Here is a 141,591-nt window from a genome sequence, read left to right on the forward strand (position 1 = left end):
GGCTTCGAGGAAATTCTGGTCCACCATCCGCCGTCGCAGGAGGGGAAAGCAGTGCACCATCAACACTGTGTATAATGGGGACGGGGCGCTGCTGACCTCGACTCGGGACGTTGTGAATCGGTGGGGAGAATACTTCGAAGACCTCCTCAATTCCACCGACACGCCTTCCCTTGATGAAGCAGAGTCTGGGTTCTCTGAGGCGGGCTCTCCTATCTCTGGGGTTGAGGTGGATAAAAAGCTCCTCGATGGCAAGGCCCCGGGGGTGGATGAGATTCGCCCGGAGTTCCTAAAGGCTCTGGATGTAGTGGGGCTGTCCTGGTTGACACGCCTCTGCAACATCGCATGGACATCGGGGACAGTGCCTCTGGGGTGGTGGTCCGGAGGGTGTGTTCCAACTACAGGGGGGATCACACTCCTCAGCCTCCCTGGTAAGGTCAATTCAGGGGTGCTGGAGAGGAGGGTCCGTTGGGAAGTCAAATCTCAGATTTAGGAGGAGCAGTGTGGTTTTTTCGCCCTGGCCGTGGAACAGTGGACCAGCTCTTCACCCTCGGCAGGGTCCTCGAGGGTGCGTGGGAGTTCGCCCAACCAGTCTACATGTGTTTTGTGGACTTGGAGAAGGCGTTCGACCATGTCCCTCGTGGAGTCCTGTGGGGGGTGCTTCGGGAGTATGGGGTACCGAACCACCTGATACGGGCTGTACGACCGGAGTCAGAGTTTGTTCCGCAATGCCGGCAGTAAGTCAGACTCGTTTCCAGTGAGGGTTGGACAAGGCTGCCCTTTGTCACCGATTCTGTTCATAACTTTTATGGGCAGAATTTCTAGGCACAGCCGAGGCATAGAGGGTGTCCGGTTTGGTGGCCTCAGTATTGCATCTTTGCTTTTTGCAGATGATGTGGTTCTGTTGGCTTCATCATGCCGTGATCTCCAACTCTCACTGGAGCGGTTCACAGCCGAGTGTGAAGCGGGTGGGATGAAAATCAGCACCTCCAAATCTGAGACCTTGGTCCTTAGTCGGATAAGGGTGGAGTGCGGTTATGAGAATGAGATCCCGCCCCAAGTGGAAGAGTTCAAGTATCTTGGGGTCTTCTTGTTCACGAGTGAGGGAAGAATGGAATGGGAGATCGACAGGCGGATCGGTGCAGCGTCTGCAGTGATGTGGACTTTGTATCGGTGGTGAAGAAGGAGCTAAGCAGAAAGGTGACGCTCTCAATTTACTGGTCGATCTACGTTCCTACCCTCACCTATGTTCTTTTGGTCACGAGCTGTGGGTCGTGACCAAAAGAACAAGATCCCGGATACAAGTGGCCGAAATGAGTTTCCTCTGCAGGGTGTGCGGGCTCCCCCTTAGAGATAGGGTGAGAAGCTCGGTCATCTGGAGGGGCTCAGAGTAGAGCCGCTGCTCCTCCGCGTTAAGAGGAGCCAGATGAGCTGGCTCTGGCATCTGTGTAAGATCCCTCCCGGATGCCTCCCTGGTGAGGTGTTCCGGGCGCTTCCCACCGGGAACCCAGGACACGCTGGAGAGACTACGGCTTGCCTGGGAACGCCTCGGGATCCCCTCGGAAGAGCTAGAGGAAGTGGCTGGGGAGAGGGAAGTCTGGGCTTCCCTGCTGAGGCTGCTGCCGCCGTGACCCGACCTCGGATAAGCGGAAGACAATGGATGGATGGATGGATAGATGGCAGGATAGAGAAGGATGATTTTTTAAATAGATAATTTTAATATTATTTGACTGTCAGGCATACAGACAAAAAAATCTTATTTTTCTTCAAACTGCTAATCACCTTAAAAGTTTTTTTGTTTGTGGCTATTTGTAAATATTTTGAGTTTTAGTTTGTTTTTTACTAGGTTTTTGTGTCTTTTAAGAAGTTTGAATGTGTTTAAAGTTTGAGGGAGGGGTTAAACGTTTTTTTAATGATCTTTCTATATCATGGATTTTCACCTATCGTGAGTGAGCGTGGGTAGGTATGGAATATATCACCCCTGATAAACAGGGGTTGACTGTGTAAACACACTTGTAATGTGTTTTTTTTTTTTATGAATGTTAAAATGATACTTAAAACAGTCAGGTTTTATCATGGCCACAGTTTGAGCAGATTTTCATTATGTCCTATTGGGAAAATCTTTTTTGAAACATTGAACACATCAGTGGTCATGTGTTTAATCTTTAAGATTTCAAGGTAGTAAATCTACAATTTTTATTTTCAGAGCTAGATTTTTTTTCTCATCTGAAAAAGTCTTTTTTTTATTATTCAAGAGAAACGATGAACATAGGATAGGTGTTGAGACTCACACAGGAGATTTGCATGCTCACAAAAAAAAAAAAACATTTCAGATATAAGAGCAACTCATTTGGGTATAAAGTGCAAAAGTAAACATTATTTTGAGGAACCAGCACTTCACCTTAGGTTCTCTGCGGTTTCCACCTCCTTCACATTCTGCTCTCACGAGATGACAGTGTTTGCACCACTTCTCTTTCAGTTATTGCTGAAGTAAAGGCTGTCTATTTTTGTTATTCCCAATAGGATCCGGATTACACAGAGAAAGAGCTCTTTTGATGAGCTTTTTGTAGAATTACCTGCTCTCCACTAATTTGATCTGCCTTACAGGATGAGCACACAGTCTGCATCTTTATGTTGGGGCACATTTGTTTTCATGGTACAAGAACAGAAAATCCTGAGAACAATTTGAAGGAGCCAAATATAATTGTGTAGTGTTAGTGGAAAATGGGGTTTGCTGTGCTTGGTGATCAATTGTATTGAGTGCAGAATGAATGGTGAGGAAAAGGAGGATAACACACAGAGAGGAGGGGAAAGTAGACTTTGGAGCCAAAAGCAAATCGCATCAGTAACTGCCGCAGCCAGGGGTGAGGGCAGGCTCAGTCAGCCGTACCGTGCAAGTGGTATAATTAATTTTGGAGAGCAATATCAACTGATATAATTGAGCATTCTCCACTAATGAAGATCCTCTGTGTTGTCACTGGTGAGGCGCTAATTGATGGGAGAATGATGGGGGAAAGGGGAGTGGGGATTGGGCCTTTGCAGGATATGATGATGGAAGTGCTGCTCGCACAGATGAGCACACATTTTTCAGCTTGGTTGCTTTTCATCAGACAGGTTTTATTTAGTTTTGCCAGTGACTCACTGTCTGCTTTCATTCACACAAAGGCCCGTTAATATGTGTGTGAGAAGCTGCTTCACCATCGTTTACCCTCACATGAAAGAACTTAGCATAGAGGGTGAAAAAATAGATCTTGTCGTAAAGAAGAAAAAAATCACAGGAGTCCACATGACGGGAATGGAGGGAGTTTAGGGGTTGCACAGGTCGTGCTGGGAGTTTCGATTGAGGAAAGCACAGGGTCAAGGATTTGTGAAGTGAGGGCCTGTGAGGAGGGGTTCTGGTGAAATCAGTTGAGGGAATAATAGGACAGCAAATTGGTTTTGACAAGTTTGGCGAGCTGGAAGTAATGTAGACCTTTTTAAAGCCGGGACAAGAGAATATCCAGCAAAACTGAGATAATCAGGGGGGACCATTCAGGAGCATAAGGGAAGGGATGTGGGGGACCAGAGCAAAAACACAGGGCCTGCTCATGACCCTGAAGGGTCTGTGGAAAACAATCTGTGCTCTTGTACAGTCTGGGGGCAAAAGACTGAAAGGAGACTAAATCCTCCCAGAAAATTGCAATGTTTGATTTTGTATCTTTGCCTCTGCCGTGTATTTCCTTTAATTTTCCTTTAATAATCATGTGTGTCTATATGTCCTAATTAGGGTAACGAAGCTGGAACCTACCACAGCTGATTTGGGGTGAGTGGCCAAGTAAACTCTGGAAAAACCAATGCAGCAATTTAGAGGCTTCAATCAACCTAACACACCTGTTTTTGGTGTGTTTTTTGTAGGCTGGAGTACCCAGAGAAAATCCAAGCAAGCACAGGGATAACATGCAAACTCCACACAGGAAGGCCCGAGCCAAGATTGGAAGACAGAACCTCTAAACTGTGAGGCAGACGTGCTAACCACTTAGACACAGCCTTGTCATCAAATAAAATCGAGGATTCAAATCCATTCATCCATTTTACGTACCGCTTATCAGTGCCGTGAAAAGGTATTGGCGCCCTCTCAAATTCTTACATTTTTGCATAGTTACCCCACTTTAATATTTAAGATCATCAAACAAATGTGAATAGACAAATATGACCCAAGTGAACTTAAAATGCTGTTTTTAAGTGGTGATTTCATTTATTAAGAAAAAAAAACTTTAGTTACCGGGCCCTGTGTGAAAAAGTAATGGGCCCCTAAACCTAATAACTGGTTGGGCCATCCTCAGCAGCAACAACTGAAATCAAGCGTTTTCGATAACTGGCATTGAGTCTTTCACATCTCTGTGGATATATTTGGGCTCACTATTCCTTGAAGAATTGTTATAATTCAGCAAAAATGGAGGGTTTTCGACCGTAAACTGCGTTTTTAAGGTCATGCCACTGCATTTCAATCGGATTCAAGTCTGGACTTCGACCAGGCCACTCCAAAACCTTCATTTTGTTTTTTTTAAGCCATTCAGAAGTTGACTTCCTGGGGTATTTTGGATCGTTATCCTGCTGCAGAACCCCAGGGCGCTTCAGCTTGAGGTCACAAACTGAAGGCTGAACATTGTCCTTCCGGATTTTCTGTTAAAGAGCAGAATTCAGGGTTCATGGCAGTCACAGCAAGTTGTACAGGTCCTGATGGAGTAAAGCAGCCTAAGACCACCACACTACCACCACCATGTTTGATTGCTGGTATGATATTCTTTTTCTGAAATCCTGTGCTACATTCATGCCAGATGTAACGAGACACACACCTTCCAAAAAGCTCTACTTTCATCTCATCATTCCATATAATATTCTTCCAAAGGTACTGGGATCATTCAGGTGTTTTTTTTAAACGTAAGATGAGCCTTTATGTTCTTTTTGGTCAGCAGTGATTTTCGCCTTGGAACTCTGCCCTGGATGCCATTTTTGCCCAGTCTCTTCCTTATTTTTGTGTCATGAATGCTGGCCTTAACTGAGGCAAGGGAGGCCTGCGGTTCTTTAGAAGTTATCCAGAGTTCCTTTGTGGCCTCCTGGATGTGTCATTGTTGTACTTTTGGGGTAATCTTTGTAGGCCGGCCACTCCTGGGAAGGTTCACCACTGTTGCATGTTTTCTCTATGATAGGATAATGTCTCTCCCAGTGGTTCGCTGGAATCCTAAAGCTTTAGAAATGGCTTCTGTACCCCTATCCAGAGGGACAGATGTCAATTACTTTATTTCTTGACTGTTCTGGAATTTCTTCGGATCGTGTGATTTTGTTGCAGCTTTTTTAGATATTTCATCTGACTTGATTTTGTCGGAACCGATTCTGTTTAAGTGATTTCTCGATTGAACATGTCTGGAGGTAATCGGGCTTGGGTGTGATCAGTGAAAATTAACCAAAAATTGTGATTAGCCACAATTAATTCATGATTTACCAAGGGGAGTAAGTAGTACTTTTTCACACAGGGCCAGGTAACTTTGAATAGTTTTTTTTTTTTTTACCTTACCTGACTCTAGGCGAGAAGCGGGGTACACCCTGAACTGGTCACCAGTCATTTGCAGGGATTCAAATTTGTTTTGATATTTGTGAACCTCTGATTCAAATGAAAATGCTGGACTTGTCTGCTTCTTTTTTTTGTTTGACTATTGGGGGCAACTTTGTGATACACAATACTTCCTTCTACAGGCCTGGAGTGGAGGATTGCGATATCGATCAAAAACCATTCCTTAACGCGACCATTCATTATTAATGCTTTTTAAAGAATGTTTTACTGCTGTATTTTTAATATTTAACAGAAGGATAGCATGGCGAGCGAGTGGTTATCACATCTGCCCATAGCTGAGATGTACCAGTTCAAATCTGAGCTCAGACCCTCTTGTGTGTAAGCGTGCAAGTTTTCCCTGTGCTTGTGGTTTCTAATCAACTTCCTCCCTTCCACCAATATTCCAAAAACATGCATTTTAGTTTACAACCCCAATTCCAATGAAGTTGGGACGTTGTGTTAAACATAAATAAAAACAGAATACGATGATTTACAAATCATGTTCGACCTATATTTAATTGAATACACTACAAAGACTCTTGTCTTTGTAGTGTATTCAATGTTCAAACTGATCAACCTTATTGCTTGTAGCAAATAATTATTAACTTGGAATTTTATGGCTGCAACACGTTCCAAAAAAGCTGGGACAGGGTCATGTTTACCACTGTTTTACATCACCTTTTCTTTTAACAACATTCAATAAACATTTGGGAATTGAGGACACTAATTGTTGAAACTTTATAGGTGGAATTCTTTCCCATTCTTGCTTGATGTCCAGCTTCAGCTGTTCAACAGTCCGAGGTCTCCGTTGTCGTATTTTACGCTTCATAATGCGCCACACATTTTCAACGGGAGACAAGTCTAGACTGCAGGCAGGCCAGTCTAGTACCCGCACTCTTTTACTACGAAGCCACGCGGTTGTAACACGTGCAGAATGTGGTTTGCTTTGTCTTGCTGAAATAAGCAGGGGCGTCCATGAAAAAGACGTTGCTTGGATGGCAGCATATGTTTCTCCAAAACCTATATGTACCTTTCTGCATTAATGGTCCCTTTACAAATGTGTAAGTTACCCATGCCATTGGCACTAACACAGCCCCATACCATCACAGATGCTGGCTTTTGAACATTGCGTCCATAACAGTCCAGATGGTTCTTTTTCTCTTTGACCCGGAGGACACGACGTCCACAATTTCCAAAAACAATTTGAAATGTGGACTTAACGGACCACAGAACACTTTTCCATTTCGCATCAGTCATATCTTGGATGTGTTCGGGCCCAGAGAAGCCGGCAGCGTTTTCTGGGTGTTGTTGATAAATGGCTTTTGCTTTGCATAGTAGAGTTTCAAGTTGCACTTACGGATGTAGCGCCGAACTGTATTTACTGACATTGGTTTTCTGAAGTGTGCTGGGAGTGCATGTGGTGATATCCTTTACACATTGATGTCAGTTTTTGATGCAGTGGCGCCTGAGGGATCGATTCAATGTTGGTTTTCGGCCTTGCCGCTTACATGCAGTGATTTCTCCAGATTCTCTGAACCTTTTGATGATATTATGGACCGTAGATGATGAAATCCCTAAACTCCTTGCAATTGTACGTTGAGGAACATTGTCCTTAAACTGTTTGACTATTTTCTCACACACTTGTTCACAAAGAGGTGAGCCTCGCCCCATCTTTGCTTGTGAATGACTGAGCAATTCAGGGAAGCTCATTTTATACCCATTCATGGCACCCACCTGTTTCCAATTAGCTTGTTCACCTGTGGCATGTTCCAAACAGGTGTTTGATGAGCATTCCTCAACTTTCTCAGTTTTTTTTGCCACCTGTCCCAGCGTTTTTAGAACGTGTTTCAGCCATAAAATTCTTAGTTAATGATTATTTGCTAAAAACAATTAAGTTTATCAGTTTGAACATTAAATATATTGTCTTTGTAGTGTATTCAATTAAATATAAGTTGAACGTGATTTGCAAATCATTGTATTCTGTTTTTATTTATATTTAACACAACGTCCCAACTTCATTAGAATTGGGGTTGTAATTAAAGACTCTAAATTGCCCATAGGTGTGAATGCGAGAGTGAATGGTTGCTTGTCTACATGTGCCCAGCGATTGGCTAATGAGGAAGAGCAGTATAAAAATTGGATCAATGGGCGTGTTCCCATGATGCACTACAATATATATTTTCTAAACATTCCATCCTTGCAACTTTTTGTCCATCCATCCATCCATCTTCTACCGCTTATCCGACGTCAGGTCGCGGGGGCAGTAGCTTTAGCAGGGACGCCCAGACTTCCCTTTCCCCAGCCACTTCATCCATCTCTTCCGGGGGGATCCCGAGGCGTTCCCAGGCCAGCCGAAGGATGTAGTCTCTCCAGTGTGTCCTGGGTCGTCCCCGGGGTCTCCTCCCGGTGGGACGTGCCCAGAACACCTCACCAGGGAGGCGTCCGGGAGGCATCCGACTCAGATGCCCCAGCCACCTCATCTGGCTCCTCTCGATGTGAAGGAGCAACGGCTCTACTCTGAAATCCTCCCGGATGACCGAGCTTCTCACCCTATCTCTAAGGGAGAGCCTGGACACCCTGCGGAGGAAACTCATTTCGGCCGCTTGTATCCAACTTTTTGTGTTCAAATATCTTTACAATGTATTGTTTATGTATAAAAGGTATGTTTAAGTGGGTTTTAAGTGTATTTTAAATGTTTAGTTTCAATGGATGTAAAGGATGGGGTAGAGTTAAAATGAATATTTAAAAGATTATATGGTCTCTCTATTGTGGATTTTCCCCTATAAAGGGTGGGTCTGGAAAGTATCCATGGCAACAAACAGGGGATTCGCTGTACTTTAACAATGCCTGTACTGTTAATTAAGGTTTTATGACAGGGGGGTGGATTATCAAGCCACTATGTGTGACTCATGTCAATCAAACATTGTCCCAAACTGTGTGCTGTCCCATCAGCTGCACTGGCAGCCTGAATGACAGTTGGTTCTCAGCATCCACTGTGGAGACTATCTGATGAACCGCAATGAGGTGTTCAAACACCTCACAACACAACACAATAGAGTATTAACTGACTTGTGGGTATAGCGGGATCATGGTAAATAAAACGCCAAACCGGTCCACTCAGCAGGAGACACGCACACACGCACCCAAAATTCCATTCTCATTTGAAAGGAATGGAGTCATGGTTCAAATGAATATGCAGAGCAAGGAGAGCAAAGTATCCAGCCAAGATGATCCCTTGGGAAGAAAAAAAAATGCTGAAATATGGAAGTCAGATGGCAATCATTTGTTAGGCTGAAAATGTGTCCAGTAACCAGTTGTGATAATGACAAATAGTATCCTCAATCCTGCTGACAGCTATATGGCTCCATAAGCCTTTACAGATGGCATAACACTGTAAATATGTCGAGAGAAAAAGACATAAATGACTGATGTTAAATAGCATGGTTATGAATACGAAACAAAAACACATTTAGGCATTTGCAGTTGATTGATTGTACACAAGATTTAAAAAAAAAGGCCCATTCATCAAGCATCCCAAATAGTTAAATTATTTAAAAGTATAAATAATGGAATTAGAATGTGAAAATGGAATTAAAATAAAGTAGATTTACATCAGTCTTGGTACAGAAGTGAAAAAGAAACATTAGAGGATAAAGAGGTTAGAATAATTTATTCAGTCAAAAATAAATTGCTAGCATTTATTTCTAAAATAGTTTTATCAAGCATCACTGATGATGTGGTAATACAGTGTGTCTGTAGTTCCTACTCAGTGAAGGTGTGAACATGATTGTGTACGGTCTTCTGTCTCAAAATGTGGCCACGACTTGGCTATTGTAGTCTGCATTTCCCTACCTTTTGAAGTCACCTAAGAAGACACTTATGGCACACACACACAAACACACACATACAAATATATGTATATTGATGAAGCTGACTCAAACTATTGTTGGTTCTGTCAAAATGGGCTTCTGTAGACATGCAGAATTTACCTCAAGTCATTAACAAATGGCTATTTGCTGTAGTTATTTCAAAAAGTTAGTGCTGTTTGGCCAGTCTGTATTTCTTGTATGCTTTACTGTATTTTCTCTATTCACATGGGACTGTCGTTGGAAAAAAGTAGGAAGTAGTGATCAACATCCATCCATCCATTTTCTTCTGCTTATCCGAGGTCGGGTCGTGGGGGCAGCAGCTTAAGCAGGAAAGCCCATACTTCCCTCTCCCCAGTCACTTGGTCCAGCTCTTCCGGGGGGGATCCCGAGGTGTTCCCAGGCCAGCTGAGAGAAGTAGTCTTTCCAGCATGTCCTGGGTCGTCCCTGGGGCCTCCTCAAAACCGCTCCAGCGAGAGTTGAAGATCACCGCTTGATGAAGCCATCAGAACTGGAAACGAATCTGACTTACTGCCGGCAATGCGGAAAAAGCTCTGACACCAGTCGTACGGTACAAAATAGCCCTTATCAAGGGATCCGGTACCTCATACTCCCAAAGCACCAAGCTGGTCCACTGTTCCCCAGGAGGGAAACCCACAGGTCTGGTCAGCCGCCTCAACAATGGTGGCATGGAACATGGTCCAGTCGGACTCAATGTCCTCGCTTCCCCCGGGACATGGGCTATGTTCCGCCGGAGGTGGGAGTTGAAGCTCCTTCTAACAGAGGATTCTGCAAAACGTTCCCAACAGACCCTCACATTACGCTTGGGTCTGCCAGGTCGGACCGGCATCTTCCCCCACCATTGAAACCAACTCACCAGCAGGTGGTCAGCGGTTGATAGCTCCACCCTCTCTTCACCCGAGTGTCCAAGACATGTGGCCACAAGTCCAATGATACCACCACAAAGTCGATCATTAAACTGTGGCCTAGGGTGTCCTGGTACAAAGTGCTCATGTGGACACCCTTATATCTGAACACGGTGTTCGTTATGGATAATCCGTGAGGAGCACAGAAGTCCAATAACAGAACACCACTCGGGTTCTGTTCAAGGGGGCTCTTCCTCCCAATCACGCCCCTCCAGGTCTCACTGCCACATGAGCATTGAAGTCCCCCAGCAGAACGAGGGAGTCCCCAGCCGGAGCGCTCTCTAACATCCCCTCCAAGGACTCAAAAAATGGTGGGTACGCTCAACTGCTGTTTGGTGCATTGGCACAAACAACAGTCAGGACCCGTTCTCCCACCCGAAGGCGGAGGGAGGAAACCCTCTCATCCACCGGGGTAAACCCCAACACATAGGCACTGAGTCAGGGGGAAATAAGTATACCCACACCTGCTCAGTGCCTCTCACCGTGTCCCACTCTGGAGTGGAAGAGAGTCTAACCCCTCTTAAGAGGACTGGTACCAGAGCCCAAGCTGTGTGTGGAGGTGAGCCCTACTATATCTTGTCTGAATTTCTCAACCTGGTACACTAGCTTGGGCTCCTTCCCTGCCAGAGCGGTAGCATTTTATGTCCCTAGAGCTACAGTAGCTACTGTAGTTTCTGTAGCCGGGGATGTGACCCTCAGGTCCCTGCCTTCGGCCGCCACCCAGCTCACTACGCAACCTGTCCCCCTTGGCCTCTCCCACAGGTAGTGAGCCTCATGGGAAGGGGAACCCACGTTGCCTCTTCGGGCTGTGGCCGGCCAGGCCCCATGGATGCAGGCCCGCCCACCATCCGCTTGTCATCGAGCCCCACCTCCAGGCCTGGCTCCAGAGGGGGCCCTAGTGACCCGTGTCCGGGCGAGGGAAACTTAGATCCGTTTATTTTATTGATCATAGGGGGTCTCTGAGTTGTACTTTGTCTCGTCCCTCACCTAGGACCTGTTTGCCATGGGTGACCCTACCAGCGGCATAAAGACCCCAACAACTTAGCTCCTAGGGTAATTGGGACACACAAACCCCTCCACTACGATAAGGTGATAGCTCAGGGAGAGGAAGTAGTGATCACCACACTGAAAAAGCAGGAATCTTCACATTTGTTTCACCAGCTTCCTTCTCCTTGTTTTTCCATGTAACTCCATATCCCTTCAGTTTAGTGCAGCTCCCAACAAAGTAGCTGCAAAAATCAGCATGGGGTCAACTGTGGCAGGGAAGGGAAAAAAAGAGAGAGAGAAAGAAAATATTTAAGGCCTTGCTCTTTCTGTCAGCTTTCACCTCACTTCCCTGCTTGTTCTTGTTTTCACAGCCTTTAATCCCGGCCTCCAACACAAAGCGGTCACAGGTTTTGACAGCTGACTGTAATGACCTAAACTGTTCCCTGTGGGGGGTTAGGAGGAGGAAGTGGGTTGGTGTATGAAGGATGAAGAATGGAGGTAGAATGTTAAATGAGAAAGTATTTAGCAGCACGGCGGCTGACTGGTTAGAGCGTCAGCCTCACAGTTCTGAGGACCGGGGTTCAATCCCCGGCCCCGACTGTTTGGAGTTTGCATGTTCTCCCCGTGCCTGCGTGGGTTTTCTCCGGGCACTCCGGTTTCCTCCCACATCCCAAAAACATGCATTAATTGGAGACTCTAAATTGCCCGTAGGTGTGCATGTGAGTGTGAATGGTTGTCTGTTTGTATGTGCCCTGCGATTGGGTGGCAACCAGTTCAGGGTGTACTCCGCCTCCTGCCCGATGACAGCTGGGTTAGGCTCCAGTACGCCCGCGACCCTAGTGAGGATAAGCGGATCAGAAAATGGATGGATGGATGGAGAAAGTATTTATTACCAGGTATAATGCAATCGCACAACACAGTCTCCAGGGGACCAACCTAAATTGGTCATTTCTCAGAGGTCTTATTAAGAGCATATACAGTCAGCAAGTCCACATTATCATTATGCTCTACTTTCCTTAGTGTAATGCAATAGAAATTTACACCAGCCATAGCGGTTAGTGATGAGAAGGGATGGAAACACCCACATAATCACAGATTTAAGACGTGCTGTAGCCTATGAATTTTGGCAAGTTCCAGTCTCATTAGTTTCAAGTTATTAGAGTAACCATTGTTGAGTTTTTCTTTCTTTATAGAAAAGGTACCAACAGTTTTGTCAGTAATGAAAATTAACAAATTGATTTAGACTTCAGTTTATCATTAATTGTGTCTTGAAGCAATTGAGGCCAAATGGAGTGCACTACTTGGCCACAATGAGGAGAGATGCTGTTAATTCAGTTTCAACTACTTTTCAGTCTGAGTGAAAGAAATATGACATCAGCTATGGGAAATTGTGCTATAAGCACCTCACATTCTGGCAGAATTATTCTGTTCTGGCATAGCAACTGGAGGTCAGAATATTGTTATTCTCATATCCCATTTAAAATAATGCAGTGGTGCCATTTTCTGTTTACATGTCTTGCTGCAACATTTTTATTCCTTAAAGTGTTATAACACCGGCACATAGATGCTCTCTGTTAGCCCGTCTATGGCATTTCCCATTATGTGATATGATTAAGCGAGCAGACGTAAAGGCAATATTAGTGTGTAATTGTTTTTCTTTTATGTTTAGTTTGACAGTAAACTTTAATTGGGAGAGGCATTCTACCGTTTGAAGCCTCTTTTTTGTGAAGATTTATTCACTCTGCCAAACTGCTTCTTGTGAATTCAGCTGCGCTGAGTTGAGTTCACTGCCATAATACAGCTCTCATAATCATCATTCAAATTTTTGTTCGCAAGTCAAGGCAAGAAAATCGGCCAAACAGCGGCAAGTCAGGTCAGTTTTATCTCAAGGAACCACGGCATTAACAAATTAACATTTAATCAATGTATGCCTTTTCCCTATAATCTATCACATAAATGTTGTCATATGCCCAACACAATCTATATACTTAAAACTCAAAGTTAGTGTGTCCATTTTCAAAGAACCGCCCTCCCGCACGCCCCCGGCACGTTCCCGCACGTTTTGCACGTTCCTGCACGACTCCGAGGTTTCAACGCCCTCTTTAAATACCAAACAAATAATACATATCATGACAGGTAATTCTTACTATTATGTGCGAGCAAGGACATGTAAAAACATGCAGAAACATGTACTATAAGTGGAGGCTTATTGCAAAACATGCAGGAACGTGCAAAATGTGCAAAAACGTGCAGGAACGCACAAAAAAATGCAAGAAAACGTTCCCGCACCAGAAAGCTCACTGAATACGGACACACAAAGTCTGACTTTAAGTATATAGATGGAGGCTTATTGCAAAAGGTGCCAGAACATGCAAAAACGTGCAGGAATGTTCAAAAACGTTTTTGCTTGAGAAAGTTCTTTGGAAATGGACACACAAACTTTGAGCTTTAAGTATATAGATGTTGCCCAATGTGCTTGAAGCTATTATAATCACAGATCCTTCTAAAGGTGAGGCAGCATTTCTACCCCGATTACCATTTTATAATGATTTACCAGTTCAATTCAGAAGGCTTCAGTTTCCAATATAAATTTGTTTTGCAATGGGTATCAACAAGTCACAAGGTCAGTCTCTGAAAGTTGCTGGATTAGATTTGCGTTCTCCATGTTTTTCTCATGGTCAGTTTTATGTTGGTTGCTCAAGGGTTGGCAGATCGAATGATTTGTGTATACTGGCAGAGAATAAGATAACAAAAAAATATTGTCTATCCTGAAGCATTGCAATAAAACCTTGAACTGTTTGATCTGTACAATATTATTGCATGTGGACTATTCATGAGGTTTGGAGTATTGGGTTTTCCGCAGGAACTAGAGGGTTAAGGCGCCCTTAACCCGCTAGTAGCGTTAGGGCTTCTCCGTCATCCTTCACATACTGTATCTGTGTCAGGCTTCTCGTGTCAGGCTACGTAACACTAAGAGGATTGTACTATCTTTAAGATGTGTCGGGACAAATTGGACTACATGGTAAAACGTGATGTTTGAGTCTTCTCTTTTAAGAACATTTTAAAAGTAAAGAGGAATAAAACAGTCTCGTGGTGAACAAATGAGTAAAGTTTTATATCTCAAAGGGGGGGAAATCCATCGCTCCCCAATTTGGGATTGTTAAACTCAGCGTTCACCTTCAAAAGATTTGCTGTGACTGCTGTTATAGTAATTGCTTTCTGCAAAGCAGCTGAAACTAAATGTCCATGTTAATAAGGATTTGGCCATTGAATTGTCAGACTAGAAGGAAAATTCAGCCTCAGACAGATGCGTCTGCTCAATTCATCAATTCATCAAATTCCTGAAAATAAATTTTAAAAAAGTAGTGAACTGCTTATTTTGTTTATCAATTCACCTCCTCCATACTAGTTTTACCCCTTTCTGTTAAACAAGGCTGATGTCATTAGTTTCCATCTATTCACATGACAACTGGCTCGCCTCCTCCTTATTAAGCCTCCATCTTAGACAAACAAAAATTGCAGCCCTTTTGGGCCTGATATTCATGCAATAAACACCTACATATTCCTTCAGGGCTTAAACCTTTCTCGTCCATATATGAGAGAGGTTGATCTCAGACTTCACTTCCTCAAATACAGGTTTACAAGGTTTAATTAAGAAATGTTCCTCAGCGGGGTTTTGGGGCTTGGGGATTTGTGAATGAAGAAAGGGTGTGTGTGTGTGTGTGTGTGTGTATGTGTATATATATATATATATATATATATATATATATATATATATATATATATATATATATATATATATATATATATATATATATATAAACTTGTCACAAGAGACAATCCATAAGCCTCACCTTTCCAAAGCACAATAAAGGGATCTCTATTTAATATCGAATATTTACAAGAATGTCACCAACCACACGGGCCTCTAATGAACGAGCAAATATAGGAACACATGAAGATTAACTTCTATGGAAATTAATTCTAAGCATAAATGTATGTCTCATCAAAATGACAGTTTCCTTTATCAGGATGAGTCATGGCAGCCATTTTGGTTTGGTTAACATCCTCTTTACTGCTGCCACTACTCCATGGGGCTTTGACATAACTCATTCTGTTATACACTGTCTCTTAATTTGGGTGATTCTGGATTTCCTGTATGAAATGTTCACACCCAGTCATGCATTTGCAAAACAACCCACAGACTGGAACTTACAAATGATCTAAAAACAGACAAATTATAAGCAAATAATAATAATAATTATGCAGTTATGTTCCTATTGATAGCATTTAGCTTTTCATACAAGTTAGCAGATCATTAGTTATTATCAATAGATAATGTACACATAAAAAATTAATGGAAAATTAGCAACCCAATGACTCCCGCGCATTTTTACCATGTCAGTATCAATATCAATAAAAGTCTGGTGGTAGCACAAGAAGCTAATGTTGCGTTTGTTTGCATGGCAAAAGGACCCAGCCCTGCCGTGAATAGCCAGTAATTGACTAATTAATTAATTCATATATATATATATATATATATATATATATAGATAGATAGATAGATAGATAGATAGATAGATAGATAGATAGATAGATATAGATATATATAGATAGATATATAGATATATATACACACACACACTGTAGACCCACGCTATTCGCGATGGATAGGAAACTGGCCGGTCTGCAAATACCAAAATTGACGGCCTTTATAATTGCATTAAAAAAAAGAATCAAACTTTTTTTTTTTTAAATCACTAAAAACAAATATTGAATAAGCTTCAACAATTAGTGTAGAGTGTTGTTAAAAGGTTCACACATCTTTGTCGCGACAATTATACATTATTCGTGCACTCACTGTAGTCGTCTCACCACTCTGCACTATTTGCATATCTGTTGTTGACCAATACTGGCCACTCATGTACTTGAGAAGTATTCCCATTGTTCGACGTCAAGGTGCGCTGTTGGAGAGTTGTTGATATGTCACACTACACGGCAGATATCTAAAAAAAATCAAACATGCTAGACTTTTCATTTTGGCATCGTAGCGCTATTGTAGGGCCAAATCGTTGGGCGTGGATTATGTCACACTACAAGAAGTTTTGCCATTCCCGACAAAATATGTCAGGTCCGATCTGGGAAATCGGCTGCAATAGCTAATTGGGCCAATATCGGTGCTAAAATCCTGTAGTTTGGATGACTACATAACTCGTCTGCCCCACCACATCTCAGAGAAAGCGGGAGAGGTTGTGCCACACATATTGACCAATCACGTGCAGGCTCTCTCTTACATGAACGATGACAGCTGGCTCCCAATCTGTCATCGTTCGCTTCAAAGATCCTGATATTAGAGCCGTTTCGTTCGCGACCGATACATCAATACCGGTAATCTTTCATTGGTCAGTGACTCTCCCCACTTTTTATGTCTCAAATGTACTTTCTGTCAAACGGCTGTCTGTTGTCATACTAGAGCGGCTCCAACTACCGGAGACAAATTCCTTCCCCAAATAAAGATGATTCTGATTCTGATTCCCCTGTCCCATCTTTTTTGGAACATGTTGCAGGCACCAAATTTAAAATGAAAAAAAAAAAAACATTTCAAAAGAAGAATAAAGAAAATATTTGTAAAATTTGTTGTGTATTCAATTGAATACAGGTTGAAAAGGATTTTGCAAATCATTCTATTCTGGTTTTATTTACGTTTTACATAACATCCCAACTTAATTGGAATTGGGGTTTGTACAAAAACATCAACATAAATAACAATAACATTAGAGATGTTGAATTATTTCTTCAAAAACATAGTGTACCAGACAGTTGAGCTGGCATGAAAACATCATTTGCTTTCTTAATGTGCTCTACTGATTTATTGAGAGGGTAGTTACAGAAAAGACTCCTGGAAAGACCAAACTTAGTTATATAAAACTGTTTCTTTGGCCATCTTAAACTGAAGATGATATATTCAAAGTTATAGAGTAAATTTGCCAAAAAATGAGGACTTGATGTAACCACTGTTTAAGGCACTTGCCCTCCGTGAAGTGTATGCAGCTTGACTTTGTCCCTGCCTTCGAGCCGGCCCGCGCCACAGAAGGTGGGCCAGTTAGTTATGTTTCAAAGTAGCTCAGGCAGGGGAACACGCTCATCAAACACAATTCTTCCTCTCCTCTCTTCATTATGGCCCCCTCCCTCGCCTGCCCGCCCTTTCTTTCCTCTCCTCCCTTTCTCTCTGTATTTCTCCTCTTCCTTGTTTCACAGACTAAAAAGCCTTTCTGCTCTTTCCTCCCAAGTCCGGAGGTAGATCACTTTAATTCTGCTTCACGGATCTTTTTCAAAAAGCCCCAAGACCCGGGGACCTCAGAACCAGTGACCGTTAGATGAACTCGGGCCGACCGCCGGGTCCTGGGGGCTTGTAAACACAGCCATCGTCTCACACGCTCTTATTGCCCCCCAAAGAATCTTGGGGTTTTTTGTTCCCCTCCCCTGGCCACCCAAAGCATCAGTATTTGAGTGTTTGCATCCACTTGTCACACTGTCTGATCTTGCTGGCTGTCACTTTGCACAGAGAGGCCGCTTAATGATTTAAAGGTAAACGGCCAGCACATAACTCATTAAGTCCTTTTTGGAGGGAGTGCATCTTGCAGAGACACTCAACAGAAAAGGGAGATTTTCTTTCCGAGATTGTCTTTGCGTACAGTCAGCAAACGAGAGCCATGCATCAGTGTCATCCTTGTAATATCCTTTTAGTTCGAGCTTTCTAAAACGTGCATTATTTATAATTGTTTACTGCCAATATTTACTATTTGACATCTGCTAAACTGCCGCTTGCTGTAATCACAAACTGGCCATGCATTCCCAGTCTGTAAACTGTTGCAAGTTAGGATACACTCTAGGCCTTGTTTTTATTTTGCCTTTTATTTTTCCAATTCTTTCCTTAAAGGGCAGGCTGGATTTCTGGTGATAATTATCTTTGGGAATATCAGAGATTTGGGGCTTTAAGCACATTCCAATTGAAACAGCGCAACTGCTATGGTGCTGACTTTTGCTTACAGTAGATGGCCTACTGTACTGTACTGTACTGTACTGAACTGGTCTCCAGTCAATCGCAGGGCACACTGAGCCAGACAACCAGTCATGATCAGGTCGCACCGTCACTGAATGGGAATTGAACCCACGCTGCCTATGCAGTAAACAGGCCAGTCAACCACTGTACCGTCATCTGTGACTCCAACCGAGAATACGGTACACTGAATTTGGGAGTTGCGCAGTTGCGGGCTGTGTATTTGGTACCTGGGCCGTCAGTAGGGATTCACCAGACTTGATCCACGTCTTAATACCGCTATCACATCATCGATACTACACAAAAATGCAACGTAAAAGCACACATACATCATTTGGAGCAGTTTAGAATCAATATTAGCATTTAATACAATGACAAAAACACAAACCATTGAAATCAAATGTGTAATACTTACCAGAGGTGCAGATTATTATTTTTTGAAATCAATGTGTGAAGATCGCTACAGACGTCTTTTGCTAGTTGAAGTTACCTGTAACAAGTTTTGCACTGAGCAACCACTCAGAGGCCAGGAAGATGCTGAGGTCATCAAGGGGCAGCTCTTTGCCCCAGTGAAGACAAATTGAAAGTTGATGGGTTAAAGAAATAGTCCAAATACGAATATATTTTAGAAGTTTACTTTTATAACGGCCGGCATTACAGATTCTGAAGCCTCCGGGCAGATTAGATTGATGTGACAGAACGTAGAGGCTTAAATCTGATTGGTCTAAAATAAAATAAAATAGTAAAATAAAAATCCGAAGATCCACACACATCTACTGTGAGCAGTGCAGTCAAGAGAAAGTATACAAAATGAAAAAAAAATAGACTGTTTGGAATAAATGCATCCATTTTCATGGAACAATTTAGTTTGTAAATGTAGGTCAGTGCTTCTGATAAACCACATAATGTTTAAAAAGATCCTTTATTGTGCTCTGCTTGCATATTATTATTCGAGTGATTACGGTTAATAATGTTAAGATATTTCTTAAAACATTGTCTACATGGTGAATAAAGGTTTTATTATGGAGACAGTTTGACCCATGCATGCATTTTCTATTGAGCTTCTATTGCGGGAAGCTGCAGCATATCCCAGCGCGACTTTGGGTGAGAGGTGGTGTACACCCTGGAATGACAGAACTATAACTGGGGGGTGAAATAGGAATATATGCTATTCCTATTTCCGTTAGTTCCGATATGAAAAACTGTTTTTTTTGTGTGTGTGTAATTCTGCAACAAAGCAAAGCACATTTATTTATATAGCGCATTTCACACACAAGGTGTGTATGATGTGCTTTACATGATTGAAAGCATTTAAAAACAAAGGAAAAAAACAGCTCATAAACATTTAAAACAAAGAGAAAAAAATAGAAATACAATTAAAACAGAAATATTTAAAAGTGGACATGCTTGAAAAAGCATGGGAAAAAAGAAGAGTTTTTAAACTGGATTTAAAAACATGCACACTTGGGGCTGACGTCACTTCTGTTGCCAACTTATTCCATTTGTGTGCAGCATATTCAACAATTCAACAATCCATGATTGTAACTCCTCCACCCCCATGACTCGCCATCCTTGTTAACAGCTTGAACCCAAATCCTTCCTGGGGACCAAAGAGTGAGTAAGAGTCAAAGAAAGGAACTGAGTGTAAACAAAAAGACAGTTATTAAATATCATCACTATTGACATTCTCAACAGTAACCTAAGTGGTTGGCGCGTGCATGTGGAAGTAAAGTGTAGTTAGACTGTCTCCCAGTGGTGGTTGGGCAAACCTACATGATTGAAAAAATGCATGGTGGCTGCAAGCACACAGTCAAAGGTGCCCACTTTTCATACATTTCAAGATTCATGGATTTGTATTATTTTTAACCAATCTGGTCAGCGTCAGCTTTTTAAGAGAAGAGAACAGTCCTCTTCTTTCAGCGCGTTCACCAAATTGGGTTTGGCTGTTTCAATAAAAACATAATCCAGCTGTCAATATTTACTTGCAGGAACCCTTAACAGGTTACACTTGCGTATTGAGGTTGATATTTGAGTATTGATCTGAAATACGTGAAATTAACCACTAACATTGAACACTAAATTCAAATAAAGTTTTTCTATTGAAATAAGGATGCAATTAATAATTCTGTTCATAAATAGTTTTGTTTATTATTTTTTGTATATTGTAAACACAGGCAGAATGTACACAGCAGCACTTACAAAAATTACTTGCATTTACATTGATTTATGAATGACAAGTATGACAAATTCATTCAGCAGCATCAACCCACTGTTCGAGTGAGTGATGGTATAATGTAAATTCATTTCAGTACAATATATACAGACAGGTACAGTATTGTGAGGACTTGCATCTGTTGTTTTGTCAACATGAGACAGTAGTGCTTTAAGTATTTTTTTTGTAGTTTCAGATTACATTAACAATAGTTCATATTAATATTAATGTTGATGAAGGCAGTGGATGCATGAATCTACTTTACATACTGTATTTACCAGTATCTCGCTCACTGATAGCTTTAATGAGCAAAGTGTAAAAGCCACATCCGTGCAACACACCTCGTTACAGGTTAAAGACTTACGTGGATTTGCATTTGGGCTAATGACTTTCTCAGCACATTCCAAAATAGCTCATCAAATGACTGCAGGGTGATGATGCAATGGCACGCCAACTGACTTCCACTCTCACTTTCATTTCAAACATCGCCTGTTGAGGCAGAGGATGGTGAAATCTCTGAGTCATCAATGTGTGCGTTTTCACTTCATTTTCGGTACAAATAAATGATTAGTAAATATTATTTCAGCACTTCCCGTCTTCCCGATCTTATTGGTTTAGGGAAATACAGCACAAGCCAGAGCCACGTGAGATCTTAATGGCTTTAATCCTATGTGGTGTGCATAATCCAAGCAAGCACACCTCCAACACCAATAACAACAATAGTGAGTAGCTTGAAGCGTGTATTTGAGCTACAATCATAGTTGCGATACTTGCGAGACTAGTTTTTTTATTGTCTACCTGAAAAAGCAGTGGTAGAACAAAGTTAAAAACAGCAACAAGCTGCTGAGTGTGTGCAGCCTGTCGGCAGCGCTTGTGATATTGCAGCCGTTGCTGTAGCAGCAGTGTACTCTGACCCCGGGTCTTCTGGAGCTCTGACTGTTAGCCTGGCTGCAGAAGGACTTGTAGGAGCAGGACTTCATCACCCCACCTGACAAGAGACAATTCAGGTCCGCTCATTAACCTTTTGTCTTATTTGATTATGAACAGTAAAATGTGAGTTTGGGTTTTGAATGGCTGAGAAAAGCATCAATTAATAGGTCTTTTTTTAAGTTAAAAAGAAGAGCAAACATACTTTTTTGTGACTTGAGTGGGGTACATACACACATATTTTTAACATCTTAAGCAATTGTTAAAAATCTGACAAAGAAAAAAAATGGCCACTGTTTTCTTACTGCTCTAATAGTGTTTGTTGTACTCGAGATGACCAAGCAGCACACCACATATAAAGAAATATCCCCACCAACAACATAAATCTCCTCTCCCACACCAGACGTCTGACTTAGTACAAAGACTGATGTTATATTATCGAACTCAGTGTTGACTAAACGCATAAGGTTTTGTAATCGGACGAATCGAACAGGTTTAACATTTATGATTTTCGGCCACGACCATTTTCCAATGGGAGAGGGGGGAAAAAAACACTCAACACACCTCACACCTCTAGAGAATTGGTCAGGATAATCTTTTATAGACATTCAGACATTTTTAAGAATCGGGCCTGTGCTGACTTTGACTGGAAAAGGAGGGATAATGCTCAAATTCGGTCCGATTAACGGTATGTGTGAACCCTACTTAAAGTGTCTATAGGATTGATTAGATTTACCTAATGACAAAAACATGCACAGACACCCACACACAATAGGAAATCTGTGATCTCGAGAAACCATAATAAAACATTTTAATACAGTTTAGAGTTTTACTCTCCCACACACTTTAAACACATTTTAACACAAAATGTATGCAAGCATGAAATGTATAGAAAATAGTATTAATAAGTGTTGTGTGCTCTTAATCCCCCGAGACAGCAGTAATAGAGTCAACAATATTCATATTAACAGAAAAACAATAGTGTGGGACCACTGTACTGTAAAGAGATTACAATATATTGCAACTCTAAATCATAATCATCATCTACTGTGCTGTTTATCATTTCTGGCAACGGTGGTGATATTTTTTTTTTTGTGGATGCAATTTTTATTTGGCATTATTTTTTTTCTTTCAATTGTAAGTGCAACAGTGAGGAATAGTTGTGCGTTTACAACGCACAGCTAACGTTTTTGAAAGTTGCCATGGTAATGGAAGAGTTGCACATCCCATGTTTTGAAGGCAATCTACCAGTAAATGGTGATTTTAAACAAAATGGACTTCATGTTCTTATTTATGCTGTATTTAAAATTATTAGACTCCTGCTGAGTGGTATCCAGCTTGGACTTTACGTTCCATTTGAAAAACATATATGCAGCGAAAAACATTCTCATTTTTGGTAGCACAGTTTGAGGCATAAACAAGGGCTTCTACACAGTCAGTGTTGGACTCACTGTTATGACCCACCACCACAGCACAGGCATCAGAGTAGCTGGTACATGTTCTGGAGCCTTGGCGGTTGCAGTCTTCATTATTGGATGCCATACACGTGTAACATTGAAGAGCCGTACCTGAGGAAAACAAAGCGGAACAGAGGAGTACTATTAAAAAAAAATTACCGAATGGTTGCATAATAATTAAAGACATGCACGAGATTGAGGTCTGTGTACAAATATGTTTGAATGCAGATTGCAAACACAACTAGAGTTTTATTCAATCGAAATCAAAACTTATCAACACATAACAACAATTTCAGCAAAAAAATAAATAAATAAAACCAAGAACGTATTTGACATGATTAATAGTAGGACCGATAAGAGTCAGGGCTGGCCTGCCCATTACGCAATACTGTTACAGTATGTGTACTGTATACAGTAGGCAAATGCTAAGGATGCCGTAACTTCCAGGGGGTGCCACAAAATTGGGAAGAAAAAAAATATTAGTATTACCTCTTAAAATAGAAAAGCTAAAATAGAGTGTTATTATTATTATTTATTAATAGTGGGAAACTTAGTATTCCCACATTCCATATTAATATGTATTTTATAGTTTCTATGCATTTGCTAATCAACATTTCACTGTAATGAAAAAATTGGATCTAATCTAATATCCATATTAGGAAAAATACATTGCAGTATATTATACATGCATAGTAGACACCATTTATCAATTAGGTTTTTCATTTTGATATACAAGGTCACTGATGGTGTAGCGGTACACTCGCCTGCCTTTGGTGCAGGCAGTGTGGGTTCAGCTCCCACTCAGTGACGGTGTGAATGTGGGTGCGAATGGTTGTCCGTGTCTATATGTGCCCTGCGACTGACTGGCGACCAGTTCAGGGTGTAGTCCGCCTTTCGCCCGAAGTCAGCTGGGATAGGCTCCAGCGCCCCGCGACCCTTTTGATATCCATCCATACATCCATTGTCCATCAAGCTTATCCTCACTAGGGTTGCAGGCATGTTGAAGCCTATCCCAGCTGGGGCCTCTGGGCGAGAGGAAACCGGAGTACCCAGAGACCATGCAAACTCCACACAACAATAATGTAGAAGGTTATCACGTTAAGACATAATAAATTTGACTTCCGCATTTGGCAAACCAAAACAAAGCAATTTCTTGCAGTTCAGGTCACTGGCGGAGTCCTTATTGTGTCTTATATATCAAAATTACTAGCTACTGTATAAGTAACTGTAGATACGATAGAGGCCACATCTGTGTCTGCCTGTCTCCCTAAATCCACTTTGGAAGGATATGAGTGAACACAGGGTCGCAACAAGAGTTGACGAGTCCTCCGTGAGACCAACTTTTTCACATTATAACATGAAACTTATCACGTTATAACGTAAAACTCAACACGGTATAGTGGGAAACTTAACGACTTATCACATTATAAAGTGAAACTTTTATACCGACAGACGGTGGTGCCCTATAAAATCTCTCCAATGGTGCCACAGTGGGTAAAGGGACAGATTTTAATAGTTATATAAATATATGTAAACACTTTCAAAAATAATTTGGAAAGGCTCGCTGCATGGGTAAAGGAAGAACCCAGAAAATATTCTATGACGATCTGGAGTAAAGGTGTGAAATTGCAAATTGTTCATCATTTTACATGAGCCGGACTTAGCTTTTCTACATCAGAAAAAGATGAGTCGACAATGTACATCACAGGGAGTGCATTAGATAAAGATTTACTATACCTCTCATGTAAATCTTTCACTAATACTGTAATCAGTTTTTGTGCAGAGGTATACCTCATTTCATTTATCCATCTTCTAAAGTGCTTGTCCGCATTAGAAGCCTAATCCAGCTGACTTTGGGCAAGAGGCAGGGCACACTCATGTAGGCAACCACTGACACTCACATTTACACTTGTAAGGACAATTCAGTCTTCAAGTGACCAAAAATGCATCATAAGCATGCATTTGAAACGTGGGCAGAAGAACACCCACGCAAGCACAAGGAGAACATGCAAACTTCACAGTAGGGCCTGAGCTAGGAATCGAACCCTGGACCTCTTGACTGTAAGGCAGACATACAAACCACTGTTCTACCACGCTGTCCCAACATCTTGCCAAATATCAATGTGTAGAGAGTTTTTATGAGGAAACGGGTGTTATTTGAAAGAATATCTTGCATCTTAGCGCTGTATAATGTGATGAGTCCCTACTAGTGTAACGCAGGTGTTCTACTTGGCATATTTCATGCCTCATGCTGACTCCAAACAATCCCCACAGCACAAGAGCTCCACACACACACGATAAAAGCTTTAGCCCGCAGGCCAATTAAGGGATTAGATGCTGGGATTGCATGCTAGTTGATAGACGAGGACTGAACGGAGGCTAAAATTGCAAATCTGATTTTTTATTATATAGTCTAGCAGCATTTTCTGTCATGCATTTTGAATAACCCTTTATGACTATGATCTAAAATCTTGGACTCATTCATTATCCTGCCACAGATAAAAGTATAGAAAACAAAAACAGGCTAGTAACAGGAAAGGTGGCAACAAGAAAAGAAATACATAACAAAGTTGACAGACGGTAGAACAATCTCAGGAGTGGAAAGAATAATGAGAGACAGATTTTAATATTCCTTACCCTTTGATGTGAGCAGAACCATGTAAAGCAGAATCAGCAAAGCTCTCATGGTGCTGCTGTCAATATGTTTGTCCTGATCTGAAGATTAAAACCAGGTTGTTAGTACCCAAAGAATCCCCCTTACCCCCATTTAAAAACTTCATCTGATCTGTCAGACAAGATAATAGTCTTGTGTAGACAAGATTAGCAGACCCTCAATGTTTCCTAGTTACCGAATCTCCACAAAAAAGACGTAGTAAAGTTCCATCCTGGAGCTCACACATCTCTCCTCTAGCCACACCCATCCTCGGTGTGAGTGGTCACTACTTCATCCCCCTCTGAACTGTGACTGACCAGTAAAGACCTCTGAACTCACTAAGTTTCTAAAACAGTCTTTTGTTGTTGTCCCATTTATATTTAGTGGGTAAAGCGCTCTTAAAAATTGATGGATTTAATGAACACACAAAAAAACAGGTACCCTGTATATAAAATATCGTTTCTAATATGGCATCCAAAGACAAGTAAATCAAGTGCACTAGAGGTGTAAAGCACAGAAAAATGTTTGTTTTTCATCAATTTAATAAGAACTTCGTACATTGCAAATACATCGTTTTGAGTAAAAAATAAAATACAGTGTATAAACGTATTCATTATGTGCACTTAAAACACATAGATGTACAAAAATCCAACCAAACATTTTTTTTTCATTAGGACAAGACAAACTACTTCCTGATTTGAGTTTATATTTGTTAAAATAAAAAAAATACCCAAAATATATAAATTATATGCACTTTATGTACAAATATCAAGTCAAACTCATCGTTTCTAATACTCGTCAAGAATGGAAAGCTACTTCGAAATATTGCCCTTTGTTAACCCCAAATAGTCAGTAATAATGCCAAAACAGTGCATAAACTTGCACCTGACCTTATATATTATGTAGACGCATCCAATCAAACTGAATGATTCTTGCATTAACCAGGAAACTCCCAGCTACTTCCTGTTGCATGATACTGATGTTGTTTATGGATTGTTGGGGGTCGACATCTGGGTATGCTTTTGCTGCAGTGCTGCCCAAGGATCCTCCAACATGGACGGACTGAAGTATCTCTCGATCGAGTCAGAAGATTCACACTGAAACCAAAAGAGAAAGTAGGTTGTCACTTAATTTGCACACAGATTATCTTGATTTCTGCATTGCTTCGTCATACATTTGATTTGCTAATGCTAACTATTGCCATACAAATATTTTCATGTTTTTACATAACATGTACACATTCACAGTGCCGGGTGGAAAAGTATGTAAGCGCATGGTGTAAAACCTAATCAGTCAGGAATCAGCTGACTTTCAGTACAGCGGTGCAACAATGAATGGACAACTAATTGACTATGTTTTTTTTTGTTTTTTTTTTTGTCCTGTTCAGCTGTTAGGTCAAGCAGAATGGAAAATCTGTTTCCCTTTTTTGCCGGAACAGTTTTACAGTGTCACAGTGGAGTTTTTAAGCTTCTGCTCTGGTATTATAATTGAGGTTTATTGAGAATCAGACTTGATCAGTCGAACAGAACAAAGTTTCTAGAAGGGAGAGAGAAACAAAGACAAAAGACAAAGCACTAATTGTAAACAGGATGAGAGAAGTAAATCATTACATTATCTCGAACAATGAAACATTAATACGAGTGTTGCATGGTGCTGTAGGGCTACTGAGGGAAGGACAGGACAAGATAGAACAGGACAAGGACAGGAGAAGAAGCATGCAGGACAAGGGTCATGAACCCGGCTGTACAACTGAAGTGTGGTGGCATTAATTATGTAAATTATAAAAGTCTACAGGAGGAGAGTATAAGTGAGGGGATACACAAGCGATTTGCATATTCGTGAGTTATTTGTTGCAGTAAGCGCGTGACCCCACACCCAGTGAAAGAGTCCTAGGGGTGTGTGCCTGCGGATACATGCAAGTGAATTAATACCGTTATACATACACAAAGACTGACAGAAGTGTCCTGTAATTGCTGTGGCCACACCGCCGCGGCTGAGGACCCCACCCAATCCATCGAGGGGCGGGAACAGGTCCAGGGGTCCACCAGAGAGCAGCCTGGTTTACGGGACACATCCCACACTGAGGGACCCAGGGCGGTCCGCCAGCCCCACCGAGGCGCCCCGACAACCGGCCACCGCAAATTCACATTTCCAATGCCAATCTGGCTCCAGACACTCTTTGGGGTAGGGAGTTTTATTATATACAGATACATTTCAGTAAACTAGAATATATTTATTCTATTTTATTGAGATGACATACCGAAAGGGATTGTGCAACAGAAGCTTACAGATGACTATCAATGTGATTTCTCATCTAGAAAACGCAATAGGGACATGAGCCTGAATCCTTACACAGTTCCACTACAAATCTAAGAACAATAAATCACATCTAGTCATCCGCAGGCGTCTCCATTTATTTATATATTTATTTATTCCAAAAAGCCAAGTTTTTCTCATGTCCCTGCATTCAGACGATTACATTTTTCTTCATGCAAGTTGTCCAGCTTTAGAGAATATCCACTCACATGCCTTTTATGGACCTTTTATTCACCATGTGCTAAGATATAATATATATATAATATTTAACTTATTACTTTATCACATTGTAAAGTTTGTAAATGTATTTGCTTCTATTTATGCTTTGTTTTACTCTGCTCTCTGCAGCCAGGTTGGCTGGTTACCTGGACAAGGTTCAATAAATAAATACAATATTTATTTGTGAACAGAAGTTTTTTTGTTGGTTGCTTTTTTTTTTGCTCCATGACTGACTGGATTGTACCATCAGAGCGTCCCTGCCGGCCAGCCTCACACCGGTGTTTTAAGATTTGCTTTTCAATGTATTTTAATCCTCTTGCTTCGAGTCTTGCGTAACGCGGTATAATGGCGACTCTGTAAATGAAAAAGGAAAGGATAACAGAGGTGTGTCAACCAATTAGCGTTCGTCAGCCTGACCCCTCAATGAGTTCTAGGTAAATCTAGGAAGACCCTATCCGCCAATAGTAATGAAAGAATCCTGGGGAAACCTTCCGTGTAATGGTAGTTTTTTTACGACGGGGACATGGGGGGAACTCAAGCTACCAGGGTAGCTAGAGATGCTTCTGCAAAGGTTCCTGCGGTGGGAAAGCCCCTATTGATAAACTCTCTCACTCCCCCTTCAAACCATCCATCTTCTCTGTTGAGAATATGCATTTTTGTCCTCAAAGGAGTGCCGTTTCTCTTTGAGATGCAGTCTTGACCTGAAGAGTTGGCGCATCCGTGTTGTGCAATGACTCTGCTCAGTTGTAACTTGGTTTCCCCCAATATATACATGAGTACACGTACGAGTGTTTTGAGTTACGAGTGTGGTCACGGACGGAATCAAACTCAGCTCTCAATGCAACACTGTAGGGTCACATGAGACCTGTTGAGCTTTGGCTCGGCTGTCTCACCAGCTGTTTAAAGTACTGTACTACTGTGTTTTTTGTTTTATTCTTTTTATTAACTTTTTTTTTTTTTGCTGTTTATTTGCAAGACAGCTTTTAGAAGACTATGTGCCTTGTGCGTCTATTGCACATCTGGCCAATCGTCAACGGTGACGGGGCGAGTGCCGGCCTCCAAAGGATGCCGCCCATATCAGAAACCGCCGTTAGTACTTTGTAGCTCACCTGCACATTCGACGCCGACGGACTGAAGTTGATTGGCCTGCCGAAACTGTTTCCCCTTCGATGCTTCTCTCCGAAGTTTCGGCCGCCGCTGCCGAACACAGCCGGAGACCCTCCGAAGCTCCGTCTTCCGCCGCCGGACCCTCCTGGCGAACCTCCCCTATGTCCGCGGTTAAAACCATGGGAATACGCCGGAGAATTGGGCGAGTAAGCGGGGTAGCCCTGGGCAGAAGCACCGCGGTGGCCGGGTCCTCTGTAGGGTGGGCGAGCCCAACGTGAAGGCGGGGAGGAAAACCTTTGGTTCCACTCAGGTACGGAAGGGCTTCGATCCATCTCGGTTCAAAATGGCCTCAAAACAATTACCGTAGGCGACTGAACGCAACCGGAACCGGAAATTAATGTTCAATTTGTCTGGGTTTGGAGGTGCAGCGCCACCCAGCGGTCACTTTTGACCCCTCCTTTTGTTCTGGTATGGCTCGGATTTTATAAAACGGGAAAACGGACCTGGGCATTCCAATCATGTGGTTGAAAAAAAGTGACAGCGAGGATGTAAAGTAATTATGTAAAACGTTAATCCATTCTCATTTTTTATTTAATTGTTCATGCATTCATTTATCTAGTAATACATTTGAATAATCCACTGTCACTTTTAAAGGTAAAACTATTTATAGTTAATTTAACTATAATTAACCAATTATTCAAAAAATACGAACAACTGTCAAGTCTACTAGACATGTTTTGTTTATTATATGCAAACATCAATTAACCAATTATTAAATGAAATAAATAATAAGAAGAAGAAATAAAAATGAATACATACATTTTAATCAACAAATTTGGGGAAAATGGAAAAATCATTCCAACAAATATTACAGGACGTTTGCCAGACTGAAGAACAGAGTGGGCTGTATGTGGCCCCCAGGCCATACTTTGCCCATCCCTGTATTATACTCACTATGATAATAATTAATTTTGCCATGATACCATTAAACAATCATGGTATTTCACACTGGACTAGGAAAACATCTTTATTCTTTGTGAGATGCTAAACCAACCAATGTGAACTTTAAGTAAACTTAATTTCTTCTCCTCCAGCCACGACAATAATAATAAATGCAATCAAAACATGGTTTCTTTAATAAAGCAATAATACAGCAAGAAACTATATGGTCAGGTTCACATTGTAAATAAGGTTTTCTATCGAGAATAGCAGAATTTTCAAACACATCCTAACAAAGTCCTAATTACGTTTAGTTTTTGTTTAGTTTGAATATCATCCTTGGGTATTGTGCAATAGGTTTTATTTACAATTTAGGTTGTATTTTGATAATCAATAATACAACTTCACCTCTCTTAAATGGTTGAACCCTAATTGTATCCAACAATTTGGATTTGTTAAACTCGATCAAGTTTGTTCATTCAGGTGATTCTCCAGTGTTTTATTTTGTTGTCAAAAGGTTTAAATTTTTCAGAAAATATGAAATTTACCAATCTTTGTCATTTTTCATCATTCATTTAAAGTTGACATATTTTTTACCCCTCAGCTTCCAGTCTGGAAGCTGAGGGGTAAACATCTCCTGCTGAGTCTTCAGAAGTTTCCAGTAACACCACAAAAAGTTGCTAGATTTGTTGTTAATTGCCAAAAAATTGTTGTTTGAGGAGTCAGCAAAAATCACTCAATAATAGCGTCAAAGTCGCTACGTTGGCAACACAGAGTAGGCTTCCTTCGTCGCATGCCCTACCTCCGTCCCCGTCATCATGGTGACAATCAGACTCTGGGACAGAACCTCCCCCCAGAACAGCGTGACTTGGCTATAAGTGGTTTTTGGCTATAATTCTTCATCCTGTGTATATTTTGACCAATGAATGTCAGATAACTTCTAAGAAGACACCTGGAAAATGTTTTCAATTGTGGAAAAAAAATATCCCCTTTAACACAGGATTGGAAAGTCTTTCGGTGGACAGGAGACATATCCATTGCAGTGGGATTAGCTCATGTTATTCATATTACATATTTCCAATTTGAATAGGAAATAACCAGCGTGAGCCAACTAGCTTATATTGCCATCTTTTATTGCACTTTGTAAGCAGATGCTGTACAGCAGCTGTGCAGACATGTTACTCGTCAGTGTGACAACAACCCAAGCAGGACTGGGGCACATCTGGATAGTCACAATTAATTTAGTTTATATCAAAATAAAATAAGAAAAATAAAGTCCCATGAGCTTATCAAGACGGCTATGACAAGTATAAGAAATATCTACAAGATTACATGAGGGAAGCACAATACAGGACCTATAAATAATTCAGACAAATCCATAATCTGAGTTTTACACAGTGGGCACGTAAAAATGTCTCTTCCATAATTAACATTTTCTACATTGCACCCAAAACGGACAAAGCAAGGATTCTTTTTGTCTTTCATGCAATAAACTATAGCGATTATTTTTTATTTTCTTAGAGCTGAATGATTTTATAAAATGGGCTGCTGCTCCTTTTTTTTTGGGGGGGGGGGGTAAAACAGTCTTCTCCCTCAGTGGCTGTCATGGCAACATCATAAACAACAATAAAACCCACAATCCTCATCGTTATTTGCTCACACGCACACACACCCACACACACACACAGATATACAAATTAATGACATGGTACAGTTGCTAAAACTTTAAACTAGACCCCTGATACAGTCCCATACAGTGACACATCAAAAATATACAGCATGATTAAAAGGAAGCCATCGGTGTGCGTCTTGTATACACAAGGTCAGTAGAAAATTTAAGCACAGTGTGGCTTTAAGAGTCTTTCGAAGTATGTTTTTCTCCCACACAACTTTTACGTGTGACCAAGGCTTGTTTGTGTTAAACTGATCCAGAAAAGCATATGCGTGCTAACACTTGCCCATTTTGGCTATTAGCTCATCGCAGATCTTCGTTAGCTCCTCAATCTCTTTGTTCTGGAAAACAGTTTTACAAATTAGGAAATTGGAATATGATAAGAGCCTCAAATATTTGCATCAACGTGATATTTTACCTCCCTAGACCTTAGTTGCACACTGAATAATTTCACTAATATAGTGAGTCATATGCAGGGGTCAAAGTTTGTAATTGAGATAGATTAATCTTGACGGCCATACCTAATTACATTTCCCTTCATTAATATTGTTTTTATTATTCTGTTCTCTAATTGTGTCTGGCGTCCATTATGAACCCCCACCTAAGTTACAAATATGTTTCCTGGTCAGATGAAGCGCTTATGCAACTGACCTTTTGCTCCAATGTGCGCTCCAGGGAGTCCACTTTCATCTGCTCCTTCCTCAGGCTGGCTTGGTGAGCAGCCTGCTCCTGCTTGGACTTGGCCCTCACCTGAGCTATTTCTGAATTGGCCCTGGAAACACACAAGACACCTTTCTAGAAACTCTAAGACATCTGAGGGAAGCAAAGCCTCTGGTTTGGAAACAGTTCATTATACATATGTATGAATGTTCATATGTTTATGCAGATTGAATCTCTGCAATTTACTGCGTTGTTATCATCAATTCAAAATCACAAACATGCAAAAGATTTACTTGTCTAGCTTCTCCTCTGCGTGAATCTTCAGAGCTTGGTACCGCTGTTCCTCTTTACGGACTCTGGACAGATACTCTTGAGCGCACTTCTTCAAAACGTCTTCATTCTACACCGAGTGACAAACATGATCATTTACAAACATTCGTCTACGTTTTCACGCTACTTCTTTTGTCACTGACAAGGTCCGTATTGGTGAAAGTATTTTAACCAAAAAAAGGTACCTTGCGGAAACCCTCGAGAACATCTTTCATTTTCTCATAGCGTCGGAAGAGGTCCGCCAGAGACTTTTCCACGGAGTTGAGGTCAGCTAAGGCCTGGTCCTTTTCCACAATCAGCTGTTGAATGGTGTGGTGGGATAGAGACTTCTCTTTCTGGTCATCTTCTAACAAGCACACATATATAGAACGTGCTTCAGTGTATCTGGTAAAAAGACTTGAATTGGGTACATCAAAATGTAAAAAATGTAAACCAACACACATTTTGGAAAAAACAAATATTTACATTTACATCTACACTGTTGATTATGTGAACTAAAAACAAACACTGAATGAAAAATGGGAACATCACTGATAGAGGCAGAGAGCTCGGTTACTTTTAGCGTTATGTGTCACCCTTTACAGGGCAGGGAACCAATTTGTGGTGACTTTTAAGTCACATCAGATGACACAAACCAAAATATATTATTATAAATAAAGTGATATTGATGATATTTTTAAGGGGGCACCCCGACTGGTTCAGTTCAGACCTATCGCGGTTTGGTGGGTGTATCATTATATAATATAGTCATTCTTAAAAACACATCTGGTTAGACGATAAAATGTATTTCAGTAATTCCAAGCCCACCTCTTCCAAAGAGGCTGGGGCCAGGAAAATGTCCAAGCACGGTACAAATTGCTTAGTTGTTTTTTTTCAGTGTGAAAGCTTTTCCAAAAATTCTACTCCTCCTGCCTTTATTGTCACTTCTGAAAGCGTAACCTGCAAAACCTTAATTTGTACGTTTTTGCTAGCATGTACAATTAACAAAGAAAACCAAAGTTAGTACTCCCGTAGTCAAGTGAAGGTTGTGGCATGCGTTTCAGAGACATTTTGACCTTACGATGCTGGCATGAAGAAAGAACATGCTGAGATTGTACACAAATGAGCATGAAGAATGAAGTGAAATAAAAAAATGGACAAGCAAATGTGAGTGGACGTGAGGCAGGCTGTGAGCTGTGTTGGCCCCCTTCTGTGACAAACAGAGAAGGAGAGATGTGAGTGGGCACACACACATGTTGAAGCAGAAGTCTACAGTACTCACCTGGCATGCCTGTCAGGGTTATCAAATAGTAAGGGGCAAACATAGGAGCAGAACAGAAACAAAAGGGAGTGTGTTAAGTCAAGCTGGGAGCCCAAGGCACGCGAGAGCCGAGCATTAGCAGAATGTGACTCTCGAGTTACTGATTTAAAAAGTCCTGTGAAGAAGGACGAGAGCAAGCAGTCAAGCTGGCTTCGAGCTGAAGCACCTTGCGAATCTGTGGCAATGGATTGGCATAATGTGCATGTGTACTCCCAATTTGCAGTGCTGCAAAAAGTGGTGTCAGGAATTGTGACTCAAAAAAATATTAATGTGCACATAATAGCTTGCAGGGTTTTATTGACATGTTTGCATACAATCACAAACTCACCTATCATCTGCGCAATCGTCTTCTCATACTCAGAAACAATCCTCCTGTAGATTAGAAATTGGATATGATTATACAGACGTGACTCCACGCTTCACATATTTTCAGCATTCACAGTGTGGCCTGATAACCAAAATAGCAATACCACTGAAATTTGGAATAACCGTTACTTAGACAGCCCAAAAAGTAAAATACAGCATTAAAAAATGTTTCTGACAGTTCAGTGATGATATTGCTTCTATTTTCCTTTTCTAGTGTTGTTTGGGGAAAAGCAGGTTCCAAATGTAAGAGGATTGATTAACCTTGCCCCCATCCTTTGTCCCCTCCTTATCCTGATCTCAATCAGCCAAATAAAGCAAGCTAAGTCTAATCGACGCTTTTGCCAGCTGGACTCCGGCTCACCCCCTTTTGATCAACATCAATGTTTCTATTTCTATATCTTTATAAGTCCATGAACAGATATTTGTTAGACATACTGTCCATACATTTGGGCAATTGTTGGCATATTGATTTGTTGAATAGGAGTGGTATAAAACATATACTGGACTAATTTTTCAAATCCATGTTACAAGTACTATCCATCCATCCATTTTCTGAGCCGCTTCTCCTCACTAGGGTCGCGGGCGTGCTGGAGTCTATCCCAGCTGTCATCGGGCAGGAGGCGGGGTACACCCTGAACCGGTTGCCAGCCAATCGCAGGGCACATAGAAACAAACAACCATTCGCACTCACAGTCATGCCTACGGGCAATTTAGAGTCTCCAATTGATGCATGTTCTTGGGATGTGGGAGGAAACCGGAGTGCCCGGAGAAACCCCACGCAGGCACGGGGAGAACATGTAAACTCCACACAGGCGGGGCCGGGGATTGAACCCGGGTCCTCAGAACTGTGAGGCTGACGCTCTAACCAGTCGGCCGCCGTTACAAGTACTAACCACACATATTTTATGCATTAGTTATTTTCTTTCCTGCAGCTTATATAGGTTGACCTCTTTACACACGAGCTGCAGTTAATCAATGGATTGGGGTTATAGTTGAAGTCGGATTTACCATTTGACAGCTCGAAAATGGGTAGAGTTTAGAAAGAAGACACTGCTAATTTTGTCAGGGATTTATTAGCGTAGTGACAATTCAAAGCACAGCATCATACCTCATCTCCTGCACCTCCTGGCGGCTGTCTTCGTATTTCCTCTTCCACTCCAGGACCTCCCTCTCTTTTGTCACAATCTAAACCAGGAAACATCTTAAATTAAGTGTGAAACGCTCGTGCATACAAAGACGACATCGTATGAATACCGGACACAGCTTCTGCATAATCATATACAAAAGCTGCACTTGAGATTCTAATGATTTTGTTAACATGATATGTGTAGTATTGTGGTTGCCATTCACGGTAAGATAAAACTGCGTCATCCTGAATGACTTCAATTGCATCATGTTGGTTGCATTCAGGTCTGTAGTTTGGATTTTCCTGATCAGGCAAATTAGCAACCAGGCAAAAATCCACAATATGAAATATTTTGTAAAATAACATCTCTGAAAGCATTAGCAAAAACTAAGCATGATTGTAACTTCTAAGGCATATTTTACATTGCACTGGATGTCATTCGTACTGGTGAGTGTATGTGTAGCTGGTGTAAAAAATAAACATTTTTGAGCACCTCTTCTTTTGCGATTCCCAGCGAGTGGTCCAGTTCTTTGGGAAGATGTGGACTCTCTCCATCGATGTAGCTGGTAGCGGTCCGGACGTACAGTGAGTTCTTGGATACTGAATTCTCTGATGGTGAAGAAAGATCTCTGTGCTGCTTCCAGGATTCAAATGAGAGGAGCGGGAAGAAAGGAAACATAGCCAGTTACATTCCAAACTGGATGGAACAAACAGCCGCACGTTGGCTGGACCTAATGTTCTCAACAGGATACCTGAACCTGGAACTACAAGGCTGCATCCAATTGCATCAAAAGGTACCACACAGAAAAATCAATATGTAAATGGGCAGGCTAGCAATGGTCCTGAAGACTTGGTCAGCTGCAGTATGAATTGATGGAACAGTCTTCATAGCCAAGTGATTGGCTTGGCAGAGAGCGTAGCTTGTTTGCGATTGGTACAGGCAAGGAGGAGGGGGATAAGTGCCAAAAAAAACAAAAAAAAAACTGCATCGTTTACAAGAGGGACAGAACAGCAGACTGCACAGCATGGCAATCGTTAGTCTCGTGTCAAAGCACATTACATTATTTAACTCCTCTTTCCACAATCGAGTGCTAGTAGATTGCTCACTTTGCCTTTGCTTACACGACCTAAACATTACAAGACATTTGATTTTAAATGGAGAGGTGACAAACCAAAATACATCATGATAATGTTTCAGGACCTCTGTAGCCCTCTAAAACTACTAAATTCAGAGGGATTTATTAATTGAGCCGGATTAGGTTTAGACCACAGGGAACTAGATGAATGGCATTGAGACTAATACGCAGAAAGGAGAGTAAAATGTTGGAGCAGCAAGGTAAAGACCAACATTCTCGGCTTTTGGGGTTTGGATTTATGCGCCACGTTTAGGTGGCCTTGTGGTAGCGTGACTGTCATTCCTATTGTCTACAAAAAATAATTGTTAAAGTTATTGTGTTGTTAGTATGTTGCATCGTCTCACATGACAGAAAGAGCACATCCGTCAGTACATTGCCAATATATAATACTAACTTTAATTTCCATCTTGTACTGTCTTTGCATTTGGAAAAATGTAGAAAACCCCACCTTCAGCAGCAGGGCTACTAACAGAGATAAAGTGTCACACAACATTCAAGGGATTCCATGACAAACTTTACTAAATAATACAACAGCTCTATGAGTGCTTGTTCTCCTCGTGAGACATTACAGCTAGTCATAGTAGAGAAGTTAAGACAGCTAGTTACATTAAGGTGGTCTACACTTAATAAGGTACCTGGGGTCTACAGGAGCTAGGGGTATACAGTGCAGTCTCTTGGTATTTGGACAGTTGTTTTGATTCTATATTGTCTATATTGAGTGCTGACACATTTCTTTGATGGAATTTCTTACAGTATATTAGTGCCAGGTGAGCTGTGAACATATTATAGCAGAAAAGCATCAGCAGCTACTCTACTGTGCGATTTAAGTGTGTTGACGACCTTTATATTAGCAGTCAGTCATAACCTAAACCTCGAGTCTTTCCACTGAGGAGATTTAAGCTTTTGGCCTGTTTTGTACTCTATGTCTATGGAATGGATTTTTAGGTGAATTTAGGATTTATTTTTTGTTTGTTTTTATACTCTATAAATTTCTTGATTAATTTTGTCAATGAAAAAAAAGCTATATTTTTGCAGAAATATGCAAATGCACATTGCTTCACACATTACATGTACAATAAAAACTGATGGTTCCAATGTTTACCGTTGTATAGAGAAGATTCAGTACTACAAATGATAAAACAACAAAGTATGTCTATAACTACAATACTGGCTTGAAGGTATGTGTTCTTCAGTTTTTCCCAACAAGGCGCACATATTTTACATTAGAGAAATCCTACAACACGTCACCAAACAAAAATATCACAAATGTTTACTTCTTCAGAGTGACATCTTTGCCTGTTTACTTTCTGAACAAAGATACAATATTTGTTTTAAATAAATCATTATTACACCAATTAAGTGTAATTGTTTAATTTTTCACAGCAGTCCTGATCTAAGGCCTGATGGCAACACATTAGTTTGCCACGGCTTGGTTGGGAATCACTGCTCTATATTGTATGCTTCTCTTTCACAACCAGTGTACTGAGATGCAAAATTAGTGGATTAAAAAGTACAATACTGTCAAAATATCTAAGGACTGAGCAGGAGGTGTGTTACGAGGACAGGTCACATACAGTAAGTGTTCCTCTTACTTTCATTAAGGGTGAACCGTTGATGTTCCACCGCCGTGTGCTGGGTTTCTTAAGGCGGGACTGTGAAATGTGTGGGACAAATGCTTTGAGACATGATAGACAACAAAAATGTTGCACTGTACATACTGTAGCATACATGGCATCTGTAAAACTGAAGTTTAGTACTGCTGTATACAGTGCAGAACATTTCAGAGGAAAAGTTGCTAAATATTTCAACACTGACACGAAATTGGGGATTGAAAAAAAAGAATCATCATCTGATGCCTGTTGACAAGAAAAGACCACCTAAGAAAATGGATGTTCATAATTCGGACACCCTTTATTTAAACCATGCAAACTTTTTTGACCCAGGCCCCTAAAAGAATCGGAATCGAGAATCGTTTGGAGCCGGAATCGAACTAAGCAACCGGAATCGCTCAAATTCAAACGATGCCCAACCCTAAACATGCAGTACTTCCTTTCCTTGACACCAATTCCTATTTAGACAGGGCTGTGGCAGCATCTTAAGAGTGTTTCAGAAAGAGCACAAAAAAAAAAAAAAAATAACACCGCTTGGTGAGTTTGTCAGCGGACCTCTGGCGATACGTCCACACCAAAAACGCATTTGGTGAATCCGTAATCAGTCAACCACAAATATTCGGGGGATTTCTGCATTATAAAATTGGGACTTCGCCCTAAAAAACACCCTCGTCTTGATGACCAAGTCCCCTAGTATGATACAGTTGGCCATTATGAGGAAACACAGCATATACATTTACAGACAGGGAAAAAACTACAGACACCAGCCTCTAAGAGATATTTGTCAGTTGTATTAGTAACACTAAACATACAGATTGTGACCAGTATTTCGTAAGATGAACAACCCAACAAATAAGCTCCATGATGTGCATTGAATGCCTTAACTGCTTCAACAGTAGTAGGTAATACATTACCAGTCACATTCAAGCCTCTTGTGAACAGACAACATGCAAAAGAGCGGCAGGGGTCTATAATGATACAACACTCTGGTGCTTGCGATTCAGACTGAGAGTGTTTGCTGCATGTTTTAAGCCATGTTAGATTTGGGATGAGGGGGACTCCATACTCTAGGTTACAGGGCTGACAATGCAGTGGTGCAGCCGCCATGTTGATCAGGCCGTGAGTTCACTCAGAATGGCGTGTTTAAGGAGAGGGATACACATGCACCATTTCTGCCAAACACCCCCCCCCCCCAACACACACACACACACTTACAGCAGGTGCAGGCTAAATCAGCGCAGTACCTGAGGGGTTACAGTGGAGAGGGAAGGGCACTGAGAGATGTGTTTGGCTACTTGCAGAGCCTCTATCCGCAGGGCAGCAAGCACCAGCTCCTCCTGGGCCGCACAAATTGGGGGTTATCGTTGAATGTTGGGGGTGCGGCCCAAGGATGAGAGAGTGGAAGGGAAAAGCATATAGAACACTTAAGTTGATCAGACACCACACATGGCTTGATCTACACTTCACTCACCAGCTCTCACAAAAAGGGAGGAATGAAAAGACAAGGGTGAAATGTTTGCACAGGAACACAAGGAAAACAAAAAGGGGACCACAGGTCATGAAGGTTATCAGGTTGTTAACACACCTGTAGTTTTTGGGCGAATGCATTAGGGTTGGTCTCAGCGAGGTCAGGCTCCAGGTACTGCACAGGGTCGTCAGACTCAGACAGTCTTTCTAACAGGGATATGGTCAGGGCTGAAGAAGGGACCTCTTGGCTACTGAGCTATAGTGGGTGACCGGGAGGGGGTGGGCACAGGGTGGGGGGGGTTGAGGTCAGCATGGCAAAGCAAACACTCAGCGACTGAGTGGAAGACTTGTTGGTGAATTAAGTTTAGTCTGGATTTCCAGATCCTGAATGCTGTCAACCTGACTAATGGGGATCATTCTGGGAATTTACTGTTATGTGACTGTCTCTCTATTTGTAATCAAACAGACATGATACACATACTGGAAATTAAATTAAATGACAGTGAAAAGACAGTGATGTTTTTTGACAAAAACACAATGAACTGTACAGTACACTGATCTATAACATTCCTAAAGACAGACTTTTTTTTTTTAAACACACCTGCTCATCCCTCTCTGTACTTTGTGTTCGACTCAGTACTTCACTTTCTCTTTTCCTGCCCTTTTCTCCCGCAGAGCCTTCAGGACCAGGCCTGGAACTTAGGACTGGGGTCTTCATGCTGGCTGTTATCTGCGCCTCCATTTCCTCAAAACTCCTGCAGAGAAAGAAAGGACATTCAATCCAAATCTGTTAAATTTGTTCAACAAACAAATGCACATTTTCAAATGTCCACTTTACTATTAAACTATTACCCTGTGCATGGTGAGTTTTGCTCAGATCCATGTGCATGTATATCCTTGGGTACAGTGTTTGATAATGAGTCCAAATTTAGGTATAATGATGGCTTCTTCACAGACAGTGGCTACAGGAAACATCAGAGAAAGAAAGTTTTTTTATTTTGTTTGGCAATTGTGGAGCATGTGCTAATACTCACAGGTGAAGAAGAGCCAATCTTTTCCATGTACTCTATTTCATAGTCTTGCACTAAAAGGCACAGAAAGACAAAATAGATGCAGATGAAGCATGTACTGTAGACGGCTGACGCCGCCAACATACGGTACCACTGATGGATTGAGCTAGACAGCAACTAGGAAGAGTAGTAAAGAACTGGGACAAAGGGCTTATGTAAGTAACAACGAAAATCAATAAAGAAAAAAAGCATAATCCATCCAATATCTTTTGTTGAAAATCTGCTGAATGTTTTGCTGCTTGTTAAAGTCTAAAGGTGAATGCAAGAGAGTCACACAGCTACTGGACAGTATCTATCTCACCTGAAGACTGAAGACTGCTCTCATTAACGAATGATGTCAGATCCGATGGGTGAGGGAAGTCCTGATGCTCAGAGATCAATTCTGCATCGACGTCATGCAAGCCTGCCCACTTGTGACTGGTGGAGGAGGCCAGCTTCTCCTCGTCCGTGGCGTGGTCATCCTGTGGCGGGAGGGAGGCGGGGTCGTCTGCATCCTGACATACAAAGAAACAGGTTAGACAGAACTAATAGAGCCAAGTAAGTTATATACTGTAAGCACACATGAACATACCTGTGAGTTGTCGGACAACTGTGATTTCTTTGGTGACCTCTTCACCCTAAAAGTGTTACTGGGAAAAAGCTAATCATTAATCTAGAGTCACACATTCAGAGGATGTGTAACCTCTGCTAATCAAGACCCTCAAATTTGCATAGTTACAAAATCTAACAGGTTTTTAATTTCTGCATTTGACAAAATTTCAATTTAACAGAGTAATTCTACTTTACAATGACATTACCCCTGATTACTTCACACATTGCCAAAGAAAAACCCTTGATGGAAACAGAGTACTTGTTCATGTAGCAGGTTGGTTAGGAGGACATTGATGAAAACATTTATTGACAATTGTTAGAAGCAGCATTATGCAAAAAAGAAAACGTTGACATTGTAAAACTAAATCTCTAATATTCCAACACTAAATGATGTTATCTACAGTTAGAGGGAATAATTAAGACAATGTACTTGAAATAATTAATCATCAAAATATGAATTATTCAACCCATGATATTAATGAAATGAGTGTGTAAAATTGTGACTGAAAATATTGATTGACTAAAAGTTGCAGGAAGGCTTTTCACTGCTTAGTCATCATAAAGCACTTGAAGGAGTAATCCAAAATAAACTGTTACTAATCAACTATCCATCCATCCATTTTCTGAGCCGCTTCTCCTCACTAGGGTCGCGGCCGTGCTGGAGCCTATCCCAGCTATCAACGGGCAGGTGGCGGGGTAAACCCTGAACTGGTAGCCAGCCAATCGCAGTGCACATACAAACAGACAACCATTCGCACTCACATTCACACCTACGGGCAATATAGTCTCCAATTCATGCATGTTTTTGGAATGTGGGAGGAAACCGGAGTGCCCGGAGAAAACCCACGCAGCCACGGGGAGAACATGCAAACTCCACACAGGCGGGGCCGGGGATTGAACCCCGGTCCTCAGAACTGTGAGGCTGACGCTCTAACCAGTCGTCCACCGTGCCGCACTAATCAACTAAATAAGAGGAATTTATTCTTAAATTACATTCAGGTCATAGTCTCTTAGTGGCACAGGTTGCTTTGTGAAAATGGCAACTCGCAAATCCTACAAATGGACACCAAAATCATGTATTAAGCAGTCCAAAACTGTAGATGCACAAGTGTTGCTGCTGGTTTAATAGTTAGAAGTTAATAAACACGATTAGCTCTCTGTATGCATACAAAATATTTCCTTTTTTAAATGTCTTTTAGTTTGTGTATGATTACTGTAAAAAGGGATGTCGGACTGTTGATTGTAGTCACGGGGTGTCGAAATATTAAAGTGCAAGGCTGATTGATGACATGCTGGTTTACAGGGATCCACATGGAATTGGGAATGGAATATGGTGGATAGTTGTGTTTTCCCTGTACTTACAACAAACAACATAGAGTGGAAACACCTCTGGACTTCCTGTGACATATGAGAATACAGTGGATATAAAAAGTCGACACACTACTGTTCAAATGCCATTTTTTTGTGTGACCGAGATAAATCATCTCAAAACGTTTCCCACCATTAATGTGACCGATAACTTGTACACCTCAATTGGAAAAAATGAAATATTTTAGAAGTAAAAATAGAAGAAGCAAAACTAAGTAAAAATAAACTAAAGGTTCAGCTGTTCTAGTAAATTTTGGGGGGGGTTTACATCATACAGCTTAAATCATGGTCTGCAGAGAGTTTGCACAGCATTAGAGGGCTCTCATTTTTCAAATGTATTCATCAATAGAAAGGTAAAAACAAAAAATTCCAAGACATTTAAATTACCATGGGACACAGTAAAGTCATCATCAAGTGGAGAAAATATGGCCACCAGCAACACTGAAGGAGCTGCAGGAATTTGGCTGTTTAGTACATGTGACAACACTCTCTTATCTTCTTCATACAGTACTGTATGTCTGGGCTACTGTATGGGATAAGGTGGCAAGACAGAAGAAGCCTTATCTTCCAAAGAAAGAGATGCCATAATTCAAAGCAATGGGTATGGCGCAAACATAAAACTGGCAATACCGTATCTGCCGTGAAGCATAGTTGGGGCGGCATCATGCTAAGGGGCTGTTTTTCTTCAGCTGGAATTGGGGCCGTAGTCAAGGAGGAACAAATTATTAATGATTCCAAACACAAGTCAATGTTAGCACAAAACCTTCAGGCTTCTGCCGGAAAGCAAAAAATGTCAGGAAAAGCTTGCAAGAACAACTGAACTTTATTGGGGGTTAATGAGAGGCAATTTGTATGGTGGCAGGTGTGCGCTGATAGTTCTATTTAACATGAGTTTGAATGTGATTGGTTAACTCTGAACACAACCACATCCCTGGATATAAGAGGGTGTGCACACTTGTGCAACCACATTATCTCAGGTATTTAATTTTACTTCCCCTCATGAAAAATGGAGAAATGGAGTAAAAAGGTTTTGAAATTATCTTGGTCTCATTTTTCTTAATTTCACTAAAACCTGGCATTTGCAAGTCTGCACCCCTGGCATGGAGACTTTTCATATCCACTGGTACAGGTGACAGAGAGACGGACAAAAGGCACTGATGTAATAGAGCAGTTGACCACATACAACACAAACTAATCTAAACACGCAAACAAAAACAAAACAACAGCAGCAATCAACACTGAGTGTGAATACGATGAACTTACGATTTCATAGGAGTTTTCTTTTTTTTGAGTGGTTTGTTCTGATTTTGATCTTCCAGCTCCCCAATATTGTCATTGTCGTTTTCAATGTCGTCATTTGACGACAACTCAAAGGAGGCTGAGGCCTTAGGAGGCGTGGTTGAAATCTTGTTGGAGGATTTAAAAGGGTCGACTACAGAGTCATCAAAATCAAAACTGTAAGAAGGCCCAGATGCCGTAGGAGAGTTGGCCATGACTGTCTTAGTTAAAAACGGATTACAATTTGGATCGTCCCACTTATTCGACTCGTAAGATCCTTTGGAAATTGGCTTTTCCTCTTCGTTGCCATTGTGTTCTGCCGAAAGGTTGTTGTCCAACTGCTCAGCCTGTCCTGGATGGGCCTTCTTCAACCCCAACTTTGGTTTCCTCAATGGCATTTTGGCACCAGGTTTCTTGCCCAGTTTCTTAGATAGGGGAGAAGCTGCGTGGGATACCTCACTATTCTCCTCCGAGTAATCAAACTCAAGCCTCACAGACTCACGTTTGGGTAGAATGGGTTGCTCTTCAGGGTTGTTAACTGGTGCTTCAGGTGAAGCTGGATGAGGAGGTCGCCTCGCAGCAGGGATGGGAGGACTATCTGGCGGAGTAACAACGGGGGCACATTCAGGACCTTTACGACCAAGAATCGGTGAGTTGGCAATCTTACTCCCTCCGGTATTGAAAGGGTCTATGCTCTCAAAGTTCTCTGGATCCCATTTATAGGTGCCACTGGGAGGGATGGGGTCTTCTTTTACAGGGGGAGTAGAGGGGAGATGGTTCTCCTCCTGGTACAAGGGTAAGAAAGGGACAGACAGACTTCCCTCTGATTCAGTATGAGTGTTTTCTTCTGGTAGTGGAGGTGGGGCGTCTACATGAGTCTTTCTAGTCTTTCTGATGATTCCTGCAGGACTCCCACCTTCTGCAGGACATCCACCTTCTTTCACCTCCCGAGTCACGATTTGAGGGTTTGCCCACTTAATGATCTCTGGGGTACTAGTAGTAGAACTTGGCCTCTCCGGGTTGGAGTTCTGCCTCAGAAGAGGCTTCTTCTTCACAGATCCAGGGCGGACTTTCCTGGGCCTGCGGAGTGTCCCAGGGTTGCTCTCTGTGCCTACACTGAAAGATTCTGAATGTGGCCGAAAGCCTTGTGTTACAGATCCATCGAAGGCACACGTGTCAAGTTCTCCTCCCTGGAGGCTGAGGGAACGAGTAAGTGGTTGACTTGTTGACTCTGAGGCAAAGTTTTCAATGTTGTATGTGCCACTGGCAGCAAGTGGCCTGTCCTCATCAAAAACAATGGCGACTGCATCCGAAATCAAGTCGGACAAGGGATCTCTCACTGAGGTCTCTTCTGAAAAATAAGGAGAAAAAACACCATGAAGATGTTAATTCTGTTGTTCAATTGAAACACTTAAAATGTTTGAAGTGGTTGAAGTGAGGGGGGGAGCTTAACTTTGTCAGGTCATCTATGTTGAAGTGAGGGTAGGGACTTTAATTTAGTCAGGCCATCTAAAATCGTCTACTAGGAAAAAAAGAAGTGTATTGTTGCCATGTTGTGGCATCTACGGTTAATTACAAACCTTTCTGAGTGGGTGTCAATTAGACACAGATTTTCGTTATACCCCCCCACGAATAGCAGGGGTTCACAGTATTTCATACAGAGTAGTGAGTCAATTACAGAAATCATTTGAACTAATAAATATAATACTGATAAACCTAATGCTCTTGTTTTTTGGAATATGTTAGCAAATGTCAAAATCGTCATTGCGCTATTTGTGGCACCAATGGTTGCGCTCCATGAATTCTGCATCACAACATAATGCAGTGCAAAAGAGTGAGTGAAAAATAATTCTACACAAGTCTACATCTTTTAGATAGGTAAAATGTAAATGCATTTTTGTTTGTTTGAAAAGTTCTCTACTATCTGCTGTTTATAGTGGGAATTACTGTTGGATCACAATAAAGCGCAGTAATTCATGTTTTGGGACAAAGAATCTACAAGTCGTAATATCTGTGTATACTTAAATGGTTGGTTGGTATTATTGAACAATTCTTTTAATATAAATTCTGCTCGATGAAAGACTTGATATGCAAAGATGAATCTCCTAAAAATAAACCAACGAGACTCACAGGAGGACAGATAGTCTTAGGAAATAATCACAATCAGAGATCCTCTGTCCACCCAAGCATGGATGAATAAAGAGGATCAAGAAATTCCAGAAAGCTTGCAAGAATGAAGCGTAGTACTTAATTCCAATAGGTGCTGCATCAGGATACCATATTTACTTGTTCTTTGACTACCTTGATACAAGGTTTTTTTACTCACCTTTGTCATCAATAGGTAGTGATTGGCTCTGCGGTTCTGCAGGGAGCCTTTACTGGAGTTGTTGATTCGGGAGTCTCGAATGCGCCATCAGAGTCAGAGCTCCTACAACAAAAAGGCAATCGCATACTGAGTCAGTACTCCTATGAATCATTTTGACATCACCTCGATTGTGAACTCATTGTTCACCGGCCCGGTACTTAACAGGGGCAACATTTTTGTGTCAATATGGACTACAGTAGTACATGTACCAAATGTCAGGTACCAAGTATAGAAGAAGAAAATCCAAAGTAAATATTATTTTGTCTTTCATCAGCACCAGATACAGATCAAAAGAACAACCCCTGTGTTGTTATCGATGCCCCAATGATTACCATTGTGTTATTCAATAAAATGCCTCTCGCATTCCATCCTGTCTCACCTCTGACTGACCAGCTCCCCTGCAGTCTTAATCATGTTGTCATGATGTGAGCTCCAGGAGAGACGCCGGAATAGCCCGAAAGCCGGATCCAAGTCTGGACTGCCTGCTGCCCCTCCCAGCAGTGTGTCCCAGCCCCAGCGAGCCCACTGCAGTGGAGACAGAGCCTGCCACGCACTCACCGCCATAACGTCCAAAAGACGACAGCCAGCGTCTGATACACAGGTAGACGCCCACTGTTTGTTCTGCTATACGCAAGATCTCTTCTGTTATTTTCAATACTCAGCTGTCTTTTTTTCCGATCCGCAGTCTCATTCCTTCCAAATTGCTTATACGGTATTTGTCATCCATAGCCACCGGTGAGGAGGAAAAGATGTCTTCCATCTGAATGAGACTACCGACAGACTGCTTGCACTCTCTCACATCTCTCAACCTTCCTCTCTTCATCAACTTTCCCCCTCCCTGCCTGTCTTTCTCCTCCACCACTTTACTAAATCTAGAATTCATTTTCATGACATTTAAAATGTTATAATGAGGTAACCATGGACACAGAAACACCCTTTGTCAAGTTGCCGCTCCTGGCACGTGAGGATCTCAACAGACAGTGTAATTGCAATGAAATTAGTCCCAAATGGACAATAAAAATAAAGCATTGAGTAGAACAAGCTACCATCTTCAGAAAGAGCTCAAATATACTATTGTCAGTATGGCTCTGCAACATTAACCATGTAAAAAAAAATTACAATAAATTGTAATAAACCGCGACAGATAGGCAGACTACATCCTGGACTAGTTGCCATTCGCCTGTAGTTAACTTGGCAAGACTCCAGCTCCCCGCAACCCTCAACAGGATAAGCGGTACAGAATATGAATGAATGAATGGATGAATTGATGGTTGGACCAGAGTCATTTTAAACTAGTGATGGAGGTCCAAAGTCATATCTGAAAATGTAATGAGTAGACCAGACTAGACAGAATGTTAAAGCGCCATCTGGATTTCGACAATCCCCTGCACTTGATTTCCATTAGTAAATGCTGTGATGTGAGCTAGTAAATGTATATGTAGTAAATATATTACAATGTATGAAGAAATCTTGCTGGTGATTTATTTAGATTTCTAATTATCCGTCATTTTTCTACCACTTATCCTGTTCAGGATTACAGGTGAGCTATAGCCTGTCCTTGCTGACTATGGGCCAAAGGCGAAGAACATCCTGCATTTGTCGGCATTCACTCAGCACATATAGACAAATAAATGTGGTATGTGGGAGGAAGTTGGAGTACCCAGAGAAACCCCATGCAAACACGGGGAGACCATGCAAACTGCCTGAGCTGAGATTTGTATTCGCAACCTTTTGATTGTGACGAAGCTAGTACATTTGGCATTAGAAGAAAGCTGAATACAAATAATTTATAGAAGCTGATTAGCCCTCATTTCAATGCTCAGTTTGTCTCCTCCTTCGAGACACCTTTTTTTTTTCCCTCACCGCAAATGGATAACTGTCATTGCCATGGTAACTGGAATTGCCACCATATGTTTATGGCAGGCAAAAACTGACTGGCTGCATGCTACACATGCATGCATGCATTGGAGAACAGCCAAACTAATCAAAGTAAAGTGTATCAAATCAGTGCATTTTAGATTTATTTTTACAGTTATTGTCCAGTACACATTTTGTGAAAATTAATATTGTATTAAGTTTCCATTCTTTCTCCAATTTGAAATGTGTATTCTGCATCCATACTTACACGTGTACATAAATCATATTTCATCTAACAGGTATGACATGACTCTTAGAGGGGTGCTTTAGAGAAGATACAAACCTGACAATGTATTTAGTGTTACAATACTATCTTGCAATTTTAGCAGTCGAAATATGCCCAGACGAAAGACAGCATGTGAGTGAACAGGTGTGTCGGGGCATAGAGACGAACGTAAACAAAGAGAGCAGCAGCCAATGTCGAGAGAGGAGACAGACAGCCTGCCTAGAGACAGACGCTGTGTGGTGGGAGGTGCTGTGCTTCAGACAGACAGAAGAAGTGCAGCTCCCAGCCAAATCCACAGTGCTGGTAGTAAGACCTCAAAATCAAACACCTACTGTAGCTGATGATGGAAGCCAACATCACGCTTTCTGAGAGAATGAGGACGGCATGATTACCTTCTTTTCCCACTGATTGAATGATCCCTGCAAATCACATGTCTCCCGTGGATCCTGATGGTCAATAACCTCGTCCCAGTTCACTGCCCTTCTTTCATTATTTATATCTGTCCAAACGCTGTTCTCGATCTTTTCCTCATCAATCGGCCCTCTCATCTCATCCTGTTTAGTATACTACGTGCTTCATTTTAACAGATGACAGTGACTAAAATAATTATTCATTACTGCTACAATTTAATTGTTGCATAATTAATTTGAATGTAATTATCATTAATTGATCAATTCCAGTGTCCAATAACAATACTGTACCAATAAATTATAGGTAACAATATACAATAAAGACCCGCTGCTTGACACGCACTACTATTAATACATGTTGTACAAATGGTAGTAGCTAATTAATAATGAAATTTTTTTTAAAATAGATTGGACGACTGGTTAGCACATCTGCCTCACAGTTCTGAGGACCGGGGTTCAAATGCTGGCGCCGCCTGTGTGGAGTTTGCATGTTCTCCCCGTGCCTGCGTGGGTTTTCTCCGGGTACTCCGGTTTCCTCCCACATCCCAAAAACATGCATGGTAGGTTGATTGAAGACTCTAAATTGCCCGTAGGTGTGAATGTGAGTGCGAATGGCTGTTTGTTTGTATGTGCCCTGCGACTGGCTGGCAACCAGTTCAGGGTGTACCCCGCCTCCTGCCCGATGATAGCTGGGATAAGCTCCAGCACCCCCGCGACCCTGAGTGAGGAGAAGCGGCTCAGAAAATGGATGGATGAAAAATGAGAATAGATATTTTATATATTAAAATTACAAAGCTTTATGTGTGTAAAATATATATTTATACAATGTATTACTGTACAACAATGTCTGACTGTATTCTAAAACGCAAATGTGAGTGTGAATGGTTGTTTGTTTTTATGTGCCCTGTGATTGGCTGGCAACCAGTTCAGGGTGTACCCCGCCTCCTGCCCGATGATAGCTGGGATAGGCTCCAGCACGCCCGCGACCCTAGTGAGGAGAAGCGGCTCAGAAAATGGATGGATATTTTAACTTGATTTATTTTGTATTTACTTTTTAAACGTGTCTACGAGTGACCTGGAGCATCTCTACGTTTTCAAAATCAAATGTGGCCCTTGAGCACAAATTTGTGCCCACACCTGTATTAGGAGGTGGCCTAAAATTGGTAAATGTGTAGTACAGTAACAGTAAAGAGTAATAGCATCTGTATTATATAGTTCAAATTGCACTGCATACCAGTAGGGACTACACTGTCCATTCTTCACTCGCGTTTGTACTATAAGTTAGATGTGAAGAGACCAGCAGAGGGAGCTATTGTTTTGTTATGACCCTGTGCAATTCAGTGAGTCTCTTGAGAAGTGGCGATGGTGATGATGTCGTGGGAATTGTGCTTGCTGTGAAAGATCCCATTTTGTGTAAGAAGGAACCTTTCGTGGTGTTTACGGGTGACATTTGGTGATCAGGGCAGAAGATTTTATTTATGCCTGCGACAAGAGATCTAATGAGCTGCAGTTTCTCGAAAATGCAATCACTCGGCACATCTTGTCAAAAACGCCTCCCAGAAAAAAATGTTTTGAACCGCTTCATACCGAGAATGAAGCAACTAAATCGAGAATGATTATCAAAACAAGGGGGGCGGGAAGGAAACTGGGTTCTGGGTTACCGCTTTAGGAATGAGGTAATCCTACAGAGCCCAATCAGACATACTGTGAGCAGGCAGACGGCACGTTAAAACAACAGTGTTGCATGAACAGCGGGGAGAGGGTTCAAAAAGATGATGATACTGAGATCGGATGCAAGGTACAGGAGCACAATTCCCAACATCCATCACGACAGACCGTAACAGTAACTGTTATTTTGGATTCTGAAGTATTGAGTTGTCGTGTCAAATATTGTAGCACAGTAAAATAAACATTGTGATGTGTTGTGAAGGACAACTCACACAACCGCCCAGCAATAAGACATGAATAAATGTCCTCAGTCCATATTTAGTCCAGCTTTCCTGTGATAAATCATTCATCCCTACATTATAAATGACATCTTCCCCATCTCGCTCCTCTCTCTCACTGCACGGGTCCTTGCTCCCCAGTGCAGAAGCGTCTGAGCTATAAATAAAACTAAGTGGAGCGTTCTTGCTCTGTCCCTAACTCTCTCATCCAGTCATATTCCTGCACACCGTGCTCCATTTTAATACTGGCTCCACATCAGCCCATCAGCTTGAACTCATTGCCTCCATCTGGCTTCTATAGTTCCGATAGAAATGATTCACATGTGGGCGAGACTGCGCATGTGCGCTGATCCCTTTATTTACATCACAAAAGCAAAACGACAACAAAGATCAGTTGGCTGGACTTGGCGGAGTAATATCCAAGGCAGAGGATAATGATTGGATTTAAAAATAATAATCATAAAAAAATAAATAAGAAGAAGAAGCTTGAGACTCACATGTGTTCTTGAATAGGACAGGTCTGCCCTTGCTCCATGGATTCGTTGGCTCCCATTCTCTGCTAACCCTGCCCCCCACGCCCCCAACCTGCGCCTGCACTCCAGCCACTGTCCACATCCACCTGCTCCCTCTAAACCTCCTTCTTCCGTTTGCTGTGATCCTTGGAGCAACGTGCCAGCGGAGGCGAGCGCCAGCTCCGAACGCTGCACTGCAGACAATAACCTCGTCTGGCCCCTCGCATCGAGTCAGCGGACGATTAAATGCTCGTCAACTTATGCATAGCGTCCCTCACCCTCAGCTCCTGCACACGTTGTGGACATATGACTTTTTTCCATGTAGTTCAGCTGTAAAATGACGCTAAAGCATTCAAGCAGATGGCTAGACTAATCCAAAACGATGCACTAACAATCCAGCTCTCTGGTCGTCTCACGTGTGTGTGAGGTGCATCCTCTCTGTTTGGATGTGGCTGAGCTGTGACGCTGCACACACTGCCTCCTCCCCCTTCCATTCCCCTTGACGCCCCCCACCCCACAAAAGCAGCAGCAGACGCCTGTGCCTTTAAAGAAAGACAAACAGCCTTTTTTTGAGAGTCAAACAATAGAACCCCCCTTAAAGAGACACAGGGCCCTCCTTTTTGCATCTTCTAGAATTGATGCCTCTTGCACCTTTGCCTTTCTTGTGCCTGCACCCTCCTTGTCATTCAGAAGCTGCATGAAAAAAATACTTTCAGCCTCTTTTTCACGCAACGACTCCGTTGTTTGACGTAAACTAAAACCTCGGAGAGAATAGTAGTGATGTGTCATCCAACTTTGAGTCCAGCCCGCTCCCTTTGTGTCAGTAACTCTACACCAACATGTACACAAGATCCAAATCTATTGTCTCAGCAGCGACCAAACTAGCTATCACATCACCCCTCAAGTTGTACCACTCCAAATTCAACCAAATATACATCCATCCATCCATTTACTGTACTGCTTATCCTCACTAGGGTTGTGTGTGAACTGGAGCCAGTCTTGTCTGACTTTGGGCGAAAGGCGGGGTAGACCCTGAAGTGCTTGTCAGTCAATCGCAGGCCACTTATAGATAAACAACCAGACAATTTAGAGTCTTCCAGACAATTTACAGTCTTTAATCCAACATTTCTGAAAGAAATATCACTAAAGCCACACAAAACCTTTTTTGCCGTTGTTCACGACATCACACACGACCTCACCGTTCATCACGAGACCTCAGTTCAGTGAACATTAAAAGGATTAACTGATGAGCATGTTTTGCTTTTTCAGCACTTTTTCCAAATGGTGCACCGGCATAGCCTCAACAAAGAAGAATATACGGTAGGTTAGCAGAATGTATTTGAAGCAAGCAGACTGACAGTCACTTGTCACGTCTTATTAAAGTATTTATTTATTTTGGGGGGTTTTAGAGAGGTTATTACTTCAGTAACAATGTATTAACTTATTTGTAAACAATTAAGAGAAGTGAGATGTGCAAATCTTCCTAACATTGCACCACTCATTGGTCAATTTGGGACTTTTTATGTTATATGGATAACAGCAGTGGTTAGTTAATTTAGTCCACAAGTAAGAACATTAAAATGGCATTCAAAATTTTGCTTTTACAGTTAATACATTCATTTTTAATGAATTGTGCATTTATTATTTAATTATTTATTAAATTGTTGCCATGGAAGATTCTGCTCCGAACGATTGCACCAGGTCTTAAGGCAGAACCAGAAGGCATCTACCATGCGGTGCTTTTTTCTCTTTAAATGCACACTTATGCCATCTTAATGAACATTGTACAGCACCACCCTATGTGATAAATGTTGCCCACTCGACATCCTTTGCAGCCTGGTCATCTTGGACGGCTGGCCCCCACCCCATCTGTGGCCCCTTCTCAAGGTTTCTTTTTTTCCCAAATGGGATTTTGAGTTTCTCCTTGTCCGATTGGGGGGTTTAGATGAGGGTATGTCGTCAATCATTGCCAAATGGGGGCAGCAAGGGCAGGCCTGTGAAGCCCTCTGAGACTCCTTTGTGATTAAGGGCTATACAAATTAACTTGACTTGACGTGTGCTGGTCTAATTTACTGGCCCCCTCACCAAACTTGGCATTAGAAAGACCAGTAATGTACTCCAATTTGTCATTTTTAGACATCTACTATTAAGAACAAGTCCTGTGTGATGAAATAAGAGTAGGAACAAGTTCCACAAAGTTCCGTCTTGATTGACCAAGGAGCAATGGGAAAGAGGGGGGCTCTGAAATATAAGAAGGATGAATCCATTGTGCATTCATGGGAAAGTGTGCTGTGCGGGCCTACTACAAAAAGCAGCACTTGAAATCATAGTAGCAGAGATTCAGGTGTTCCACTGAAAATATGAATGACGACATGACAACTGTGAAAATGTAAAATCTCCAGTTCCACTGCACTGCATGCAACATCAAGTCTTTCAAAGGCACTTTTTTTCTAAGTGTGGGTATGGGGGTTGCATGGAGACCATCCATTAATGGATGTTCTCATGGAATATTAACATAATTCTGCTCGCAAATGCCCTGATGGTCGATTTTTAACATCCAGAGGGGACAAGTGGAAATGATACCCCCCCTCACAGTTTCCTACATACTAAAGCAAAATTATTGATCGGCACGAGCAGTTCCATGTTCAAAGCATGCAAAAAAAAGCATGTACTACTATGATGCACTAATCATGAATGATCTCTTTTTCATGAGTCTGGTCTCGTACTTTGGCCTCATATGCAATTCAAACTAAGGAATAAAATATTGAGTGCACTTTGGAAGTAAGAAAAATCGCAGTGGCAGTTTTTTTTTGTTTTTGTTTGTTTTTAAAGATTTATAACACAGCTCGAGTGAAATCAAGGTCACCACGAGCAGCCTAAAAGAATGTTTGCTACTTGGGATTGTAACAAAAAGGCTTGCAAACAACAGTAAAGGGGTTGACATTTAGTGTAAGGATAACTAAAGTAAATTTCATATCTTGAGACTTAATCTATTTGTGACATTATTTTGTTACATTAAATCCTCATAATTCTAAATATTAAAATGTTAAACACAAAATGCAAACACCAAATTAATATTAAATAGTTAGATTTAGCAAGCTACCAAGACCCTTTAATTGAAACTGAAAAGCGCTCACTGAGTGGAAAAAAGTAATTGAAAACATGAAGCGAAGTCAATATGGCAGGGATAGCGGAATAGCTCATAAAAAATACAATGCGTAGAGAAAGCTCGTAATGGGGTCACAGCAAAACAGCAGTATTGAAAGTGAAACATAAATAGAAATACGCTGTTCTGTAAGCGAAAATGAAAAGGTACCTTTAGGGAACCTTGGATATCTGGACACTGAATGCCGAACAGCCATTGATGAAGTCAAGACTTCGCTATTATAGACAATTACTGGGACTAAATTCCTGAAACCACATTTACACTACCACTCTAATAATTTTTACAATTGAATACATTACATTTGTGACATTTTCCATGCCTTTGTTTTGGCAGTAAATGATAACATCAGTTTGTGGCGTCAATTATTAGTGTTTATCTCCATAGTTTGTATGCTTTTATACAGTATACCCATAAGAGGGATACTGCTGAAAAAAAATATCTGATGTATGGTATGTTATTGCTTTTGTGTGTAACAGTAGATAGCAGCAGAATGGTGGATGTGTACTATTAGTAAACCGAGCGATTCCATCTGCTGGTTGTAAAAAAGCACTGCACTGCATATCCATCCATCCATTTTCTGAGCCGCTTTTCCTCACTCGGGTCGCGGGCGTGCTGGAGCCTATCCGAGCTGTCATCGGGCAGGAGGCTGGGTACACCCTGAACTGGTTGCCAGCCAATCCAATCGCAGGGCACATAGAAACAAACAACCATTCGCACTCACAGTCATGCCTACGGCAATTTAGAGTCTCCAATTAATGCATGTTTTTGGGATGTGGGAGGAAACCGGAGTGCCCGGAGAAAACCCACGCAGGCACGGCGAGAACATGCAAACTCCACACAGGCGGGGCCGGGGATTGAACCCGGGTCCTCAGAAGTGTGAGGCTGACGCTCTAACCAGTCGGCCACCGCTCCACTGCATAGTTACTTTAAAATCAATTACAAGAAGCTACAGTATGTAAGTGCTGAAAGAAGTACAGAGCACCAATTAGTGTTGTGAGTTAAACGCCTTTGTGGTCCGGGATTAAATTGTGCATTTGTGACACAAATACTTTCACTGCAACAAATCAATCACAATACATTAGGATGGAGTACATTTTGCTTATTACAAATGTGTGGTGTTTCAAGTTGTTGGATCATGCAAAGTTTTTAAAAGTGAAAAACATTACATCACAATGCTGTCACTGCTTTGCAAGCCATAACACAGAATTACATAGGATTGGGGGGGGGGGGGGCGGGGTTCGTTCGTTCTGATTGTAAAAGTATTGTAAAGTTGCAAGTATAAACACACTTGTTGGAATAAGGACTGTCAAGGAGCACTTTAGTGTAAGTTTAATAAACAATGAAATTGCTTTGGCATATTAACACAATCCTCTGTATGAACTGTACAATGTGATTGTGTAAACGTTTGACTTAGTTCCTGAGAAATATCATTTACAAGCGACAATTACACCATTTCCATAAGCACAATGTCATAATACAAATCTTTTTTCTATTTTTAAACTTTATTTTTACTGATTGGGAGTACCATATCGTTGGTGTGTTTCTGTTGTTATTTTTTTCTTTTTATATGAAACTGAGAAAAAAGTAGAGACACTTAAATTAGATTTGATGAGCCATGATTGGAATTTGGCGGATAAGCATGTAGCCAATTTTCATCAAGCAGGCTAAAAGGACTAGTGTCAGATAAGGGTACAGCAACCATCTGAGATGAGAGGATACACAAAACGAAATAGCTTAAACCACATCCACACAACACAGTTTTGTGTATCTCACACTGAACAAAAGGAAAGTTTGGGGAAACGTTGATACCTTAGAAGGAGGTGGCAAGATGCAGAGGTTGGGTAGGGGTCGTCACTTTGGCGATTGGAAGGTGCAGAGGGGGAAGCAGGAGCTGGAGGAAGAGGAGACCGGTGGGGAGACGCAGGTGGCGTCTTCTCGGGAGAAGGGGATGCAGGTGGAGGAGCAGGGAGCTCGGGAAGGGGAGCAGGTGGGGGGTGTCTGGGTGAAGCGATGTGAAAGGCAGTGCTCCTCTCTGTGTGTTCAGTGAGGAGGGGTCTGCAGGAGAGGGAACACACAACATCAACAGATGCCTTTTAGCAAGTGATGCAGACTTACCTCACAACACCGCTGTGACCTCAGCTTAATCAAATATTGACTTGAGGAATGACAAGCTTGCTCAAACCATCCCAAATATGGCTTTGGCTTAGAACTGCATGCAGTTGACTCCTTCTCCTCCTTAGATGTTACTCCATGCTTGTCTTTGTACTTGGAGAGAACGCCTGCATCGAGAGGCTTTGCCCGAGTGTGTCATGCTCAGTCGTAATTGGCCACCTGGGCGAGTGGATTTGGCCCTGATCCAGGTTCATCTTATCTGGGGTGCTCGGCTCTAATCTGACAGGCGATGCGATGGACGCCCATGCAGCTGTTACCACTTGGGACAGGCCTCCTGCTTGGCTCTAAAAATATTCCACAATAGTCCACAGAACTAAAGCATGTTTCGGGTAATGGAGCATCGGCTGTGCTGGGTGAAGAGCACAGCCATATTAGGCCCCAACTATTTAGTTAAATTTCAACTTGTTATATTAAAGGAGCACTCTATTTGCATTTGTTTGTCCAACCACACTGTGGTGAGTGGCAGCTGCTGCAATAAGTTGTGCGTGCTCTGACAAGAACAAGGCAGTTTTAATTTGATCATTATTTATCACTACTACTTCCTGTTTCCGAGCTCAGAAATAGAGATATAGGACGCTCCCATTTTCATCCTGGGCAGTTGAGGTTTGAACAGCTTCATCGTGACTCAAACAATGAATTTGAAAAAATCCTACAACTCTTCAACCTTATTTGATCCCAAACTTTTCATTACAAACCCTTTCAATACCAAAGTCATGTGTTGGATGTCTATATCTATGTTCAACTTAGCTTATGCATGCTGGAAATAGACAAAACCAATTCACAATATACTGTCATACTTGTGGCTTTTTGACGAAAACAATGCAGACAGAAAATAGATCGAGAAAAAGTTACACTGGACACTGATTTCTTTTGTTTATATGAATGCCAGCTGAAAAAGTGTAGTTAACAGCCCACCCTTCCTACTTGGCCCAGATTTAATTCCAAATCAGCATAACAAGGGGGAACATGTGCTCCTTTTCTGTGACACACTTGAAACATAGTTGAAGTTGTATTAACACCTGGAGACTGTGTGGCTGTCAGAACATGGTTGGCCATGTTGATTGCTGGGACTCATGAAGAAAAAGCACATTTCTTCACTTTGAAGTGAATAGAGGTGGCTTTATATGTCAGTATATCAACACACACACACACACACACTGTACATTCACACATGACTTACTGTACATGAATTAAAAACAAACATTACCAATCCCGTAACTCAAAGGGATTAAAACATGACTCAAAGACTTGTAAATAAATTACAGCCGTGAGATTATCCACTTCACTAGAGCCATCAGAGGCAGATGCAACTGCAATTTAATTACCATGGAAACCATGTATTTACAGCACAGTTTAAAGTAAACATATAGTTGAGAAATATCTTACATACTTTATATGTTTTGAACATAAAAACTCAGTGAGAGGAGGTTTCCTGCATTCTTCCCACTTTGAAAAGTAAGTGGATGTAGCAAGTTATCTTTGGCCAAGCACCAGTAATGTGTCATATATCAAGCAGGTGAGAAAGGTGAAACATGTTGTAAATGTGTGAGTCATTTCAACTATTTACCGCCTTCTTTCCCTCTGTCTTTCTGCTTGACCCTCTCCTCTGCCCATCTGGTAAGGTCAGCAGAGTGCAATAGTTACCTACACACCATATGCTCCGTCCACCTGGTGCTACTTAAACAAGCACGAACACACACACACACAAAGGGCTGTGACTTATAAACCGACTCACCCATATTTCTTCCATGGAGATAGCCTAAATATAAACCTAACTAAATTGTTGGAGACAGTTCTGTAGAGTTCCAAACCAGCAGATACTTGACAGTGTGTCCCAGTCCCCCCTCGTCACCCTCTCACTTCTGACCGAGTCAGTCATGCATGCTCAGCACATGCTCAAGTGTTTGTCTTAAACTCTGGCCTTTGTTCAAATGTCTGCTCTGTGCAAATGACTTCAGAGGGCTCGAGAACAAGAGGGCAGGCTGGGACTGTACAGGCAGGGGAGGGAGGACGTGCCTGCTCGGGGCGGGGAACTCACACGCACACACACATACGCACACACGCACGCACCCACGCACACACGCACACGCACACACACACACACACACACACACACACACACACACATACGCACACACGCACGCACCCACGCACACACGCACACGCACACACACACACACACACACACACACACACACACACACACACACACACACACACACACACACACACACACACACAAGACGAGACGGTGCCCCAACAGATCTGGCAGTCTGTGCTCTTTCCCCTGAAATATGTATTCTATATCAGTAGTTCTTTAACTGGGGTCACCGGGTCTGCAATTTGTATCTAAAAAAAAAAAAAAAAAAAAGTGCATACCTACATTATGGAGACCAGCCTGCCAATAAAACAAATCTACTAAACAACACTCCTTAGCTTTGGGCTAAATAAAAGCTCTGATATGATTGTGATGTATCACATAAATCTGAAATTCCCGCATGCATGCAGGTCTCATACTTTTCTTTTCTCGTGTAAATGTGTACAGGTGATGCGGCCACCTCGGCAAAATATTTGCGGCTTAGAAACACATCCCTCTGGTCAAAGGCATGCTCACTCCTCTCTGTTCGCACCCATGTTGTTTTTCGAAGTACCAATGGGACAAGAATTCCAAAAGATGACAGCCTGTCAAAATACCGAGTCTGGCAACCCAAGTACAACGCACCGAGAATTTTGAAAATCGAATTATGGGTTTCGGAGAAATGTAGTTTTTTGTGTCTAAAAAAAAAAAAAAAAGGCCTTTTGGGTTGGGGTTTTGTGTTATATTGTCTATAGAAAAGCTGGGCAAAAAACACCTTCAAATTACAGCAAAACAGTACAACTACATTATTGCTCCTCGACCCTTTCGTTTCCTCTGTTACTTGAGGAACCCCTTCTCTGATTGGCTGACAAGTTTCAGTTAAAAATATTCACCAACACGGTCATACGGGCCGAAATTCTTGAGGGGTTCTCTAAGTCGACGTGTCAAAATTACAGTGACGTTTCAAACGGCGTCACTTGCCCTAAAAACTCCACTTAAATAGCGCAAATGGAAAAATATTCGTGAGAGAAGCAGTGTGGGGAGTAGAAAAGCTCATGTACTTCAGTAATCAATTTATTTTTTGTGAATTTATTTCATATGGAGGTCTTTAGAGGGGTTTTAAGTGCCTATTCCGTGTTTTTTAGAAAATTCCACAAAGATGGCAACCACTTGTCACGTTGTAAGTGGAAGCCATGAAGGTCAGCTAGTGACAATATACATATATTCAGTACATATTGAATTTAATTTAATTTGGCTAAGTTACTTTAGGTCATAAATATTTAGGTTGAGTTTTTTAAAAACAAAATAATTCCCATGGCATTTAGGGGTGCACATGGTAGTAGGTTTTCGAAACCCTGTTCTACATAATATATCTAAACACAGTGATTCACTGGCAGCGAGTCCAGGGCATAGCCCACCTCTTGCCCAAAGTCAGTTGGGATAGGCTCTAGGTCACGTGCAACCGTGAATAGAAAATGTATAATGTATATCAGACATAGTACTGATTCAGTTGTGAAATTATTATGCAGTAATTCACTTCAGCTGGGCATACACTGTACAATTTTAGAGCTGTTCACACTGTACGAATCAGAGGTGGGATAAAATAAAAATCGATTTATATCTTTTTCTCTTACAATATTGATTCTCTTCAATATCAATACAGAGGGTCAGCTGTTGATATCGCAATGCATCATATTGTTTTCTTGTGTGGTTCAGTATCAATAGACAAGCATCAAATATCAATAGCCAGGTATCTTAAAGGTTTTTTTAGGGTTGAGTATCGACACAGAAGCATAAAATACCATTATTTACAAGGTTCCTGTGGTGGTACCCAAGCATCTTCAATATTATGACCATTTTCTAAGTATGCACACTTGAAAACGGTTTTGACCTTTTAATATGATATCAATCTCAGTATTGTCCTTCATCTACTTTCAAGACTGTGTAACTGCACAAAAATATGTTTTATGATGTATTTATTTATTAGAACTAAGGTACGTTTGGTATATATTTTGGGTATCGTCGAAATAGAGTATCATAATATTCTTTTGGTGAGTTACTCTGCGATTACAACCCGGAGTACAGAACAACGTAGCCACACTTTGAGGACTTCAACAATGCTGCTCCATTTAAGTCCAGTTGATGGCGGCAATGCACATTTCCTTCTGTTGACAACTGTCCAACAAATTGCTCTGACCAAATATTTGTGCCGTGACTGACAGGCAACAAATGCTATTCTGGCATGTCACACAGCTGCTGGGTTTGCAGCAGTGATGGGAGAGTCGCTCATATATAAAATCGCTCATATATCGCTCATATATAAAATAAAGTCATGCGGATGATGATACACATTATACAGTATGTCACCCTCATTATTCAATTTTAGCTAGAGCCAGCCAACATATACTTTATCCCTGTGAATGGCGCAAACCTAAATCCTAACCCATCATAACTACAAATAATAGGGTTTCAGCCTTTAAATGCAGTATACATTATTATTCAATTGGTCAGACACAAAGAAACAATGCATGCTTGAGCGATGTTAAAAGGTCAAGCATAGGCACCAAAAGGACAACCCAATTCCATTTGGATGTTCAAGTGTGACAAGCAGGGCAGCATATGATACTGAGCAAAACAAGTTCACCTAAAAATCTCAAATATAAAACCAAAAACAGGCCCTAAAGATCATACGATACGTATTTAAGAGGTCAGTTAGACCACACAGTTAGTGTCAAGTCTTCGTGACTCCTTAGTTATGGATGACAAACGTGACTTTCCATCCACTTTCAGAGCCTCAAGGCCTTATAGGGAAACATGAGCCCATTCTTTATTCTCACTGCAGGAGACCTACTGACTTAAAGACTGACAATAACAAATGTTATGATGTGCCGTCAGGTTTGTTTTGTTGTACAACTTCTGGTAATGTTCGTGAAAGAAGTTTCTTCTTGCGATTATTTCATCTCAACAGATTGTGCTCAAGGAAACAAACTTCAAGGGAACTGCCAGAAGAATAAAATATTACAATTTTAAGCACAGATGCTATAATTTTGTACAGACACTTACCCACTTTCATGTAGCACTGCAGCAGGATCATTCAGTGTTCCTGTGCTTTCCTCTGTTGGCTTTTCAGGTTTATCCTGTGGATGTACACTATTTGGCTTCTTCTCTGGTTCTAGGTGCTCTGTTATTTTCTGACTTTGTTGTGAAGGTTCCTTCTCCGCTTTGTTCTCATAGAGTTCCACAAGCTCACCTATGTTTTTTGTTGGTTGTGCAAGCTCAGCTTGATGTGCTAATATTGCTACACTACTTATCGGATGCTCTTCAATACGCTCCTCTTCTTGTTTGGCAATTTCTGCTGTCTCCTGTGCCTGCTCGGGGACCTCTTCTTGCCGTTCTGCAAGATGCACTTCAGGATGTAGCGTTGCAATGTCTGGTTGCTCCTGAGGGCTCTGCTCTGGGCCCAGAGAATCAGCTACCTCCTCATTGGGGGTATGAAACTCTTTTTGAGGAGACTCCAGATATGGGAGGGGTCTGAGAAAACACAATAGAAGAAGTGGGGTGGGAGAATCATTTAGTTTTATACCAAATGCTTGAGGAACGACTGACAAACTACAAATGTGTTTGTTCGTCAAGGTAGGCTACACTTTTCTGAAGTGTCTGCTTATTTGTGTTTTACACTAGCGCTGTATGAATGTGTGTGTTGTATTATGTCAAGCTATGAGTGCTGTGTCAAAGATGGGAAAAAGCACCATTCTAGTCGTGGAGAGATGTCGCAGCTGATGTCATCCTTTCAATATAAAGGGCTGCATTACTTCCATTATGCCCCAACATCTGACCTCAGCTCCAGTCAACACAAAGTGCAGCAGTGTACTTACATCCTCATTCATATTCATTGTAAGCCTGTTCTCTTCAAAAACAAACTACACAATTGCTTAACATAGTGTCATTGCATATGGCTATGTGCAAGTGCAACTACACAAAACTGCAAAATAACTTTAAAGTAGCTAATAGTTCTAAATACATTTGCTTATACATAATTCATTCGGTGTCCTTTATTTTGTGACTGATTCATTGTTCAAAAAGCTACAGGAACCCCGATCAGAATACACAAACACCAGTCACCATATTGGGTAAACCTGAACAATTTGCATAGAAAATGGTTGTAATATTCATGTCGTTAAAAGGTAAGTAGAATATCTACCTATTAGATTTTTTAAAAACACTAAGAATTATAGTCACAACAGAAAAAGAGATTTTTTTTTTTTAAATGTCTGTGTATTTCTGTCATTCCACTTATCACCATGTGAAATGGCATTTGTCTTATTGAATATAAACTTGTGAACACATTTCAAACACCCTCATGCTCTTTTGTTTACCTTGGAATTTCTGTGCTCTCTTGTTCAGTCTGAGCATAGAAAGCCGCTTCTCTCAGAGCTGTTATCCAGTGGGTATCTGGTTCTTGTGTTGTGAGTCCACCAGGAGAACTGTCTGACACATGGGACGCCACTGTGTCTACAGATGTATGTTCAAAATCAGAGTTGCAGGCAAGGGGGTGTACCACATCATCAGCCGGTGGAGTTGGCAGGGAGATGTAATCGGAAAGTTTCTCATTTTGAGATAGCACTGCCTGAGAGAACATTGCATGGTCATCTGGGTTCTTTGGTGAAACACTGGGTGTGTCTGTAGCAATGTTTGGTTGCGGCTTGCTAGTTAGGTAATTGTCATTTTCCATTGTCTTCAAAAGCTTAATGTTGCCATCAGAGTGACAAGCGAGGTTTGAAACATCAGCAGATGATGGGTTGTTATTTTGAGGAACCACTGTTAGACTCGGTACATTCTTTTGTGTCGCTTTATTGTCAATTACTTCAACATTACTTGTTCCTTTCGCTGGGAAATCTGCATTTTCTTCCCCTGCAATGTCCTCTACGTGAGGGCCTTTTATGGGAGTACGTGCTAGTGAACCATTTTGTATGGCAGAGATTTTATTGGAGCATTGTGCCTCAAGAGACTCACATACTGTATCCGGGATTTTATACCCCTTAGTTTCACTCTTGTGGTTTTTCGCAGCCTGAGCCTTTTCTACAGTACTGTATATTTTTCCATGTATCTTGGCTTCCTCGTTTTCACTCATACTAACATGTGTATAAAAGTCATAACATTTTGTGCCCACTTTTTCCGAAAGAGAAAATCCTAAAGGTGAAATATCATGATCATTTAATAAAGGCTGAGCAGAAAAAACATTGCTTCTAAAGGCACAAAGATTTCCTTGGACCTCTCCAAATGAATCTGATTGGTTGCTTTCCGTCTTACCTTTAATAGCCACACTATTCAGAACTTCATTGTCATGCATTAAATCTGTTCCTGAGCCCTCCTTTGCTAAACCACAGTTTTTATCATGACTCATTTCAATTCTAAGCTCATCCATGTGAGCTGTCTTTGTTTGCACTAAAGCATTTTGTCCAATTGAGTTTAAACTATCAGTTAACTCACAGACAAGAGGAACAACAATCCTTTCAACTCCTGGAATTATTTGTGGTTCCGTGCTTTCAACTTTCTCTCCATCTACCACTTGTTCAGTCATACTGCTGTCACCTGTTGCTAACTCACACTGACCTTCTGATGTCTCAAAAGATCCATTGTCTCCACCCGCTACCTCTGTAACCCCAGAAACAGGTGCTCGAATCGGGTTAAGTTGGCTGTTAATCTTTCCTCCCTCTTCAAATGCCTCCACGCAACCACCTGGCAAGCCATCTGTGGAATATTGGGATCGCAAATTCTGCTGTGGTTTTTCCAATTGCTCCAGTTGATGAGCCAAACTGTTCAGTCCAGGATTTGAACTACAATCTATTGATGTGTCCCCGTTGTCCTTGTGCGCCATTGTTTCTGCCCCAGTTTGGTGCAAATACTGGTCGTAAACGTCATGAAGTTCACTTTGCATTTCTTCCTCCAAATTTTGAACTGCATTTGGTTCAATATTTTGAATGTCATATTTATTTGATGGCTTCAGGTCTCCAGTTCCCTCTTTAGCATCTTTATCTGACTTTTCATTCTGTTGAGTTGTCACATTTCCTATATGCAGTTTGCCAGCATCTTCTGTTTCCTTTCGATTGTTGAGCTGCTCGGTTTTGTCACAGAGTGACACAGACATTTGCTCATCCCTGTTCTGTTTCTCCTTGACATCACACAGTTCAGTGTTATCGCACATCCCACTGGGCTTGTTAGAGCTGAGTAGGCAGATGTCATTCATGAGATCGGCTGTTGCTTGAGTCATTATATTATTAGAGCCATCGTTTGCCAGTACACACTCTGGAGGTTGTTTTTCCTCTTGTAAAGGTGTCAGTTTGCAGTCAGATGGCAGCGAGGTGATACACTCAGCATCATTTCTATCCCCTTGTATCGAACACGTTTTTGCTCCTCCATTTTGAGCTTCTCCATTTTCCTGTTCATCTACTAAAGACTTAGGTGTCTTGGTACTGTCACACTCAGCATTGTCACCACCAACTCCCTCAAAAAGAGAGACATCAAATTCATCAACCGTCTCCAAGTCACTTAACATTGGGCTTTGAGGTTGCAGCATCGATGCAGAACTACTGGCACATTGCTCCCGAACAGAAATTGACCGCTCAGTGGCAGTTGCCTCTGCAATTACTGACTCGTCCTTTATTAGGTCAACATGAGTCACAGACTTTGAGTCCTTCCTAGATTCAATTGACTCTGTGCTAACTAGTGCATGAGAGGGTGGTTGAGCAAACTCAGCAGGAGGCTGACAGCTGAGGTCTCTGTGTTTTGTCTGAGGAGAGACTGAGCAGGTCAACATCGGAGTTTCACAATTAGAGATGGAATCAAGCTCACTTGAAAGCTGTCTATCAGGAGACTCGGTAAAGACATTTTCTATTGGCTTAAAGGTAACATTACTGACATAACTTGAACTCTCTCTTTCTTCGACCACTAACTCATCACTTTTGGTCTCCTCTAGCTTGTCAGGTTTGATTGGGTCTTTGCTGTCCGTTTTGATCTCAAGTGTGTTAATTTCTTTTGGCATTAGACACAAAACTGCAATGCCCTTTTCTTCCTGCTTAGTTTCCATCTGATCCAGTTTTTCTTCTGTTTGTTCACCAGTTGACTTCTCTTGTTCTAGGTGATTTGTTGTCCTCTCACTTTGTTCTGATGTTTGTTCACTTTGCTCCTTCTTTGCTGTTTTGTTAACTTCATTCTTGGCAAGTTGTATAGGCTCTTCCGTGCAGTTTGCTGGTTCTGCAGAAGCACCCGTGGGAGCTATGTTTTTTTCAAGAGAGTCAATATGTTCCATACTACTAAGATTTTTTTCAGCTGGCCTTTTCCTGTCTTTTTCTGATGGATCGCTGTCAGCATTCTTGGATGTATGTTCTGTATCCAAAAGAATGCCATTCTCAGACTTCGGTGTGGCACTTTGAAATACTGCTTCAGCTTTGGTAGAAGAAGCGTCAGTGCTGGTTTCTGGATTTATTAAGCTGAGGAAGTCTGGGTAAATATAGCTGGCCTCAACAACGGGATGGTACAAACTCTCATGTACCGTCAACGGTGGCAATGAAGCACATCCCAAAGCACATCCCATTGACATGTTTCTCACCTTAATAGTGGCACTACAGTCTTCTTTCACACGCTCCACAAAGCGAACTCTGTTGCTGCCTCCACTTCTGAGAAGTGCAGACTTACCCACACTAATGGTTTGGTTTTCAACCTGCTCTTGGATCTCGACTTCTCTCTTTGTTGCCGTGGATTTGGGTGTGCTGCTTTCAGGTTGCACCTGTTGATTTTTGCTGGCAGAAGTAAGAGAAGTCTCTGTGATGGCCGACGCCTCACAAGTGGTTCCCGAACACGGTGGCTCCCCAGAATTCAGATTGTGCTGTTTGCTGGCTCTGCTTTCTGTATTTCTTTGTTCGCTATGATGTGGCAAAGGTGAAAATGCTCCAGTAAGCTCCTCCTCAGTGCACAGGCTGTCTGTGATGGTAATGATCGTCTCACCACTGCTCAGTGACTTCAGAAATGACTCGGCAACATCAGTGGGTGGACACGTCTTTTTCTCAGCATCCGACGCCCCTCTAGCAGCCCCCTCCGGAAGGCTGAATGAACTGCGCTCAGCCACTCCTCCTCCCTCTAGTCCTGCAGCGCTATCATTCAGATGATCAGCACCAGCAAGTATCCTGTGGGGAAAATTATTAAAATTGCCTTCAAACCAGAGTGGCTCCTTTTCTCTGTCACACTCTTCTGGCGGAGAGATCGCGGCTTCCGCGCTGCTCGTCTCCCTCTGTTCTTTTGAACAACTCTCCACCGAAGTGTGTGGCATTTTGCTGTCGTAGCTTTCCTCACTAACAACTCGTCTCTGTTCTTTTAAAGAACCAAGTGAGTAACAGACAGATGAAAGCTGAGCGCTACTATCCAGGAGTCTTTTCCTCTCTTTGTTTCCCTCCGAGTGTATTTCAGCCTGTCCTTTCCCAATGCGTGCTATAGCTTTAGTAGCTACTCCCTCCACTGAATCACAGCTCATGCTTTCTCCCTCACTTTTGATCACTTCTCGCATCGTGGGTGTTGTTACTGGCAACGCAGCAGCCTCCATTAAAGCATCTTCATTGGCCCTCTCCACGCAAATCTCTCCCACACAAGCTGGGATACTGGAAAATGGGCTCTCTAGTTTGTGTATCTGTCCTTCAGTGCTAACAATATCCTTATGTGATTGCGTTTCTGATTCCTTATCGAGAACTTCAGCTGTAGTCTGGACATCTGTTATCTTTTGCTTACTGATGAGACTTGCGGTTGTATGTTGTGTCCTCTGTGGGATTTTGTCAGTATTGCTATTTTTGCCACACTGAGCATTCGTTACGTTTATGTTATCGGACTGATTAAAGTGTGAAGGAACAAGACTGGATGCAGAACATGCCAAGTCAATAGAATTATCCTGCTGGCTATGAGAAGATGATAGGGAAGGGCTTGGCGTTCCCTTGCGATAAAAGCCATCATTAAGATGTGCACCGCACGGCATAGTCTCTGTGCATGACACTAAAGATGCAATTGGCTCGGTGTGACAATGATTTCCTGTACTTACAAGTGGGACACCCTGTAATTCATTTTCAACTTGTCTTGCTGCCCTCTCCTCCACTTCGGTCTCTTTGTTCATCTTCGCCTTTTTCTTTTTCTTGTGCTTCTTTTTGTCTTTCTTTTTCATCCTTTTGTCATGCGCCGGCTCAGCCTCTTTGTTGCTCGCAAAAATAATTAGTGTGTTGTCCTCAGTGTGACTATTTGATCCTGCTTGCTTTTCTGAATGCAATTCCTCAAGTACATCTTTACTCTCAAAATAAGGACTTCCAGACTCAGCTAATTCTTTAACAGAATACTTGATGTCAACGTTAGTAGGATTTATTGTGCATGTAGGAATCTGATTTCCAATTTTCAAGTCGACACTCTCTTCTTTTAGTTCTATGTCTTCCACCATATTCTTCCTATTACAATCCTGTGAACTAATTTCTCCAGTGACTGTGTTACAATCAACAGACGCCTCATTCAATACGGCATCTCCTGCCATTTCCTTAAATGTCTCTTTTGTCTTTTCTGAATGTATATCAGGACCTGTTTTATTCTGCTCATCTTCTTTTGTGGATTCTTCTGGCTCAGAATTCTCTGTTCCAAGTATGTAGTCCCTGAAACTAAACACAACTGTATCCATCTGCCTGGGCCTAGTCTCACTGTTTCCATGTGTACTTTTGTTTATGAGCTTGTTGTTACCATCTCCAGACTGGTCTGCAAATTGAGGCAGTGATGATGACTCATCACAGTTTGTAACTGTTGCTTGTCCAGTTTCCTTATCCTCTTCATCAACCTTTTCATGCTTGGTGCTGATGGGTTCTTTGAGATGAGAAACGCTAAGTGAAGCCATTTGTTCCTCACATTCCTGGAAGGCTGCCTGGAGCTCCTGTTCGAGAAGCACGCACGGAGGAGGGGTCAAGGGTTGGCCAGCTGGGTGAGGTGTGGCAATGGGCTGAGGTGAGGGCGAGGCATCTGTGAGAAGTGGGTCGATGCCGCGAGGCCTGAGACGAGGGTAGGGTGACATAGTTAAAAGTGTGGACTTGTAGGCAAACAGCTGCTCATTCCATGATGCCACACAACGCCACTTGTAGTTGACAAGGCTCATGCTCAAGCATTCCACCCACACGTGTGCACTCACAATGCAACTTTAGTCAAAATGTCATATCATATATCAGCTGTTTCAAAGCAGTTGGTTGTTAATAAAATACAGCATTACATATAGGATAACAGCATTTTGTATCAAAACATGTTTTAAACCCTGCTTTTAAATGTTACATAATCACAAGATCATAAAAATTGCAAATGATGCACAAATCAAACAGTTATTAAAGCACTGACCAGCGTAACAAAACACCAAGCTTAATAATGCAACAGTTAAGCCACAGCTGAGCCCTACTTAGTCAGACTACACAATGCTGTGGGACCATCTGAACCTCTGTGATTTAGCAGAGATCCATTATCTAGTTGACAAATGAGGGACATCCCCATGACACCCTTGGCATCATCATGACAAGCCTGAATACATTTACTGGACAAAACATTTGACATTACACCCACACAATCTAAAAATGTTGATGCTATAATTCTCTGTTTTGACTGACAATATCCGTCCATCCATCCATTTTCTGAGCCGCTTCTCCTCACTAGGGTCGCTGGCGTGCTGGAGCCTATCCCAGCTATCATCGTGGAGGCGGGGTACACCCTGAATAGGTTGTCACCCAATCGCAGGGGACATTGGAACAAACAACCATTCGCACTCATATTCACACCTATGGACAATTTAGAGTCTTCACTTAACCTACCGCGCATGTTTTTGGAATGTGGGAGGAAACCGGAGTACCCAGAGAAAACTCAAGCAGGCACGGGGAGAAAAAGGCAAACTCCACACAGGCGAGGCCGGATTTGAAACCGGGTCCTCAGAACTGTGAGGCAGATGTGCTAACCAGTCATCCACTGTGCCGCCCTGCTAAATTCAGTCACTCTATGCACAATCAATGTAATTTAGATGATCCTAACGTTTCTGATTCACTGTATTTTCCTCATTAGAAGGGAGCAGCACAAAATAGAGTGGTGGAACTTTGCATTTGCACATTTCTTTTTTCAAATGGGATAATCTATTCAAGACACAATACCCAATCAAGTTGTATATTTTCGTTGTTCAGCAGTGATTGGTACAAAAGCCATCATGCCATGTGTTTTGGTTAAATGTAATACATCAACTCAGATTAATATTAAATTACCCAAGCATTAAAGGGACTCATTTCTCAACCCTTTAATGGGACAAAGCCGACACAGGAAAGCTATCCATCATATGCACACATAAATGTATATTTCATTAGCTTTACTGTATCACTCCATGCGCTCTGATTATATTATTCATCATAGAGAGTCCAGTACCTGCTATCTAGGACTACCAGAGGATGACTGACTTCCATGTGATGCTGCAAGCCAGCCAGCAGGGGGTTCGCCTGCTCATATGACCTTTCTCCTGAGCTAGTCTTAAATCTGTCAACACAACCCCAGGACATGTGCACATAGACAAACATACAGAACAGAAAAACAAAAAGACCTATTTACCATGACTTAATAAGTTGTGTAGATCTGCTCCGTTAAACCCGCAGATCCAGTATATTGGAGAGGAAAATTCAATATTATGTGCATTTATGAAATACACCCGGACAGGCAACTACTGTCATGACAACTTGCACCACAAACTAAAAGGATGGAATAAAAAAAGTTTTCTTCAAACATTTAAAATGCTCATAGTCCACTGTTGATTGGTACTGCAAAGGTATTAATCTCACGTATGTTTATTATTGTGTTTGACGTTTGTAGCCGTAACCACAAAAATGAAAATAGCTACATAAGAGTCAAGAAGATATTTTTTAAAATAGCTGTTAGTATAATCCAGTACAAATCTACACAACTGGCAATTTCTAACCATACTTAATGTTGTGGCCGGTCATTGTATATACATTTTCCACTTTCATATACAGTAGATAAGAAGATGCCCTCGTTGATAGAAGAGTTGATGTGAGTGGTTCGTTCAGATGAAAACAGGACGTGATGTGCTCTTAATTATGGGCAACATTGCACTCAAGATCATGTGTGTGATGTTGTCATTTTACCATAAGTTTTCAAAATGAGAGAAGAGGCCCAAAGGTGTATGTTTTCTGTGTGTTTAATAATCAGAAGTTTTTTTTTGTTTTTTTTAATAGCAAACATTGTGTTGGAAATGTTATCATGATGGTGTGGCCTGCATCAGAATATGTGATTTTCACCTCACACTCACCCTAGAGAGGACTCCCAGATGTTAAATTCACTGCTGAAATCTAGATTGGGCAGCAAGTCATGGGGAAATTCCAGCTCCTCCTTGTCCTCAGGGGCTTCTGCAACACCTCTGCTCTCCTCCACACCGGTGATGATTGGGACATCTAGGAGCACTGGTTGGGAGAGCAAACTCTGTTGGCTGGTGGACACTTTAGTCAACAGCACACCGGCATCTTTCTGGGCTTCCGTCTGTAAGGCAGAAAAACCCACAAATGTTGGGCTACAAGTACCCTACATAATAGAGTAATCCCCTGCATATTGTTGGTTCACTATTTCACCGATTCACATTTTTTTTCTGTGAAACCTATCCCTAGCTATTCACAACTCACTTATTTGGGGTTTTTGGTGCTCTTTCTGAAACAACCTAAGATGCTACTAAAGCTCTGTCCAAAAGGGAATTGGTGTCAAGGAAGTATGTTGGAATGATACATGTCAACTGGTAGGTCAGGGAGGAGCTACAGTAAGTTTAGCCAGGGTTGTTAGTGGAAGTAATGGAGAGTTTTCGCTGCAAGTGCATGTACAGTAGTAAATCAAATAATCTATAAACCATTTACAAGTATAACGTTTTAAGATTAGCATGAAATTAATGATATTAAATTGTTTTGGAATCATAGTTTCTGGTATATTAACAGTTTAAACTATTAATATACAGTAGGTAATTATAAAACCTTCTTAGAGATGTGTCAATTACTCAAGGTTTTTCATTACTAGCAGCAGGGCTCAGTTCCAATACCCCACAAAAAAAAAACAAGAAAAAAAAAACTTATTATATAGACAGCACAGTGGAACCTCCAACACACAATCCATCCTGTGCCTGTAGCTGACTTCCAAGTTGCTCTAATTTGAGAAGAAACCAATTGCTTCAGAAATAAAGGCTCAAACTGTCACCATCATAAAGTTTGATTAACTCAACAGGAGATTTTTAATTACCATTTCAACATTCTACACTGACATACAATTGTAGAACTAAGTGAACCACTGCAAAATTTAAACAAAGAAAAACTAATCATTTGAAGATACCTGACGGGCTCGTAATAGAAAGGTGTTGATAGAGCGGTACTAATTTTGGATAGTTTTTGATTTATTGTACGGATTTACTGAGCAGCCAAATGCATTAATGCCTTTCCTGGTCACCTGCAAATACAGTAGAACCCCGATTAAAGGGACTATGGATTGAACAAACGGAAAATAGTATCCAGTTGGAACTTAAAATCAATCCCTCCCATACGACAGAGAGTTAAGTTTGGATAAATATATATATATATATATATATATATATATATATATATATAGCTAGTTCTTATATGTAATCATTTTATACTGTGCTGGGTGTTTTTAGGCCACGAAAAAAAGTACAAAACAATCATTTAAAGGTTCCACACAAACAAATGCAACTGAAAAACTATGATGGGTGTAGTTTCCTCTGAACCAACTGTGTGTAAATACAAAGAGACATGTACTGTAAATGTGTATTTGTTGACAAGCTGACTGAAGTAAGGCTGCTTCGTTTTTTTTTTATTAATAGTTCACTTTAAGGTAATGGAAGTAACACAGACAAGACAAGATAGAAGAAGCCAAACCTATGAATGCACGTGCTTAATGCTAACAAAGCAACATCTTGCAAGTCTATAAACAAATGTTTTCTGATCTGATTAGTGCAGCAAAGTTCGTAGCATAGTTTTAAGCACTGATGCTAATGCTAACACAACATGAGGGATGTCTTGGCTGGTTCGCCAATACTTTTGACCACTTGAGTCCAAGTTCTTGAGACAATGACAGCGACGCTATTCTGCTTAATAAGTCTGATATCCATCCATTTTCTTTATTGCTTATCCTCACTAGGGTCGCGGGCGTACTGGCGCCTATCACAGCTATCTTCAGGCGAGAGGTGGGGTAGGGTAGGGCACATAGAAACAAACAACAATTCGCACTCAAATTCACACCTACGGGCAATTTAAAGTCTTCAATCAACGCACCACGCATGTTTTGGGGATGTGGGAGGAAACCAGAGTGCCCGGAGAAAACCCACGCAGGCACAGGTAGAACATGCAAACTCCACACTGGCGGGGCCGGGATTTGAACCCCGGTCCCTAGAACTGTGAGGCAGATGTGCTAACCAGTCGTCCACTCTACCGGGCTTCAGAATAAGTACATAGTTAAATTTAAAAAACTAAGCATTTAAGTAGTTCTAGACGGGCCAGTCATGTGTTCATGTACCCTACAAACAATGCTGAATACTTTAAACTTGTGTTTGTATGTTACAGGAAATGTCCAAACGCCTATGAAATTAAAGCGCTTAAGCAAACAAAGATGAGCAAATAACTCCACCCATGTGTAAGACAACATAATAAAGTTTTGTGTGCATAGCCTGCAGTGATGCACAGCTCATATTTACTGATACTCTACTCCACTACACCTTCCCAGTTTGCTTTCATAAAAATTAAAAGCGCCACAGCTTTATTAATATCAACCTGCTATTTAAACAGCTGCAGAAAAGTATTTTGAATAAAAGTGGCATATAATTGAAGCAGCCTGTTTTTTTCCACCTATCTAACTACACTTCAGGATAGTCCATTTATTGTTTTAGGAGGGGTTGGAGTCACAGTGGGAATGGAAGACAAAGCAGCTGGTTGAGTAAAATCCTTGACTAGACTAGATTTTGTCTCAATTGCTTTTAGTTTGAGGAAACGGTTGGAGTGTCTAAACTACCAGTAGCTGTCTAAATGACACCAGCAGCATTAAAATACAACACTTGGTACTATATGTGATGCAAACAGAGGCGTTCAGGTACACCCCAGAACATTATTATAAACAACGATAGATGTGAAAAAGATACCACCCAGCTATAATGTGTAGATTATGCTGTGCTAAAATTCAGAGCGAAAAGTGTCCCCTTCATTATTTATGAAAGTTTAAATGCAGAGACAGCATGGACACATAGCAGCTAGAATAAATGTTAAAGTCATTATTTAAGAGCTCTTGTTTCACTCCAAATCTTTAGTGGGTTTTTGTCAGTTGAAAACAAAGGCCTCATACATCACATTGCCGTCTCTGAGGTGACGCTGCACCTGTGTGGTGAAGTAAGTGGGTGTAAATATGCAGTTCAGTTTAGGTGGAGTCTAAAATGTGGTGAGACGTCTATCTTCACCTGTCTTGTGACCACAGTTCATTTGGTTTGGGCCAAGTCATGTCTAATATGCATTGCTAAACTCCATGTCAGCATCGACATTTTGATTCCATCCATCCATCCATTGTCTATGGCGTTTATCCTCTTTAGGGTCACACACAGGTGAGCTGAAACCTATCCCAGCTGACTCTGGGCAAGAAGTGCAGTACATCTTGGACTGGTCGCCAGCCAATCGCAGGCCACATGTAGTCAAGCGACCATTTGCACTCACATTCACACCTATGGGCGAGTGAGAGTTTTCAATTAATCTACCGTGCATGTTTTTGAAAAAAAAAACATCCGGAGAAACCCCACGCTGGTACGGGGAGATTTCAAAATTACATTCACACTTACTATATGAACAATTTACAGTCTTCTATTAACCTAACATGCATTTTTGGAATGTTGGAGGAAACTGAAGTACCCCGGCAAAAAAAAAACACAAGCATGACAACGACATGCAAACCCCACACAGGAAGGCCGGAGCAGAGATTCGAACGCCCAACTTCAGAATTGTGAGGCAGACCTCCTAAACACTCTCCTACTGTACAGACGTTTTTAAATGTAGATTGTTATTTTCAAATGGACAAGTCACATGGTCATCCAGTTGTTGCTGCTGTCTCTGTTAAATGAATGCATTTCCTATAAGTTTAATAATGAAGCATATATCTTCTATAATAACATGAGTTACAGATGATTACTTATCCCGGGTCATGTGATGCATTGAAGAATTAAATAATGAGCACTAAATTATCATTCCATGCTTGTAATCTTGTCCAGCATTCACCATAGTTTCTTAACTACATGAGGGACAAAACGTTAGAAACGCCAGTCAAGTTCAACACCACTGCAAACTAAACCGCAATGATCAACACTGTGAAACTTTCTAACAGTGGCACCGAAAATAGAACATTACTATCTTGGTAACAGCAGATTTCTAAATATGGCTCAGGTCAGGCGAAGGTGAACCTAGTGACACGTCCGGTGAGTGCATGCTGCTGATGCTACTTCAACTCTCATCTGCCTTATTGAAGACCAGCTAATGGCACAGTGGTAACTGTCCACTCAGCATTATGAGAGGCACCAGCGAGGTTATTGCGATAAAAGTAGCCCTTTAATTTTCTGGGACATCTACTGTATGAAGCTTGTTGAGGCCAGAGAGTCCGGCACTCGCTTCAGTCTATCACAAACATACTGATGAACACGACTGAAAGCAAGTAACACAATGCAATGTGCCACTTGCTGTGTGTTAACATTAATATGATGTTTCCTACATGACTGTACTAAAGCAGGCCTTTACTTGCACACCAGACACCAACAAAACAACGAAAGCAGAACATGTCACAGTAGCAATGAGGTTTCATCATGCTGTAATGTACTTACTCAATATGTTCAAGGAGATTCTATCAGGTTTCCCTTGTGTCATTCCAATGAACTCACTGAACACAGGGCGCCTCTCGAGGGCCCGTGTCCTGTTTTGGAACACACAAACATGCTGCAACCCATGCAGCCGCTCTCCTCGTCTTTCCTTGACTGAGTCTTTTCGTTCGCTCCTCCTTCTCGCCTCCCTTCTAACTTTCCATGCACCTCCTCAGCCTCTTTAACTGTGCAGGCACGTGTGTGTTGGTAGTACAAACACTGCCGCGAAATCACTTGGCTGGCAACAGGGAAGGGCCAGGAATTCTCCTCCCCCTTCCATCTTACTGTAGCTCTGTTCCTACTCCCGCCTCTTCCTTAAGTCTCCCTCCCCTCTCCTCTCATGCTGCACTCAGTCCGCCCCCCCCCCCCTCCCTCCTCCTCCTCCTCCTCCTCCCTGTGGTTTGTGTGTCTTCAGGCTGGATGCACCGACTGTCTGACGGGGAGTGGTGCTGCAGGTGAATGCTGGGAATTAGGCCAAGGGGCGGGCCTGTGCTGCACCCCAGGAGAGGATCAAGTTCCACTGTAAGATGCTTTTGTGTAACAAAACACAATGAACTTCTCTCTCATCTCTTGGCATTGTTTATATGCGACATGATCGCAGGACAACATTTCCCTGATGAATACAGCAAAACCACGAGGATTCACGCACAAGCAGTTATTCAACAGTCAAACAACAACAAAATACACAATATTATACGATACAATTATTTTTATTATGATACTCAAAAAGCTATGGTATTCCTAAGGATGGATATGTGGATTATTTAACATTTTACGTTATCATTTAACCAAACACGGATATTTTAAGAGAGGGTTTATTGGGAAATGTGACAAAATGTACTTTATTCACGCAAAGCAAAGCTGATGTGGTTTCTTCACTCAAAATAACACATCCACACTTTTTTTTTTAACTATATCTAGTACCTGCAAGGGTTCGGTGTGTTTTTCTTGGGTTGGAAACAGAACAACATGTTCTTGAGCGCCCTCTTCTGGCTGTAATTACAAATTCGATGGTTCAAGACTTTTGGAGGAGAGAACATGCTAAGTGCTGACATTATTAAAGTATGCATCATTGTTTTCAGTAGCACACCATGTAAAATACAATGTTAATCCCATCAAGATAATCCAGAATTCCAATTGTGGGTCCTGAGTCGAGTGTTTCTATAGCTACATTTCATTTCTACATCCTTTGTGAGCAGCCCAATAAAATGTGTAGATAGATGTACTACAAATGACAAATTAGGCTCGTAAAAGTCACACATATTTAAGATGTTGATGCTTCACAAGACTATAAAAGCTTTTAACTTTTAATTGCTTGCTTGCTGATAGAAGTTCAAGTAGTAGTAGCATTTGTATTAGCATTGATAGTTGTATAGTAGTCGAAGTGGGAGGAGTAGGAGTATTAATATTACTCGTCCTGCTGCAATTTTATGTGCTGAATTAGAGCTTCTAGTTAGTTTTTGTTAGTTTTCACAAAATGGAAGATATTTTTGTTATTTGCTGTTTGTTTGCGTTTGTTTGGTAGTATTGGTAGTCGTAGTCTAAAAAATACGACTGTAGTGGTAGTAGTAGTAGCAGAAGTGGTAGTATTAGTAGACATAATGGTAGAGGTGTCGTAATATTTGTATTAGTATTACTAGTATTGCTGCAAACTCAAGAGGTTAGTTACAGCTTCTTCTTCTTTTGTTAGTTCCTTAGAGCTTCTAGTTATGAGTTTTGTTCGTTCTGTCTCTGCATTGGTAGTATTACTAGTGTTGGTAGTAGTGCCAAAAGGCATGAGAGCAAACGTGTCTCTTCTTACCAAAGCCTCAGTGGTGCTGCTCTCGTTCCCCATGTCTCATCAGGCCCCTCCAGGCCTTCCCAGGCTCAACAGAGACAGACAAAACGCGCAGGGGAGCGGAGGTCCCTCAGTGAGCGCCTTCTCCACAGCATTAGAGCCGCAGACAGAGAATGGAAGAAAGTATGTTCTGTATGGATGTATATTGTATATAGGCCAACTGTATATACAGTAGTTTTAAAGATTAGAAAATTGTGGTGCACTACCACTCACTCGGGGCAAAGTGCAATCTTGACAACCCTCAGTATGGGCTAAAAGCCACATAGAGCATATCTAATTATACAAAAACTTAAGACTTAATAGAGTTCATTTCCGCTGCATTAAAAATCAGTTTGTGACTATGACTCTTTTTTGTTGTTTTCAGAGAGGTATTGTCAGTAAGAATATGTCTATTTTGGGAGTGTAGCACCGCACTGCACCATACTGACAGCTTTTTCTATTTTAATTACCTTATTTACTGTAGCTACATGAGAGGAGAACAATACTACTCAATGCAGTGCAAACTACACTCCCACCAACAAAATTGTTAAACTAATACCTCTCTGAGTATTTGAGTTCATCAAAACTGAGTCGACGTACTTGGACTTTTCCACCCAAATACTGACAATCAGTATTTTCTAAATCTGCAGCTGCACTCATCCCACAGGGAGGCTTGTTTGAGCTTGGCTGATACTACTCAAACGTGCGCATGCACAATTAGAAAGCACTGACCTGAATATGCAAAATTTTATAAATAGACACATCTGCCTTGCACTCTGCTTTTGGACTTATTGTCCTCCAGTTTTGCTGTTACAAAAATATTTCCTTAATTAATAATTATATAGTAACTGACCACAATAATGAACGCATTGGACCACACTAATGAATACTTATTTGACTGTCATCAATGAGCAACATTTTTCTCAAGGCAAAATTATGTATGCAAATCTTGTATTGTCTGAATCTCGTTAAATTGTATATTTGACTATTTGATGTTATGGCTAGTGAGTGTCTATCATTATTTCTAGGAACATTACACCTGTAATGTGAGTTTTGTTTATTCTGTGGCATGGCAACAGCCTGCTTCCTATTGGGATGAAAGGGATGTAATTTCAGCCTACAAGCCGTAATTGTGTGCACATTTTAACTAGCGGTTGCATTTCACGGCTTTTTGCCACTACAAAAAAGCACAACAGTTATAAATTGGATCATAGGAGCGTTGTCAACACTGACCATTCAACATGAGCGCCAAACATGGAGATTGGTATTTACTGCCCTGTCTGTATGTGACCCCTCCACTTGCGCAACTCTAAACACAACATCTATTTATAACAATATTCTAATCATTTCAATGTATTGTATATAAGATTATTCATTCTGCACAGAAGTCATCATTAAAACTGGTAGATTGCCATTACAAAGCATTAAAACGGTTAAACAACAAAAGGCACACAAATCAGTCCAATCTCAAAACGTCTCACCTTTTACCTTCATATCTTCATCATGACACTCCCCAAAGTGAACCACAGAAACCAAAGAGCAGCAGTTTGCTACTCACCACCGCTAAGAAGAGAATACAGTATGTCTCCTTCAGGTTTGCACAAGCTCCTCCAGTCTGTGTTTACTGAGAGACTTAGGTTTTGTCCTCTCCTACGTGGCACCTCAGTTTCTCTGATGCTATTTTTTGCATCCACGTGGGGTGAGCAAGTGGGGACTGGGCGCTAAAGGGGGTTGATAGGTGGCTCGAAGTGAATGCTGGACCGGAGGAGAAGTGAGGAGAGTGGGATCGAGGGAAAGGAAGGCAGTACTGGAGGGAGGAGACAGAACCGGAGCTGAGGAGGCCATAACTACTCGTCCTGCTTTTGACACACTATCCCTATGTGAGTGTGCTTTGGAGTATGCACGTTACTCTCATTCAGACAGTTAATGGGGCACAAAGTCTTGAGACACATTACTGAATGAATTCATAAATCAGGATCAACACTCTTACTGTTTAATCCAACTTTCATGTTCCAGCATGACTATGGCCCAGTGTGGATGAACTGGAGAGCCCATCCCCTGACCTAAACTCTATCAAACACCTTTGGGATGAACTAAAAAAGAAGTTGCGAGGGAGGAGCTCTCAGTTAGCGGCATATTTAGTCCTTTTCATGTCGTAATTATATTTCTATTTCCTAGAGGTTTTCATACAAATATTTACTGTAATTATGACTTTATTACTGTGTTAGCATAGGTTAGTGGTAGACTATGGTCCAATCCAACTTGCGTAGAGATTTGGGTTGGCGATTGGTTCGCTGCCATAGGAGGAGTGAAATACTTCATGCATCCTCTGTCGGACAGAGGATGCATGAATTTGACATGATGCATTATTTTGACAGGCATGTGTCAGAAACTTTATAACTTGGGGAGTAAGTGCAACTTTCAGCGACATTTCAGCCTTTCACTTAAAAAAATTCCATTGGTGTTTATATGGCATAACATTTCAGACTGTCAAACTGTTACAGTTCCTTTTGTCTGCATCATTCATTTCCTAAAATAAACAACAACAAACTATTTTAGCAAACACACACTTTCTGTAAGAAAAATGACTTTGTACCCCCACATATTTGTTTCATATAGTGTATCACATGTGTGGAGTAAATCAGTGATTCCCAAGCACTGTGTCAGAGCTCATCAGGTGCGCTGCACCCTGCAGGAAATCATCTATTCTCACTTAATTGGTCCGAAAATTATTATTTACTACGCATAATTTATCTTTGTGTCGCTATGTAAGCCAGTATTATAGAGTGACAGGCAGAAGAAATGAAATGCTCGTTTACTAGATGGCAGAAAGTACAGCTAACCTGTGTATCCACCTGTTGCCATTCATACAACAGAATAATAGCTTATAGCAGGCCCGGATTTCACTCCTCCCTTTTTCACTCAATAGTTTAACTTCTTGAACTTTCATACCTGTAGCTCTCCTAGCATGCAAATATTCATATTTCTCTTCACCCGCCTGGCACTCCAGGTCTGACAGAACTAAGGACAAGCTAGACCGTACAAGTTCGAGCTTCAAATCTTCACTTCACTATACGCAGCATGTTTTAAACACTGGATTGCCTTTGTCAAAATGTCTGCCATTACCTACAGTACATCAAATTTATTAAAGATTCCGTATTTCGCCAAACAAACTTTTTGGAGTATTTGGGATGTAATATTGTCTCTATGATACCTCAGTAAACATGTGAAATATGAATTAAAATCGTCCACGCATTCCTGAGTTCCAAACGTTTTTCTGCCGAGGGGCCCGAAATCAGATCATTAGAATTTTTCGAGCTCATCTACGTCACTAGCGAAGATCTCTGCCTTCCTCTCTGCTCCAGAGCCAGCACTGTCAACGTAACAAACACGTGTGCTTTCACAAGTGGGCCTTCTACATGCAGGCAACCAATCAGAGGAAAAGGTGTGGTCTTAGCCAAATACGGACAAAGGGGATACAAAACTGGGTCAAACAGAAGTAGCTGTGAGCTTTTTCTGGACATTCGTATGAAATTGACACTTTTATGCTAAATATATGTTAAGAGAGTCACTCTATGGAGGTCTTAATAGCCAAAATATGGGACCTTTAACAAAATAATGTTAATTCGTGAAAAAACTCTATTCTCCAGTTGCCTTCTAACCTTTGCACAGCACCCACCATCTCCCTCTGGCTTTCCTCACCCCTCTCTCTGCTTCTCCACAACAGATGTCGCCATTCCTCCATCACAACAATGCTCGTATTCACTTTGCCTTTAGAATTCTCTCACAGTTATTGATACAACACAGCAGCTTTCTCCGCCGCTTACCTGTCTTGGTGAAATTCCGATGCAGCCACCCATCTTGTATTCCATGTCCTCCTCTGGTGAAGTGACTCTGGCACTACAAGGCTTGCAGAGCACCTTCCTGCAGAACTGCATCCTCTTCAGTCAGCCACAGCATTGCCGAGGCAGCAAGATCTTTAAAAACATGTGCGCTTGAGTGACTAATGGATGCCTGCCTTGCACTGCCTGTGGTGCATCTGTGACATTCTTTCAAGCCATCGTTATATAAAAATCTACATTACATAAAGAATCCGACCTAATCAAATGAGCGTGAGATGGGAAGAGATGCTTTCCAGCCTTGGATGCATTTCAACCTCGCATCAGTGCAGGGATAAAGCGCACGAAGGCACAGCTTTGGAGGGAAATACACAGGGTGGGAGGGGGGAAACATAAGAAGCTGAATAAAGGGTGCCTGTCCCTTTAAATGCCCCAGGAGGTAGTGAGAATTATAGCATTATATGGTGATGGAGGGTATTACAAGTACAGTCAACCTAATAGAGTATATCCAGAGTAGAGGAGCCACATGGAATTACACATAATTGTGTTTGTCATATTTACATCTAAATGTAAGTCAAGACTGCGATTATATCCGGGAACAAAAAGGTTTTCTCGCTCTTATTATCAAAATTATGATGGTGGGAGCAAGTGTGTGTGTGTGTGTGCGTGTGTGTGTTGTTGGGGGACGGAATCAGGAAAAGCTACCAACAATACGATAATGCAGACAAAATGAGTACTGTTGCAGCAATTTTAAAACAACATTAAATACAGTCATGTCTGTTTCCTCCAAGCCCAACATATAACCGCCACTCTCTGGATAATAATAATGTGATATTCCGACCATAAGGCGCACTGTATTAAAAGGCGCACTATATTAAAAGGCTCAGTCTCAGTTACGGGGTCTATTTCTGTATTTAATACTTACATAAGGCTATGTAAGTGTTAAAGTGTTACGTAAGTGTTACGCATTATTGGGCGCAATCATGGTAAAACATACGCTAGCTTAAAACATACGGCAGCATGCATGCGCGCTAAAACATACGCTAGGATGCATGCTAGCGTATGTTTTTAAAAAGGCAGCGGGAGCAAAACTGAGTTCGGTTGTACTTTATTGAAGTATTTAACAATGTACTCACGTTATTTATTTTTTTTATCAATCCTCATCCACAAAGTCCTCATCTTCTGTATCCGAAATGAACAGCTGGCCAAGTTTCCCTTCAAACATGCCGGGTTCCCTCTCATCATTGTCGGAGTCAGTCGCGTTGCCTGGGGGCTGTTCAGCAATGATGCCGGTTTTCGCAAAAGCTCGGACAACAGTCAAAGCAGATACCTTAGCCCAGGCATCCACAATTCATTCACATATGGTGGCGTAACTTGCCCGGCGCTCCTTCTTCTTGACTTGGCGAAGCTCGTTTTCTTGCTTCCTCCACTTGCGAACCATGGATTCGTTGAGCTTGAATTCTCTCGCGGCTGCTCGATTCCCATGTTCCTCCGCGTAACTGATAGCTTGCAGTTTAAACTGTGCTGCGTGTCTCTTCGTAGGTGCCATTTTCTGGGGTCCTTGGCCAAACCGATGTTGTTGTGCACAATGCACATACCGGCACCATATACCTACTGGGGGCATGCCTTTAGCGTCCTCTTTCACGCGCACCCTTCCCCCTTTAACGTCCACATGCTGTCCTCAGTCACGTCCGCCTTGCCTCTAAATCAGCAGACGAGCACTTAACACATTCCATTTGTTATATAATTGTGTTGTGTTTAGTTTAATGGTTTTATGCTGGAAGGTAATATTTAAATTGTGTGTTGTTAAAAAGCACAATGAAACATTGTGATGCAATGCTTCTTAAAGTTTTGACACCAAGTACCACCAAAAAAAAAAAAAAAAAAAAACTCGGCACTCCAAGTACTAACTTGGCTCAGTTACACCAGTTCTATTAGGAGGAATGCGCCAAAAACTATTGTGAGGAACTGGTGGAAGGATAACAATAAAATTTGACCCAAGTAATACAAATACTAATAAAATGCAAACAAACTTCTGACTTTGAAGAAATTAAACATTGCCTTTAAAAAAAAAAAAATCCCTCTTTTGTTATATTAGTATTGAGCTAACAGAAATTATTTTGGTAACCCTAAATGACCAAAAAACAGGAGTTTAGTCTGATTTTATGTCAGACAGTGAGGAGAAGAAAATCGTCTTTTAATATATTGCAAATATATATATAATATAAATACCATCTATCACTGCTGCTGCTAGTACTACTCACCCTGCAATGACTCAATCATTCACTCCTTTTTTCCTTCCTGAGGCCAATGTGGTTGTCGCCATCTTGCAGACAAGCCCCACTGGAAGAGAGAGGTCTGTCTGCAGTTGCACTGGAAACCTCCATATCTCGAGCCTCCGAGCATGAACTGGACGCTAGGTGGCGTGCTAAGAAAAGTTGTACAGACAGCTGGACACCACAAAGCACCTCTTGTTTATTGGATGTCGTTGGTCTTGCCATGGCAAGCGCACGTGTCCCAAATCCCTTCCAGCTACTGGCCTGGCATTTGCAAAAGGTGAGGAGATTATTTTGATGTATGTTTTCGTTGCTTTTTTTTGTTTTACATTGGCAATAGAGTGGAAAGTGTATACATTAAACAGTACAATCGCATTTTAATTTAAGTGTATTTTATGTGCAAATCACTGCAATTTAATTGGATTTGTTTCTGGTATGTTTTTAAACTGCTTGTTCAGTGTGTCCACGTCTTTTTTCAATTTAAACTAAATATTACAAAAGTAAAACAGTTACGCCACAAGAAAAGGGCACATATATAACTACTCATTTTGTAATAATTTCCACATATTTGTCTATTCATTTGTTTCTTTTTTAAATTTTTGATTTTTTTATTTATTATATAGGCACTAAAAGGCCACCCTGTATATTCATCAGAATTTACAAGAAAATTGTTTAATGAAATGTAACAATCTATGTAGGGGAACAGCATTTTTCCTTTACTCTGTATTTGTTCTTCCTCATGCTGATTTCACATAATTAGTGTGTAATTTCTCTCTCTTATTTCAGGTATAAAGATACCGGTCACATGGACACACTAATCCCTTCATGACCCTGCCACGCTGGCAAACCGACTGAGCCGTAGTCCACTTTGAGGCTATTCTTTGTGCACCTTTGCAGTCAGGTAACGTAGGTCTCATTTCATTATGGGGGAGCTGAGGTCATCTTCACCGCTACCTCACTTGGATCTGAACAACTTTGAATCTGCTGATGCAGAAAAGAGCAGGTACGTTTTAACAAGCCCCCGCTCCTTGGAGTCCTGTGCGCGACTTGGCATCAAACCTGTTGAACTTCTGATGAAATCGCTGATTGATTTATCGGCTGAGCGGTGTGACGTGCCTTTAGAGGGGGTGAAAATAATGCACGAATCCTACGAAAAGGACAGAAGGAAGCTTTTGCAAATGTGCCGAGATGAGAGGGAGAGGATTATGCAGCAGGTTGACAGGTGGCCGAGCACTAAGCAAGTCTCAAGCCTGGAAACGAGACATGACACCAAGCTGAAAGATGACATCGCTCATGAGACAACTGATCCTCTTCCATATGCACATTTGTGTATGCGGGACAGATGTGCGAGTAAAACATCCTGCTCTGCTGGGGGAGAGCCAGACAGGAACACAATCTGCAGCCTAGGTGACCTCAGGCATTCCCCATCTATCCGGATGAAACTGAAGAGGCTAACTGAAGACATCAGGAGGGAGATGCGTGTCCCGATATCGCAGACAGACCGCAAGATTGCAGCTCTCATGCTGGTGAGGCACCACGAGGAGATGGATCGCCTCTGTCACAGGCAGCACAGGGACGAGGAGCGAGAGGAGGCCCGTAGGCAGGAGGAGGCCCGGCAGGCGCAGGTAGACAAAAGGACGACGAAGCAGCTGATGCAAAGCGTGCAACGCTGGCACGAGGAGCTGGAGGCCCGCAGGGGACTCAGAGCACGTCGGGAAGAAGAGAGAGCTGTACAACTCAAAAGGGAGATGATGCTGCACGAGGAGCGCTGGAAGAGGCTGAAGGAGCAGGTGGAGGCGCAGCGTCGAGGGCAGATGGCAGTTGCGCAGAAGGATGCACAGGGGAGGAAATGCTACCAAGAGAAAGTGCTGAGAGAAATGGCTGAGGTGGACAAAAGTCAGCGAGACAAGGAAAGACAGAGGGCTGTGGAGAAGGAGCACAGAGCAAGGAGGAGCAAACTGCAGCTGGAGAAAGAGGGGAAGAAGCATCTCCAGGAGGAAAACAGAAACGAGCTGCTGCGCCACATCCTCCTAAAACAGCAAGTGGAGAAACAGCTGGAGGATGAGGAGTCACGTTTAAGGGGGGCACTGGAAAGGAAGACGCGGCATTCTTGTGAGAAACACGCCCGGGATGTGGAGGCCCGGCTGCTGGAGCTCCAGGAGCAGGCGGCTCGGGAGGAGAAGCGGATTCTAAGAGCGCAACTCAGGGCCAAGCTGCAGAGCATCCAGCAGCTCACGCACAAGCACCTCCTGGTCAAGCTGAGTCAGCAGCGCACGCAGAGAGCCGCCGAGCACACGTCAGCCCGGCAAAGGAAGAGAGCCCAGCAGACACGTCAGCACAACAAACACAGGCAGCTGCGTCACCGGCGAAAACGAGAGAGCAATCAGAGAGAGGAGGCGGCGTTGAAGATGGTTAGGGAAAGCAGCGTCGCCATGAAGGAACGGAGGTGCGAGAGGCTGCTTCGAGAGCGGGAACGCAAACAACAGGAGGCGCACAAGCAGGCCCTGGCGTCGTTTCACTTCAGGGAGCGAGTGAGGCAGCAGACTCAAAGTCGCTCTTTTGCGCAGATGGCTCAGGAAGCCCAGCTGGCCGCCTCCATCGGCCGCATGAACCTTTGAAACAGCAACAACACCAATCAGAAGATCTTCCCACAAGCCTGCGCTTGAACTTCGCAGTGCACGGTGAGATCTTGGATGAGTTGGCTGTGGAAGAACCTCAACGGCCTCTCCAACGCGGATTCCCGCATGCTCTTCCTCTGGATGGCAGAAGGTACAGCTAACCATTGTCGCTACATGTTGCCTTTGAGAATATTTTTGGATTTGACTAAACAAGCAGAGGTGGGTAGAGTAGCCAAAAACTGTACTCAAGTTAGAGTACTGACACTTTAGAATAACATGACTCAAGTAAAGGTAAAAAGTAGTCCTCCAAATAATTACTTAAGAGTAAGAAAGTACTCAGTGAAAAAAACTACTCAAGTACGGAGTAACTAGTGCGTAACTTCTGATTTTGTTTTTTAAAGAGCATGAATGGCAAATAGAAATAACAAAATAAAATATGAATGTGCAAATTCAGATATTGCTGAACAATATCACTTAATCTAAACCATTATAAAATCTTTTGAAAATAACATTTTTGTAAAATAACAAATTAAGGCAAATTCAGCTCCAAGAAATGGTCTTATACTATTTTGCTTTTACTTGTTAAACAGCACAACACTGAAAGTTCGCCAGGCAGATTACAAAAAGAGGAGCAAGGCTGCAGTGTATATAAAAAGTATATTGACCCTTGTTCAAATGCCAGGTTTTTGTGTTGTTGAAAAATCATTTTAAAACGTTTTCCACCATTAATGTGACCTATAACTTGTACAACTCAACTGATTTATTGTTGTATCTTTTTGAGAGGGAAGATGAAAATAAGCAACAAACAAACTTGAATGTGATTAACTTGGACTTGACATTTAACTTGCTGCCTTCTGCACAGCAAAAACATCCGCAACTTACTGCAAGGTGTTTTCTCAAGTTAGAAGCGGGCTGAAATATCCAAGTTTGGGCAGTGACAAAAGTACGCTGCATGTTAAGGCTGTTTTTTTTCCCGTTGTCTGTAATGTAAACAAGTTGCGCGCGGCTGTCGCGACTCACTTTGATTGGCCCACGAAGCCCAAAAGAAGACTTTGTGCGGACATGTGACTTTCTTGTGTCATTTGATTGGTGAACTTGAGTCAACCGTCACTGTGGTAATCAGGGTGGATTCCAACACAGAACACAGAAGTCAAAAACAAGTCTAAAAATGGATCGCACGTGCAATTATTGATAAATGAAAGTAGCGAGCGGCATATAGAGTATTATAATGGAGTGTACCATTTCTTCTTAACATAATACTCGAGTAAAAGTAAAATGCTTCATTAAAACTACTCTTGACAAGTACAATTTATCCAAAATGTTACTTGAGTAAATGCCCCGTAGTAAATGTAGCTTAGTTCCTGCCCACCTCTGCAAACAAGCCCAGATTTCACGCTAAGTAAATATGTACATTGAGATCATCATTATTTCCATATGCCAAATATACATATGTTGACATTATTGTATGGTGGTGTTCAGTGACATATTTGTAATATAAAATATGTGCCTTGGCTCAATAAAGGTTTGGAAACACTGAGCGAGAACAATGTCAACTAAAGCTAAGCCTGCTTCTCTGTCAGCTGACTTCACAAGTGGACAGAAATAGACCAACTTCATACTGTTCCTACACTGCAAAAACACAAAATCTTACCTAAGGAGTTTTTTTCCCCAGTTTAGACTTTTTTCTGCGATGTTCTGCAAGACAAAAAAGACTAAGGTACAAGATCTTATTTTAAGAAACTAATCAAGTCAATTCATACTAGCTCCATTGGCAGATTTTTCCACTTATTTTAGGGTCAAAATGTCTTGTTTTTATTATTGTTTTACTTGTTTTAAAAAGGTCATTTTGCCAGCATTTCCAGTCAGCGTATTGACCAAAATGTTTGACTGGCTGGCGACCTGCAATCACTGTCCTACAATTTTAACCACTGCACAAGTAATCCTCCATCTTCTTTCTGTGACGCGGTGTCACGTTACCACATGAAATGACAAGTGATGCATTAAAAACCTGTTCCTGTAATTGTCATATTGTTTGTTGTCAGTTACCCTAGTATCTGCAGGGAGGTATGTCCAATTTACTACGTTCAAACATGGGTGTACACTTTCTCATGCTATTAAATCAAAAGATGTCCAACCCCATAAGGCTTTATCTGAACATAGAAACACACACACAGAAGCACCTGGAATAACTTCCAACTCAGCCCTGATACTAATGAGGTCAAGTGCTATACAAAACGGATGGATGGATGATATGTATATTTATCCATCTAAACCTATGGCATTTTTCAGGATGCTATAATCAGATATGAAGAAAAACCTGGTACAACATTGCTGCCACGGTTTTTCTTGTGTAATGGAAATTGTGCACCAAGGATGACATATGAGCTATCCCTTTCTTTTGACCCCCCCCCACCCCCAACTCCCCGCTCAGTTAATTTCTCTCTTTGGCCTGTCAGGTTGGTGATCGCATTGCTCGGCTTTCACATTCTAAGTGAACTACAATTTCTTGTTATACAAGTCCTCAATTTTTCTTGCAGGTGTGGCCTGCCAAGTTCTTCTCAGTCATCATGAAGCCCCAGAGCCAGAAGCACGGGAAGCCCCACCCCGAGAACAAGAGTCAAGCTCTCCTGAAGGCCTAAGTGGCTCTGCTGCTGGAGGTGATCAGAGTCTTGGCCCGCACGTCCATGACTATGACTGCTGATGATGTCAGGAAGAACGTGCACCGTGGCCACGAAGAGGAAACTCCCGGCCGAGAAGAGCATTCCGACACCAGTTGCAGCGAGCTGGTTCTGAGATGACATGCAAGACTGCAGACACAAACACATTCCCGATCAGTGTAGCAGTCTACTATAGGATGACTAGTTTGTGCGGTCTTACTGCGTGTAGTATGAAGTAAGTGGTGATAGCAACAATTGGTGCTGCAGCTGAAAAGGCCAACAGATATCCCTGGATGGACCTATTTTCCAGTCCCGCATGCATCAGAAAGGCAACCAAACCAAAAGCTGCCGGAACCTGGCAGACAAGGGGGAAATAGTTTCAGACTGGATTTACACTTTTGTCTTTCAAGTGACACAATTCTGAATTTTGGGGTGGCTCCAGTGGCACACTTCGGATATGTCAGCGTAAATACAAAAACTATGAACTTAAGCGGAAATCTTCAAGTCAGAATTGGGCCTCTTCCAAATGTGCTCTGCTCAAACACAAATACACATATACAGTGAACCCCTGTGTATTTGTGGTTTGCTGTACCCAAATTCTATTTGCCGTTTTTTTTTTTCTTCTGTGGAACCTACCTCAGCTATTCGCTCAACTGGTTTTTGTGCTCTTTCAGTACCACCCTAAGATGCCACAATTACTAGGAAAGTAGCCATTAGTGTCAAAGAAGTATGCTGTAGTGATCCAACAACATCTTTCTAGGTCGAGGAAGCAGGGTTGTTAGTTGTTACGGGGAGATTTTGCCCTGCTGAGTGGTTATTAAAAAGTCTGAAGCACCATGAAAGGTGATGTTTTAAGATGAGTTTGAAATGACATAAAAATGTTTTGGGATAATTGTGGCATATTTAAATTATGAATGTTAACATTTTGGGGGGCGTGTCAATTACTCAAGGTTTTTCGCAGCAGGGCTCAGTGCCTAACCACTGCGAAGGGCATGATTTACAGCGAACACTTTGAAACACCCGCTGTAAAACTAAACTACAGCAAAAGCATTGAATATGGTTTAAATATGCTACATTGGAGGTGTGTCAATCATGAAATAACCTAAACAATTTCCAACTGCAGCCAGTGGAGTAATGTGGAGGTTATCTTAATTTAATCGGAGGGACCAGCCCAGGTCAACTAAACTGGGTTAAATCCATGTTGTCACTCCCCAGTGTTGACGCTTATGGAATATTTCACATGCAATTTGGGCAACAGCGCAAAGTTGGTTTCATGTGGTCTGTCTGTGTAAACAGTCATATCAGATTTGTGTCACTTGAAATGTACATGGAAATAAGACAGTAAGTCAAAGAAACTGTACACACACATCTTGGACCTGCAGTGTAAACGCAGCATTGTGCGCTGCTTCATCAGTGTTCTATGTTATTCTGCATTCCAGAAACCTGGGGTGTTGTAAATTTACAACCTCTGACAAGGAACTTCCTAGTCACAATCTCAAGGCAAGTTAATATGCATCGACTGCCACGTGATGCAGTAATGTGACGCCACCTGAACAATGGAAAGGTGTTGTCTGCATCAAGTTATTTGGTAACATGATCAAAGTTACCCATAAAAAAAGAAATCTGGTTTTACTTCTTTCCACAAACAAAGCAAACAGACCGTTGTTGTCACCACCCATGTTTTTTGTGTAACCTTTCAGCGGAACATTTTAAAGGTTGACCTTGTGAGCTCCAAGTGGGGTTATTTCCAATTTCGCACCAGTCTTGAATGCAGCATAATTCCGTCATCGCAATATTCTCACCTTGTGTAGAATCACCGCTAAAAACACGAGGATTTGCACTGTCATCTGGCCTGTGGCTACCACTGCACCCAGCGCGAATCCGTCAGCTGTTTGCAAAGCGAAACACAAAGAGCTCACAAAAAGTATAGCATCCAAAGACAACATTCCGTTTGTTTACTTACTACACACAGACAAAGACAATCGGCCTTTCTTGGAGATTTTGTCCCGACCCGACCAATCATGTGATTACCCGATAAGATTGTCCTTAGGTCTGATGTGTGTGTACTGTTAAGAGTGGATTCGTCCCGACTTTAGGGTCCAAAACAGGTCGGCACCGACTATCTTCATGAACATGTTCAATATTCATGACAAAAAGTCAAAAAAGACATTTGTGGGCGAGAGCCAACTTCTCCCGAGTCATAACGCCTGGAATTGTGACAATTAAGAAGCACCCTGACTTGGTCGATTTTGGTCACACGCTGCAAAAACGTTTCAATAGGAATACAACCACTAACTGTCACCCGCGGCTAAGTCACCACCCACTTACATGGAGGTTAAAAATGAATAAAATTGTAAAAAGAAAAAAAATGGATTGTTCAAAGGTAGCATTTGAAAACAGAGTATGCATGCTGTATCATGTTTCGAAGCATAACACATGCTTATTACAGTTTCACAGTGCCAGCATGACAAATTGGTATGTATGTTGGAATGCACCGCCCATACACTAACAGTCTCGAAGTGATAATTACAGTAAATATGTTTAACACACTTTTAGGCATTATACCAAAAAATAAATCAATAAATCATCAAATGAAAAACAGTTAAGTACCTTGGTAACCGACTAGCTCCGTTTTCTAAACTAGTTCAATTGTGCGCCGTTCATGATGTCAAAACGTCGTACGGCGCCGCTGTCGTAAACTAATGACCGCTTTTGGGTCCCAACCCACTAGTCTTGAGAATCACTGCTCTCGGACAGGGCTTTAAATTAAAAAAGTGAGAAAAAGTGTGCACATTGCTTTGAGGATGGCCTCCTGTACTGAAATGCGTTGTGCGCTGTGGCCCAACACACGCTAACAGAAATGGAGTTGATATTACTATTACTGTACCTGCGGCATGAATAACCAGCCCCAGCGTGGCTGTGATGGCGCCCCTGTTAGGAGTCGTTTGTCCTGAAATTACAAGAAGCATTCAACACCCGTGTCGTGACGGCTGAGGTATTACGAGGTGGATTTAGTTTGAGTTCGTCCCGACTGAAGGCCCAAACCCAGATGCGCTGCCCGCCACTGGATTCTGCCAAATGTATGTAAATGCAATGTCCACTCACCACACAGGGAGAGGTAACTCCCCAGCTGATCCACCACAAACATGAAGGCAAAGCCCAACGTCAAAGCCACGCCGATCCACAGCTGAGGCGAGGGGGCTCTTTCTGTGGAGGTTGCGTTCACTGCAAATAAAGAAGCTGCGAGGAGACAAGGATCCACAAATAAGGCCACACACACATTCGTGAGAACAGAATATACCTTTATGATATGATGGTGACCATTCCGGTGTGTCCAGGACGCTTGCAATAAGCCCACTCCTTCGGGGATGGTGATGGCGAGGGCTGTTCCACACAACAAGCCTGCACCCAGGATGGAGACGAAGTGCACGATTCTCTACAACACGCACACGCCTAATTTTAACTTGAGAGCTACAACTGAAACTGCACATTTCGACCGTCAAATGGCCATATAGGGACACAAGTAGCAGCACATTTGTTTTGATTCCGAATGAGCAGAAAAAAATACGGGAAAACGTCACTCTCTGTTTGTACAGCAACGGGCTTACCTCCGAAAATCGGAACAACAGAGGGATGAATCCGAGCAGGAAACAACCGACAAACATTGCTATTGATAGTGGAGTAATGCTCAAACCAGCGTCCATTTCGACGTTGTTGTTGTTGTTTTTTGTTGTTGTTGTTTTTTAACTCACGAGTGGTGTCGTTTGCTTCCGTGCGTGATCGTCCCGCTGCTACTTGGACTACTGAGCAGCAGCAGCAGCGGCAGGCGAAGAGAACGAAGAAAAAGGCCACGCAGCCGCAGTTCTTTGAACTATTTGGAGAACACAAAGCAAACAGGTTTCAAATCGGAATGTGGTCCTTGCATGTTCTCTTTTTTTTCCCGCCTATCGTCCCAAAGAAAACTGTTACATTACGCTCATGTGTTGCATGAAGCATAATTATGCACGATCCACCCATCTTCTCACTCAGAATCAGAATCATCTTTATTTGCCAAGTATGTCCAAAAAAACACACAAGGAATTCGTCTCCGGTAGTTGGAGCCGCTCTAGTACGACAACAGACAGTCAATTGACAGAGAACACTTTGGAGACATAAAGACTTTGACAAAAAAACAGTCACTGAGCAATCAAGCTTTAATAGTTTTCTGGTAATGCCGGTACTTTATTATTATTATTTTTTTTTTACAATTATGCAAAAAGTGCAGAGTCCTCTAGCACTTAGAGCAGTTCGAATGACTAATATTGCAATAGGCCGGTGCAATGACCATTGTTCAAAGGGCGCCGAGACTTCAAGCGAGTAGTACGATAATCTGGGTCAGTGATGATTGTGCAAATGTTGCAGATACTCCTCCATCAGTGTGCAAATGGAGCAGCTGCTACTCTGGCATGAGTGGCCACTATTGGTCAACAACATATATGTAAATCGTGCAGCGTGGCGAGACTACTACAGTGACTGCACAAGTAATATATAATTGGCCCCACAAAAATGTGACAACAAACTCAAGACAAAAAATTGCCAGCATGTTGCAATGGAATTGTAGGTTAGGTGTGTAAGAAGTTGATTGCAAGAGGGAAGAAGCTGTTGGGATGTCTGCTAGCTTTAGTTTGCATTGATCGGTAGCGCCTACCTGAGGGGAAGAGCCGGTGACCGGGATGCGGAGGGGCCGAGAGGATTTTGCACGCTCTTGTCTTAGTTCTAGCAGCGTGCAAGTTCTCAAGGGTGGGTAGGGGGTAGGGGGTACTGTTGGATTGTTCTATTTTGTACTCATGAATCTATGTTCCTTTATCTAACAATTAAGCTCCGTTTCCAAAACACTAGGGTAATACAGGTTTAAGTTTTGTTATCCATGAGAATATGTAGAAGGTAGATTACTGAAGAATGATGGTTTTAGGGTGACTCCCCTTTTCTGATAACACCCAAGGCCAGAGGTACCTTCTGCTAAACATATATCAACACCTTCTGCTGAACAGTCATAACGAAACCTTCTGACGTGTATAAAAGGAGTTAGCTCAAATAAACAAGGTGTGTCATTCAGTGAACCTGCACTCTGGTGTACAGTTGATTGAATGCACCCTGAGACTCAACACGTTGGTGTCTTATTTTTTCCTCTCTTTTTGGACAAAGAAAACGAACACGCAAGGACGATTGAAGGTTCCCTGATCTATTGAACATTGACATTATATTACGTCCTTAACAGTACCGACAATCCTTTCAGCAGTTTTGATTGTCCGCTGCAGTCGGAGTTTGTCCTTTTTTGTAGCAGCACCAAACCAGACTGTGATGGAAGAACACAGGACTGATTCGATGACCGCTCTGTCAAACTGCCTCAGCAGCTCCTGTGGCAGGCTGTGCCTTCTCAGAAGCCGCAGGAAGTACATCCTCTGCTGGGCCTTTTTGAGGACGGAGTTGATGTTGGTCGCCCACTTCAGATCCTGAGAGACTGTAATTCCCAGGAACTTGAAGGTCTCGACGGTTGATACAAGGCAGCTGGACAGCGTGAGGGGCAGCTGTGGCGAAGGATGCCTCCTGAAGTCCACGATCATCTCTACAGTCTTGAGCGTGTTCAGCTCCAGGTTGTGTCGGCCGCACCACAGCTCGCACCATCACTGTCCTTGATGAGGCCGATGACAGTGGTGTCATCTGCAAACCTCAGGAGTTTGACAGCCGGGTGTGTTGAAGTGCAGTCGTTCGTGTAGAGAAAGAAGAGCAGCGGAGAGAGGACACAACCTTGGGGCACCCCAGTGCTGATGCTGCGTGTGAATGAGGTGGCCTCCCCCAGCCTCACCTGCTGTGTCCTGTCCGTCAGGAAGCTGTAAATCCACTGGCAGATGGCAGGCGAGACACTGAGCTGGAGAAGCTTGGATGAAAGGAGTTCGGGGATGATGGTGTTGAACGCTGAGCAGAAGTCCACGAACAGGATCCTCGCGTACGTCCCTGCGCTGTCGAGGTGTTCTGTACCGCTTTATCCTCACAAGCGTCGCGGGCATGCTGGAGTCTATCCCAGCTATCATTAACAATAACAACTTCTATAGTATTTTTTTGGCAACAAAACCACATGAATAGCAATATTATAAAATGACTCAAAAAATACAGTGTTCCAAATTATTTAAAATAAATCATCATTTATTATAAAATATGATACAGATTGATAATACTCAGCAAAAATCCCTGCAATGAATAATTTGGAACACGATGTAATTGAAAACTTAATGAACTATATTTTTATTTTTTTTATAATAAAAAGAAAATTTTTGGAGTACATGCCATGTTTTCATTGGATAGCAAGAATGTATACACCGCAGACCACTCACTATTCACGGCTCTTAGTGAACGGCTGGACCGCAAATAGCGAAAATCCGCGAATAATTAACACTCATCAGAATTGCACTGGAAAAAAAAACTTTTTTTTTTTTTTTTTTTTTACACCCCAAAATGTTAAATAAACAGGGATAAACCAAATTTCAGGGTTGGTTCCCCTCAACAACAAAAAAAAAAGAAAACAAAACGGGGGTGGGAGGAATATCCGTGGGTGCTGAACTGCAAGTATACTGTATGTTTATACTGATATTTGTAGTCCTGGCAATAGCTGTGTAAATGATTAGAGAACATTTGTTGTAAAGTTGTGGTCTAGTCGTTAACACGTCTGCCTCACAGTTCTGAGGTTTGGGGATCAAATCTTTGTCTTCCTGTTGACTTGAGTTTGCATGTTCTCCCCAAACTTTTATGAGTTTCCTTCCACATTCCAGAAACATACATTTATTGAAGACTAAATTACCCTTAAGTGTAAATGTCCAATTCAGGCTGCAGCCCCCTCTCACCCAAAGTCAGATGGGATACGCTCCAGCTCACCAGTGACCCTTTTGAAGTCCAGCGCTATTGAAAATGGATGGCCTAACAATGTAAACAAGATGTTTATTTTATTCCAACTAGCGAGAAAATTAAAAGTGCAATTTGAGAGGGCGAAACATTTTACTCAAATAATTTGAGAATGGAACAAGCGGACAACTAATAATGAGGTTTTTTTTTTTTGTTAACAAAAACTATTTTATTTCCAATGAGTCCAAAGGTGCATAGGAAATTAAGTAAAACAATATGATTCACAATGTGGATGAGTTTATACACACATGGGTGTTCTCCTTGCAGTGAACACTACACCTGTCAGTTCAGTTTTAATACAAAATAACACGTATAGTTGGTTTTCCAGTGAACCAAAGCTGATCACCTATTAGCTATTGAGCACTGTTCGCATCTTATCAAAAGTTGTGCATGTCAGGTACATTCAAAGTTAAAGAACTAGTGTTGTCAAAGTATCCCTCTGAAACCCATTCAGAGATTTCAAGACATTAGAGGTATACAAATGTAGAGGTATGAAACAGTCTTCTTACAATCATCAGAGAACGCCACTTTAACATGTCAAACAATTGTTTTGTTAGTACCAAAATAATAGACACATTCTGACTACAGGTCATGGTCACTGTTGGTGTTGTGATCGGACCCTAATGGATCAGAGCAGCTGCTTTAATAGAGTTGTTATTGTGAATGCTGTGAAACGGGACTGAAACGTTAACTTTATCAACAGCTACAAAAACGGCCGACTCATACTGGAGTCCCGATGACAGCGATGGGAAACCTTTTTTCTCATTGGGGGCCTCCTAAGGGCCATACAAAAAAAAAAAAGATGCAACATTTGAACAAATAACTACCACAGATTTTGAGCATATGTTGATTAAATGCTGTGGGGCCTAAAAATGACAAGTTTGATGCAGAGTAAGGCCTTAATTGGGTCCGTACTTTCAGTTCAGATCAGCAAATGTTACTTGGTTCAGCTTAAATTATTTTAGACGAATGCATTTTACCCACAGTTGTGGGTGTTGACTTCTTTTGTGATGGTTCATGTTTTATCATAGATATTACACAATTTAATTAAAACAATTTACAAATCAGCTTCGGAAGGCTGTAACATGGCTGCCAACATCTTATAATACGCCTACCAGGACCTACATGATCAAGTGCCTATATATACACAACAGTTAACAAGGACAAGACGGAGACTAACTAGTCCATACCCAGTTACCACCAAAAATTAATGCAAATGTCAGTAGCTGTGCGTAAATATGTAAACCTATGGGCAAAAAAAAGATAGAAAGAAGACAAATGTCAATTGAGTATCATAACAGACTGACCCCACCGACTTTCTGTCCATCCTATTCAACTCAAAGTCCTCTTGTAGCAGGGTCAAGTAGCAGCAGTCCAACAGCAATCCCAATGGGCTGCATCGCTTCTATCAGTATAGTGTGCTAAGATACCGATCATCTTCCACAGTGGGAAGGCAATGTACATATTCTAATCAATGCCCAAAGAGGTTATGTGCTAAAAGAAAATAGTGCTCTTTTCTTCGAGGCCTCTATGGGACTGGATGAGCATTGTGGAAACATCTGCACCTCTCTTGATAGCCGCATTACATATGAAGCATCGCGTGGGGACATTTTGGGGTACTAGCAGACAATCATGAGGAAATCTTGAAGGCATGTCATCGACGGTGCCTTTGTGAAAAGCGGAGCTTATTGGAGTTATCAGTCTTCTTGTTTCGAATGCAAGATCGGGCCATATTTGTCATGTCTCCTTTTGTGTCTTTTCACTGAGTCCGTGCGCTGTGGTGGTGGCTCCGAAGGACTTTACTGCTCATGCATTACTTTTGCAAGTAGTCCCGCTGTAAGTATGTAAGAATCCGCGTAATCATTAGTAGACAACACGTGTCCATTAGTTTTACGTCCCTCGATCAGGTTGAGAAGCTTTGGTGACCTTGTTGAACCACATCCAGTTAAGTTCATTTATTCAGCGCATTCTTCTCAAAGTTGAATCTTTCTGTTGTCTCAGTGTCGCACTTCATTTTCAATGAGGCTATCTTCTCCAGACTGGAAGTCCTCATTCAGGCCATTTTCCACATTGATTATTTCCTCGTCCTGCGATGACCCCTGACCGTCATCCTCGCCACTGCCCGATCCGGCCTCCTCTGAATTTGGATCTTGCAAAACCTCTGCGATGTACATCTGCTGTTGAAGAAGACAAACATTAGAAATAAAATCTCTTTGTGAAGAGTAACTTTGCAAGCCAGCACCATCGACAAAAATAGACATTTGGCAAGAAACTTGATGCTGATGCGCTTGTTGCATGATCGGAATCTTTTGACGTGATAGAGGTGTATTTTGTGCTTTAGTTCTAGCATTTAAGTATTTACATTGTAACTGGAAAACAATAAACCCTTAGTTGTTTTAAATGAGTCACTAATGGCGTGGTGGTACATTCGCCTCACTTCGGTGCACGCAGCGTGGGTTCAGTTACCACTCAGTGACGGTGTGAATGAGTCTAAATGGTTGTCCATGTCTACATGTGCCCTGTGACTGACTGGCAACCAATCCAGGGTGTAGTCTGCCTTTCGCCCAAAGTCAGCTGGTTTAAAATGACTGAAAAAATAAAAGCAGTTTCATTCTCGACCATCAAAAAAACATTTTTAACCAAAAATTGAACAAGGTCAAATTGAGTGTAACATTACTAGTTAAATTAGTTTTCTTATTTATTGAATGGAGTATCTTACAGCAAAAAATGACAAGACTTATTTTTATCATTTCGGCTTGTCCTGTTGAAGGATATTAAAAACAATAGTCGTCATTTTCATTTTTTGTATTGACAAAAGGTTACATATCCAAAATGCCCTTCATATTCAGTGTTCTTAAAGGTATTTTGAATAAGAATGGTCTACATTATGCAGTTACCAGGACAACTGAAAATAAGATTGGAGTATACTATATGCTGTGTACTCATGGGTAATCATTGCAGTGTCACAAAGCTTTATCAGCGAACCTCTTTCAAGATGATATCACAAAGAATTGGGCTACTGAGGACTCAATGAGACTTCAGCACACGAAGTAGAGGAATGAAAGATGCTGAAAACTCAAAATAATGTCCATGATGAATCAAAGGTAAATGTTCTTTCATTTATATAATTGTATTTATGCCCATTTTTCCATTCGTCATATGTTTCGATCTTTGAATGTGAGCTACAGAAAACAAATAGCTAATTAGCGCCCATAGCAAGCCGAACAACGGCATTGTTGTTTTTGGTTTGGGTTTACAAAGAGGCAGTTGTAGGTCTCACTGGATTGCTGCTTGATCTTGGAACTGGTGTGCATTTGTACTTACAGTGGGTACGGAAAGTAATCAGACACCCTTATATTTTTCACTCGTTATATTGCACCCATTTAAGTTATTTTTTTTCCTCATTAACATATTCACTGCCAGTGACAGCTTTAGAAGTCAAATATCCATGTTAACTGGGAAGGCTGGCAGTGAATGAGTTTTAATGTACACACAGCACCTCATATTGACAGAAAAAAACAGAATCATTGAGAATTTTTTACAGATTTATGAAAAAAGAAAAACTGAAATATCACACAGCAATAAGTACTCAGACCCTTTGCTGTGACACTCATATTTAACTCAGGTGCTGTCCATTTCTTCTGATCATGCTTGAGATGGTTCTACACCTTAATTGGTTCTACACCTTAATTGGAGTCCAGCTGTGTTTGATTATACTGATTGGACTTGATTAGGAAAGCCACACACATCTATATAAGACCTTACAGCTCACAGTGCATGTCAGAGCAAATGACCATGAGGTCAAAGGAACTGCCTGAAGAGCTCAGAGACAGAATTGTGGCAAGGTACAGATGTGGCCAAGGTTACAAAAAAATGTATGCTGCACTTAAGATTACTAAAAGCACAGTGGCATCCATAATCCTTAAATGGAAGAGGTTTGGCACAACCCTTCCTAGAGCTGGCCGTCCAGCCAAACTAAGCAATCGGGGGTGAAAAGCCTTGGTGAGAGAGGTAAAGAAGAACCCAAAGATCACTGTGGTTGAGCTCCAGAGATGCAAGAAAGCTCTAGTTCAACCATCACTGCAGCCTTCTACCAGTCAGGGCTTATGGCAGAGTGGCCCGACGGAAGCCTCTCCTCAGTACAAGACACATGAAAGCCCGCATGGAGTTGGCTTAAAAAAAACAAAAAAAAACAAAAAAAACAAAAAAAACACCTGAAGGACTCCAAGATGGTGAGAAATAAGATTCTCTGGTCTGATGAGACCAAGATAGAACTTAATGGCCTTAATTCTAAGCAATATGTGTGGAGAAAACCAGGCACTGCTCATCACCTGTCCAATACAGTCCCAACAGTAAAGCATGATGGTGGCAGCATCATGCTGTGGGGGTGTTTTTCAGCTGCAGGGACAGGACGACTGGTTGCAATCAAAGGAAAGATGAATGCGCCAAAGTACAGGAATATCCTGGACGAAAACCTTCTCCAGAGTGCTCAGGACCTCAGACTGGGCCGAAGGTTCACCATCCAACAGGACAATGACCCTAAGCACACAGCTAAAATAACAAAGGAGTTGCTTCAGAACAATTCCGTGACTGTTCTTGAATGGCCCAGCCAGAGCCCTGACTTAATTGAGCATCTCTGGAGAGACCTGAAAATGGCTGCCCACCAATGTTCAACATCCAGCCTGACAGAACTGGACAGGATCTACAAGGAGGAATGGCAGAGGATCCCCAAATCCAGGTGTGAAAAACTTGTTGCATCATTCCCAAAAAGACTCATGGCTGTATTAGCTCAAAAGGGTGCTTCTACTAAATCTGAGCAAAGAGTCTGAATACTTATGGCTGTGTGATATTTCAGTTTTTTTTTTTTCATAAATCTGCAAAAATTTCAACAAGTCAGTTTTTTTTTCTGTCAATATGGGGCGCTGTGTGTACATTAATGAGGAAAAAAAAAAAAAGAAACATTATTTTAGCAAATGGCTGCAATATAAGAAAGTGAAAACTTTAAGGGGGTCTGAATACTTTCCGTACCCACTGTAGTTCTCATGGTGGTTGGTAATTGCACAAGGTGTCTGATGGGACCAAATTGCAAAGAAAGTAAAGCACCCATCTGAAAACATCTGAATATAGCTACAATGAGTGACAAGTAATTTTCAAAATGTATAACAATGACATTGGCAAATATTTTTCATTACCATCTCTAACACAACGTTCTAAATTACATTAATTTTAACAAAATGAAAGAAGAATTTGACCATGGAATGACCTTTCACCCCAACGTAACGCATATTTGGACTGTGGGAGGAATTCCTATCATAATGTTAATAGAAAGTGACGACAGAAAAGAGACACGTAATACCTGTCTGACTACTTACTGCCGCTTTGTTGGAGTCAGTAGTGCACTCTGTAGGTCCCTTCTCAGTCACATCCAATACTTGAGTATCAATCTGGGACACAAAAAATTCATTTGACTCAAGTAAAAAAATAAAAAAGAAATTTATATAAAAATACCTGAAAGTTGACAGGCTTTGTTACCTTGTAGTTGTGCGCACTCAAATATTTAAAATGTCCAAAGCAGACGTGCGAGAGGCAGACAGTGATTGTGATGATCAAAACTATGAACGTGAACATGGAGATTGCAGCTGAAAATCCTGGGAAAGGAAATTTGGGCCATTTGTTAATCAGGTGCTTTAAATTGCCATCGCCCCCAAAAAATTGGGGGGTGGGGGGGGAGAAAAAGGTCATTTGTGGCCTCTAGATGGAGTGCTTTCCTACCAGAGCGCATCGTGGAGAAGAAAAGAAGCCAAAATAGACAAAGAATTGGAGCAGCCACCACTTGGTTAACAGCTCCAGAATGGATCTTCTTGTCCAGTTTGGAAGGCAGATAAGCATAGTACATGTTGTACCTGTCTGCTAAGTGTTTGAGAAGCATGTACATCAGCCCTGCATAGAGAAGTGGAGCATGAAGTCAGTAAATCCTATTAGGCAAGCTGATAAGCGAGGATATGAAGAACAGAACAACAGCACACCAGTGCAAATAAAGGCAGAACTCACCAAAGGGGACAATGATTGGGCAGGTGATGCTGTAGGTCATAACCACCGTGAAGACACACATCATCCAAGCATAAGCTGCGCCAAACTGGAACTCGTAAGCTTGATGCTACAGAATGACAGGATAAATAATACATATTTATTTGCACAAGTCACTTAAACTTAACCTTGAAAACAGCAAACTAATAAAACTTTGTGAATACCCTATTAACATTTTTACTGTTGGTAAAGTATTAAAGCAGTGAGGGATTTACTATTCCAGAGCAGCCAAATGTTACGGAACGTCCGTATTTTTTTCTGTTGACTTGTTACGGCCGTAACACTCATTGTTTCAGATACTGGTGAGGAAAAAATATAATAATAAAATTTCAGCGTCTGACAGCTGGGAAATCTTATGATAGCGAGCCGTAGTGTGTTTACGATTATGTAATTGTTGCAGTCATCGTGGCGGCTTGCTGTCAGAGAATTTCCCAGCGTGCCTAGCGCCATTGTATAGTTGTTAAAATGCTGTTTTAAGTCAGTTCGTCCCCTAATCCCATACATAGTTGTAATAATGTGAATGGTAATCAATCTTATGTGTGTTTATTCCCCCTCTGCAGCTTTTGTTGTGTCTTAACTATTTCTTTATTATCTTGCAACAGGAGTGAACGCGTTATCTGGTTACGTGACCGCTCTAGCTTTCAGTAGTTGTGCAAGCTGGCTAATGTGCCAAGGGTCACGTGGGGGATGAAAAATACCTCCATAAAGCTGTATTTTAATAATACTGCAGTCTCAAAACTATCCTCTAGAGTGCATCACAGCCTCAATACTTACACTCAATAAAGGAGTAGATGAATTAAATGTGTTAAATTTTAAATGCGAACCTAAATATGATGTAAACTACCATCCATCGATCATGCTCTACACCGCTTATCCTTTTCAGGGTTGTGGGGCGTTGGATCCTATCCCAGCTTACTTTGGGTGAAAGGCGGACTACACCCTGAACTGGTCGCCAGCCAATCGCAAGGGCATGATGTAAACATAAAATCAACTGATGGCTTTTCTAAAAACACATCTACTCATATACCTCATTTCACTGTGAAGGAATTTTATAACTTTACCGGATCACTACTTAAATTAAACATACAGGAAAAACTTAAAATGTGCAAAGCCTATGGTGAAAACTGAAGTGCACCAATGGAAAAAAAAGATAGAACTTCAAATCTGTTTAGACTGCACAGACTGGAGTGTCTTTGAAACGTCAACTGGCAGCCTGGATGAATATGCGGAAACTGTTACATCCTATATCGGTTTCTGCGAAGAGGTACGTTTACCAACAAAGTCATTTCGCACATTCAATAACAAGCCATGGTTCACTGTTAAACTTAAGTAACTTCGCCAGGCTAAAGAGGACGCCTATCGAAGTGGGGATAGAGCCCTGTATAATTGCGCTAGAAACCAGCTGAATAAAGAAATTAACATCGCAAAGACAAATTATGCAGTAAAGATAGAAAAACAGTTTACCGCTAACGACTCTAAATCAGTCTGGCGTGGATTAAAATCGCGAACCAACTACAAGCGACCCCCCCCCCCCATGCAGAGAACAATAAAGGACTAGCTGACGACTTGAACACCTTCTACTCTCTCGCTCTCGTACAGTGCAGACGCTTTTTTTGCTCGCTCTCCTTGCGTCGCTTCTGTTTACATTTTCTTTCTTGCTGATGAGCTCGTTTTTCTTCTAAAAAAAAAATTAGAAGCAGCCACTCCTGGATATTTTTAAACCTGTGGGAATGTACTTTCTTTTTGTAGATACAGGCAGTTGTTGCTATATTCCAATATTTTATGATACCCTCTCACCATTATGTGAATGTGGCCTGCTAATTAGCACAAACCTGCTATTAGCAACAAGGCCAGCAATAAAGATGTCTCCCTTTTCCACTAAGTACTATCACGGACTGCTACAGAGGATGTCAATGAAACTAATGAAACGAAAATCCACCGTCTTGAAGTGTATGTGGATTTAAAGGACAGTCGGGGAATGAAATCACTCTACCGATGTCTCAAAATGGTGATCAGAAGTGTGCTAACAAACAGCCACTTATCTCAACAAAGAGGACGGATGTGGACTGTGGAAACGGACCATCCAGCAGTTCTCCCTGAAATTTACTGGGACCAAAGCCCAAAGATTTGGGACAACATCTAAAAGGGAGGACACAACACCAGCAGATTACCGAGGAATCCGGGTGGCCTGTGTTGCAGGCTGCTTCAACCCCGAGTGAGCGGCTGCTACAGCGAAGGGGTTACAGCGACCAAAAAACTGTAGAGAAAACGGTTCAACCATCAACGAGCTGTCTTCACTCAATACCATCTGATTTTTTCAAAAGGTATTGCGAAGTCTGTACTAGCTGATTTGCAGCAAATAATCAATTGCTCACTTCAGTGACCCAAGGTTGTGTCCTCTCCACTGCTCTTCTCTCTCTACACGAACGACTGCACCTTAACGCACCCGGCTGTCAAACTCCTGAAGTTTGCAGACGTCACCACAGTCATCGGCCTCATCGAAGACTGTGACGAGTCTGCGCATCGACAGGAAGTGGAGCGCCTGGAGCTGTGGTGCAGCTGACACAAGTTGGAGTTGAACACGCTCAAGACTGTAGAGATGATTGTGGACTTCAGGAAGCATCCTTCAACACAGCTGCCCCTCACGCTGTCCAAATGCCCTGTGTCAACCGTCAAGACCTTCAAATTCCTGGGAATTACAGTCTCTCAGCACCTGAAGTGGGAGATCAACATCAACTCCATCCTCAAAAAGGCCCAGCAGAGGATGTACATTCTGCGGCTTCTCAGGAAGCACAGTCTTCCACAAAAGCCATTGAGGCAGTTCTACACAGCAGTCATTGAATCAGTCCTGTGTTTATCCATCACAATCTGGTTTGGTGCTGCTCGTTCAAATTCCGACTGCAACGGACAATCAGGACTGCTGAAAAAAATGTCTGTAACCCCCTACCCATCTTTGAGGACTTGCACGCCGCCAGAACTAAGACAAGCGCATGCAAAATCCTCTTGGACCCTCCACATCCTGGTCACCACCTCTTCCAGCTCCTTCCCTCGGGTAGGCGCTATCAAACAATGCAAACCAAAACTAGCAGACATTCCAACAGCTTCTTCCCTCTTTCCATTAACTTCTTAAACAGTTAATTAGTTAATTATGTAAACTAATTATGTCTTGAGATTGTTGTAAAATCTGTGTTGTACAAATTATACATTATTCATGCATTCACTGTAGAAGTCTCATCACTCTGCACTATTTGCATATCTGTCATGTGCTTGAGAAGCATCTGCACCATTTGAACAATTTACATTTTTCCAGATTATCGCACTGCTTGTCACTTTAAACTGCTTACATTTCTTGAAGGCTCTGCGCCATTTGCACAATGGTTACTTTGCCAGACTACTGCTCTATTGGTCATTTCAAACTGCTCTAAATTGTCAAAAAATAAAAGTATCTGCATTACCACATTACTGGTAACCTTTCATTGCTCAGTGACTCTCTGTACTGTGTTTTTATGTCTCAAAAGTATTTTCTTTCAAATGGCTGTCTATTGTCATACTAGGGCGGCTCCAACTACCGGAGACAAATTCCTTGTGTGTTTTTGACATAATTTGAGGAAAGAAATGCACATTATAGACGAGAAATTAAAGTAATCCATTCACAGATATTTTTGATGATCGAAATCTCATATACTGGTACTTTGATTCAGGCTGCAACTGTGTCCACCATTACAAGGTTGATGTAATAAAAACATTAAAATGACAAATATTGAAGCCATAATAAATTATGGCAGACGATTATGACTCACACGGAAAGGTTCTTGATAAATTGGGCTTTATTGGGCAGCTGTGGCTCAGTACGTAGAACAGGTCGTCCAGTGACTGAAGGGGAACTGGTTTGAATCCCGGCTACGACTGTCCGCATGTCGAAGTGTCCTTGAACAAGACACTGAGCCCTAATTTGCTCCCAGTGGGGCTGGCAACGCCCTGTATGGCAGCAGTCGCCCATTAGTGTATGAATGTGTGTGTGTGTGAGTGGGTGAATGTGGCGCTTTGGGCACTGTGATGGGGTAGATAAAGCGCTATATAAGTGCAGTCCATTTACCATTTTACCATAACATTTTCAAAATATGGAAATTCAGACAAATAGTTCCGGAAGTAAATGTTTACAGGTTGGCAGCTCTGCTATTCATAGTAATAGACATATAATAATACTGTATTACAGTTTTGACTTTTTATTATGACCAGACTTGCATAAACAAAGTGTTGTTGATAAGGCAGTCCCATACTAACCCTCTTGACGTTCCTGCGCTCGGCTGCAGATCGAGCGAGGCAAAGGCGGATCATGTACATAAGTAGACCAGGGATCCTGAGCAGGTCCATGGCATTTCCAATGAATGCAGATGCAATGACATAGTTCACAAAGAAGGCTCCATTGTCAGGAAGGAAGACACACCTGATGTGGACAACACAGACAGGACAGAGGTGTTATAGATTAGGTCTACTGTATTTTTAACTAATATAGACCCATTATCTATACTGCTTGCCCTCATGAGGGTCGGAGATAACGGGAGGCCATCTGATTCGAGGCAAGAGGTAGGAAGCACACCTTGGACAGTTTGCTACCCAGCCGCATGACACTTGGACAAAAAGCCATTCACACTCACGCCCATGGACAATTTAGAGTCTTCAATAAAGCCCACATGCGTGTTTTTTTGAATGTGGGAGGAAGCTGGAATACCTGGAGGAACATGCAAACCCCACAGAGACTTGGTTTCAAGCCCAGTACCTCCAAAATAAGAGGCAGACGTGCTAACCACTAGACTGTCATGGTGCCTAATAGAGAAATTCAGAAATATGAGTACACTGCATTGTTTGAGGTGGAAAAAAAACATAGGCGTTAGGTGATTACCATTTAATATACAATATCATCATTCATTCATGTATTTTTAAAGGATTTGGAACACATCCTAAAAATGCAAAGATGATTGTTAGAACTAATGTGATAAATTGGTAACAAATTTATTTCATTGAAAAGGTGCTGCAAAACTCTGGATTATATGTACGCATGCAACTTACTCAAATCTCACTTTAGCATCTGCCAAGAATCTTTTGTCAAAAAGCCACCGGAAGAAAACATCCAAACTAAAGACAGAAAAAACAAATGTTAAAATTTATGATAATAATAGTAAAAGTACATAGCTTAATAAATGTTATAAAATACAGTATTGTACTGCAGTACATACTTTTGTCACTGGTATAAAATAAAAAATACATATATACACCCCTCCTTGAGCCATCACCTTATCGTGGTGGAGGGGTTTGTGTGTCCCAATGATGCTAGGAGCTAAGTTGTCTGGGGCTTTATGCCCCTGGTAGGGTCACCCATGGCAAACAGGTCCTAGGTGAGGGACCTGACAAAGCACGGCTCAAAGACCCCTTATGATGACGACAGTCCTCGAAGGGGGTGCTGGAGAGCGCTCCCGCTGCAGATTCCATCGTTCTGCTGGGACTTTAATGCTCACGTGTTTAATGACAGTGAGACCTGGAAGGGCGTGATTGTGAGGAACAGCCCCCCCCCCCCCCCGATCAGAACCCGAGCGGTGTTCTGTTATTGAACTTCTGTGCTCATCACGGATTGTCCATAACGAACACCATGTTCAAGCATAAGGGTGTCCACACGTGCACTTGGCACCAGGACATGCTAGGTCGCAGTTCGATGATCGACTTTGTGGTCGTGTCATCGGACTTGCGGCCGCATGTCTTGGACACTCGGGTGAAGAGAGGGGCGGAGCTGTCAACTGATCACCACCTGGTGGTGTGTTGGCTCCAGCGGGCTCTTCTAACTCTGGGGTTGAGGTCACAGAGGTGGTTAAAGATTAGATCCGCCCGGAGTTCCTAAAGGCTCTGGATCTTGTGGGGCTGTCCAGGTTGACACGCCTCTGCAACATCGTGTGGACATCAGGCACAGTGCCTCTGGATTGGCAGACTGGGGTGGTGTTTTTAAGAAGGGGGACCACACTCATCAGCCTCCCTGGTAAGGTCTATTCAGAGGTGCTGGAGAGAAGGGTCCGTTGGGAAGTCGAATCTCAGATCCAGGAGGAGCTGTATGGTTTTCGTCCTGGCCGTGGAACAGTGGACCAGCTCTACACTCTTGGCAGGATCCTTGAGGGTGCATGGGAGTTCGCCCAACCAGTCTACATGTGTTTTGTGGACTTGGAGAAGACGCTCGACAGTGTCCCTCGGGGAGTCCTGTGGGGGGTGCTTTGGGAGTATGGGGTACCGTTCGGTCCCTGTACGACCGGAGTCAGTGTTTGGTCCGCATATCCGGCAGTAAGTCGGACTCGTTCCCGCTGAGGGTTGGACTCCGCCAAGGCTCCCCTTTGTCACCAATTCTGTTCATAACTTTTATGGACAGAATTTCTAGGCGCAGCCGAGGTGTAGAGGGGGTCCGGTTTGGTGGCCTCAGTATTGCATCTCTGCTTTTTGCAGATGATGTGGTTCTGTAAGGCTTCATCAAGCCGTGATCTCCAACTCCCACTGGAGCAGTTCGAAGCAGTGTGTGAAGCAGCTCGGATGAGAATCACCACCTCCAAATCTGAGACCATGGTCCTCAGTCGGAAAAGGGTGGCGTGCCCTCTCCGGGTCGGGGATGAGATCCTACCCCAAGTGGAGGAGTTCATGTATCTTGGAATGGGAGATCAACAGGCGGATTGGTGCAGTGTCTGCAGTGATGCGGCCTTTGTATCGGTCCGTTGTGGTAAAGAAGGAGCCAAACTGAAAGGCTACGCTCTCAATTTACCGGTCGATCTACGTTCCTACCCTCACACAGCTCGAGACCGAAAGAACAACATCCCGGATACAAGCAGCGGCTCTCCCTTAGAGATAGGGTGAGAAGCTCGGTCATCCGGGAGGATCTCAGAGTAGAGCCGCTGCTCCTCCACATCGAGAGGTGGCTCCAGATGAGGTGGCTGTGGCATCTGATTTGGATGCCACCCGGACGCCTCCCCGGAGAGGTGTTCCAGGCACGTCCCACCGGGAGAAGACCCCGGGGACGACCCAGGACAGGCTGGAGAGACTACGTCTTTTTGCTGGCCTGGGAACGCCTCTGGATCCCCCCGGAAGAGCTGGATGAAGTGCCTGGGGAGAGGGAAGTCTGGACGTCCCTGCTAAAGCTACTGCCCCCGCGACCCGACCTCGGATAAGCGGTAGAAAATGGATGGATGGAATATATACAGTACCTGCTTAGACCAAGGGAGGGCAGTAGGAGTACCATGAAGATTAGGAAAGTGTAGCATTTATGCATAGTAGTTCTGTTCTCTCCTGACCTGTAAGAACAAAAGGCCGCATGATCAATCTGGGAAAACCAAAACATACGCTACACTCACACTTCAATACATCCTGACATGACTGCTTGAAGTGAAAACCTTACCGCGTCCAATGGGCTTCAAAGAAGGCCGAGTAGTAGACAATGGTAGGAAGTAAGGCAGAGAAGGACCACAGGAGGAGGGTGGGGAAAAACTGAGTGATAATTGGATTCTTTGGACAAAACACACAGACATTGATATGATGAGACAGGAACACGACGGCTAAATTGACCGTCTGAACTGAAGTCAAAGATTAAATCTGTAAATACGTTTATTTCAGGATTATGAGTCCAGTTTTCAAATAAATTCTCTTCAAAATGTATGGACTACTCTCCAATACTACTGATATCTGAAGTTAATTCCAAATTTTTATACACAAGTATGGTGTCATCTCTCAGTGATTATTCTTTTCCATAAAAACACAAGATGATTAAAGATTTTAATGGCTATTTTCTGCAAATACTCAAGATGGCTTGGGCCAATACTTATAATTAGCGATTGCTTACAGACTCATCTGCGCCAGTTGTAATTCATGTAATTATAATTCTCGCCCCTTTTGTCAAATTTACATTCACATGGTTCACAGTCTCAGGATGGCTAAAGATGAACCATAACAAATGATATGAGAATGAAGGAACCTTTAATATTCCAAACAAATTGCCTCACGTTTAGGTACTCCACCGGTTTGGTAACATTGAACTTGTCCATGGTGGAGATAATGATGGCTGGAGTGGTGAGGAAGAAGAGGAGGAGGAAGAGGACACAGTTTATGATCAAGCAGCGCATCCACCACGAGAATCCTCCCAACGACAGATGCTCCCTGGAGGAATAAACGTTATCTCGCGGTTAGATTTTTAAAAAAGCTGACCAATTAGCTGATATTGCTGATACAGTGACTTGAATTCACACTCACCAGTAGACATTGTGCGGATCAGGGGCATAGCTCACAGTCCAGTTGTGTGTCTGGAGTTTTTCGCTGAATGCAGAGCTCTGCGGCTCTCGGCGACAGTGGCAGCCTTGACATTTGCAAGCATTGAAGTCCTTCAAGATTCTGCGATGAACCACAAAAAAAACCCATTAAATGTAATTTACATATTCTCTGTTATAGAAATACTAAGTGGACTTCTTACATAGCAGTTATGGATTCGTTTTGAAAGGTGACAAATGCCATTCCCAAAGGTTTCCTGTTGACCTTCTCTCTCTCCTTCCTGTAGCCATCTTTTAATTGAGCCTCTAGCTTGGTATAATAACTCACAGCCTCTTCCTGTGGGGGACATAAACATCCAAATATTGATGGGATTTGAAGCAAGCTTAAGATTGTATTTCTGAATATGAACATACAGTAGATATTCAAGTCCACACAGCCCTGTTCAAATGCCAGGGTTTTGTGACCTAAACCCTGCACAACTTGGAAAAAAAAATATTTTAGAGAGGGGAAGTTAAAACAAACAATGTCATTGCACAAGTGTGCATACCATCTTATAACTGGGGATGTGGCTCAGAATTAACAACTCAGATTCAAACTCATGTTAAATGGGAGTCAGCACACATGTGCCACGATTTAAAGTGCCTATGATTAACCTCAAAGTTCAGCTGTTGTAGAAGGCTTTTCCTGAAATTTTTGTAGTCATCTTACAGGACAAGCCATAGTCCACAGAGATTCGACAGCATCAGGGGGATCTCACTGTTTAAAGATATCAGTCAGGAGAAGGGTACAAAAGAATGTTGAAGGCAATAAATGCACCATGGAATACAGTGAATACAAGTTGTCATCAAGTAGAGAAAATATGGCACATACGTAACATTTCCAAGAACTGGACAACGCTCCAAAATTGATGAAAAGATAAGGAAACTGGTCAAAGAGGCTGACGAGGACAACAGCAAAATTAAAGGAGATGCAGTAATTTCTGGCAAGTACTAGCTATTTAATACAAGGGACAACAATCTCCTATCTTCTTCATATGTCTGGGCTATGGGGTAGTGTGGTAAGATGAAAGCCTTTTATTGCAAAGAAAAAAAAATACACTTGAAATCCCCTAAATGTGGGAAAATGTGGCGTCATGGTCCAATTAAACCTTGAAATCCCCCAAATGTGGGAAAATGTGGCGTCATGGTCCAATTAAACCAAGGGTGTCATTGTTGCAGGTGTGCGTTGACTCGAATTTAACCTGAGTTTGAAAGTGATTCATTCTGAACACAGGCACATGTCCGGTTATAAGAGGGTGCGGACTTGTGAAACCACATTATTTTTTCTTCCCCCTCGCAATTGAGTTGTACAGGTTATAGGTTGTAATAATGGTGGAAAACGAGTTTAAATGATTTATCATTATTGCATTTTTATACAACACACAAACCTGGCATTTGAACAGGAGTGTGTAGATTTTACATCAACTGAAGGTTATCACAAAAATGACCAAGATGGCAAAAATAATCGGCATCTATAAGTAAAAAATTTGATTGCAAGAAAGCTTAAGCAGTATATTTGAGATTAAAAGGAAAGAAATGTTCTTCTGACCTGCTCACAACCTTTGATGATGCAACAGCAAAGATGTCCACATGGCTTTGGGTTTATCATGGTGGTTATGTGCTCTTTGGCCTGTAGATCAAGGAAGAATTTCTTGCTGCGCTCTGCCTTCTTCCTGCATACAAAACAGTAATATTTTACACTGACGGCATCACTGATTGATATCTGGACACTTTCCAAATAATTGTAACCTCTGTGCAGAACTGGTACCTTTCAGAGTTAAGATACATCAGCCTTGCCACATTGTAACAGATGCGGGCTTCCAGCACAGCACAGTTTTCATACGCCTGCCTATTAAACAAAGGGACAGAGGGAATGGTAATACAAGAGCAGTTGGCTGGCTAATAAAAGTTGGTCAAGTGGGATCAGGGCCAAACACCCCTCCTCACTAGTAGCACATCCATCCATCTTCTGAGCCGCTTTTCCTCACTAGGGTCGCGGGCGTGCTGGAGCCTATCCCAGCTGTCATCGGGCAGGAGGCGGGGTACACCCTGAACTGGTTGCCAGCCAATCGCAGGGCACATAGAAAAACAACCATTCACACTCAGTCATGCCTACGGGCAATTTAGAGTCTCCAATTAATGCATGTTTTTGGGACGTGGGAGGAAACCGGAGTGCCCGGAGAAAACCCACGCAGGCACGGGGAGAACATGCAAACTCCACACATGCGGGCCGGGGATTGAACCCGGATCCTCAGAACTGTGAGGCTGACGCTCTAACCAGTCGTCCACCGCAAAGCACACATGACTTGCATAATTCTGCTCATCTGGCTTCTATTATGGACATTCATAAGCCTGACATTCTCTCATCCTGGGTAACACCTTTAAGAGGAAAAGGCATGGCTCAGATACTCTAATGCAGTTAAGAGTACAGAAGCATGCAGGAAATGATAAGCTATAGAAGAGATGTTATGAGATAGTCAATATGAAATCACAGGAAAAAAATATTCAAAGGGACTTACTCAAAATGTTGCTTTATTTCAGTTTCTTCTGCATATTTGGAGAGTCCATTGACAAATAATGTTCGTTTGACCTGGAGTGAATTGGGAAAAGGAGTTTTTAAAAAAAACATACAAAAAAAAAACCCCAAAAAACTATGCTTGTAGAGAGACACTTGTGAAACTAACCAGGTCATCCTCTGCGTAGTGCATCTTGGAGGTGTGTCTTCTCATGCTGCACACTGTCAGTAACAGGTAAAGGAATGCAAATATGGTGTGCAGCCACAAGAGCGCATTACTGGATAAGATAAACAGTGTTAAGCAACAGCCTGTAAATCAAATTGTTGTTAAAATTGTTGCCCAAGAAAAACTCACTCTGCATCTAGATTTGCTATCGTAGTTCTTCCAAAATTATAAGCATTGTTTTCTGTAGGAAAAATATAATAATTACTTTGAAAGACTCCTGTTGAAAAGTGGTTTAGAATACAGCAGATGAAATATTAACAACAACAACAGAAAAATATGGAGTAGGGAGATGACCCATGATACAAGTTGACTGAAAAATTTTAGTATTGATTTAGTAAGGTGTCTGCAGGTCATGTACCGGTACATTGTTCAAAGCATCATTACTAGATGTGATTTCAAGACTACATAATGTCGAGTCACACTAGTTTAACAGCATTACATGATCATTTTGTGATACTGAAAATTGTCTCATTCTTTAGTTTTAAAACACAGTCAACTCACCAAGTAGGTTTCCTGAAAAGTTTACAGGCAAGATGATGCCAACAGAGAGCACACCCACCACTACCAGCAGGCCGATAATGTGACGCTGGAAGGACAAATAATGTACTGCGTCCTCGCCACACTTCTCCCTAATCTCATCGTCCCTGCAGGAAAATCACATCATTGCAGTGAGCTGGTTTAATTTTACTTGAAAAAAAAAAAGCACTTCAAATAAAATGTTTATTTTTTAAATTTTTATTTTTTTAATGAAGAGCAGGCTGACTCACTTGATGCGGAAGATAGCAGTGAGCCAAGAGCAGAAGCCCTGTAAGAGTGTGCAGTAATGTGAATGAAACATGGCAGAACATAATTGCTCATTCTGTAACAGCAATGATATTCTTACTGTGTCTCTCTGATCTATGTCTACCGAGCTGGACACTGAGGTGAGGCGCTCATAGCGTTCAGATGGGTCTGTTGTCAAGTCCGCAGCCACACTGTGACGAAAACACAACCCACAGACATGTCTTGGTGTAACAAAAAATTATTTGTGTCCTAACACACCAGGATTGTCATTGGTAGTATAAGAAAGCTTATACACATACAAATACCACCCACACTGCATTTCCAGTAAATTGGCACATTGGCAGCGTAGCCGGGTTCACCTGTCCCTTTCAGACAGTACCTCCCAAAGTGGCTTATAACAGAATGTGTGCACTTGCACAGACAGATGGAATCCGGCTTTTAGACAATTAGATGCCGTCAGCGCAAAAGCAAAAATTTCTTTCAAAATAAAGGGTCATCGAAAGTCTCTCGAATTCACAACCTCTTTACGCCTCAAAGAGAACTTCCCCACCCCCCAGAAGAAACCCAGTGATAAACAAGAACCAGATCCTTTTGAGTTTGTCCTGCAGAGCCAATATGCTGTCTCTTACTACTATTTTTCAGGGGTCACCGACACAGTAGCCCATGGGCCTGTTTTCAAAATAGATGACCAGTGACGGGACATTGTGATTTCCTTGGAATGTTGTAGAAGTTAACATTAGAAAATTACACCACTTTCAGATATTTATACAAATATAATGTTGCATATGGATATTTGTTTTCTACCTTGTGAAATAATTTTTGATGATAATTATGTTTATGAGAAATCAAGAGCAACGTCTTCACGTAGATGATCATTAATCATGATTAAAATACTGTATAGGCATAGGTAATTTGGGGAAATTTGTTGTTTTTTTAAAAGTGTGTATCAAACTGGTAGCGCTTTATAGTATTTTTTAAGAAGCTCTGCGGTACTTTTTTGTTTACTATATGAACAGGAAATGGGCTCTGCTGGAACTCAAGTAGGTTTATTAGAAGAATGATGTAGTCACCATGCCCCTCATTCAAATGAGAAATTAGGGTTGTAGTGTAGAAATCAATGTGGAGTGTAGATGAAGACTCATTACTACCTCTGCCTAAAAGTGTTTTGTCTGTGTGCATCATGCTGTGCGGCCACACAGGAGGAGGCCATGCTTCAGAAAGAGGTTAATACAGAGATTAGTACACACAGATCTAATTAAAGACAAGGACACCCAGCAGCACAAGAATGACATTGGCAAGGAGATGAGGGAGAATCATTTAGGACCCTGGGACTGGGAAACACCTGGAGAAACACTAAATCACCAAGAATGGGGAAACATAGCTATAAGTGGTAGGTAGGTTAACAACAGAAAAAGGGGGAGAGAAGAAAAATGCAACGCCACAATATACAAACATACTATTCCCGATCATCCAGACGACTGTAACGCTGATCCATTCTCCTGGTGAAAAGACAGGCAAAAACATTTAGTTGTGTTGATCTGAAGCAACTCAGCTTTCTAATACGGGCTCAGAGCAACACTGGAGAAACCTTTCATACCACAAGCACACTAATTAGCATCTCAACACACAACCACTCTTGCAATGAACACATCTAAGCGCATCTGTTTCACCGTGGATATATAGTCTGCTTTCGATAAACAACATTTGACTTCGGCAGCTGCCACCCCCTCCCATCATCCCGCTACGCTACAACCCAATTATCAGGTTACACACAGCTGCAAAAATAGTGGAGGAGTAAAATCAAAATGTCGACAGCTGGGAAATGGGGGGGTATAAAGCAGCGTGTCATGAGGTCTAAACGTTTTGACAGAGGTTTGCTGTGTTCTCTCCCTAAAATTAACTTTTTTGCCATGCATATGCATTAGCTATCATTGGAGGTGCAATTTGAATTTTGAGAGTATAAATTTGACAGTATTAGGACTACACTAAAATGGAAAAAAATACAAATACAATTACAATGCAAATATTAATGTTAAAAGTACATGCTTGGACAGGAATGATTAAAAGTTTTTAAATATGATAGTTATAAATGTTTAATGTTGGCATGGCTTAAAGTAGTTTAGAGGTGCATAATCAATTTGATTGACTGTTGTTAATCTTAACTTTCTATAAACTTCAGGTCGAATCGTACCTTTTGGTTTTAGACTAAACGTATATTTAAAAAAAAAAAAAAAAAAAGATGACACCGACTTCCTGTCTGAGCCAAATCCTTGAGCACTTTGTTACGTACGATAGCTTAATTTTTTGCTGTCAAATGTGCATTCAATAGATTTCTAGTCTGACACAAAACTGACAAGACCTATGTTCCCTTTGGTGCAATGAACGTATGATCACTATTGTTAACACACAGCCTGTCTGTAGCCTAATCCATGACAATGACTCGATATAAAAACAGATCCCAAGTGGCTGCCTGCCACACTAAGCTCTCCAGAAAATGCTTCCCTGGACCAAGCAAACACCAAATGCATATTTCTCCAGCAACACCATGGCTTTGAATAAGTATGACGTCATTGACTGTCTTCCTTGTCATTGATTAGTTGACATTTCAAGATAGCCAGCAAATAGATCATTTAAAAGACAAACATTAAATGGTAATGTTAAGGAAAAGTAGTCCCATACTTTTTGATGTGCATTTCTAAAGTAGCAGCTATTACCGGGTACTTCAAAGTTATTTGAACTCCTTATAGCCATACTGTACCTGTCGGCGTCGGTGACCAGAGCGAGGCGTCCATAATCCCAAGCAACTTTTCGCAGGAAGGAGAACACAAACAGCAAGCCCTAAATGCGCACAAATATTTTCAAGAAATATTGGAAAAATAAATAAAATGGTGGTAATCATACAGAATGAAAATAAACAGTAGGTCATCACATTTACAGTCCCCTCCAGAGTTATTGAACAGCAAGTATTTGATACAGAAAGTATTCAGACCCCCTTAAAGTTTTCACTTTCTTATATTGCAGCCATTTGCTAAAATATATATATTTTTTTCCTCATTAATGTACAAACAGCACCCCATATTGACAGGAAATAAACTGAAATTTTTGCAGATTTATTAAAAAAGAAAAACTGAAATATCACACAGCCATAAGTATTGAGACCCTCTGCTCAGTATTTAGTAGAAGCACCCTTTTGAGCTAATACAGCCATGAGTCTTTTTGGGAATGATGCAATAGGCTTTTCACACTTGGATTTGGGGATCATCTGCCATTCCTCCTTGCAGATCCTCTCCAGTTCTGTTAGGTTGGATGGTGACCGTTGGGTGGGCAGCCATTTTCAGGTCTTTCCAGAGATGCTCAATTGGGTTTAAGTAAGGGCTCTGGCTGGGCCATTCAAAAACAGTCACGGAGATGTTCTGAACCCACTCCTTTGGTATTTTAGCTGTGTGCTTAGGGTCAGTCTTTTTTTAAGGTGAACCTTCGGCACAACCTAAGGTTCTGAGGACTGTGGAGAAGGTTTTCGTCCAGGATATCACTGTACTTGGCTGCATTAATCTTTCCTCTGATTGCAACCAGTCGTCCTGTCCCTGCAGCTGACAAAAAACATTCACAGCATGTTGCTGCCACCACCATGCTTCACTGTTGGGACTGTATTGGACAGGTGATGAGCAGTGCCTGGTTTTGTCCACACATGCCACTTATAATTAAGGACAACAATTTCTATCTTGGTCTCATCAGACCAGAGAATCTTATTTCTCACCATCTCGGAGTCCTTCGGGTGTTTTCTTTTTAGCAAATTCCATGCGGGCTTTCATGTGTCTGGCACTGAGGAGAGGCTTCCGTCGGGCCACTCTGCCATAAAGCCCCGACTGGTGGAGGGCTGCAGTGATGGTTGACTTTCTAGAACTTTCTCCCATCTCCCGACTGCATCTCTGGAGCTCAGCCACAGTGATATTTGGGTTCTTCTTTACCCCTCTCACAAAGGCTCTTCTCCCCCGATTGCTCAGTTTGGCCAGACGGACAGCTCTAGGAAGGGTTCTGATCGTCCCAAACATCTTCCATTTCAGGATTATGGAGGCCATTGTGCTCTTAGGAACCTTAAGTGCAGCAGAAGTGTTTTTGTAACCTTGGCCAGATCTGTGCCCTGCTACAATTCTGTCTCTGAGCTCTTCAGGCAGTTCCTTCGACCTCATGTTTCTCATTTGCTCTGACATGCCCTGCGAGATGTAAGGTCTGTAGCCAGGGGTGTGGCTTTCCTAATCTAGTCCAATCAGTATAATCAAACACAGCTGGACTCCAATGAAGGTGTAGAACCATCTCAAGGACGATCAGAAGAAATGGACAGCACCCGAGTTAAATATGAGTGTCACAGCAAAGGGTCTGAATACTTATGGCTGTGTGATATTTCAGTTTTTATTTTTGAATAAGTCAACAATTCAAAAAAAACATGCATGTTAGGCTTATTTCTCGAGTTAGAAGTCAGCTGAAATACCCATGTTTGTGCAGTCACAATGTAAATGACTACACCACATGACAAAGCTGTTGTTTTTCGGAGTCTATAACATTCACACGACTGTGTTTTTCCCAAAATGAGTCACTTTGTTTGGCCCACCAAGGGTTTGTCATGTGACTGGTCGCCTTGTGCCGTCTGATAGGTAAATTGGAGTCAAATGACACTCGTGATCACACTGGATTGGCGCAACGGCGTCCTATGCGGAAGTCGATGATGAAATCTAAAAATAGATCGCGCACGCACTAATGGTTAAAAAAAGTAGCGAGCTGCATGTCGATCATTGTAACAGAGGAAAAGTGTCCATTCTTCTTCACATAAATACTCAAGTAAAAGTAAAAAGTATGTTACATTCAAACTACTCTGACAAATAGAATTTATCCGAAATGTTACTTAAGTAAATGTAACGGAGTAAATGTTGCGCGTAACTACCCACCTCTGGAGGGGACTGTATGTGTCAGAACAACTCACCAAAAAGCACATAAAGTCAAGGGCGAGAACAGTTGGTACACCACCAAAAGGCAAGCCCTGCAGCACTGTGCTGCGAATTCTGGCTGAGTAGCAGTACTCTTTGGAGGTGGCATTGGGTGGCAGTGTTGTCGTGCAGCTCTGTGAGTCGGAACAAGCTTGCGCCCCCCAGATGGCCATCCCTAATACCAGCAATTGCATCGCTCACTGAAACATGCTGAGAATCTGTAAAGAAAGGCCAATGTGTTAATAAAATCTTGTATAAATCGCTGATGTACACAGAAAATAAATAACATAATAGCAGAAAATGCCAGCAAACAGAGAGACCTATTAGACCTAACAGGAGGAAGCATGAACAGATTAAAGGTTTCTGTCCTCTTTGAACAAAGTTGATGTTTCTCTCATTCGTCAGAATCGTCACATGCCTAACTGCTGACAACACATACGACAACCGAAAGGCACTCTTTTAGAATCGGCTTTCTCTTCCCATTTTTTTGCTGTTACAGCAGAACATTACTTTCTTGCTCTCTACAAAGTAAATTTGGTATTTCTGAGCTCGAATTCAAGCACTTTCAAGATCACTCATCAAGCTTCTCTTAGCTATTTCCTATTATAAGATGTACAAACTCAAATCGATCGATCTTATTTTGTTACTTATGTAATTATGTTTTATGCTCTTGTTTAACGGAACTAATATTTTGTAAGATTGATGAGAAATCTACACTAATACATCAAAAACATCATGCAATATTTTGTTCCACTAGTGTCAGTACTTTCATCAGTCTTGGGCTGCTACAAAAAAGGACAAACTCCGACTGCAACGGACAATCAAAACTGCTGAAAGGATTGTCGGTACCCCCCTACCCACCATTGAGGACTTGCACGCTGCCAGAACTAAGACAAGGGCGTGAAAAATCCTCTCGGACCGTCTGCACCCTGGTCACCAGCTCTTCCAGCTCCTTCCCTCAGGTAGGCGCTACCGATCAACGCAAACTAGAACTAGTAGACATTCCAACAGCTTCTTCCCGCTTGCGATCAACTTCTTAAACACCTAACCTATAATTCCATTACAACAAGCTGGACATTTTTTGACTTGAGTTCGTTGTCACATTTCTATGGGGCCAATTATATATTACTCGTGCACTCACTGTAGTTGTCTCGCCATGCTGCGCTATTTGCATATACTGGCCACTCATGCCAGAGTAGCATCTGCTCCATTTGCACACTGAGGAGTATCTGTAACATTTGCACAACCAACATTGTCCCAGATTATCGCACTACTCGTCACTTTAAACCGCATACACTCCTTGAAGTCTCAGCGCCCTTTGCACAATGGTCATTGCACCGGACTATTGCAATATTAGTCATTCGAACTGCTCTAAGTGCTAGAGGACTCTGCATCTTTTTGCACAATTGTTTTTGTCAATGTCTTTATGTCTCCAGACTGTTCTGTAAATTGACTGTCTGTTGTACTAGAGCCGCTCCAACTACCGGAGACAAATTCCTTGTGTGTTTTGGACATACTTGGCAAATAAAGATGATTCTGATTCACACTGCAGGGCATCATGCCCAATTCTGATTTTTCTGCAGGGCATCATGCCCAATTCAGATTTTTCTTTTTTTTGTGTGTAAAATCCGATCTTTTTATGTAGTCGTCTTGTTTTATGGTGGGTGGCATCTAATGTTTAAGGGGCATAACCACCATTTACTTTGCTCAGGTGCAGGTCAGAGTACATACAGCAGGGAGCAAAACAAATAACAAAACCAAAACTGAAATTGTATTCCCTCTCTCTTAGAAACTAAAACAAGGCTTATAAAAAATATATACATCTTCAAAATCTATTTTTCCATCTTTCTACAACCAATTCCAATGAAGTTGGGATGTTGTGTTTAACATAAATAAAAACAGAATACAATGATTTGCAAATCATGTTCGACCTATATTTAATTGAATAGACTACAAAGACAAGATATTTAATGTTCAAACTGATAAACTATTGTTTTTAGCAAATAATAATTAACTACTGCAGTGCCTTGAAAAGTATTGGACCCCTTCTCAAATTCTTACATTTTTGCATCGTTTCCCCACTTTAATAAGATGATCGAATAAATGTAAATAGACACATATAACCCAAGTGAACATAAAATAAAATGTTGATTTCATTGATTAAGGAAAAAAAACTTCAAAGTTACCTGGCCCGTAATGAAAAAGTAATTACCTGCCTTGTTAAATCATGAATTAATTGTGGCTAATCACAATTTTCACTAATAACACTCAAGCCTGCTTACCTCCAGACCTGTTCAATCAAGAAATCACTTAAAACAGAATATGTCCCAACAAAATCAAGTTGGACAAAAGATCTAATAAAGCTGCAACAAAATGACACGATCCAAAGAATTTCCAGAACAGTCGAGAAATAAAGTAATTCACAGCGATCGGTGTGGAAAGGGTTACAGGAGCCATTTCTTAAGCTTTAGGATTCCAGCGAACTTAAGGGAGTGCAATTATCCTCACACAGAGAAAACATGGAACAGTGGTGAACCCTACTAGGAGTGGCCATCTTAAAAAGATTAACCCAAGAGAACAGCAATGACTCATCCAGGAGGCCACAAAGGAACTCAGAATAACTTCGAACGAACTGCAGGCCTCACTTGCCTCAGTTAAGGTCAGTGTTCTTGACACAACAATAAAGAAGAGACTGGGCAAAATTGGGATCCATGGCAGCGTTCCAAGGCAAAAACCACTGCTGACCAAAAAGAACATAAAGGCTCGTATTACTTTTGCAAAAACCGTCTGAAAGATTCCACAGACTTTTTTAAAGAATATTATATGGACAGACAAGATGAAAGTTGAGCTTGTTGAAAGGTGGATGTCTCGTTACATGTGGTGTAAATGTAGAGCAGCATTTCAGAAAATGATCATACCAATGGTCAAACATGGTGGTGGTAGTTTGATTGTCTTGGGCTGGCTTGCTCTTAAGGACCTGGACAACATGCTGTGATTGATGACCATGAATTCTGCACTGTAACAGAAAATCCTGAAGGAGAATGTTCAGTTTGTGACCTCAAGCTGAAGCGCACTTGGATTCTACAGTAGGAGAACGATCCAAAACACAGCAGAAAGTCAACTTCTGAATGGCTTAAGAAAACAAAATGAAGGTTTTGGAGTGGCCTGGTCAAAGTTCAGACTTGAATCCAATTGAAATGCAGTGGCATGAGCTTAAAAAGGCAGTTTATGCTGAAAAAAACTCAGATTTTACTGAATTCAAATAATTCTGCAAGGAAGAGTGGGCCAAAATATCTCCACAGAGATGGGAAAGACTCATTGCCAGTTATAGAAAACGCTTGATTTCAGTTGTTGCTGGTGAGGATGGCCCAACCTGTTAGTAGGTTTAGGGGCCCATTACTTAGTAATACAGGGCCAGGTAACTGAATAGTTTTTTCCCCCCTTAAATGAAATCATTAAAAAACAGCATTTTAAGTTCACTTAGGTTATATTTGTTTGATAATGATATTTGTTTGATGATCTTAAACATTAAAGTGGTGAAACTATGCAAAAACAAGAAATTGAGAAGGGGGCCAATACTTTTTTACAGCACTGTACCTATCGATCCCTACCGGCCTAGCTAGGTAATATTAGAGCCTTTTTGTTACCCCATATTAGAGCCATTTTACTAATCTTTTGTCGATGTCTCGTCTGGCCTGAGCACTGAGATCATCACTCACCTCCTCCCATATTAGCTGTCTTATGTTAAAATGATTTTGTACTGCTCCAACTATAATCTGTATTCCTCTTTTTATTTTATTACCATTGTTGCTTTTATTACTCTTGCAATTAATGTGATGTCTTTTTGTATTTATTCACATTTTTCCCTCCTTTATTTGCTGTACTTATGTCAAGTTGTTTTTCATTTTTCTCCAATGGGGTTCTCCTCTATGCTGATTCACCATCCTTGCAGCCTGCGCATATGAGTTTATTTTGCACTTTGACGTGCTGTACCTTCACCTCCCTTTTCATGACCTCACAACCCCCATGTGCCAGCCACCCTACTACTCCCTCCACAAATACAACAGTTGGGTTGGCTTATATTCCTACGAGTGTATTTGTGATCCTCCCTGCATCTTGCCCACCTTCTCTTCCTCTTGCAGATCAAAGCTGTATGACCAAATCTCTGGCACTTACAGCACCTCATTGGACTCATTACACTTTTTTCTGGAATTGTTTCACTTCTTCCCATCTCTTGTTGCTTGGGGTCTCCTTGAATCCTTTAATGCGCCTCTTAAATTCACCTTTATTTCCTCCATGCAAACCTCTGGTATTCACCAGATCACCCCTCTCTCTCCCTTAGCCCCACCCGTCAATTTACACTTACCACTTTCCACCTCCTTCATCCTGCATGCTCTCTCCCTTCGCTCATCATCTCTACATGTTATCAAGTTCCCGTCCCTCAACGCCGTTGCAAGAAATAATATTTCCCACTTGATTTTATTGATACGGTTTTTAAATTTAACTAGTTTCACAGAGAAAAAGTCCTTTGTCATCGCCAAGATGAATAGTAACTTTAAACTCCCTCTCCAAAACCTCTTTTCCTTGTCCTACCTCAGCATTTCTATTTGTATCTTGTGCTTTTTAGTGCCAGCTCTCTCAAATGGGTCCTCTTTTAGAGGTGGCAAAAGTACTCACACTATGTACTTGAGTTGAAGTAATGATACTTGTGTAAAAAAATTGCTAAAAATTGTAAAGTACAGACTGTGAAATGTACTTATGTGCAGAAACTAAAATTTTACTTTTACTGTCAATTATATACAATATACATTTTGATAACTCAGCACAACAAAAAATAAAACTTTATCCTTATTTTATTTACTTTTTTCTTGGTCATACTGAGAAGAACAAAATCACTGGTCACACTATCAAAACAATGTGTCCTCATAGCTTTGCTACCATTGTGAAATGACGAACAAAAAATGCTAAATTAGCTATTGATAATAATGGGGAAAAAATACACCCTACCTGTATGCACATCTTTTTTTAAAATTATACAGAATCATTTTAACACCAGACGTTCATGATTTTATTTGTTTGGAGGCTGGCACAAGACAACGCAGTCGCCACCAGTCATTCTTAGAAACAAACTCTCTCTCCTCCCCGAATCTGTTGAGTCATCATTAAAGCAACTTGGTTCACGTTCCTTCATGTCAATGCTGTGCCCTGTTTTTCCCACCGAGTCCCCAAGATCTCATTCAAGATATGATGCACGATTCACTTCACCTCTTCCTATTTGCGTAATATATTCGTTGCATCTCATCTGCCAAGGTTGGAAAATGTAACGAGCCTTTTTTGAAAAAGTAAGGAGAAGAAAGTACATATATCGGTGTTCATATGTAGACAGTGACAAGTCATGTGAAAAACAACTACTCAGAGAACAGAAACCTGCAAAATCTACTTGAGAACAGTAAGAAAGTAATTCATTACTGCGTACAGGCAACCGTCATTTGAGGCTCACATATTTTACGTTTGGAATCGGGAAAAAACAACAACCCTGCGCTCCTGAAGTGTGCTGGTACACGTGTTTACACAGTTGCACTCCTTTATATTTGCCCTTCGACCCACTCACTATTTGCAACCTTCGCGATGCTGCTCATCTGCCCTAACACTAAGTCGTTTATCTGCTCCATGGAATGCCGTGACATCACTGCAGCAAGATGCGGCCAGAGCCCAACAATAAACCAATAGAGACCGCTGGGTTCAAATGGGCCGATGTGGAAGACACAGCACACCCTACTGTGCCTTCATCTTGCACGGCTGCACGTCCTAAACCCGACGGCATGCTTCCGCCTGCTTAACCATCCGTGTCACCAGATTTAAAGAGACTGACGCCGCTTACCATGCACTTATAGCATTGTGGTTTGTCTCGAGATTGCATATTGCTCAACTGCTCACGTCTAGTTGGGCGACATGTGAATTGCTGACTCGTTACGGGTCAAATTCCTACGTGGAGATAGACCACATTCAGAAAGTACAGCTAATATATTAGCTGCACTTAATATTAGTTGCAGCTGATCAATCGTTCAGTATCGCCGAGCATACGTCATCATCAGCTGACAGCCCACAGACGCCGAAACGGTTTTAAATTGCGCTCCCTATGATTACGACGTTCATCATTAAATACTATTAATTCCAATGTACCAACAGAGACTTATATAGTACGACGTAAGGAATAATCAATTAATATCCAACGTAATTAACTAGCGGAAATTAAGTGAGTTGAATCATTCTAATTATCATTACAATTATGTAATGTTCCTTGGCCCAGCGACTTGATGTAATAAAAATGACCGCACTCGTTTATTGCGAGTCTGCTATTAGTTAGCCTGCCGCTAATACGCTAACAGTATCACTTTTCTGTTTACTTGTTGTTCTGTCAAGCGTAAACTTCACTCCGAATAACTAAGCGGACACTTACCTTACAACCGTTTCAAATACAGACGAGAACGGTATCAATGAACACAACTCCACACTGGTCAACTTACTTTCACTCCGTAGTGGTGCTCTCAGTGGACTTGTCACTTCGTCAATGAAGGCTAGCAGTCAACCATAGCGTTGACGCTATTAGCTGCTGGATGTAGCACACCACTGGTGGAGTCTACTGAACTACATAAATTGTTCTTGTTGTGTGTTATTTTTTTAATTTAAAGTTTTACTTCCTTCGTCACAACGCAAAGTTATGAGTTAAAATATAGTTCAACAAACAGTGACAGTAACCTGTTTACGATGCGATCGTCAAAGCTGCGACTATTGTGCGTGTCAAGACAGCCGGTTGGACAACTCTCAAGACGGGACCAGTCAAGCGGGCGGAGACTGCGATCATGCTTAGAGCATGACAGCCATAGATATATGATTTATAGACATGCGGAGGTTTTTCAACAGGATCACTTAACAGAGCTTTTGCGGGTGGGTGACTTCTATATTGTACATTTCTATTTTAAATAGAGCGCATGTGTATGACGGAAAAGTAAAAAAAAAAGCCAGCTGTATTCGCCATATTAGTGCCATTTGTTCATCGACTATTACCAGGCACGAATGGTTATGTAAATAAATAATAAAAAATAAAAAATATATATGTGTGTGTTTCTGACATTTACGATCCGTCTAAAGTACTATTAACGTGATTTGCACTTATTGTCGCTGATTAGTGACGTCACGTACTTGACATTGGCATGGACTGAGGAAGAACGGTAAGGATCACATTTCTAACAAAAACCATTAGGCCGTTTGGACAAATACAGATTTTTATTTGTGTGTAAAATTATTCTGATTCAGATCAATTGTAATAGGCCCTGCTTTTTTCTGTCTACCATGCGATCATTACCAGCGCTAGCGATAGCATTAGCGCTATCGCTAGCGCTTTTTTTGTTTGTTTTTAAAACAACATAATGAACATATTTTGCTCATTAAATTTTCCTAAACAGTATTCCTTGAAGTTATGGCGATGCACCTGTTTACAAGATATGTCACCGGGCTCCTCGCTGATACATCGTGCGTAATTCCTCAGAGGACATTCGGGTAAGTTTTATTTAGCTAAATTACAGGGCTCACCACCAAATCATCAGCGCACGGTTATTATGATTATTTTTTTGTTATAGGTTTAATAGATCATGCTAAAAAGTTGCTTAAGCAGAAACCATCTATTTTGAACATTGTGACTGTGTACAGTTTCTTTATTATGTTGATGTAAATGTGCTGTACATGTAAAAAAAACAATTTGTCAATGTAGGTTTTATGAAATCTCAACGTCAGGATCACAAACTAAGTCAAGAAACACATTGCATTTTCTAATTCATCTTTTACTATACAATCCACATGTTGTTCTCATGTTACATTACCCTTTCATGAAAAGGTTGTCCACATTACTATTGACTGAGCATCCTGTCAAACCCAATGTACTGTATTTGTCTCTTCAGTGTGTCTGCTGCCACACCAGCCATTCAGAAAATGACCAGAGTACGAGTGGTGGATAACAGCTCTCTTGGAAATACACCTTACCACCGGCCTCCAAGAGTGATCCATGTGTACACCAAGAACGGCGTTGGAAAAGTTGGTGACAAAGTGTTACTGGCCATAAAAGGACAGAAGAAGGCTGCGCTAATTGTTGGTCACAAAATGCCCGGACAGCCCATGAATCCACGCTTTGATTCAAATAATGTCGTTCTGATCGAGGAAAATGGGAACCCAACAGGAACAAGGATTAAGGTTCCTATACCCACACATTTACGTAAAAGAATGGAAGGGGACTACTCAAAGGTGCTAGCAATTGCTAGTTCTTTTGTATGATTGTACTCTTCTCCACAAGTCAGTCTTTTTGTGAATTGCATTACTGTATGTGATAGGCTCAAGTTTCTGTTGACAGTCATCTCTTTGCTTACAATAAATACAACCTTCACCATAAATGCACGGTACGGTCTGTTTAACAAGCAAATGTGGGTCTAGTTAATGTTATTGTGAACACAATGAGCAAACCTTAAAACAAAATGATGTTAATGGCAATATTTATTGAAGGCACAACACAAAATAACTGGCACATTTTTATTTAGCCATTCATAGCTTAGGACAAGTAAGGCATTCTAATATCATGATCCCTGTAAATGTTTGCGACTGTTTCTCAATGTGAGGCATTTGTGCGAGGCGCTTCCTTAAACTCAAATTTCAGTGCAAAATAAAACCTTGGGATGAAACCCCACATAGATCTGCTTCATATTTCTAACACCACAAAATGAAAGTTAAAAAGACAATCATGAGCTCGAGTCTGTATTGCCACCTATGACTGAAATTGAATTAACACTATCCTGTTAAAAATGTCAACACAAGTCATACAAGTAGGAAAAACTGTTGTCAATTGAGACTGATTATCAAAAACATAATTTTTAAAGCACTACCTTAAATGTTTTTACTGTGAAGTAGGAGCCAACCTAATATATAGGAATATCACCATGCAAATAACTTGTCATTCTGTGGTTACGCATATACTCATGCAGGAGTGATAGCTACATACTTTAGGTTTGCATAGTTTTACAAGTTTCTAGTGCGAGACCCTCGGCCTGGATGGATTTTTGGATGTAAGTGTATGTTTAATGGAGTTTCTTTGCTACTTTGGGTACGCTACAGTGGGAAATGTGACTGGATTATCAAGGCTGAGTGTTAAAACCAATCACGGCAGGCTGCTGCTGTCCCTCAATCGGTAGTCCTCTTCAACCACACATGGTCAGGTACAGCCACTAGCAAGGTAAATAGAAGAGTAATGGAGTCTGAAAAGTTGGAAAGGTTTGGATTTTACGAGTGAAACGGAACTCACTTCTATGAGAGTCAATTCAGCCACTCCTGATGCCTCTTTGTCAAACTGCAGGAAAGACCCTGTGTAAAATAAGTTTCCATGTTACTTGCCTGTTAAAATGTGTCGTAGATGACAGCAGAAACAGTTCATTGCATACAAAATACAGCAATGGGAAAAGTACTCACTGAATATGGCCTCAAGCTTAACCAAGCAACAGATAAAGTTATCAAAATCAATCATCTCATTCTCTGCATACCGGGCCACCAGAATCTCGTTTAGTTTAAAACCTGCAATGCATAACAATTACATCAGGGTAGGCTTGTCAACTTTAATTTCAGTGTAAAAAATAGTGAGCATTTCTACCTGCTGCCTCCACAGCAAGACGCATCTCATAGGAACTCATGGCACCTGACTTGTCAAGATCAAACTGTCTAAAAACAAGCTGTAGACAAACAGAAGACATGTTTAGTGCATTAAAATGCTTTTAATGCACCTCATACATTTCACACATTTCAGGAGTGGCATCATCTGGGCGGGGTTATTAACATCTCTTTTTTCGATAGCTGCTGTAATGAGTCGCTGGCTAAGAGCGCAAGCAAGGAATGCAACAACATCCACATGTGAGAAGAGCAGCAAACACAGCAATAGAAATTAAAATTGAAGATACCAGAGCCTTATACCGTCCAAAAACACTCATCCAATTGTCCCAAATAGTGTTTTCACATATGACAACGGGAAAACAAGGGTCTGGTCCTGATGACCAGGCCCAGAGGCAAAAATAAATAAATAAAAAATATTAAAATCACACCTGTGGCTTCCGTTGGGACCTCGCTACCTAATGTTTCTGAGTGCATGATGTATCAAACATTCATGTATCAAACATTCATGGGTCGAGGTGCTCCGTTTGCTGGCAGAAATCAATGCTTCAACTGTGGTCGTAACGGACACTGGGCAAGAGACAGCCGAGCGCGTCCCCTGGAGGGCAGGGGCAGAGGAGGAAGTGGCCCACCTAGAGGATTCAACAGGCGTGGTTATGGCCAGCAAAGAGGAAGAGGATACGGACAGCAACAGCAGCAGGATATGACTCAACAATATCCGCCGCAGCAGCAGCAGCAGTCTTACCCTCAAGTGCCGAACCAACAGCATCAGCAATGATGGGGCCCCGAATCTACATGCCACGGTCTGCAGGAACCAATGATCAGACTGACGGTAGGAGGAACTATTTTACCTTTCATGGTCGATACGGGAGCCAGTCATTCAACCGTTATGACATTACCACCTGAAAGTTCCCTTACTGCAAAAGGCATTTCCCTTGTTGGATTCCGGGGTGAAGAAACCATCCTGCAAATGACTACACCCGTACATACTCAGTGTTTTACACAAACTCTTTTACACTCGTTTGTGTATGCGCCCAATTGCCCTGTCAACCTGTTGGGAAGGGATCTTCTCATCAAAACAGCTCCAACAATACTGTGCAGCCCGGATGGACTGATATTTCCTGATGTTACAGTTTCCTGATGGACACACCTACTGTTGTTCCGGTGACGACACATCAAACATCTACATGCAGGATTCAGAGCGACAAACTACCAAGCATGACGTGTGCCACCGCCAAATCTACTGGGCGAAAATGGACACTGACTCACCCAGATGGACGGAAGCAGAGACCTTTTGGACTCAATGGTCACCGTGGGTTCGTCACCTCAGACCCTATGATATGGTTTTTGATTGTATGCATTGCACTCTGTACTATGACAGGACAGGAGATGAGGTGTACATCGAGGCTTTCCAAAATGTAGAAGGCAACATCTGGGAACTACAAATGGGTGACCTGTTCATGGGAAAACCAGGTGTGGCCTTTTCAATTTCACTAACACCTGAACAACAAAAATGGTATATGATGACTCATCCATCAGATCTCACTGTGCCACCATGTCATCCTCATGTGTCCCTGATTGTATCACCACAGCATACTGCAAAGGATTTGGGTCCGTTCGTCCTAAGCTGCACACAGGCTATTGATTGGCAGCCAACTTTTCACGACACATTGCTATATTCTCGGTCTCTCGATGCATACTGGATACAGTCAGCACCGTATACACCAACATCAACCCTGGAGCACTGCTTGTTGGACAGACATCATGGACGAGAAACAACTGACAGTGAATTCGCCAATCCTATGGTACAATCTTTGCCTCTACATCTGTGGTCTACAGACCCAACGGACGTGGGATTGTGTCAAGTACAGCCGGTGAAATTCAAAATGAAGCCTGATCCTATTTGGATACCACAGTATCCAATGAAGGAAGCAGGTCGGATTGGCATTACAGAAACCATTGAAGGCTTGCTAAAAGCAGGAGTATTGTGCAAAATACATGAATCAAGAGTATGATACACCAATTCTACCAGTTGAAAAGAAAAATACTGGAAAATTCCATATGGTACATGACTTGAGGGGAATAAATGCAGCGGTCTTGACACCAACACTTCCAGTACCCAATCCGCACTCAGCCCTGTCTCCGCTCTCTCCGTCTCACACCCATTTTACTTGCATTGATCTGGGTAATGCATTTTTCTGTATTCCTCTTGACCCATCTCTGAAGCAATAATTTGCATTTACTTGGAATAATGATTACTATTCTTACAACAGACTTCCACAAGGCTTTGTTCTGTCACCAGGACTGTTCAATGATCATCTCAGACAACTTTTATCACCACTTCAACTTCCGGAAGGCGTGCTCTTAATACAATATGTAGATGACATACTGTTGGTCCGAGTCCTCATGTCTTCAAGTCACCCAGCAACTCTGGTCTCATCTAACGTCAGTAGGACCTAAGTGCTCCAAAAGCAAACTACAAATTGCAAGGCCACAAGTTTCCCTTTTGGGACGCCTTATTTCATGCAAAGGCACAGGGATGTCTCCCTCACACAAAGATGACATCTTACACCATCCGAAACCTATCAATGTCAAACAAATGCTCGCCTTCTTAGGACTGTGCAACTACTCACGCCATCATGTCCCGGACTTTGCAGAACTTACACATCCTCTTCGCCAAATGGTTAACATTGAAGGAATGAGAAATTTGTCACATATCCTCACTTGGACCACTGAAGCGGAAAACTCTTTTGTAAACCTCAAACAGCACTTGTCCTCAGCTGCCGCATTGGCTATTCCTGACTACAACAATGTTTTTCCTGGATGTTTCTGAAAAGACCAGCAGTGTATCTGCTGCTCTTTATCAGAAGGGGGAATCAGGAGAAAGACAAATTTGTCTATATGCCTCTACGCCACTAGAAAAATACGAAAAGCGACATCCAGTATGTGCGGCGTTTGCCTCCGAGTTAGCTCGACTCATTCAAAAAACATCACACGTCGTCTTACATCATCCATTGACAGTACGCACTTCTCACAGTACAGTACAGTACGTGACAAGCCATGTTTTCACCATGACAGGAGGAAGACAAAGGAAAATTGAGGTAATACTCACACAGCCTCATATCCTTTTTACACACGAGGGCCTTCAAGATCTTCTGCTTAGGGAAGAGGATACATCCATAAGGTTGACCATGGTTCTGCAGGATTCCATACTGAAGCCGTCCGTCTTCAGATCTTTATCTGAGAGAACACCATAAGTGGAGTTATACAGATGCTCATAGGAGAAGCCATTCGGGAAATAGACTGAGTATACACTAGAGAGGCATGCTAACATTTCAACATTCCAGCAGCTACCAATCTATCAGGGAGAATATACAAGACTCACGGCGTGAGATGACTCTGTTCAGAATGGTCTTGAGCTCCCGAATGGAAATTTCCATGTCCTGGGTGAAAAATAATTCAATGTGTTTTCAATAAGAAATTCAAATCAATATAATCAAGAATATGTACTACTTTTAAAATGGGAAATACAATATCTTCAATAATATAATGAAATGACCATGAATAAAAGACCCCCCCACGCTTTATTCCACCCAGTTGCCTTTCTTGAGGGCTCGGCTCCCATGGACGCTAATGTAAATCAAATTCAGCTTACGGTGCAAGAATTGAAATACATTTTCATTATAGTTCTAACAAGGCTATAATTTTCATTATGTGATTACATCATTTTCATTATTACCTTTTCTTCAATGATTAGCTAGGAGAAATGAAACTGTTCTATTTCCTGACAGGTTACCAAATATGGTTCCTTGAATGTGTGAAAGTTTTCCACAGCCTACCTCGCCAGCTAGTTGAGCAAACATGGACTTGAAGGAATCATCAATGTCATCTTCAGTTATTTCATCCTGGTGGGAAAGTGAATCATATATCAGGTTGATTATCAGTACATAAGTTGATACGTTTGAATTGCTTCCAATATAACTCAAGTGGAAGTATGTTTTCCATACCTCTTCTCCTAAATCAGCAGATTTCATCGTCCAGTTCTCTGCAATAAACAATGACGTCACTCTTGGCTTTGACATGTTCTTAGAACCCTTGAAAATAACACCCTCCAACAATACCAAGTGTGGGGAAAAAAAAGACATGCTCTGTTTCTGATTGCTTCTCAGTGAAGACTCGGAGGACAAAGTCAGCCTCTTTACCGGGCTCAAAGGTGGAGGGGACGATGAGGTACTCTCCAGGAGGTAGACGGAGCCGTGTGCTCACCTCCCGCAGGTTAATGAAAGTTGAATCATTCTAATTATCATTACAATTATGTAATGTTCCTTGGCCCCACTCGTTTATTGCGAGTCTGCTATTAGTTAGCCTGCCGCTAATACGCTAACAGTATCACTTTTCTGTTTACTTGTTCTGTCAAGCGTAAACTTCACTCCGAATAACTAAGCGGACACTTACCTTACAACCGTTTCAAATACAGACGAGAACGGTATCAATGAACACAACTCCACACTGGTCAACTTACTTTCACTCCGTCGTGGTGCCGTCAGTGGACTTGTCACTTCGTCAATGAAGGCTAGCAAATCAACCATAGCGTTGACGCTATTAGCTGCTGGATGTAGCACACCACTGGTGGAGTCTACTACATAAATTGTTCTTGTTGTGTGTTTTTTTTTTTTAATTTAAAGTTTTACTTCCTTCGTCACAACGCAAAGTTATGAGTTAAAATATAGTTCAACAAACAGTGACAGTAACCTGTTTACGATGCGATCGTCAAAGCTGCGACTATTGTGCGTGTCAAGACAGCCGGTTGGACAACTCTCAAGACGGGACCAGTCAAGCGGGCGGAGACCGCGATCATGCTTTGAGCATGACAGCCATAGATATATGATTTATAGACATGCGGAGGTTTTTCAACAGGATCACTTAACAGAGCTTTTGCGGTTGGGTGACTTCTATATTGTACATTTCTATTTTAAATAGAGCGCATGTGTATGACGTAACGGAAAAGTAAAAAAAAAGCCAGCTGTATTCGCCATATTAGTGCCATTTGTTTATCTGCAATTACCAGGCCCGAATGGTTATGTAAATAAATTATATATATATATATGTGTGTGTGTGTGTGTGTGTGTGTGTGTGTTTCTGACATTTGCGATCCGTCTAAAGTACTATTAACGTGATTTGCACTTATTGTCGCTGATTAGTGACGTCACGTACTTGACATTGGCATGGACTGAGGAAGAACGGTAAGGATCACATTTCTAACAAAACCATTAGGCCGTTTGGACAAATAGAGACTTTTATGTGTGTGTAAAATTATTCTGATTCAGATCAATTGTAATAGGCCCTGCTTTTTTCTGTCTACCATGCGATCATTACCAGCGCTCGCGCTTTTTTTTTTTAAACAACATAATGAACACATTTTGCTCATTAAATTATCCTAAACAGTATTCCTTGTAGTTATGGCGATGCACCTGTTTGCAAGATATGTCACCGGGCTCCTCGCTGATACATCGTGCGTAATTCCTCAGAGGACATTCGGGTAAGTTTTATTTAGCTAAATTACAGGGCTCACCACCAAATCATCAGCGCACGGTTATTACGATTCTTTTTTTGTTATAGGTTTAATAGATCATGCTAAAAAGTTGCTTAAGCAGCAACCATCTATTTTGAACATTGTGACTGTGTACAGTTTCTTTATTATGTTGATGTAAATGTGCTGCACATGTAAAAAAAACTATTTGTCAATGTAGGTTTTATGAAATCTCAACGTCAGGATCACAAACTAAGTCAAGAAACACATTGCATTTTCTAATTCATCTTTTACTATACAATCCACGTGTTGTTCTCATGTTACATTACCCTTTCATGAAAAGGTTGTCCACATTACTATTGACTGAGCATCCTGTCAAACCCAATGTACTGTATTTGTCTCTTCAGTGTGTCTGCTGCCACACCAGCCATTCAGAAAATGACCAGAGTACGAGTGGTGGATAACAGCTCTCTTGGAAATACACCTTACCACCGGCCTCCAAGAGTGATCCATGTGTACACCAAGAACGGCGTTGGAAAAGTTGGTGACAAAGTGTTACTGGCCATAAAAGGACAGAAGGCTGCGCTAATTGTTGGTCACAAAATGCCCGGACAGCCCATGAATCCACGCTTTGATTCAAATAATGTCGTTCTGATCGAGGAAAATGGGAACCCAACAGGAACAAGGATTAAGGTTCCTATACCCACACATTTACGTAAAAGAATGGAAGGGGACTACTCAAAGGTGCTAGCAATTGCTAGTTCTTTTGTATGATTGGACTCTTCTCCACAAGTCAGTCTTTTTGTGAATTGCATTACTGTATGTGATAGGCTCAAGTTTCTGTTGACAGTCATCTCTTTGCTTCCAATAAATTCAACCTTTACCATAAATGCACGGTACGGTCTGTTTAACAAGCAAATGTGGGTCTAGTTAATGTTATTGTGAACACAATGAGCAAACCTTAAAACAAAATGATGTTAATGGCAATATTTATTGAAGGCACAACACAAAATAACTGGCACATTTTTATTTAGCCATTCATAGCTTAGGACAAGTAAGGCATTCTAATATCATGATCCCTGTAAATGTTTGCGACTGTTTCTCAATGTGAGGCATTTGTGCGAGGCGCTTCCTTAAACTCAAATTTCAGTGCAAAATAAAACCTTGGGATGAAACCCCACATAGATCTGCTTCATATTTCTAACAACACAAAATGAAAGTTAAAAAGACAATCATGAGCTCGAGTCTGTATTGCCACCTATGACTGAAATTGAATTAACACTATCCTGTTAAAAATGTCAACACAAGTCATACAAGTAGGAAAAACTGTTGTCAATTGAGACTGATTATCAAAAACATAATTTTTAAAGCACTACCTTAAATGTTTTTACTGTGAAGTAGGAGCCAACCTAATATATAGGAATATCACCATGCAAATAACTTGTCATTCTGTGGTTACGCATATACTCATGCAGGAGTGATAGCTACATACTTTAGGTTTGCATAGTTTTACAAGTTTTTAGTGCGAGACCCTCGGCCTGGATGGATTTTTGGATGTAAGTGTATGTTTAATGGAGTTTCTTTGCTACTTTGGGTACGCTACAGTGGGAAATGTGACTGGATTATCAAGGCTGAGTGTTAAAACCAATCACGGCAGGCTGCTGCTGTCCCTCAATCGGTAGTCCTCTTCAACCACACATGGTCAGGTACAGCCACTAGCAAGGTAAATAGAAGAGTAATGGAGTGTGAAAAGTTGGAAAGGTTTGGATTTTACGAGTGAAACGGAACTCACTTCTATGAGAGTCAATTCAGCCACTCCTGATGCCTCTTTGTCAAACTGCAGGAAAGACCCTGTGTAAAATAAGTTTCCATGTTACTTGCCTGTTAAAATGTGTCGTAGATGACAGCAGAAACAGTTCATTGCATACAAAATACAGCAATAGGAAAAGTACTCACTGAACATGGCCTCAAGCTTAACCAAGCAACAGATAAAGTTATCAAAATCAATCATCTCATTCTCTGCATACCGGGCCACCAGAATCTCGTTTAGTCTGTTGTTTAGTTTAAAACCTGCAATGCATAACAATTACATCAGGGTAGGCTTGTCAACTTTAATTTCAGTGTAAAAAATAGTGAGCATTTCTACCTGCTGCCTCCACAGCAAGACGCATCTCATAGGAACTCATGGCACCTGACTTGTCAAGATCAAACTGTCTAAAAACGAGCTGGAGACAAACAGAAGACATGTTTAGTGTATTAAAATGCTTTTAATGCACCTCATACATTTCACTCACTCACCAGCCACTTTTGGATCTTGTTCCAAAGAAGCTGGAACTCCACCACTCCCAAACGCGCACTTCCATCCTTCTGATGAAAATGTTATGTTTTTTTTAACTCAACAATCAATGCAATGCAAAGTTTGACAAATGCAGTACTACATATTCATTGTATTGTCTTTGTATAGATCTTCTGCTTAGGTAAGAGGATACATCCATAAGGTTGACCATGGTTCTACAGGATTCCATACTGAAGCCGTCCGTCTTCAGATCTTTATCTGAGAGAACACCATAAGTGGAGTTATACAGATGCTCATAGGAGAAGCCATTCGGGAAATAGACTGAGTATACACTAGAGAGGCATGCTAACATTTCAACATTCCAGCAGCTACCAATCTATCAGGGAGAATATACAAGACTCACGGCGCGAGACGACTCTGTTCAGAATGGTCTTCAGCTCCCGAATGGAAATTTCCATGTCCTGGGTGAAAAATAATTCAATGTGTTTTCAATAAGAAATTCAAATCAATATAATCAAGAATATGTACTACTTTTAACATGGGATATACAATATCTTCAATAATATAATGAAATGACCATGAATAAAAGACCCCCCCACGCTTTATTCCACCCAGTTGCCTTTCTTGAGGGCTCGGCTCCCATGGACGCTAATGTAAATCAAATTCAGCTTACGGTGCAATAATTGAAATACATTTTCATTACAGTTCTAACAAGGCTATAATTTTCATTATGTGATTACGTCATTTTCCTTATTACCTTTTCTTCAATGATTAGCTAGGAGAAATGAAACTGTTCTATTTCCTGACAGGTTACCAAATATGGTTCCTTGAATGTGTGAAAGTTTTCCACAGCCTACCTCGCCAGCTAGTTGAGCAAACATGGACTTGAAGGAATCATCAATGTCATCTTCAGTTATTTCATCCTGGTGGGAAAGTGAATCATATATCAGGTTGATTATCAGTACATAAGTTGATACGTTTGAATTGCCACCAATATAACTCAAGTGGAAGTAAGTTTTCCATACCTCTTCTCCTAAATCAGCAGAGATTTCATCGTCCAGTTCTCTGCAATAAACAATGACGTCACTCTTGGGTTTGACATGTTCTTAGAACCCTTGAAAATAACACCCTCCAACAATACCAAGTGTGGAAAAAAAAGACATACTCTGTTTCTGATTGCTTCTCAGTGAAGACTCGGAGGACAAAGTCAGCCTCTTTACCGGGCTCAAATGTGGAGGGGACGATGAGGTACTCTCCAGGAGGTAGACGGAGCCGTGTGCTCACCTCCCGCAGGTTAATGAAAGTCTCAGAGCGAGCGCAAGACTGATTGCTCAGAAAGAAATTCTTCTTCAAGTGGACATTCTGGCAGCCTTTAAACTGAGGGCAGTAGAAAAATCAATGCATTGGCCATTATATTTCAATGTTTTTTTGAATGAAGATTTTGAAATGTAGTTATTATAGGTGGATTTTTCTCTTTTTCATGCAACAATATGAATGAACCTCATCCATTAACTGTCAAAAATTCTGCTTCTGTGGAAGATGTTCAGTTTTGACTAAAGCTAACTGCTTATAGTTTGACAATGTTTATTATTGTGGCGTCGAACTCTACTGTATCATATTGAGAGCCGTTTCTAATAGCTTGCTCCTCTAGTATAGTTAAATAAGATGACCAAACGAAACAAACAGATCTCAGTATGAAGTCCAAGTGTACCACTGCCAACTACATCAATAATAAATTATTAAATTAACACTTCTCTAATTGTGTTATAAAAAACTGAGCAATATAGTCTTTGCAAGGGCAGAATTTGTGATACAACTCATATTGGATCTCAATGGATTGTGCAGGTGTACCTAATAAAAGTGTCTTGTGAGTGAAGCATAATCAGGTATTTAAATTATTGCACTAAAATAGCACTATCAAACATACAAAAAAAAAAAAAAAAAACATCTGGTCTCGTAAATCATAATTACTACACGTGATGCTGCTGGAGTGCGTAATGTTCTGCTTACCTCCTCTGGAATCTGAAAGAATCCACAAAAGACAAAAACAATGATAAAAGTATAACTGATGAACGAACCAAGAACAGCAATGGTTGTCTTTGCTCTCACCTCATAAAGAGCGAAGCCAATGGTGTGCATATCCTGACCGTGTCGGCGATATCTGCGGCGGTCCTTCTGCATCAGCGCTACCAAGAAACTACAGGCGACCTCGTCGTCGTCAGGATCATCATCATCCTCCTCCAGCAATGTGATCTTATACTGAGGGTTGATCCAGAATGTGTCTACAAAAATTTGAGGCATTTCTGTTTAAGACTGTTTGATGGATTTTGAGAACAACTGTTTATATGAGAACAAGACTCACTGGGATTATTCCTGCAGCCTCCAGCGGTGCTGCCTCTCCTCCATGTACCATGAAACTTGATGGTGTTCCAGTGGCTGACAGTGTCCTCCTTCAGTGCGTCGGCAGTCAGGTTGCAGATTTCAAGTTGGGAAAACTGCTTCAGGAACTCACTGAAAGCCATCCTGGATGGAAAGAAAGAGATGGAGCTCTAAATGCAATAAGTGAGGATTAATACACTGTTGGCGTTTATGGTTGCAGATATGCCTCCAACAGGAGAAATACTAGTGGAAGATAAAAAAATATGGAAGTGGGTGTTGTTTTTTTTTTTTAAAAAGGTCATATCTTAGTAGCCAAGACTAGAAGCAAAGCTCAAAATGTCACAATACTGAACTCAGACTGTTACACTATACTTTGTAACATTTTTAAAATCTGTATTATTCTCCACAAATCCATTTTCTATAGCGCTTCTCCACGTTAGGGTTGGGTCGTGGGTGAGCTAGAGGCTATCCCACCTAACGTTGGGCAAGAGATGGGGTGCACCCTGGACTGGTCACTGGCCAACTGCAGGGCACATTTACAGTAGGTTAATAACCATTCACACTCCCATTCACATACGTACAATTTATATTCTTCAATGAACTTAACATATATGCTTTTGTAATGTGGGAGGAAGCCAGTGTACTTGGAGACGTTGTGGGTAAAGGGGGGGAAAATAAACTACACACAGGAAGGCCGGAGTTTACCACTCATCTTATTACCATTGTATTTATTAGAATGATAAATATCCAACCATTATCCTTACTAGGGTCACGGGCTGCTGGAGCCTATCCCAGCTATCTCCAGGCAGGAGGCGGGGTACACCCTGAACTGGTCGCCAGCCAATCGCAGGGCACATAGAAACAAACAACCATTCGCACTCACATTCACACCTACGGGCAATTTAGAGTCTTCAATCAACCTACCATGCAGGTTTTTGGGATGTGGGAGGAAACCGGTGTGCCCACAGAAAACCCACCCAGGCACGGGGAGAACATGCAAACTCCACACAGGCGGGGCCGGGATTTGAACCCCGGTCCCCAGAACTGTGAGGCAGATGTGCTAACCAGTCATCCGCTGTGCCGCCAATGATGAATACCAGATGACTCGTCACTTTAAACCGCATACACTCCTTGAAGTCTCAGCGCCCTTTGCACAATGGTCATTGCACCGGACTATTGCAATATTAGTCGTTCGAACTGCTCTAAGTGCTAGAGGACTCTGCATCTTTTTGCACAATTGTTTTTTGTCAATGTCTTTATGTCCCCAAAGTGTTCTGTAAATTGACTGTTTGTTGTACTAGAGCGGCTCCAACTACCGGAGACGAATTCCTTGTGTGTTTTGGACATACTTGGCAAATAAAGATGATTCTGATTCTGATTCTGATTCTGATACTATATACAGCATATACTGCATAAGCAAACTAATATTTTCCCTCAGATGACATTTTTTTCCATTATTACTACATAGATGGGCACCATGGTGGCCTATTGATTAGCACGTCTTCCTCACATTTCTAAAAGGTTTGGGACTTTCCTGTGTGAAGTTAACATGTTCTCTGTGCATGTGTAGGTTTTTTCTCTGTACTCCACTTTCCTCAGCCATTGATTCGCCTACATTTTAGGTTAATTGAAGACCCTAAATTGTCCATCGGTGCGAATGTGAGTGTGATCTCCCCGCGGCCCTGACAAGGACAAACTAAGAAATTGAATGGATGGACACTACATAGATTTACTGCCTCACAGTAAAGCCATTTAGAGTCACAGAACCAAGTACGGTATCCTAAACCATACCCCAATTTAATCTTTAGTTTGGTTTGTTTACATAACTTGACTTTTCCATTGTTCCATATCAATAAATTAAGTAATGCAAAATCATTGTGGCACCTGTCACACATACCAGAACTCTCCGTCTTCCATCTGCAAATGGACTTCATCTCGTTCAGATGGATCAACATGCTCCCATTCAGAAGAACTACAAAGAGTGAGCGTGCAGTGTCAGCTGTTAGTTTATTTGTTTAATGACCCACGAAATGAGACAATATGGACACGGGAGATTTTCTGTAGGCAGACATTTTGTATACTCTGAAGACTCACTTGTCACTCCAGGCACCGGTCCACTCCACCTGGCCCCAAGGATTACGAATTCGGATTAAACGCTCCAGTCTGCCACGGTAATCCACCTACATCACATAGATGTGAGTTTAACAATAAATATAATACCCTATGGCTGCCCAGTAGTGTCCCACTCAAACATACCTCCTTCAGTCCAGTGACTGAATAGGCGTGGCCCTTCACCAGTTTCTTGAATGTTACAGCCTCCATGTCAAAGGCACTTGTGATCTGTAATAAAAATGACACACGGCTTTTTAGTGTGGAACCTCTGCTGTAGGATTAAACAGTCGTGCTGTAAACAAATCTCCTATGGCAGCATCAAGGTGCAATAATAAAACTCACTCCATAGTCTCAGAAAATCTTTGCGCCATGGACCAGACAGGAGCGGAAAGTGCCCGCACATAATAAAGCAAATGCATTATCAATACGACACACCTTAACACAGACGATTACTCACTGTGCTTGGTCAGCTTGTGAGGAAGTTTTGATGGTGTCATTACATTTTAGGATAATTACA

The 141,591-nt window shown here is 41.6% G+C and overlaps 10 protein-coding genes across 27 annotated transcripts in view; 3 read left to right on the forward strand and 7 right to left on the reverse strand.

The window, feature by feature from the left end:
• Nucleotides 1-20,586: 20,586 nt before the first annotated feature.
• Nucleotides 20,587-25,943, reverse strand: ly6pge (lymphocyte antigen 6 family member pge). Of its 3 annotated transcripts, none has more exons than XM_061690403.1 (4): nt 25,660-25,934; nt 23,017-23,133; nt 21,553-21,626; nt 20,587-21,127 (listed from the first exon to the last, which is right to left on the reverse strand). In XM_061690403.1, exons 1-4 carry the CDS (start codon nt 25,706-25,708, stop codon nt 21,032-21,034), a joined length of 336 nt encoding a protein of 111 aa, XP_061546387.1. In that variant the 5' UTR covers nt 25,709-25,934; the 3' UTR covers nt 20,587-21,031. The 3 variants fall into 3 exon arrangements, with proteins under 3 accessions (XP_061546387.1, XP_061546386.1, XP_061546385.1); XM_061690402.1 differs by lacking the exon at nt 20,587-21,127 and having other exon boundaries at nt 21,284-21,626; nt 25,660-25,737; nt 25,872-25,943; XM_061690401.1 differs by lacking the exon at nt 20,587-21,127 and having other exon boundaries at nt 21,284-21,626.
• A 266-nt stretch (nt 25,944-26,209) lies between these two features.
• On the reverse strand, nt 26,210-29,683 carry mplkip (M-phase specific PLK1 interacting protein). The gene is made up of 2 exons (XM_061690344.1): nt 29,320-29,683; nt 26,210-26,772 (listed from the first exon to the last, which is right to left on the reverse strand). The coding sequence occupies exons 1-2, from the start codon at nt 29,647-29,649 to the stop codon at nt 26,662-26,664; spliced, it is 441 nt and encodes a 146-aa protein (XP_061546328.1). The 5' UTR covers nt 29,650-29,683; the 3' UTR covers nt 26,210-26,661.
• A 1,689-nt stretch (nt 29,684-31,372) lies between these two features.
• On the reverse strand, nt 31,373-82,005 carry tacc2 (transforming, acidic coiled-coil containing protein 2). The gene is given in 23 exon segments (XM_061690853.1): nt 31,373-32,269; nt 32,580-32,700; nt 32,882-32,988; nt 33,104-33,264; nt 34,547-34,590; nt 35,693-35,769; nt 36,204-36,344; nt 39,701-39,793; nt 40,042-40,179; nt 40,525-40,678; nt 40,776-40,885; nt 40,958-41,007; nt 41,295-41,487; nt 41,565-41,622; nt 44,216-45,581; nt 46,557-46,600; nt 46,602-46,658; nt 56,582-56,827; nt 62,085-62,552; nt 63,398-69,082; nt 71,374-71,600; nt 76,921-76,989; nt 81,640-82,005. Coding segments are annotated over 23 exon segments (9,786 nt in total). The 5' UTR covers nt 81,751-82,005; the 3' UTR covers nt 31,373-32,203.
• Nucleotides 82,006-84,152: 2,147 nt separating this feature from the next.
• LOC133409973 (coiled-coil domain-containing protein 177) lies at nt 84,153-93,414 on the forward strand. Its single transcript, XM_061690631.1, has 3 exons — nt 84,153-84,207; nt 84,714-86,696; nt 89,083-93,414. The coding sequence occupies exon 2, from the start codon at nt 84,851-84,853 to the stop codon at nt 86,543-86,545; it is 1,695 nt and encodes a 564-aa protein (XP_061546615.1). The 5' UTR covers nt 84,153-84,207; nt 84,714-84,850; the 3' UTR covers nt 86,546-86,696; nt 89,083-93,414.
• Nucleotides 87,158-93,002, reverse strand: LOC133409974 (zinc transporter ZIP9). 2 transcript variants are annotated; one of them, XM_061690633.1, is made up of 7 exons: nt 92,811-93,002; nt 92,524-92,638; nt 92,308-92,442; nt 92,090-92,152; nt 91,005-91,090; nt 89,423-89,557; nt 87,158-89,352 (listed from the first exon to the last, which is right to left on the reverse strand). In XM_061690633.1, the coding sequence occupies exons 1-7, from the start codon at nt 92,904-92,906 to the stop codon at nt 89,104-89,106; spliced, it is 879 nt and encodes a 292-aa protein (XP_061546617.1). In that variant the 5' UTR covers nt 92,907-93,002; the 3' UTR covers nt 87,158-89,103. The 2 variants fall into 2 exon arrangements, with proteins under 2 accessions (XP_061546617.1, XP_061546616.1); XM_061690632.1 differs by having other exon boundaries at nt 92,308-92,638.
• A 1,950-nt stretch (nt 93,415-95,364) lies between the features above and the next one.
• On the reverse strand, nt 95,365-125,885 carry tmem63ba (transmembrane protein 63Ba). 5 transcript variants are annotated; one of them, XM_061689361.1, is made up of 24 exons: nt 125,583-125,885; nt 119,052-119,273; nt 116,832-116,911; nt 115,531-115,572; nt 114,174-114,264; nt 114,058-114,095; nt 113,792-113,934; nt 113,420-113,471; nt 113,234-113,342; nt 113,069-113,139; nt 112,318-112,398; nt 112,099-112,222; nt 110,714-110,847; nt 110,497-110,634; nt 110,250-110,403; nt 109,649-109,755; nt 109,458-109,544; nt 107,296-107,361; nt 106,510-106,672; nt 102,190-102,295; nt 101,911-102,078; nt 101,671-101,786; nt 101,511-101,582; nt 95,365-98,312 (listed from the first exon to the last, which is right to left on the reverse strand). In XM_061689361.1, the coding sequence occupies exons 2-24, from the start codon at nt 119,247-119,249 to the stop codon at nt 98,136-98,138; spliced, it is 2,517 nt and encodes an 838-aa protein (XP_061545345.1). In that variant the 5' UTR covers nt 119,250-119,273; nt 125,583-125,885; the 3' UTR covers nt 95,365-98,135. The 5 variants fall into 5 exon arrangements, with proteins under 5 accessions (XP_061545345.1, XP_061545344.1, XP_061545346.1 ...); XM_061689360.1 differs by having other exon boundaries at nt 95,365-98,315; XM_061689364.1 differs by having other exon boundaries at nt 98,145-98,312; nt 101,495-101,582.
• LOC133409417 (large ribosomal subunit protein uL14m-like) lies at nt 99,133-127,787 on the forward strand. 5 transcript variants are annotated; one of them, XM_061689370.1, is made up of 4 exons: nt 99,133-99,242; nt 119,813-120,017; nt 126,522-126,615; nt 127,014-127,787. In XM_061689370.1, the coding sequence occupies exons 3-4, from the start codon at nt 126,536-126,538 to the stop codon at nt 127,381-127,383; spliced, it is 450 nt and encodes a 149-aa protein (XP_061545354.1). In that variant the 5' UTR covers nt 99,133-99,242; nt 119,813-120,017; nt 126,522-126,535; the 3' UTR covers nt 127,384-127,787. The 5 variants fall into 5 exon arrangements, with proteins under 5 accessions (XP_061545354.1, XP_061545356.1, XP_061545355.1 ...); XM_061689371.1 differs by lacking the exons at nt 99,133-99,242; nt 119,813-120,017 and adding exons at nt 125,041-126,003; nt 126,246-126,287; XM_061689372.1 differs by lacking the exons at nt 99,133-99,242; nt 119,813-120,017 and adding an exon at nt 125,031-126,003.
• Nucleotides 127,582-131,963, reverse strand: LOC133409420 (calpain-1 catalytic subunit-like). 2 transcript variants are annotated; one of them, XR_009769404.1, is made up of 5 exons: nt 129,189-131,963; nt 128,744-128,822; nt 128,566-128,667; nt 128,402-128,460; nt 127,582-128,324 (listed from the first exon to the last, which is right to left on the reverse strand). XR_009769404.1 is itself a non-coding variant. In XM_061689378.1 (5 exons), the coding sequence occupies exons 2-5, from the start codon at nt 128,781-128,783 to the stop codon at nt 128,298-128,300; spliced, it is 228 nt and encodes a 75-aa protein (XP_061545362.1). In that variant the 5' UTR covers nt 128,784-128,822; nt 131,870-131,890; the 3' UTR covers nt 127,582-128,297. The 2 variants fall into 2 exon arrangements, 1 of the variants encoding a protein (XP_061545362.1); XM_061689378.1 differs by having other exon boundaries at nt 131,870-131,890.
• A 907-nt stretch (nt 131,964-132,870) lies between these two features.
• On the forward strand, nt 132,871-135,571 carry LOC133409418 (large ribosomal subunit protein uL14m-like). Of its 4 annotated transcripts, none has more exons than XM_061689374.1 (3): nt 133,451-134,000; nt 134,203-134,296; nt 134,695-135,571. In XM_061689374.1, exons 2-3 carry the CDS (start codon nt 134,217-134,219, stop codon nt 135,059-135,061), a joined length of 447 nt encoding a protein of 148 aa, XP_061545358.1. In that variant the 5' UTR covers nt 133,451-134,000; nt 134,203-134,216; the 3' UTR covers nt 135,062-135,571. The 4 variants fall into 4 exon arrangements, with proteins under 4 accessions (XP_061545360.1, XP_061545358.1, XP_061545359.1 ...); XM_061689375.1 differs by having other exon boundaries at nt 134,215-134,296; XM_061689376.1 differs by lacking the exons at nt 133,451-134,000; nt 134,203-134,296 and adding an exon at nt 132,871-133,032.
• LOC133409416 (calpain-1 catalytic subunit-like) overlaps nt 135,260-141,591 on the reverse strand; it is a 13,745-nt gene continuing 7,413 nt past the window's right edge. For 2 of the 3 annotated variants that reach the window (XM_061689365.1, XM_061689366.1), the window contains 15 exons: nt 141,219-141,302; nt 141,057-141,142; nt 140,860-140,934; nt 138,946-139,106; nt 138,693-138,865; nt 138,594-138,605; nt 137,749-137,960; nt 137,441-137,648; nt 136,987-137,044; nt 136,777-136,841; nt 136,586-136,654; nt 136,434-136,512; nt 136,244-136,357; nt 136,080-136,138; nt 135,260-136,002 (listed from right to left, as the gene is read on the reverse strand). In XM_061689365.1, the coding sequence (XP_061545349.1) occupies nt 135,976-136,002; nt 136,080-136,138; nt 136,244-136,357; nt 136,434-136,512; nt 136,586-136,654; nt 136,777-136,841; nt 136,987-137,044; nt 137,441-137,648; nt 137,749-137,960; nt 138,594-138,605; nt 138,693-138,865; nt 138,946-139,106; nt 140,860-140,934; nt 141,057-141,142; nt 141,219-141,302 (1,482 nt within the window). In that variant the 3' untranslated portion in view covers nt 135,260-135,975. The remainder of the gene's footprint in view (nt 136,003-136,079; nt 136,139-136,243; nt 136,358-136,433; nt 136,513-136,585; nt 136,655-136,776; nt 136,842-136,986; nt 137,045-137,440; nt 137,649-137,748; nt 137,961-138,593; nt 138,606-138,692; nt 138,866-138,945; nt 139,107-140,859; nt 140,935-141,056; nt 141,143-141,218; nt 141,303-141,591) is intronic. The other variant, XM_061689367.1, reaches the window with a different exon arrangement.

Source organism: Phycodurus eques, chromosome 11 (genome assembly GCF_024500275.1).
Source record: "Phycodurus eques isolate BA_2022a chromosome 11, UOR_Pequ_1.1, whole genome shotgun sequence".
Classification (NCBI taxonomy): Eukaryota; Metazoa; Chordata; class Actinopteri; order Syngnathiformes; family Syngnathidae; genus Phycodurus; species Phycodurus eques.

What these genes read in the sequence shown, in the direction of transcription:
- LOC133409974 (XM_061690632.1), bottom strand. Translation starts at nt 92,906, where the DNA reads ATGGACGCTGGTTTGAGCATTACTCCACTATCAATAGCAATGTTTGTC. An exon ending in GAGTTACCTCTCCCTGTGTG is followed by an intron (nt 92,153 to 92,307) that starts GTGAGTGGACAT and finishes TTGTAATTTCAG; the next exon opens with GACAAACGACTCCTAACAGG. An exon ending in CTTACTTCATACTACACGCA is followed by an intron (nt 89,353 to 89,422) that starts GTAAGACCGCAC and finishes TTGTGTCTGCAG; the next exon opens with TCTTGCATGTCATCTCAGAA.
- LOC133409418 (XM_061689374.1), top strand. Translation starts at nt 134,217, where the DNA reads ATGGCGATGCACCTGTTTGCAAGATATGTCACCGGGCTCCTCGCTGAT. An exon ending in ATTCCTCAGAGGACATTCGG is followed by an intron (nt 134,297 to 134,694) that starts GTAAGTTTTATT and finishes TTGTCTCTTCAG; the next exon opens with TGTGTCTGCTGCCACACCAG.
- LOC133409420 (XM_061689378.1), bottom strand. Translation starts at nt 128,783, where the DNA reads ATGAGTTCCTATGAGATGCGTCTTGCTGTGGAGGCAGCAG. An exon ending in TCTTGCTGTGGAGGCAGCAG is followed by an intron (nt 128,668 to 128,743) that starts GTAGAAATGCTC and finishes TATGCATTGCAG; the next exon opens with GTTTTAAACTAAACGAGATT. An exon ending in TAAGCTTGAGGCCATATTCA is followed by an intron (nt 128,461 to 128,565) that starts GTGAGTACTTTT and finishes TATTTTACACAG; the next exon opens with GGTCTTTCCTGCAGTTTGAC.
- tmem63ba (XM_061689360.1), bottom strand. Translation starts at nt 119,249, where the DNA reads ATGCAATTGCTGGTATTAGGGATGGCCATCTGGGGGGCGCAAGCTTGT. An exon ending in ACATAGATCAGAGAGACACA is followed by an intron (nt 114,096 to 114,173) that starts GTAAGAATATCA and finishes ACACTCTTACAG; the next exon opens with GGCTTCTGCTCTTGGCTCAC. An exon ending in CCCTCCCTTGGTCTAAGCAG is followed by an intron (nt 107,362 to 109,457) that starts GTACTGTATATA and finishes TTCTGTCTTTAG; the next exon opens with TTTGGATGTTTTCTTCCGGT.
- mplkip (XM_061690344.1), bottom strand. Translation starts at nt 29,649, where the DNA reads ATGGATCGAAGCCCTTCCGTACCTGAGTGGAACCAAAGGTTTTCCTCC. An exon ending in CGTCGGCGTCGAATGTGCAG is followed by an intron (nt 26,773 to 29,319) that starts GTGAGCTACAAA and finishes TTTTGGTTTCAG; the next exon opens with TGTGAATCTTCTGACTCGAT.
- LOC133409973 (XM_061690631.1), top strand. Translation starts at nt 84,851, where the DNA reads ATGGGGGAGCTGAGGTCATCTTCACCGCTACCTCACTTGGATCTGAAC.
- ly6pge (XM_061690402.1), bottom strand. Translation starts at nt 25,708, where the DNA reads ATGAGAGCTTTGCTGATTCTGCTTTACATGGTTCTGCTCACATCAAAG. An exon ending in GGTTCTGCTCACATCAAAGG is followed by an intron (nt 23,134 to 25,659) that starts GTAAGGAATATT and finishes TGTTTTCCTCAG; the next exon opens with GTACGGCTCTTCAATGTTAC. An exon ending in TGTGGTGGTGGGTCATAACA is followed by an intron (nt 21,627 to 23,016) that starts GTGAGTCCAACA and finishes GTCTCTTGTCAG; the next exon opens with GTGGGGTGATGAAGTCCTGC.
- LOC133409417 (XM_061689370.1), top strand. Translation starts at nt 126,536, where the DNA reads ATGGCGATGCACCTGTTTACAAGATATGTCACCGGGCTCCTCGCTGAT. An exon ending in ATTCCTCAGAGGACATTCGG is followed by an intron (nt 126,616 to 127,013) that starts GTAAGTTTTATT and finishes TTGTCTCTTCAG; the next exon opens with TGTGTCTGCTGCCACACCAG.